Source organism: Natator depressus, chromosome 15 (genome assembly GCF_965152275.1).
Source record: "Natator depressus isolate rNatDep1 chromosome 15, rNatDep2.hap1, whole genome shotgun sequence".
NCBI classification, from domain to species: domain Eukaryota; kingdom Metazoa; phylum Chordata; order Testudines; family Cheloniidae; genus Natator; species Natator depressus.
Window position 1 is genome coordinate 28,590,975 of NC_134248.1, and position 121,896 is coordinate 28,712,870.

The window sequence follows — 121,896 nt, forward strand, 5'->3', positions numbered from 1 at the left end:
AGGCTTGTAGGAGCAGAAGTTGTATCTCCTAGAAGTAATGTTGGAACAAAGACACCTCCCCCCCCCCCCCCGCAGTATTTCTTGGACTCTTCTGCACTCAAAACCCAATCCTGCCATTCCAAAGCCTTTCCTTTCAGCCCATGTGCTAAGTGGATGCTCAGATACTTATTGCCTGGCAGATAAACAACACAACACAAAAACCAGCTCAGAGCAAAACCCCATAGAACCAAACATCTGCCAGCAGAATGATGCCCCAGACACACGGAGAGAAGCCCTAGGAGATGCCACATGCCAGAGTTTCCTGTCCCAGGTATTTGGGAGGGAACTAGGTCTGGTGGGTACAACAGAGAAACAAGAGTCATCCTGCTGGCTTCCACACTTACCTCTGCAGTGGACACGTTGGACTATTTTCTCAACTCATGGTGCCTTGGGAGCCCCATTTGTAGAAGGGCTAGAACAGCTCCCTGCCTACGTACCTCACACTGCAGCTGACAGGCTGAATTTGTACACAGAACTGTGAGCTAAGCATATGAGGAAGGATGGTCCAGTGGTTAGGGCCCTAGCCAAGATCACAAAAGACCTGGGTTCAATTTCTACCTCTGCCACTGACTTCCTGGTGTGAACTTAGGCAAGTCCCTTAGTCTCTGTGCCTCAGTTCCCCATCTGTAAACTGGGGATAATAGCACAAGGTAAAGCATGCATGGGGTTCTGATGCGATGGTGATGGAGGCCATCTCACTATCTTGCATTGCTGATAGCACACACCCATGAATCCCAACTGAAAATGCAAATTGTAATTAATAGCTTTGCATTTCTCTATGTCTAGAAGCTGGCTTGCCACTATCTGTGTTCCTGCAAACAGTAACAGAGTCCTGTGCTTTGTGAAAGGGAGACAGCACTGGGGGTATGAGGTGGACTCAGGCTGCTTTGACTTACAGAAAGAATTCAAGGGGGGTTATCTGGAAACGTGCTTCTTCGCTAGCCAAAGCCTCCGATAAAGGGGCAGAAACAAACGCTGGCGTCTATCCATGACTCTCACAATGGAATATTCGTAGCATGTGATTTTTAATTACTTGAAGGTAGAAAAGTAATTTGCAGGCCACAGAGAGATTCCTTTCCCCATGCACAAAGAGTCCATTATCTGAACCTGGTAGAGCTGGGATCGCTGGGTATGGGCCATCAGCCAGTGACATTCTGCAGTCCTCCCGGTTTGCCCTTGGTTTGGTTCTTGATTTTTCCAGGGAACAAATGGACCTGACAATGAGCCAGCTACTGTATTAAAAGAGAATTATTACTATTCCACTAGCACCTTGAGGGCTCAGCTGAGATCAGGACTCTGTTGCTCTAGGAACATTGAGAGAAGCCCCCCAGGCGATAGCTGCCCATACGGCTGCATTGCTAAATGCCCACTACCAGCTTCAAAAACTCGCCTAGGCAGCAGCCCTGAGACGCCCCAGTGAAAGGCTCTATGAAAACACCTACAACAGAATGGGTGAAGATGGAAGGATGGACGACTCCGTGAGTAGGGTGTTAATCAGCAGAACCCAGCTGAAGTCCAACTGACCCCAGCAGGGGATCCGGCCCGAGGATTTCACAGACGTTTCTCTTGCATCGTCAATAGTCCACGGCGGTAACATGGCCGGGGGGCTCAGACCGCCCTGAATGAAGCCATGGGGGCTCAGACTGTCCAGAATGAAGCCATGGGACGCTGGATAGTCACCGTCTGAGTATTACTCACGGCTCTCCGAGCGAACAGCGGCCTCTTGCTCCAGGCTCGAGTTACATGCCCTCCATACTCTGACACCACGAAGGGGAAGCTACTGGGCCATAGAGGTGCGCCCAGGGGATGTGTATAAACAATAACACCGGACCAGCTGGTGGAAATCACTGTCGTTCCACTGACCGTTCGGACTCATACCAGCTGAGGCTCCAGCCCAGTCACTTTCCCTGCACAAATCACAGTTTGCACTGGTTGCTTTTACACGTTACCCTGAGGAATGCTGCTGCTGGCCATGTGGCTAATGCAGAAAAAGTGACAACCAGATGTGTGGGGCTCAGCACAAAATGGCCTTTTCCCTCTCACACGCTCCTTAGAGGAATGTGAGGTCTCTGAACCCAGGCAGCACCCAGCTGGGTATTGTCCGCTCACGCTGGCTGGCAGCTGGGACAGGATACCTCCACGAAATGGATAGTAGACTACAGAGCCCTTTGGTGTTAAATTGCCGGTTCAAACCCAGCTTAAGTCAACAGTGACTCTCCCTAATCGGGGGCCTGAGTGAAATGAGCTCAGTGCATGACCCAAGGCAAAGGTGGCCACGCCAGAAAAATTCCCCTGTTGGCAATTTCAGCTGAGAGGCCAAGGACTGATGGGCCTGCAGAGTAAGCTGCCCTCTGAAAGCTCGACATGGCCCCTCTGGGCCCAGGAATGCTGGCAGAGGCGGGGGAGCTATTGACGGAGGGGTCAGTCCAGCACCTTTCCCTGATGTTACATTCATCCCAAATATTTAATAATAATCCAACAGAGCAAGCGGCGCCAGTGAGGACTATGGGTTAGAGCTGGCTCTGGGATTCAGGACTTCTGGGTTCTGTCCTGACCCTAAGAGGGAGCGTAGGGTTCCCGGGCTTAGAACAGGAATCTGAGACTAGGATCCTTCATACCATCGCGACTGTAAGGAGGGAGCGCAGGGGCTCCGAGCCAGGGCAGGGGGCTGGAAGCCAGGACTCCTGAGTTCCGTTCTTGGTTCTGCAACTGACACGCTGGGTGACTTTACTGGGAAAGCAAAGTCAGTTCAGTGACTTTCCTAAAGCCCCATCCAGGGAGGCCTGGCAGGCTGCACGATGCTTGCTGGAGGCCCTGCACGTGAGCAGGGCGTTTGTATCGCTCTGAGCGGTGGCAGAGAACCAGCGCCACCATCTGCAGCCAGGAGGCCGCTCTCTTCGCTCCCCCAACATGATCTGCCCTCTGCACATTGCCGCACTCTCGACCATCACGGTCTTTGCTTCCACTAAGTCAGCCTCATGCACTCGCTCCCAGGATAAGCCAGCTGGGCGCATTGCCTGGCACCATACCATGTCTTTAGGAAGGAGGGGAGGGATCCCAGGCCTCTCTCAGCACCTAAGCAGGCCCCAGGAAGGAATCACTGAGCAAGCTGCAGGTAGAGGGGAGGACAGGAGACGTTGCTGGAGGCCCGGCAGTTATACCACTTCAGCAATCTGGGGCTATCTAGCTTGTTATCCCAACATCCGCACCAGGGCTGATCTCGGTGATCCGAAGATCAAACAATTCATCAGCAGGATCCGCTAGAAACAAGAGTATGGCCAACAGCTCCACCCTTTGGCAGCTGCCCCCCCACAAAAGCCCCGGAGAATCACGTCTTATCCCCACCTGTCTCCTCATGCAGTGGGTAAAAATCGGTTGCGGGAATTTAAACGGACGCCCTTGGCCAGCTCCACTCCCCAAGAAATCCCAGCGGGTGGACACCGCAGGTCCGTTCCCTGAGGCAGCCTCAAGGCTGGATCACACAACGGCCATTGATCAGTCTTCCCCCCCAGGCTCTCAACCAATGTCCTCTGCTGAGCCCCAGCCGGGCCGGACTTGGCTCACCACAGCGGGAGCGATACACATTCCCGGCCGGATTTAGAATAGCCTGAAGTCACGGCGAGTTCGGCCGCTGGTTTGGCCGGCACAGAGCTGGGGAGACTGGCCTCCCTGTGTGGGTGCTGAACCCCCCCAGCCCTAACGCTGGGGAGGGGGCTGGGCCCAGGGCTCTGCTTCAGTCCCTGGCTACAGTCCTGGGTGTGAGGAAGGTTCCTGGGAGTGGAAAGGGGGCTTAGCGAAGCTCCTGTTGTCATGCTGAGCAGTCTCCGGTTCAGGCAAACGTCCTCCTGCACTATCGGCAGCCTGCTCCGTTAGCTGGGGGTGGCACAGGCCAGGCAGTTCACAGGGGCACCCGCCCGGCCTCCCTGAGGGCTTTCCGCACGCACAGCGCAGGGGCTGCCCGTTGCTAATTGGACCAGCTGTGGGGTTATGTGGGGGTTTCTTTCCCACCAGCTCCTGCTCCCCTGTGGCTTCACACGGGGGCCGGGTTTCCTGCAGCTTCCTCGGTCTGATCCTCTGCCAGAGACTCACTTTGCAGGATCAGATTGTTCAGCACCAGTTCCCCACACACCCCTATCCGCAGGAAATCGAGGGGACAAGGCCCCACTGGGAAAGCCAGCAGTGTTCTGGAGCAGCCCCAGGGCAGGGCTTGAGACTCCAGAGTAGCTGGGGAATGGGCCAGCCGGGGAGCCGAGCTGAGCCCAGGGTCTGGATGCCGTAGTTCTCTGAGCTCGCTTTGCGACAGAGAACTGCAATGGCAAAGCCGTGGTAAGGGATCGAGCAGTGCAAAGAGGAGATGGGGGGCAGAAACACATGGCTGCAGAGAGGCCGGGCCGGGGCGGGGTGGTAATGAGAGTAAAGAGGGATGTGCAAACAAGCTAGGCTAATTTAGAACCAGTGTGAGCTGCCATCAGGTCTAGCCTCTAATTTCCCGTTTTCCCCTTTGCTTTTCATTCCCCGCTCAGCGCTGGCGGGACCAGAAACACGGCACGAGGGACTCTTTTTGGGCCATTTCCAAAGCCACAGAAGGAGGTGAAAATCAGCAAGCTCAGAAGGCAGGGCCTGTTCTCGTGGGTTTGCCCTATGCTGGAGCTCTGGGCTGGCCAAAGAAGCACTCCTGGGTGCTGCTCCAAACACCAACCCTCTGAGATCTGCCCCTCTTTCTGGCATTGTCCCCTCAAGGGAGGGCCCCCTTTTGATGTTATCCTTAAGGAAAAGAGCCGATTCCTTCCCCATCTGGCTGGCTTGTAAAACTCAGGAGGGCCCTGGACAGACCCTCAGAAGGCAGAAACCAATCTAAGACTTGAAACAGCACTCAGAGCTCTCGAGCCAGCGGCAGTGACAGCTGGATTGGAAGGCCTTCTAGCCACCTGCACAACTTCTCTGGAGAACATAAGAATGGCCAGACTGGGTCAGACCTATGGTCCATCTAGCCCAGTATCCTGTCTTCTGACAGTGGTCAATGCCAGGTGCCCCAGAAGGAATGAACAGAACGCATAACCATCAAGTGATCCATCCCCTGTCACCCATTCCCAGCTTCTGGCAAACAGAGGCTAGGGACACCATTCCTGCTCATCCTGGCTAATAGGCATTGATGGACCTATCCTCCATGAATCTATCTAGTTCTTTTTTGAACCCTGTTATAGTCTTGGCCTTCACAACATCCTCTGGCAAGGAGTTCCACAGGTTGACCGAGAAGGTCTGTGTCCAAATGCCTCCAGACACCATGGGCTCCCAGGCTCTCCACCCCATTACCTGCAGGCTGGCTAGTGAGCATGGGAGCACCGATCATTGTGTCATGGTGCCGGAGAGAAGACTTTGGATTCTTTGACCATGGGATGGTGTTCCAAGAAGGAGGAGTGCTAGGCAGAGACGCGCTCCACCTAACGAAGAGAGGGAAGAGCATCTTTGCGAACAGGCTGGCTAACCTAGTGAGGAGGGCTTTAAACTAGGTTCATAGGGGGAAGGAGACCAAGCCCTGAGGTAAGTGGGGAAGTGGGATACCGGGAGGAAGCACGAGCAGGAGCGCACGAGAGGGGAGGGCTCCTGCCTCATACTGAGAAAGAGGGACGATCAGCGAGTTATCTCAAGTGCCTATACACAAATGCAAGAAGCCTGGGAAACAAGCAGGGAGAACTGGAAGTCCTGGCACAGTCAAGGAATTGTGATGTGATTGGAATAACAGAGACTTGGTGGGATAACTCACATGACTGGAGTACTGTCATGGATGGATAGAAACTGTTCAGGAAGGACAGACAGGGCAGAAAAGGTGGGGGAGTTGCACTGTATGTAAGGGAGCAGTATGACTGCTCAGAGCTCAAGTATGAAACTGCAGAAAAACCTGGAGTCTCTGGATTAAGTTTAGAAGTGTGAGCAACAAGGGTGATGTCGTGGTGGGAGCCTGCTATAGATCACCAGACCAGGGGGATGAGGTGGATGAGGCTTTCTTCCGGCAACTCACGGAAGTTACTAGATCTCAGGCCCTGGTTCTCATGGGAGACTTCAATCACCCTGATATCTGCTGGAAGAGCAATACAGTGGTGCACAGACAATTCAGGAAGTTTTTGGAAAGTGTAAGGGACAATTTCCTGGTGCAAGTGCTGGAGGAACCAACTAGGGGCAGAGCTCTTCTTGACCTGCTGCTCACAAACCGGGAAGAATTAGTAGGGGAAGCAAAAGTGAATGGGAACCTGGGAGGCAGTGACCATGAGATGGTCGAGTTCAGGATCCTGACACAAGGAAGAAAGGAGAGCAGCAGAATACGGACCCTGGACTTCAGAAAAGCAGACTTTGACTCCCTCAGGGAACTGATGGGCAGGATCCCCTGGGAGAATAACATGAAGGGGAAAGGAATCCAGGAGAGCTGGCTGTATTTTAAAGAATCCTTATTGAGGTTACAGGGACAAACCATCCCGATGTGTAGAAAGAATAGTAAATATGGCAGGCAACCAGCTTGGCTTAACAGTGAAATCCTTGCTGATCTTAAACACAAAAAAGAAGCTTACAAGAAGTGGAAGATTGGACAAATGACCAGGGAAGAGTATAAAAATATTGCTCGGGCATGCAGGAGTGAAATCAGGAAGGCCAAATCACACCTGGAGTTGCAGCTAGCAAGAGATGTTAAGAGTAACAAGAAGGGTTTCTTCAGGTATGTTAGCAGCAAGAAGAAACTCAAGGAAAGTGTAGGCCCCTTACTCAATGAGGGAGGCAACCTAGTGACAGAGGATGTGGAAAAAGCTAATGTACTCAATGCTTTTTTTGCCTCTGTCTTCACGAACAAGGTCAGCTCCCAGACTACTGCACTGAGCAGCACAGCATGGGGAGGAGGTGACCAGCCCTCTGTGGAGAAAGAAGTGGTTCGGGACTATTTAGAAAAGCTGGACGAGCACAAGTCCATGGGGCCGGATGCGCTGCATCCGAGAGTGCTGAAGGAGTTGGCGGATGTGATTGCAGAGCCATTGGCCGTTATCTTTGAAAACTCATGGCGATTGGGGGAAGTCCCGGACGACTGGAAAAAGGCTAATGTAGTGCCCATCTTTAAAAAAGGGAAGAAGGAGGATCCTGGGAACTACAGGCCAGTCAGCCTCACCTCAGTCCCCGGAAAAATCATGGAGCAGGTCCTCAAGGAATCAATTCTGAAGCACTTAGAGGAGAGGAAAGTGATCAGGAACAGTCAGCATGGATTCACCAAGGGCAAGTCATGCCTGACTAATCTAATTGCCTTCTATGATGAGATAACTGGCTCTGTGGATGAGGGGAAAGCGGTGGACGTGTTGTTCCTTGACTTTAGCAAAGCTTTTGACACAGTCTCCCACAGTATTCTTGCCAGCAAGTTAAAGAAGTATGGGCTGGATGAATGGACTATAAGGTGGATAGAAAGTTGGCTAGATTGTCAGGCTCAACATTAGTGATCAATGGCTCCATGTCTAGTTGGCAGCCGGTATCTAGCGGAGTGCCCCTGGGGCCGGTTTTGTTCAATATCTTCATAAATGATCTGGAGGATGGTGTGGATTGCACCCTCAGCAAGTTTGCAGATGACACTAAACTGGGAGGAGAGGTAAATACGCTGGAGGGTAGGGATAGGATACAGAGGGACCTAGACAAATTGGAGGATTGGGCCAAAAGAAATCTGATGAAGTTCAACAAGGACAAGTGCAGAGTCCTGCACTTAGGATGGAAGAATCCAATGCACTGCTACAGACTAGGGACCGAATGGCTCGGCAGCAGTTCTGCAGAAAAGGACCAAGGAGTTACAGTGGACGAGAAGCTGGATATGAGTCAACAGTGTGCCCTTGTTGCCAAGAAGGCCAATGGCATTTTGGGATGTATACGTAGGGGCGTTGCCAGCAGATCGAGGGACGTGATCGTTCCCCTCTATTCGACACTGGTGAGGCCTCATCTGGAGTTCTGTGTCCAGTTTTGGGCCCCACACTACAAGAAGGATGTGGAAAAATTGGAAAGAGTCCAGCAGAGGGCAACAAAAATGATTAGGGGACTGGAACACATGACTTATGAGGAGAGGCTGAGGTAGCTGGGATTGTTTAGTCTGCGGAAGAGAAGAATGAGGGGGGATTTGATAGCTGCTTCCAACTACCTGAAAGGGGGTTCCAAAGAGGATGGATCTAGATTGTTCTCAGTGGTAGCAGATGACAGAACAAGGAGTAATGGTCTCAAGTTGCAGTGGGGGAGGTTTCGGTTGGATATTAGGAAAAATTCTCTCACTTGAAGGGTGGTGAAACACTGGAATGCGTTACCTAGGGAAGTGGTGGAATCTCCTTCCTTCAAAGTTTTTTTAAGGTCAGGCTTGACAAAGCCCTGGCTAGGATGATTTAGTTGGGGATTGGTCCTGCTTTGAGCAGGGGCTTGGACTAGCTGACCTCTCGAGGTCCCTTCCAACCCTGATATTCTATGATTCTATGTAAGGAACTGTTTAGAAAGTACTTAAGCTTAGTGGAGCACATGTTACTATATTGTCCAGTCCTTTTAAAATTCCAGCTAGAGTATTTGAATTCAAAGCATCAAACTGTGATCGTGTTTGTAAATGAAGGAATTATTGTACCGGACAGAGAAAGTCCAATATAACATGAACAATCAGTGGCTGCAGGATAAAAGAGACAACAGCAAATTAAAGCTGCCAGAGCAAAGGTGTGGTGTGGGTAAGAGACTGGTAAATCCAAAAGGCTGGGGAGAGAATTCAGCACCCTTTCTAAGTGAGTGAGAAGGACTCTGAACAGAAGGGGCAGAAAATAAAGCAAAAGGCATTCAGAATCTCTCCACAGAAGAGCTTTCACGATTTCCCTTGTAAAAATATGAGCTGCCTCTTAAAGCTGAATTATTTGGCATGACAGGACTTGATGGGAACTAACACGTGTTGCTGAAAGTAATTTGGAAGGACTTTTCCCATCACACTCCAGTGACTTCCAAACAGAGAACTGAGTCCCCAGGAATATTGAATGAGCTCCACAGAGCTGCCGGACCTGTTAAAATGGGAAAGGAGAATACAGCTGAGAGAGAAACTCAAGAATCTGTCTGGCATTGACCGACAATGGGAATTTATTTTCAAAGTGGTGAAAATTCTTCTACAAATGAACAAATATTCTATATAAAAAAATGTTCTTGCATCATGAGACAAAAACTTCAGCTGGCAAGAAACAACTGTGTTCCCATCTATCTTTGGACAACGGGCTTTCTGTAACACATGTATTTCAGAGGGCTAGGAAATTATAGTGCAGGCCTTTTAAACAAATTCTAAAAGAAGAAACACTAAGAGCCGTCTCCAGTAGCAGGAGTTCCTCTGATGTGTGTCTCAGCTGAGAACACTTTAATTATGGAAACATGGCTGAATTATAATCCAGAAATACACTACACAGAGCAGGGTGGATGGCAGTCACACAGTATAATAACAACTAGCAGGAGCTTTCATTATGGAACCACAGACTTTTCATGTGGACAGAAAGGTCTAGGTGATGAAGAAAGGTTGTTTTAAAAAAGATCATGTAAAGGGAAGAGAGTTCTTGTAAAAAAACTAGGACATTTGATGAAGATGGAGGTGGTGTAATTAACTAGTGGATGACCAAACGGGTGGTGCTGGGATCTGGAGGAGCTTTAGGATGGGGTTCAGAGCCGAGTCCATATCAGGGATAAAAGGTCCAGATTCAACAGCTACAAAAGTCCCATGAGCTGTTCTTGTGAGATTTCTGCCCCGAATGGTAGAAGTCTTCTGATCTGAGATTTCTGCAGCCTGGAGTCCAAATCGCATGAGAACAGTTTCCATGAGATTGCAGGTGGCTCTTAATCAGAGCTGGAAAATAGCCCCTTCCTGGCAGGGATCTGACCGTGGATAGAACCGTAGGGGCAGCTTTAAACCTAGGGGTTCATCTCAGACTCTGTAACTCGAAGTGCAGGTGAGATGGTTTGATTTCCAGATTCAGGTACCACTTGCATTAGTTCTCCACTGAATCAATATTCCATGACCCTCAACATACCAAGGGAATGGGAACACTGTGTACTGAAAAAAACCCCACACAAAGAGACCCCAGCTCACAAAATTACTGGAGTCAGATAGTTCTGGACTTTGGTTGCTCGTTTGTGCATTAGCTGGGTATGCAAATGACCCTTTAAAACCTCAGCAGATACAGCATCCTTCCCTACAGCATATTCCTCACTGCCTTCTCCAGGCCAGTGTCAAATGGCTCAAGCTATGATGCTTCCACCATGTCCTTTGTTCATCTGTAATCTGGCTAGGTTTGAAATACAGTACTCCTGTACTCATGGATGCACCTAAAATACCCACTGCACACCTATGCAAGGACCACCACCACCAGGGCAGCCAAGTAGCGTTAACAAAGAGGCAACCTCAATCCAAAACAATGTGAAGGGGTCCATGGCTCCATACAAAACAGAGACATCAGAGTTGTCCTCTGTGTGGCACCGGGAGCAGAACTCACACCTCACTGTTCCCAAATCACCAAACTCTGCCACTTGAGCTCAAGGAGAAGGAGTAAGACTCCAGTCTCTGGAGGACAAGATTATTACAAACAGATCTATGCCTGAGCAGTGGGAAAGACTGACACAGACAGACAAGCCTGACTCTTAGGAAAGGGCTGGTTACCGAGAGGAGGTGCGGGTTGTATCTTTCAAAAAGGGCAGACAGAGCAGGATTCAGAAGGAGCACAGGTGCCAATCAGAACCAGTTTTAGAACCAGTTTGCCCCAGCTTTAAAATACAAGGCTGCACAGCTAAGCAAATTATCTACCCCCTTCCCCCTCCTCTCGGGGAGGAAGTCACCATGGCCAACATCTGGATCACCTCTAGTTTTCCTTTAATTTGCAAAGTCAGAGCTTTGCTCAAGGCTCGATTCCTGCAATGGAAAAATCACAGTCTGCAGATTCCTACTGACCCAGGGCTTAAACTAACGAGCTCAAAGCTCCCATTTCCTGTGGCCACAGGCTAACCAGCTGCTGACTCATTTATAAACATTTACATTCACCAGGATAAAGCAAGGGGAGAGTGAGGTTCATTAGCCTCAGATGGAAAATATTTGAAGCAGAGTATGAATGTAAACACCAAAATCTTCAAGTGTGATCTTCAAGCAATTTGCTCTGATGCCCCTCGACTGAATTCTGAGAATGTCAGACCAGAAGGTGAGTGGAAAGCTTGCAAATACTGCTCCTCTCAAAAAAAATATGTGATTTTTCTCTCTTGTCTTTGGTTTGATGGGCTGGATCTTTGATGGGAGCCCAGCCCTCACCAAAATTAAAGGACTCTCAGCCCTGAAAGCAAAAAATGCTGCCTTAAATTCACCCACAGCCCAGACACTTTAGAGATGGCTGCTGTATCAGATGTCTTACGCTGCTCTGCGAAACCCACTGTGGTCTAGCAGCATGCCACGCTCCTCAGTCAGCCTCCCCAGGAGTCAGTGGCATGGCCAGGAAGGCAAAAGCAGCTGAGTTAAAAGCAATTTTTTTTAATGCAGAGACAGTCATTTGAAATGTGGTTCTAATCTGGAACGGGACTAGGTGAAACGAGCCTTTCCTATTCCACAGCCCTGCTAATAATGTGCAGTTACAGCTGATGACATCAGTGACATAAATACGTCGACACCCCTTTTTACTCCTGTTCGCTCTGCAGCAGCGGAAAGGGAGCTGGATTCTATTTGGTCTCGTATGTCATCTGCAAAACTGCTAACTAGGTTCCAGCTGCAGGACCCAGCTTGATTCTGAGATCCCCGCAGAAGTTTGCTGGGCTGGCAGTCAGAACCCCCACCCTGCCATCTTTCGACTCGTCAGCGAAGCGCAGTTGAGAGCTGGAGTCAAGACGACGACAAACAGGGAGCCACACCGTGCCATTTTTAGAGCCACTTCTCAGAAGAGCAGTGCTGCGAGAAGATTTCATAGACATCGCAGAGGCGATGTGCCAAAAGAGACAGCCTTTGGGTCTGCTCTGTGTCCTGCTGGGAAAAATTACTCTCCAAGGTTATTTTACTTCCCCAACTGCTGTTTTGTCCTCGTTTTTAATCTCTCTGGTCTTGCCAGATGACGAGGGCTAAAAAAATAACACCAATGAGCTTGCTAATGAATCTCTTTCCCTTGTGCATTTTATGGCTTCCTACGAGCCCCTAGGCCTCTGAGATGGAGCTCATAAAGCAGGCAGATTTTATCTCTGTTGCAGCCAATGCTCTAAACACAAAACACTGTATCTAAGACATCTTTGCACTTTTAAAAACTATTCACTAAAGTTAACGGGACTTGAGCTTAAGCCGAAATAGCAACAGCTGGTTCAAGCTGGACATCGGGCTAAATCAACAAAAAAAAAAAAAACGCAGTGGGATTTAAGTTCCCAAATTTAGCCCAAAATACATCAGGGCACAATTTCCCCTCCCACCTCAATGCAAATATTTGCCTCTCTCTGCACACATGGAGTTCCCTTTGCCAGGACTGGTATTGGAGCTCAGAGGGGAACTTGGTCATGGTATTTTAAAAGACTTTACAATTTGCAGCCTGCCATGGGGCCGGTTATTAATATCCACAAGAGTCCTTGGAAATCCCTTTACCATGAAATGATCCCGCAACCCAGAACAGCAGGTGTGCACTGCATCACTCACACCAGGTGGTAGTGCTGAACCCACTGGTGAGCGTGTGACACTAGCTATCACCTAACAGGTCAAGTTCGGTAGCTCGCAGTTGGTGGGAGGAAACAAACACTGCTTTCAAGAGGAGTTTTGCCTGAGGAAAGACTGCAGCATTCGATCCCACTCACAACAGACCCAAAACCAGTTCCCCTGAAGCTAAGGCTGCTCCTGAGCTCTGAGGACCTCGACGGTGCTGACCACAGCTGACCTCCGAGTCACATTGTAACGGACATAAGCCGTTAACTCATAGCGTGGGGAAGGAGCATCAATCCTCAGCCCACATAAACAACCAAACTGGCCTCGCTTCTCTATTTACAGGAAGATTCTTTGCAAGGCTATTACGAGCAAAGTTTCCATCACAGACCATCCTCCTGTGCTCACCCACATCCCTTTGAAGGCCACTTCAGCAACGGAATCTCACAATTTATTACAGTTCTGGGCCGAGCCCTGCATGCCTTATTCAGGCAAAATTCCCCTCAACTTCCATGGAAGCCGAAGCAGGAGAGTATCATCTGCAACAGAAATTTGGCCTGACTCTGTCTAACAAACCACAGCCACGTGCTATGGGCCGTAAATGGAGCTTGACCCCTGGGATCCTTAGCGCTAAACTTCCGCTAGCTCCAACAGAGCAGATTTTCACAGCTCTCCGGGCACTTCAGACAAGGAGGGCCGCATCACGGTCCCCGTTTTACAGATGGTAAGCGGAGACGCAGAGCAGGGAGTTGACTTGCTTGAGGTTGCCCGGCAAGTCAAGGCAGAGACGGGAATAGAACCTGGTCCCTCAATTCCCAGCTCAGTGGCCTCTCCACTGGGCGTCACTGCCTCCGAACAGCACAAGCTCCTCCCACTGGAGATGAAGGAGTAACTGCGGATAGTGGTAAAGGGCACCCTGTTGTACTTGCTGATGCCGCCACTAGAGGGAGACAAGGTCACATGACCTAAGCCAATGAGTTCTACATGGACTAAGTACCCTAGACGTTAATCGGTGTATTAGTAAGAAAAATAAGACCAACCTTTATCAGCCTTTTCTTTTCCAATTTGCCTCCCCCTGAAATGCTGCTGGTGACCACTGTATGGCGCTTCCCGCATCTGAACAACACATACTTAGTAGTTCTGTTAATCAGCATGAGGGTCAGCTAGAGTCAGCCAGTTGGCACTTCTTGGGTTTAAGGCTGCGAGCTCAGTGACAGCCAGGGCCAACTTTTCACACCCCCACCAGAACACTGACTGTTGCAGGCACGTGAGCTGCACAGGGAAAACAGGCACCCAGCTGCTTGGATGGGGTGAACAGACGCAGTGCCAAGAGGAAGGGCACAGGCGGTGCGTGCCTTCTTTAAGAGTTTGGCCCACAGTATCCAGGCCCAGTCTGCAGCCCCGCCATAGTCCTAAATCTCCTTCCTATTTTGACCGAGTGCGGCATCTGCGTCACAGGGCATTCGTCTCTCTCGTCTCCTGCCCGACTCCTCACACTGTCACACATGGGACAATTTCCACTACAAACATTAAATGCAGGATCAACCCCCTGCAGCTTTCTCTGCTGGGCCCTGCCCAGCACTCCCAGCCATGTGGCAATGCCGCTTTAGACCCAGAAATAACACGTGTAATTACAAACTTTGACCAAGAAATCCAGCTCAGAGCTTAGTCCTGGTGACAAAGGACTACTTACCTGGCCACCTTCGGGGTCAACAGCCTTGGTGTCATGTGCCCAACATCTGGCTCGAGTTCAGGAGCAAACCATGGCCTCTATTAAGTAGCACTAAAAAGGAAACATTTAAAGTAAAACCCCTAGAAATGGAAACACTAAATGACTGAATTTAAGTCTAGGTCTGTGAGCGGAATCTCAGGGTTAGAGTTCATGCCCAAGAACGGAAGGGCTTGTTATGGAACAGGACATCTATCACGTATCTATTAGATAAGAGGGCACCACAGCTGGGATCTGAGTTTGACTCGTTCAGTTCCTCTCTCAGCAAAAGGTGCCTGGTTGACAGTCCTGGAGTGGGAAGTTTTATCTACACACTGAGAAGAGAGGGAGAAGATGGTTATGTCTAGAATGTGGAATCAAGAGAGCTGGATTCGTTCTCTGGATCTGCTGGAGACTTGTGATGCGACCTTGGCAGAGCAGTCTGCAAACGAGAGGGGGATCGGACCCCGAGGAGAGCTGTGAGAATGAGTTACATTTTCCAAAGCACTCAGCTCCTCAGATGGAAGGTGCTGCAGACGTGCCCTGGACCGTTCCGTACCTCGATGGTATAGCTATAATGCAGCCAGTAGACATACTGCCCATCCCCACTCATCCCAGGCAATAGGGCTCACCTCTGATCTGCAGGCACCAGCTGCTGAGGGTGAAAGGAGACGTCTGGCTGCATGTCCCATTCATTCCTTGGCTTCTTCCCTGAGAGCACCCAAAAGGGGGACACAGTGGTGCTAATCATTGTGGTTTTAGACACACCCATCCCTCTGTCCTTCTCACAAGCTCCCAGCCAGTTCTGAGGTGGTACGGGCTATGCCGGATTTGAACCGGAGACCAGGCAAAGACAGCTACAACTACACATGCGAACAGGCCTCAGGTTCCCGCTTGGTCTCCTTTGTTCACCATGTACCGCGATCCGCACCCCATCTGGGGCTCCGCAGACCAGGCGGAGTCACCAAGTGGCTGCAGAACAGACTGCAAGGAAACAGTGTCAGGAACCAACCTAGGCACCCCGCACAAACCTGACACACAGTAACCTCCGTATTTCTCTGATCCAGTGACTTGGCACTGTCTGCCAGACGCAGCCAGCACGGGTCTAAGGCGCGCACAAACTCTGCCAGGACGGCAGCTGACGAAGGAAATGCTCCAAATAGACCCACTGTGACTTCTGCAGTCGGCATCCACGTGGCAGACACCCAAAGCGCGCTCTCTCCTCATTAGCCTGACTGGGGAAATTCTTCCACTGTCCCGACCTCGGTCTGCAGCCTCCCAACGATCACAAGGCCTGAGAGGCAGCGTTTCTGGAACATGTTCCACCCTCGTCTGGGGTGGGATGCATGTTGCAATGGCTACAGGAAAGGAAATCCTGTCTCCAAACCCTCTCCTAGACCCTCCTCTCCTAGCATCAGCCACAAGTGAAAGGAGTCTGATGGTCTCAAGGTCAATGGGCATTTCAGAGGCAGAGACCTGGAGGAACCCCATCTACAGCAGGGTCAGGATGGTGTCGTTCCAATCTCATTTAACCACTTCCCCTAGGAGATTCTTCCACAGTCAAACCGACCTCACTGGCGGGGCATTTTTCTTGCTATCTCCCTTCCATTTCCTGTCCTTTATTGCAGCCCCAGGCTCCTGGTTGCACCCCCTTGTATCACACTAAGGAACTCCTGCCCACCCACCGATTTCGGGATGCCTACAAGAGATGCCTCGGAGTGATAGCATCCTGGGCCAGGCTTGCATAGCAATACGGGAGAAGCTTGCACAGGGCCTGGCTGCACTGACTGTACAAGTACTCATGCCTCACCTTGCTTCTGCTGAAAGCAGTGGGAGATTGTTAATTACCTTCAGCGGAAGGAGGAGCAGGCCTTAAAAGTAGAAAACAAACTCCCATTCAGGGCCTTATCCGATGCCCTAGAGCGCATGAGAGTCTTGCTACTGCTTTCATTGGATTTCAGATGTGGCCTGTAGGTGGGAGGCAGCATGGCCTAGGGGATAGAACATTGGACTAGGACTCAGGACACCTGGGTACTGGCCTGTTGGGTGACCTTGGGCAAGTCACTTCCTGTCCCTCAGTTTCCCCATTGGTAAAATGGAGATAACAATACTCTTTGTAAATCTCTTTGAGATCTATGGATGAAAAATGCCATATAAGAGCTAGCGATTATTATTTAGTGCATACATGTAACTGGCCCCACAGGAGAGAGTCATTATTTTAAAATGATCAGTATGGCTTTTTAAAAGTAGGGCTAAGCGCCACGTCTCCCCATCTAGTTTCCTCACAAAAAACAAAGAGTGAAAGCATTGCATGATGTTCGCGAAACATTTACTAGTTAGCTAAACAAGAAAGCAAAGCAGGCTTTTGATGGCAGTGATCTCAGATAAGCAGCTGCTATCCTGGGACAAAACAAAGCAGGTAGGCACTGTTGTTGAGGGGAAAGCAGGAGGAAAGCAGGGGGGAGGGATAGCTCAGTGGTTTGAGCATTGGCCTGCTAAACCCAGGGTTGTGAGTTCAATCCTTGAGGGGGCCATTTGGGATCTGGGGCAAAAATTGGGGACTGGTCCTGCTTTGAGCAGGGGGTTGGACTAGATGACCTCCTGAGGTCCCTTCCAACTCTGATATTCTATGATTCTAGGAGGTAAAATGCTTTGACACTCAAAGGGTCAAATCTGTGCCTCATTGTGAGTGGCTAAGTCCTTTCCACACAACTGGGTGGATGGTAGGGGTCAGGAGTTTAAAAGCTTTTTAAAATTATGCAGTTAGTGAAGAAAATACAGCTCCAAATAATGCAGCTGTTCACCCGCAGTCAGTGACCTCAAACAAGACAATTCATGCAAAGCTATCGTGTAGTGCACGGACATGGCCTGTTCTTCCGAGTCAGCGGCAGCCGTGTGAGCGCAGGTGCTAGAAGCAGCTGGTTTTGTCGGAGTGTGTAGACAACATACACAGCGCCCAGGACTCAGGAAAGCAATGAAAGATACGCTCATGCCCATCCCTGTTCAGCAAACCACTGAAGCTGAATAAGGATGCTTTACTGAATCGGGGCCATAGCAAGTAACCAGACATCACATATTAGCATCATGAGGGCTAAAAAAAAAAACGATGGGTGTCAGCATAGCCCGAGACTTGCTGCAGCTCAGGTCTTCTCCTGGCCCGACCTGTTAGCAGGAGTTAGCTTCTGAGTAAGTTTGAGATAGGTATGGGCTTGTTAGCTCAGGGGAAGGCCAGACCCTCTGGCTAGAGAGACCCACGGTTTGGTTAGGTAGGTGGTGCCGGCAGATCACGGGGGAAGCATGTTGCTTGGGACGAGTGGTGATGGGAGGGCACTAGGGCAGGTGTACAGGAGAAGACAGATCTCTACAAGGAAAATTCTAGGAATGAGCAGGCATGGGCATAAAGCATCAGCTGAGGTTAACAATCACCAAAAGCCATGGTGGGAGCGTGTGTGGACATGTACCGATGGGGTATATTCTGGTCTGAGAGCCCATCTGTACCAGCTCGCAATCTGAGGAGGGAAGAGGATTGTATTAACAACCAGCTCTCACTCTTCACATCTCAGCTTTATGGCTGCTCCCGGACTACGCTGGGCCCCAGTTGATGGCCATTTGCACTGTGTATCTCTTGCACGAGCGTAACCTCGTTGCTCCCATGCTGCCCTGGAGAAGCTCATGTACAAGTTATGCCCCAGGCCTTGCAAGGGGCTCTTCCCAGGAACAGTAAAGCTCAAACTTGCAGGCAGGCATGTGAAGAGAGGGGAAGGGTAGGAGGGGTGGCTGGTTTTCTTGCTTTAGGCCACTCTGACAACGTTCCTCCTCTGCCTTGGTGGGTCCTGCGCTTATTGGCGGATTTGCTCGCCTCAGAGATTCACGGCCACCTTCAGTTTGGCCACGTTTGCTAGTGGCTCAAACCTGCCGTTCACTCAGCTAACCTCATCACTGGCCAGCATGAGGGAAACGGAGAACAATCCCCGCAGTCTGTGTCCCACCTAGTGGGTTGGGGGATAGGCCAGGGACCTTCCCCTCTGGTGGGACCCACAGTCCAGGTCACCTCCTCTTGTCTCAAATAGGGAGTTGAGGGGGATGGGGGGAACCCGGGCCCACCCTCTACTCCGGGTTCCAGCCCAGGGCCCTGTGGGTTGCAGCTGTCTACAGTGTCTCCTGTAACAGCTGCGTGACAGCTACAAGTCCCTGGGCTACTTCCCCATGGCCTCCTCCCAACACCTTTTTACCCTCACTGCAGGATCTTCCTCCTGAAGCCTGATCACGCTTGTACTCCTCAGTCCTCCAGCAGCACGCCTTCTCACTCCCCGCTCCTTGCACACCCTCCCCTAACTGATGGGAGGTCCTTTTTAAACCAGGCGTCCTGATTAGTCTGCCTGCCATAATGGATTCTAGTATGTTCTTAATTGGCTCCAGGTGTCTTAATTAGCTTGCCTGTTTTAATTGGTTCTAGCAGGTTCTTGATTGCTCTAGGGCAGCCCCTGCTCTGGTCACTCAGGGAACAGAAAACTTTTCATCCAGTGGCCAGTATATTTGCCTTCTACCAGACTCCTGTACTACTCCGGTGTCTCTCCCTTCGAGGGAGGGCACTGGTGCTTAATCAGCTAGTCCTGTCCATGCTCTGGTACCGGCTCAACACCCTGGTTCCGGCCCCGGATTTCCTGGCCAACCTCCGGACGTTGATTCTGGAGTTCTTCTGGTCAGGACTGCACTGGGTCTCTGCAGGGGTTCTCCATCTGTCCCTGGAGGAGAGAGGGCAGGGTTGAAGTGTCTCCACACTCAGGTCCATGTCTTCCGCCTCCAGGCCCTGTAGAGGCTCCTTTACGGTGCAGGGAGTCCGGCGTGGAGCATATTGGCGCACGCCTTCCTGCGCCGCCTCTGAGGGCTCCGATATGACCAGCAGCTCTTTCATCTCCTTCCGGGAGGTCTTCTACGAGACCTCTCCGGACTGCCGGTCTTCTACCAGGACCTCCTCCGGACCTGGAAACTGTGCACAGCGACCAGGTCCGTGGCAGCCTCCGTGGGGGAAGATCTCCTTGTGGAGCCCCTGCTAGACAACCCCCAGCTCCATGTGCAGGCGGCGGAGTCCCCCTCGGTGCGCCAGAGGTTGGTCCTGGCAGAAGTCACCAAAGTCGGAGACCTCCTGGACTATGACCGGGGAGACTGGCTGGATCCCCTGACGCTCGCTCAGCGCATGGGGCTCTCCAGACCTCATACTGCCCTGCGTGTACTTCAGGAGGTGAGGGCCGCTTTGCCGCCCGCTGCTCGGGTTTACCTCGACCGGGTCCTGCGAGAGGGCGCGCCCCACCCACCCTCCACCCCAGGCCCTCCAGACCTTTTCATCGGTCCCCTGCCCCCTGGACCCGACCAACCCCCCCGCCCCTTCACCGTGAGCCGGCTGCACGAGCTGCAGCCGGTCCGGTTCCAGACCACGCCAAAACAACATCTCTACACGCTCGTGCTCCACACCCTTCATGTCCTCACCCTCGCGTCCTGCCCTGATACAAAGCGGCGGGACCTCCTGCCACCTCTAGAGGGTGAGGAGCCCCAGTGGGCCAGCCTATATTCCACCTTAGTCCCGAGGCCCGCCGGGGATATCCGTTGGCGGCTCCTTCACGGGGCCGTGAGCACGGGCGTGTACTTGGCGCGGTTCACCCCAATCCCGGACACCTGCCCCTTTTGCGGCGTGAGGGAAACCCTGGTGCACATCTACCCGGAGTGCGCCAGGCTGCAGCCCCTATTCTGGCTCCTCATGAATATTTTGTTAAGATTGTGGTTGCACTTTTCCCCTCATCTCCTTATCTATGCACTCCCTGTCCGTGGCCCCACTAAGTCGCGGGACCTCCTAGTCAACCTCCTCCTGGCCCTGGCTAAAGTGGCCATCTATAAAACCAGGCTGAGGAGGTTGGCCGATGGAGTCTCCTGTGACTGTGAGGCCTATTTCCGATCCTCTGTCCGTTCAGGTCTCCGGGCAGAGTTCCTCTGGGCGGTGTCCACTGACTCTCTTGACGCCTTTGAGGAGCGGTGGGCGCTGTCCGGGGTTCTCTGCTCAGTGTCCCCGTCAGGTTCCCTTCGTTTGACCCTTTGACCGCACTCCTGTCCCTGTTGTTCATTAGTTGTCCCCTGTAATTGTTTGGTTTTCCAGGTCCTGTGGACCCCCCCCCCGGGGGGGGATCCTTTAGCAGTGGACGGGCTTCGCCTGCTCACTTCATGGATCCCAATAAGACCAGACTCCTGTACCCCACTGGTCTGGGTCTGTCACAGCCACCCACACAGAAAGACCCTCCTAACATTAGCAGCAGAGCAGAAAACCCCTTTGCATATTTTAACGAGCTGTATTTTTAAATTCAGTACATGATTTTTTTTAAAATATAATTGAAAAACGTTCAAGCTACCAGAGTCCATCCCAGGTGCTCCCCTTCCATGCATTGCTAGCCCACAGAGCTACCTCACCGATGCAGCCCTGAAATGGGCAAAGTCTCAGCGCCCTCTAGTGACAATACCATGTTCTAGCATAAACCCAACCAGCATCTTATTCAGAGCTGAGCAAGCCCCTAAAATAAACCAGGTGATTTCTTCCTGCTGCCCTCGGTCTGAAAACTCTACCAACGTGGGCATCCAGAGAAACGTTGAGTCACTTTGCTCCCTGGACACAGGCAGAGGTCTCAGCTTTGCACGAGTCCTGTGAAAAGTTGCAGATCTAAGGCATGAACAGCGTGGCTAAGAGAGACTATTGCTCCCTGCATTTCATTTCAGCTAGTAGGTAGATGAACAATATCCAGCACTGGAAAGCTCCTACTGTCAAATTCCATTTCTTGGCTTTCAAACCTCAGTAAAAACATTGGTCTCCAATGCGTTTCCCCAGAGAAAGCCAAGAACAGCAATCTCTGCACCGTGTTGTCTCCAGGCATCTCTGTGCAACTAAAATGAAATTCCATGCGCTGGCCTCCAAACCCTCTGAGATCTCCTCATTGCTAATCTCTGTTCCCCTGCCACTCAGATCTGCACAGCCAAGACTGGAAGAGCTGTTTTCCCCTGGATCTGCACTTCAGAGGGAGAGAGGGAATTCCTGGACCTTTGGGGGTGCTTAATGCATGCAGGTTCCAAGAGCATTCTGGTTCTCTCCAAGGTTACTGAGAAGCTCCTTAAATCAAGACACTGAGACTCTCTATTGAAACACATTAACCATGGGCTTTATTGATTACATCTGCTGCATAGGGGAGCCCATAACACTCCCAAAGTCCTGTCCCTGCATGCAGGGGTTCCATGTGATATAAAAGCCGGGACAGATTCTCTTGGGTCAGTCTAGTCTGTGATCCAAAGTCCGACTCAGGAACATGCAGGATATCTCCCCTGGATCATCGCTGTTACCTAAATTCAGTGGTCTCTGTCCCGCTGCTTTGCCTGCTTCAAAGCTCCCCACTATAACAGAAGACCATAATGGCTCACGCATTGCCTGCTTCATATGAGATTACACGGGGCTAGGACATACTCAGCTTATTTGCCGAGTTGTGCTGGGAGGTGCAAAGCCTGCAAAGCAAGTTATCTCCTTCAGGGAGCTGGCTTACTGCTGTGGTTAACCACTCAAGCAAGCAGCCAGAAGTCAGCTATTGCTAAGCACTTTCCAACATCTGTCCTCCTCAACACCCGTATGTCCGTCCTGTCCAGTCTGGAATGACAAGCCACCGACTGTTACAAAAGCCCTCCCCACTGGCCAGTCATTTTTTCCCCAAGAAGCCAAAGGATTGTGCCAGTGAGGGGTTCTTTTTGCAAGGCCAGCTGTGCCCCCCTCATAGCAGACATGTGGTCCCAGTCTTCCAAAGGACATGCTGCTCAGGCGCAAGCCAGCAGAGTGCTGGCAGATTCAGGAGAGCTGCTCTGCATGCATGCGGCTTCTGGGGGTGCTTGTAGACCTCACAGTCGGAACATCTAACCCTGCTGTATCAGCCGCCAATGCATGGTGCCCGTGGTGGGAAGGTGGGGCCCAGGCAGGTTCCTGGAAGGGGCAGTGTCCTGGGGGCCGTTGTGCTCGGAAGAGAGCGGCTCTCTTGGACAGCTGCACGAACCGGTTCAGACAGAGTCAGCGTCAATCCAAACCACCACTTGGGTACCGTGCAGAAGCCGTTGCTGACGTCTGCCTCTGCTGGAGGGTGTATCTCGCACACCAACCTTATGTAGCCTCCCACCCTGTTCTCCTCTGGAATCACACTGCTCCCTGCATCCCCTGCCTGCCCCAGCAAGGCTCTTCCCTCTCACAGCATCCCCTCCCTTCGAACACAGGGCCCCAAACCCGCCCATGTTGAGTTAAGCTGGCACACGGTGCCAGGGCTGCAAAACTTCCCTTGAGAGAGAGAGAGAGAAGCCAGCGTGAGTCCCTCGGGAACTGTCTCGGGTGTCTCTCTGGGTGTGCGCCTCTCAGAATCCCCCCTCCCAGAATCACTGCTCCCACCGCACAGGGACGCTGCGCCGATACACAGCACGCAGCGGGGGAGCGTGGCCAGCAGGTCGCCACCTGCGGCCTGGCTCTGAGCCATGCACCACGTTAGGAGACGATCATTGTTCGAGGAACCGGTGCCCTCGGCGTCGGGTACGCCCCTGGTGGCTGGCACGCAGCAGTGGCATAATCTCAGAGGAGCTCTCTGTGCCCAGGGCTTGTGATTGGCCAGGTGGTAACCCGGGCCCATATCCTGGGGAAGGGGCTCTAGAAAGGAGGGGTGGGGCGGGAACAGAGGCCCAGGAGCAGCAGGAGACGGGCCGTGCCTTGACTGGCCTTTAGAGCGGCCCAGCTAACCCTGCTGCATGCCTGGGAAAGCACAGGGATCCAACAGGGCGTCCGTGCGGGTGGGGATTTTAGCCCGAAAGAGCCCTAACAGACAGAGGGGAGGAAGGCACCCCGGAGGGGCGGTCCGCCAGCCGGACAGCTCTTGTGCGGATGGGTGAGCTAGGAACCAGGCTGTCCCTCTGGAGAGCCCTAGATGTCACTGTTGCCTTCTCAGCCAAGCTGCTCACTTTCCATTTGATGCAGCCCCGGGTGACATCTCCCCTATTTCGGGCGGGGGAGTATTCGACTGTCCACAGGATGGAGATTTAATCATCTCCTTCGTCAGCTTCTGGGGCAGTCAGGTGACATGGGCTCCTCGTACTGTTATTGATTGCCGCGAGCCGTTGCCCCCGATCAGAGCAGAGGACGGACTAGCATAGAGTGGTGTTTAATCTGGTTTTCAGCAGCTGCGGTGCTTGTAGAGAAACCTGATTTGGATCAGCTGAAGCTCCTTGGTGAGGGAGGGGCACATCCTGGAGCTGCTGGAAAAAGCCATTTGCAGTTGCACAACCACCACGAGCAGCACTGGTCCTGCAAACCCCAAACCTATTCTTGAGCGCCTGCTACCAGCACCTTCTCAATTAGCTATTTACGTTTACAAGGCACTCTGGTAACAGGAAGTGCCGTTATCTCAGTTTTACAGATGGAGGAAACTGAGGCAGAGAGAGATGACCTGCCTTGCTCACAGTCACACACAGCCGGGAATTGAACCCAGATCGTCTGACTCCCAGTCCAGCGTCTTAACCACGAACCCATCCTTTTGTCTGGAGTCAGGGCCTGCAGCAGAGCCAGTCTGCAGGCAACTGAGTGCGTGGCGGTGGCCTGCAGCAGGCAGCCGGCCCGGCTTGGTCGGAAGAGGTAGCAGCCCAGCTCTTAAGCCATGCAGCAGCAGGGCAGCGGCTGCTCAGAGCATTCGCCCAGGGCTGAGTTAGCACACGCTTGTTCCCAGCCTTGCTCCTGCCTTGCCTCACTCCAGGTAACCCGGTCCTGACCCTCGGTTCCGATTCCTGACTGTGGCTCTGACCTCGGGCACCTGGCCTCTGACTCCATCTCTGACCCCGGGCTCCAATGCCACTTTACCGACTCCTGTTCCACCCGGGAGACCTGATTCCTGCTCCGCCCAAGAGGCCCACCCACGTGCCCTGGTTTTGAGTTGCCACAGAGAGGCCAGATGGAGTTCACTGCTCAGCTGCTGCTCTGTTGGAGAATCCACCCTCCCTCCCTTTTTCTCCCTAGCCGCTGCAAGTGCAGGTGAGCTAGTGATGAAGGCAGACATTTAATGGGCATGCTCACAATCTTCCTGAAGCTAAAGTAGGTCTGCTCCTGCTGATGGTGAAACAGATGATGCCACACGGAGCGGGTCAAAAAAGAGCAACGTACAGCTCAACACGGATGAGGCAGGGAGGGGCTCAGCAATTTGCCGCGTTGGGCCTTAACTAACCACAAGCTCCTAGGACTATCCTGTGCAAAGAACCGTTTCCTTCCCTGTGTCTGATGAGATAGGGCTCAGTGAGTCAGCGCTCAACGGAACTAGGAAGCCCCCGTAATATTTATTTCAACAGTGGTGAACTCGGTACATAAGGCATAAAAATAATCACAGTGCATTTAGCTACAAGCCTGCAATTTCATTGTGAATAGCACACTACAGCCCACAGGGCAAAAGGTTCATAACAAGAGAAGATGCAGCAAACAGTAACTGTCCTCTGACCTGTCCCTTCCTATGAGAAAAGCACACCCAGTGTCACCATGAAGCCCGCTGTTTGGAGACCGTGTGGCAGGGACACATTACAAAGACTGGAACCTAAAGCCCCATGACTCAGACAGTCAAGAGAGGAATGGGGTCAGAGAAACACCACCCTACATTTCCCTCCCAGTGCGGGGTGCTGGGAACAGTACATGCCCTGTGTTTGATACCTACAGTTACCACCAGCGACTGCCTGGATTCAGCATTGGGGTGCCCACAGCCCGTCACGCAGCACTGGAGAGGGAACAGGCTCTGAAGAGTGGGCCGGAAGGTGACGTTGCCCAGGGCTGTCTCTGAGCAGCCCGCCCTGCCACTCCCCTCCAAGTGGTGGCATGTGAGCCCAGGGCCATGACCCCTGAAGGGGTGTCAGGGGTATGACCACCCGGACTTTCCCAGATTGCTGAATGGGAAGTGGGTCCCTGTACAGAAGGGTTAAGAGCCACTGTCTTAAAGGGCCCACGCCATGCCAGAAGACGTTCAAAGAAGAGACTTAACCACAAACAGGTACACAGAGATTTTTATGTTATTCATTTGAACAAAGAACATTAAATTGAGATTCCTTCACCCATTTAAGTGCAAAATAGTAACATGCCCCTTGTACATTAGTATAAATTAAAGCAGCGTCCCAGTTGTAACACTGTCTGGGCCAGGTCCACAGCTGGGGGCAACTCCTTCGGCTTCCCAGGAGCAGTCTGATTCATGCCAGCTAAGGATCTGGCCCCTTGTGCCCATGCTAGAGAGAACATCAAAAACGCAGCAGGCAGGTGAAGGTCAAGAGGACAGAACAGCAGTTTCAAAATCCCCAAGCCAGATGGAAAAACCAACCAGGTTCACCAGCACCCCCATTCCATAGGTTCAGCAGTGTCTGCTCCTGGCAAATGCTCTTCGCTGAAGACTGTCTTGCCAGATGCCAAGTGCCTTTTGGGGTTGTGATTGTTCAGCAGCTCTCAGGGCTGGGCCCTGTCGTGGCTAAGCACAGTACATCTCCTACTCACATAACACAGACTGAGGCAACCTTAAGCCGAGTTAGATGGCCACCTAGGACACTGCACCCAAGAGATGTCGGGATGGAGAGGGTCACTCCAGTGCCCAGGAGGGGGCTGGATGGCCCAGAAAATGAGAATCGGAGAACCCCTGGGCAGATGGCAAGGTGTCTAATGGTCCGGCAGGAAGCTGCTCAGAGTCAGGTTGTCTCCTTCGGTCTCTGAGCTATTGTCTGTGGGCATCTTCATCCTCTTTACCTTGCTGGGCTTCTCCCCATTGGCCACCGGCTCGCTGTCGGGCAGCAGGGCTGAGATACACACCATCTCAGTGTGGTTGTGCTGGCGCACCTGGCAGACACGCTTCTGGCGCCACAGCAGGGTGGCGAGGACGGTGGTGCAGACGATGAAGATGGCAGCCACAAGGGCTAGGATGAAGATGGCCAGCAAACACTTCCCCACCAGGATGTTTGTGTGAATGGGCAGCTTCTGCAAGGGGACATTTGCTGTGGCAGAGCCACCTGCCGGGGGCCTCGTGGGAGGAGAATGGGTCTTTCCCACCTTGGAGAACGAAGTGGCCAACTCTTTCACAAGCAGGACTCCTTCAGAGGACTGTGTCAGAGATTCAGGTGGTGAAGTCGGTGAGCTTTCCCCCAGCCCCTTCATTCCCACTGGCCTGATGGAGGAGCCATGTTCCCGACTCTCCGTGCTGCTCGTGAGGATTTCTTCTATCCCAGTGGCTGCTGCTTCTGAGGAGACTGTTCTGGAGCCCTGAATTGAAACCACCTTGGCTAAGGTATCAAGATGGTTGCCCACTGTAACTCCGGCCGCTTCTGTGGAGACGTCAGAGCTGTCAGCAGACAATGGCTCTGCTGTAGTGGTAGCATCATCATAGAAGTTTTCTTGGGACGTACTTTCATCTAGCTCCTCAGGAGCTAGAGAGACCTCAGTTTCTTCCACGGGATGCTCAGAAGGAGTCATGGAGAATGTATTGTGGTGGCCGGTGGTGGTGGTCTCTTCAGCAGAACGATTGGATGACTTCACCTCAGCTTCCCTCTTCTCGCGGATAAACACGGGGAAGTCAGCGCTCCCAGCCCTTGCTGTGTCCCACACCCACTGGCCCCGCTGAGAGCGCCCAGCCGCAGGAAGCCCGCCTGCTGCCAGGCTCTCTCGAACTGTGCCATCTCGGCCACTGAGCTGGATGGCTGGCAGCTTGTGGGCAGAGGCCTGGAGCAGGCTCGCAAACAGCAGCAGCAGCAGCGTGGCCCGGATTGGAGCCATTTGACCTAGGAGGAGAAAACAAAGAGATTAATTAAATTAACAGTAAAATAAATTAAATTAAAGGTAAAAAAAGAAAAGGCTGAGGAGGTAAGAGGAAGCAGCTGATCAAACATCCCCGTAGAGATGAGCTCGAGACTCAAAATTAGGTCCCAACATTTGTGAGGATTCAGCGCTGCATTTCCATTCTCCATCGCCCTGACGCTAACTGGGTATGGCCAGTGGCAACGCTGCAGGCTGAAAGCGTCCCTACATCACAATGCGTTCGCTGCCTCTTCTCCCCACCTCATGCCTTCACAGCCTGATAACCCTTTTGTCGCTTCCAGCATGTGCGAGTTGGTAGGAGGAGGATTACAGTGGCACTTAGGAACCACAACCCTGGACGAAGGCCCCCCTGCGCTAGGTGCTGTCCAGATAAAGAAAGACACCTGTCTCCGCCCCAGGGAGCGTACACTCTCAGGGGTGTGGGGGAGGAGGGAGACAATGAACAGTGTTTGGCTGCAGAATGGAGTCTCAGCCCAGGGGTTCCAGAAAGCTGTCCATGTCACTCATGGGGTATTAGGTGGCACAGAGAACTGCTCCAGGCAGCTCCGCAGGAGGAGCGTTTGCGAACAACAACTGTATTTCGCATAATGACAGAGCGGGATCAAGACCTCTCCCTACGCTAGAGCCACCAGGGAGCTGTTAGCAAACAGGTATGTCTGCCTGACTGCCACCCCAGCATGCCACCTGCAAACCGCCGCCTTCAGCACCCGAACAAGCGTGGGCCTTCAGTTTGCAGGCACATGCAGAAGGCAGCCTGGGTATGTTAACCATGTGCCAGTCGCTGTAGGGCTCCTCCCTCCTTCCAACTACACGACAGAGCAGAGCTTCTCAAACTTATTTGATTGTGCCCCACTTCTTTGGGTCTGTTGTAATAGTTTGTGTGTCCCCCCCGCCTTCGGGCGCCCAATCAGCAGCCACCACCCTCCAGCCACCCGGCTCTGAAGACAAGCGGAGAAGCAGCAGCTGCCTGCTGGGCACCCAGCTCTGAAGGCGACGCCACCGCCAGCAGTTGTAGTAAGGGTGGCACGGTACGGCATTGCCATCCTTACTTCCGCGCTGCTGCTGGCGGCGGCGCTGCCTTCAGAGCTGGGCGCCCAGCCAGCAGCCGCCGCTCTCCAGCCGCCCGGCTTTCATGGGTGTAAGAGCGTGAATGGGCGCGGGAAGTTCCACCCCCCACTCCTCCCAGGCTTCTCGTGGCCTGCCAGAATACGTTCTGCGCCCCCCAGTTTGAGTACCTCTGCTATAGAGAATGGGCTTCTCCATCAGGGAGCCATGCTAGAGAGAGCAGTGCCTAGTTGTCTGATTGATAGCAACTGGAACTGACCAAAACCCCAAAGGCTCTGGCTACTGATGGAAACACGTTACACTTGCATTTTAAATGAATGGATTGTATCATCTGCCACTCCATGAGGGGCCCCCCTCCTTGGTGAAGGAGCTTTGCCACATTCGCAGCTGGGAAAGAAAAACCTTAACCCCGCCCCAGATGGCTTGCAAAAATCTGGGATATTTTACCCTCGGGGAAAACCGATGAGCCTTGAGCGGGATTTGTACGCCAGCTACCTGTGCCCAGTCATGGGTCACTTGCATGACTTCTGCGGCTGCTCAGAGCTGGAGGTGGCGAGGCAATGCCTCTCTGTTTGATAGGGCCTAGGAGCCCAGTCGAGGATCAGGGCCCCCGTGGTACTAGGTGTTCTATGCAGTATGAAGAGATAGGCCTTGCCTCACAGAGCTTGCTGGCTACCTCGTGACCCGCGGAGAGGAGCGGGGCACCCAAGGGAGCAATGCTGCAGCCAGAGTCAGCCTCCCTTCACCCCTCTGCGCAGCCATTGCCAAGTGCCCTGGGGATTTGGCAGAGGACAGTGCAATGACTCTGTGGGGTCCTATGGGGAGCTCGTCTCCTGCAAACTTCAGAACTCACCCCCCAATTTCAATTCCATGCCCCCCACTGGCTCTGTGGGGTGGGTGTGTTGTCCCCTCCCTGCGGCACTGATCTATTGTGCTGCCTCTTTGCCCTTACACCCATACAAGAGTCTCTCTGATTCGTGCAATTTATAGTGTTGATGGGGTGAGGGGCAGGTTGTGAGCACGATAAAATAAATTTAAAAAGGGAGACGGACGAGCTCCCTCCTGGACTACCAGGAAAACCCAGCTTGGGGCTGGTGTTGAAGAGCTGGACTCACAGGCAGGCTTGTGGGGACTCAGTTCTAAGGGGAGAGAAGACATAAGAACGGCCATACTGGGTCAGACCAAAGGTCCATCTAGCCCAGTGTCCTGTCTTCCAATAGTGGCCAATGCCAAGTGCCCCCAAGGGAATGAACAGAACAGGTAATCATCAAGTGATCCATCCCCTGTCACCCATTCCCAGCTTCCGGCAAACAGAGGCTAGGGACACCATCCCTGCCCAGCCCGGTGAATAGCCATTGATGGACCTAACCTCCATGAATTTATCTAGTTCTTTTTTGAAGCCCCGTTATAGTCTTGGCCTTCACAACATCCTCTGGCAAGGAGTTCCACAGGTTGACTGTGCGTTGTGTGAAAAGACCTGCACTGCTCCAAGCCCCTAGCAGAGGAAACCACCACACTATCAGCTACAATTGACTCCAGTGCCACAAACCCCGTTTCAAAACAGGAATCAGCTCCCCCCATGGAAACTGCAGATAAAAGCAGTGGGTTCGTATGCGTCCTGTTTTGCAGCGTCCCTCTTCCTCACCCCTCCTCCCCCGGCTCCATGCACTGTAGGAGTTTTAAGACCTGTGGAGGGGTTCACCGATTTAATTGCAGCCGTTCTGTTGAGTGGATCTTTCCCCACACCTCCTCTCAGTGCTGCAGGATTGCTTTCAGGACCCAATTATGAGTGGTCTGGTACCAGTGCAACTAAGTGGGGAGCAGTCACTAGGCCAGACCCCCTGTACAGACAAAGCCTAAGTCAAGCGCTGTGGAAAGAGGGTTAATGGAAAACAAGGAGAGAGAGAGAGTTGGGGGGAGGGCGGGGTTCTCTAACATGGCTAGTGAGATCACTGCCTTTGGAGGCCAAATAATTAGATTATTTTGAGTCCAAATGGCTGTTATTCCTGAGTGGTTTTAAATGTCCCTTTCAGATGTAATTTAATTTAATTTACAGGCTAATTACCTTACAAGGATTTCCTTCCCAGAGAGAGAAGGTAGCTATGATGGAGAGCAGATAACATCTCTGCTGGGGAGCTGGAGAAAGTTTGCAAGTAAGAAAATGCACTTTAAGGAAGTAGAATCTTAAAGCAGCTCGAAAAATAACTGTGTGAAAGCTCTGGAGTCCTGTTAACGCACGAGTAGCGGTGTTAAAAGGGTTAGATGTAACACAACAGCCTGCTCTGCGGTAGCACTGGCACTCCAGGTAGCTCCCGAAGCACTCAAACTGTGTACATATAAAAAACCCACGTCACCACTGAAAGGTACCCTCCTCTGGGGCAGAACGCAGATTTTGTAAAACGTGCCATTCACTGTCCTGTCAGGGGGAAGGCTGTCCCACCCACTGATCCTCCAGCACACTGTGCTCCAGCTGCCTAAATCCTCCGGCAGAGGACACCCATCTTAGTCTCATGGTTTAGGTGCAGTTTGTTCGCTCCTGATCCTCAGCAGCCATTTGACTTGCAATATTCAAGCAAAGACCCAACTGCAGAGTTCACACACTGGAAGGCTGTGGGTGGAGAGGGAAGCCATGACTGAGAGATTTGGGGTACATTTCTAGAGGGACTGAGCAAGAAAGTGGCCCAGCAAGGAGCCTGGGTGTGTGTTTGCGTCTCTAGAGCGGCTCCACTCAGAGGTAGAGAGAAAACATTTTCAGAATGGGCAGGAAGATAGGGCAAACCACAAAGACGAGGTTTATGCAACGGCAAACACACCTAGAGCAAGGTTTCAGATGTGAACAGCAGCTAGGCTAGTGCGCAGGAGGAAAACCCAAGGGGCAGCACTCCACCCTCTTTTGATAAGGGGCGTCTCCGCTTGCCACAAACAGGACCCCGGTTGTGAGCACTCCACCCTGGGTTTGGTGCTCAGGAGCAGATCTCAGCAGCACAGGAGCCCACCAGAGCCTGGTCTGCGTGCTGCTGGGAGCTACCACTGGGAACTTCTGCTGGAGATTCTCTAGGGCAGACAAGAGTCTAGGACCAAGATGGGGTGCATTGCACTATGGTTGCACATATTCTGACAGAGAAGAGGTCTTGAGGCTGATCTCTCTCTCCTTCACACCAGTGGCAATCAGGAGTAACTCCTGGGGAGTTACCCAGCATGACACAGGCCTATTGTCAGAGAGGTTATTTGTTAGTCTCTAAGGTGCCACAAGTACTCCTTTTCTTTTTGCGAATACAGACTAACACGGCTGCTACTCTGACACCAGGACAGGTAGCCAGCTGCAGGGAGGTGAAAGGTTTGCAACACGATGGATAAAATCCATTCTTTTTGAAAATAAAATCAGAGAAGCTTTTATTTAAAATGTCCTTTTATTATTTAAATATTTTTTTCTTTTTAAAACTAAACCTATGTAAATTAAATTTGACATTATGAAAACCTGTATTAAGGCCTAAATTCACTATAATCTATTAAAATAATGTAAATTAAATAAATAGAAATCAAGCAGTACGTGTTTGCTGCCAAAATTTTAAAGTCAAACTCCTGAACTGGTGGATGTCACTAGCTAAGCACCTGGACCAGAGTTCATTGAAGTGCTAAAGCAGCTTTTGACAGCACTAATCTCTTCTGCAGGTTCAGAGAGAATACTTCCTTCATTTCAGTTTACTCAGTTCAATGACCAGTTAATTTGAAGTCGAGAAACTGATTGGGAGTTGAAAGAGCAGAAAAGCTTGTTTTCTGCTTCCAATCTATGAATAAAAATGAAGCATGAGAGGATAAGATCTACTAGTTCTAAAATCTTGAAGGGATTGGTGAACAGAAATAATTAGTTCAATTTATTAACTACAGATAATCATTCCTTTGTTTAATAAATCATTTAGTTTTAAGTGCAAAAGATGTTTGAGAAATGTACTTTTTTTCTTATGCATCAAGCACATTTAATGTAGTTTTATTTAAAAACAATTTTTAAAATGCTGGCTTTGTGCATTTTTAATTTAATTCCAACTTCTCTACAAATGCAGCTGGACACAAACCACAAGTAAAAAATTAATCGCCTCATAAATAAGAAATGCATCATTCACTATTTTCTTACCATCAAAAATGTAAAAATTAAGAATCTGAATAAATGTACAGTAAGCTACCTAATTGCTTAAGTGATATAGAGATAGTGTCTCCTCCTGCTTAGCAAAAGTAATAACAAATTATACCCATCAGTGGGAATCAGACTTTTTTTTTTTTTAAAAAAAGGTAACTACAGCACAAATTCAAAACCAGACTAAAATTGATCACTTAAATCAAGCTTTCCTACTCGCTGCTTTAAACTGTGATTAGAACATGAGAGTTAAATCACTAATTTAATTCCCCCCTCAATTCCCACCCCGTTTTGAGGCACCATGAAGAGCTGATGAACAATTACTTCCCTATAATTTAAGGCCAGGGGGTTTCTTTGGCAGAAGCAGTTCAACTAAAAATGAAAGGCCCTGACTTCCCAGTTAATGAGAAGCGTGGGCCCTGGATTAGCAAGGGGAGGACGCATGTGTCCTCCCGTCTCGGGGGGGGGGGGGGGCGTGCAATATGAATGCAGCATGAGCAGCTAAGAGATCGACTTCTCTGGGCATGGCCTCCCCTCTCTGTTCCTTGTTCAGTCCCCCTTGCCAGAATGCTTCCAGAGAATTTCTACATTCACAGTGGGTCAGAATTTAGGCCAAATTTAGACCCTTACAGGGATGTACCTTCCGGGGGTCTTCCAACAGAGCTCTCCGTGATCTAAAAGAGCTTTTCCAGTGCAAACCCACCTCAGGGCACCCTAGAACACCCGGAAGTAGGGGGACGCTGAGCAGGTTTAGGTCACTGGAGCTGTGCTGAATTATACTGGCTCAGGATCCAGCCCTAAACATTTCAGGTTGGACAAGCAGATCTGCGGGAGGAAGGCCGGCGCACTTACAAAGGGCCAGGCGAAGACGCTATTACAAAGCCAGGAAGAATTCAATCACCAGGATGTCACCCATGTCTCAGGCCAGAAGATAATAAATCTCTGCCCATGACGCAGCCCTTCCGGTCCCTTGTCATGGCAGAATGGCTCCACCGCCATAGCTGGACTCTCATGCAGCTGCCACAGAGCCCTGGTAACATGGGCGCTGCTTTGAAATCCATTTCCCGTCACATCTGCACAGAGGCTAACGTACAAGGGAAACAGCTCCAGAGCCTTCCAGGTCACGTTCTATTAAGCATCAAGATCCCGGTCTAGAAAGGCAGCGCTCTCCAATGGTCAAGGTGCCAGACTGGGTTCTAAGAGATCAGGGTCCTACCCCAGCTCTGCCCCAACTTGTGTTGTGACCTTTTCCAGGTTAATCCATATATTTTACACTGGTAAGCCTTTGCACCCTGTGTGCCTCGGTTTCCCCATCTCTAAAGGCAGGAAGAACAGCACTTACCCAGCTCAGTAAAGCACACAGTGATCCACAGCTGAGCCCTACCCAGATGCTAACTACACAATGGCATGGAGTCAGAACGAGGTTTTTGCCCTCCTCTACAGCCATGAAACCCCATTGCATGGAAATCAGCCCAGTGGGTCTAGGGTAAGTTTTAGGTTTGGCACTTGAAATAAACCTGAGCCTATCGTCATACTAGATCCACAGCTCTGCCTTGTGCCTCGCTGAATGCATCTCCCTCAAGGAGCTGCTGGCTGAGCGGCTCCAGGCACTGCAGCTGTTAAGGAAGATCACTCGGTGTGCTCGTAACATGCCCCTGGCTGACTGAGCTCCAAGCCCGCCCACCCACCCAGCGCTGCCTTCCCCACCCCGATAGCCGCTTACCCTGGCTTGAAGAGGGCTGCCAGCGAAGGACGGGCGCAGGCATCACTCACAGAGACCCAGTGCAGCGTGTGTCAAGGGGAAATGCTTAACGCCGCCTCATCTCTGCAAAACACTGAAAGAAGAAGTGGCCCTTTCAAAGCCCAACTTGGTCTCTGCGCTACCTGCGATAATTCAGGAAGCCTCCCTGCCAGTGTACAAGCAAGAGACAAAGGCGGAAGAGAAGTTGTGGTTTGGAGAGAACACGTGACACCGGCTGTGAAAGAGTGCATCACAGCCAAAAAGGAGAATCGCCACCGGGCCCGCAGGCCGGCTTTTACTGGACACTTCACTAGCTGGGGAGCCAGCAAGTAAAGAGCATCTCAGACGCACGCTGGGCTTAGCAGCATGATAAACCTTACCCAGAGCAATGGCAGAGGCAGGAGACGATGGAAACCCTGCAGCTGAGCCCTGATTAAATGGCCCAGGAGAGTCAGAATTCGAGGGGGTAAACATGTTACGAAGTCAGCTGCAAGGCTGCTCCAACTGGGCAACGCCTCGGCCTCTCCTGGCCCACGGCAGACGGAGGCAGCGTCTCACTCCTCCTAGTCTGAACAGTACGTACGTTGCTGGCACCAGACCATCCCTACACACTATGTACAGGGTGGCCTGTGGGAGCTCTTAGTTTCTTGCCATTTACTGGTACTTGCAGCATTCCCTAGGCTTCGAATGGGGAACGAGGGCAAGTTTTGCAGTGGCCGTTGAAATGCGACAGGTAAATCTTTACTGTTAAGGGCTCTCTGAGTCCTGCCTGGTTGGATTCATGGCAACGAAGGGAACCTGGCTTTGAAAAGCGGAAGGGGAAAACAATGAACCCAATGATGTGTTTTAAAACTCCTGCTCAGGACCCGCAGCAGAGTCAGTCTCCAGGCTTCCCAACAAGAACAGCTGGCCAGCAGCAGGCTACCAGATTGACTTCGCCACCTGACTGGTCAGGAAGGGCAACTGGCTGGCTGCTGGCTGGAACAGCAGGAGCTGGTAGGACACAGGCGGTGCCGTCCCTTCCCCACTCCACACCCACCTTCCTCCTTTGTCCCTGATTTCACACATCTGAGGCTGGACCAGCAGCATCATCCCCAAGCTGAATGAGGAACTGAAATCCAGGCGTTTGGAAAGTGCTTCAGCACCAGGCTTCCTCTGTGCATGCCCCGCTCAGTTACTGCAGCACAAAGCTGAAGATTTCCCAGGGCTTGGGGGGGAAGGCTGAGGCCAGGGACGAGCTAGAGTTAAAGCCTGTTGCTGAGATCGGACCAACAAGAGTGCGGTTAAAGGCTGGAACTGGGGGGGGATCTGCCACAGACACAGTGTGTGACCTTTGGCAAGTCCCTTTACCTCTTTCTTCACTATTTGTAACCTGAGTATATTACTGTACTTCCCCGCACAGGGACCGTGCGTACACTGCACCTAGCACAATGGAGCCCTTCAGGTGTTACTCAGAATAGAAAAAACAGGGAAAGGGGACAATCCTGGAGAGCAGCTAGGAAAACGCTGCATTTGCCTGGTTGGTGGTACCTAGACTGCGCAATTAGTAACATTCACCCTCAGCAGCTGGAACTTGTAGGACACAAGGAAGCTGGGGAATTGGGACTCTTAATAGATTTGAAAGTGAGGCCAAAAATGGTGTCAGTAGCTGGGTGCATGGAGTTCTCTCCATAGGGCAGGGCACTGCATTTAGGAGGATTGGCCTGTTTGGAGGGGCCTCTCTCTTTAGAATATCTAAAAAATGGTTTCCATACGGATCACACATCCGGCATGTACCACCTCCCTGCAATTGGAAGGGGCAGATCTATACACGTCAGGAAAAGGAGATCTTCCAAAGCTCACTCCCTGCACTGAGCATCCCATGTTGCCCTCAGGTGACCAGATGTCCTGATTTTATAGGGACAGTCCCAATTTTCAGGGCTGTGTCTTACATAGGCGTCTATTACCACCCACCCCAGTTTTCCACACTTGCTGTCTAATCACTCTAGTTGCCCTCTTGGGAAGGCTGGAGGGCTGGATTAGTGTTATTGGTATTTTGAGGTTGTCGGGGGGTTTTTTGGGGGGGAGGGGCAGGGGGTGAGATATGCCCCATAAAAAGCTGGCATGACTAATGTAGCTACTGTAATGATGGGGGAACATCAGATATGCTTGGGTGTTGCCTTTCTCACATCCGAGACGAGCATAGTGGAGAGATAAGCAGCAGTTTATTAGCTGGAAGAGGCTCTCTGGTTTTGACTGTTCTAAACAGTCTATTTAACCACATCACAACAGCAGAAGCAAACGGCAAGTTGGCAAGAAAAAGATGAGGTAAGGTCACAGCTGGTTGCCCTGCCCATCCAGAAACAAATCCATCTCTGGGGTATGTTTCCAATGCAACACTAAGCAGGCAGGGACAATTTAGCTCCTGCTGGAACTTTAAGAAGTGCCCATGCATCACTTCCCAAAATTATGTTTGGGTCAAATCAAGAAGTTTCAAACCTTTGCATGTCAGACAAAACCAGAAAGGCTAAGGCATAAAATGAGTTGCAGCTAGCAGGGAACATAAAAGGCAATTAGAGGAGGTTCTTTAAATACATTAGGAGCAAGAAAAAGACCAAGGAGAAGGTCGGTCTACTTCCAAGGGAGAGCTAATAACTGATGACATCAAGAAGACCGAGGTACTTAATGCATATTTTGCTTCAGTCTTTTCTATAAAGGTTAATGGTGACCAGATACTCAACAGTGGGCTCCCACAGGGTCTGAGTCTGGTACTATTCAATAGTTTCATTAATGACTTGGTTAACGGAATAAAGCTCATGCTTCTAAAACGTGCAGACGACACCAAGCTGGGAAGGGTTGCAAGCACTTTGAAGGGCAGAATTAGAATTCAAAATGACCTTGACAAATCGGAGAATTGGTCTGAAATCAGTAAGATTAAATTTAAAGACAAGTGCAAAGTATTCCACTGAGGAAGGAAAAATCAAATGCACGACTACAAAACAGGGACTACCTGGGGAGGTGGTGGTACTGCTTAAAAGGATCTGGGGACTACAGTGGATCACAAACCGAATACGAGTCAGCAGCGTGACGCAGTTGTGAAAAAGGCTAATGTTATTCTGGGGTGTCTTAACAGGAGCGTTCTATGTAAGGCTCTGCTCGGCGGTGGTGAGGCCTCACCTGGAGCACGGTGTCCAGTTCTGAGCACCAAATGCGGACAAATGGGAGAGAGTCCAGAGGAGAGCAACAAACATGATCAAAGGTTTAGAAAACCTGCCCTATTAAAAAAACGGGCATGATTAAGTCTTGAGAGAAGTAGCCTGAGTGCGGGACCTGAGAACAATCTTCAATTATGTTACAGGCTCTGAAGGTGGGACAAGAAGTGATGGGCTTAATCTGCAGCAAGGGAGATTTAGGTTAGATATTAGGAAAAACTTTCTAACTCTAAGGCTAGCTAAGTTCTGGAACAGGCGTCCAGGGAAGGTTGTGGAATTGTCGTCGTGGGAGGTGTTTAAGAACAGGCTGGACAAACACCTGTCAGCACTGGCCTAGGTTTCCAGGGTCTTGCCTCAGCACGAGAGGCTGGACACGACTTCTCGAGGTCGCTTCCAGCCCGACATTTCCATGACAGTAGTTCTTCCCGAGCGGTCTCTCCACATGCGGACTTCCTTATGACACTTGGCCTTTCTACCACCCCTCCCCATGACTAGCTCAACACCCTTTGCTGGCATTCTCACTCAGAGCTTCAGCGATGGAGGCATCACCCCCATCTTACAAAGGCTGGCACTGACACACAGATGTCAAGTGCCCCATGCCTGTGGCACAACCTGAAACAGAACCCAGGAGTCCGGACCCCTAGCTCCCCGCTTCACCCAGCAGGACCCAGCCTGCTCCAGCACTCAGCTGTGAACAGATTTCCCATTAGGTTCTGAACTCCTTCTGCCCACCCAGGATTTACTTAGTGTGAAACTTAAGCCCTCCAGATATGGCGCAGCTGTGCAGAGGCCAAGCTCTTGGGGAACAGCTGCCACAGTGAAAGAGGACATACATCTGCTTTAAAGAATTTGGGGTTCTGCACAAACGAGGAGTGTCCAGCGTTAACAAGGCTCCATATTGTCCCTGGCGCATCGTTCTCCAACCTGGGAGGGACACAGGCCTTTACAAGTCAGCAGCGCTGGCAGTTGCAACACAAGGCTGGCTCAGGGTATCAGAGTGGAGGAAGTGCACAGACACAGTTGTGAAACGCTTTGCTGCAACTTACTGTAAATTCCAGTGTCCTTGGAGAACAAAGCCAGCAGCGAGTGCCAGTATGTTTGCTAAATGGCAGCTGCTATCCTGAAAATATACAACTGGCTCCCTGTTGTAGACTTTTCCTTGAAGTTGAGATTTTCATAGCCGACGTGGGAACCTAGCCCCACAACTTCCAACCCCAGCCTTGAACTTTGACATTGCCAGGTTTCTCTTCTCCCTGTGGTAAATTTCAAACAGATTTAAATTGGGAAATAGGTAGTAGACAGCACATTGCGTCCTAGCTCTACGCAACAAAAGCCAGAGTGGGCCGATTCTGTTCTCCTTTCTCCTCACGCTCACTGTTCTGCCGACCTTGGAAGGCGTCACCAATCCAGCTGAGCCAGCAGTAATAGAGTGGGGATTGTGTAAATGGAAAAACACCATGCAGCTTACTTCAGTTAAAGGACCTCGTTGGGCAGTTCACATCCAAAATGAGCTTTGCTTTCCCTCCCAGCCTCTTCTCTCAGGAGACTCCTGGACAAGAAGGGAAGGAAACGGGGGGAAATCCCAGTGGGCTGGCTCCTCCCACCCTCATCCCTGGAATGTTTTATGTTTACAGCTGTATCGATATGATTTAATACTGATCATGTAATTTAACAGGCCAGTCGCACCTGTGAGGTGGAGGCTCCATCTTTCTATCATGGCAGCCATCTATCTAGGTCCCTGTACCGTGCCCATCACCACCGAATTTGAGCAGCTCCCTTGTGGTAAGCGCTCCACCATGACATGCAAACCCACACATGAAACATAAGACAGATCCACAGGAGTGCTTCTGGTATCCGTGGAAACAGTTTCCCAGAAATACATGCTTCCAAAATAGGATTTTGCCACAAGTCGACTTTGCTCAGTGGCGATGAATATTCAGAGGGGAACTGATGCATGGCACGTTGGCAGGGCCAAAGGGTGGGAAGAGCTAAGCCCGTCGGCATGGATTCTGGTTCTGTTACAGGGGAACAGTTTCCTCCATCTCTTGGCACAGTAAGTCTAAGAATTAGGGTGGTCAAGCAATTAAAAAAAATTAATCACGATTAATCATGCCATTAATCGCACTGTTAATATAGAATACCATTTATTTAAATATTTTTGGATGTTTTCTACATTTTCAAATATATTGATTTCAATTACAACAGAATACAAAGTGCACAGTGCTCACTTTATATTTGATTACAAGTATTTGCACTGTAAAAAAACAAAAGAAACAGTATTTCAATTCACCTAATACAAATACTGTAGTGAAATCTCTATCAAGAAAGATGAACTGACAAATGTAGAATTATGTACAAAAAAATAACTACATTCAAAAATAAAAACAATGTAAAATTTTAGAGCCTGCAAGTCCACTCAGTCTTACTTTTTGTTCAGCCAATCGCTCAGACAAACAAGTTTGTTTACATTTACAGCAGATAATGCTGCCCACTTCTTGTTTACGTCACCTGAAAATGAGAATAGGTGTCACAAGATATTTACGTGCCAGATGCGCTAAAGATTCACATGTCCCTTGATGCTTCAACCACCATTCCAGGCAACAAGCGTCCATGCTGATGACTGGTTCTGCTCAACAACAATCCAAAGCAGAGCGGACCGATGCATGTTCATTTTCATCATCTGAGTCAGATGCCACCAGAAGAAGGCTGATTTTCTTTTTTGGTGGTTCGGGTTCTGTAGTTTCTGCATCAGTGTTTTGCTCTTTTAAGACTTCTAAAAGCATGCTCCACATCTCGTCCCTCTCAGATTTTGGAAGGCACTTCAGATTCTTAAACTTTGGATTGAGTGTTGTAGCTATCTTTAGAAATCTCACATTGGTATCTTCTTTGTGTTTTGTCAAATCTGCAGTGAAAGTGTTCTTAAAATGAACGAGTGCTGGGTCATCATCTGAGACTGCTATAACATGAAATATATGGCAGAATGTGGGTAAAACAGAGCAGGGGACATACAGTTCTCCCTCAAGGAGTTCAGTCACAAATTTAATTGACGCATTTTTTTTTAAACAAGCATCATTAGCATAGAAGCATGTCCTCTGGAATGGTGGCCGAAGCATGAAGGGGCATACAAATGTTTAGCATATCTGGCATGTAAATACCTTGCAATGCCAGTTACAAACTCCCATGCAAACTTCTTTTTTCACTTTCTGGTGACATTGTACATAAGAAGAGGGCAGCATTATTGCCTATAAATGTAAACAAACTTGTTTGTCTTAGCGATTGGTGAACAAGAAGTAGGACTGAGTGGACATGTAGGCTCTGAAGTTTTACATTGTTTTGTTTTTGAGTGGAGTTACGTAACAAAAAATATCTACATTTGTAAGTTGCACTTTAACAAAAATTGCACTGCAGTACTTGTATGAGGTGAACTGAAAAATACTATCTTAACATTTTTACAGTGCAAATATTTGTAATCAAAAATATACACTTCGATTTCAATTACAACACAGAATACAATATATATGAAAAAGAAAAACATCCACAATATTTAATAAAATTCAATTGATAACAGTGCAATTAAAGCTGATTAATCGCAATTAATGTTTTTAATCGCAATTTCTTTTTTTGAGTTAATCGCGTGAGTTAACTGTGGTTAATTGACAGACCTACTAAGAATCACTCTCTCTGGCATCTGTTAAGCTCTGCAGAGTGACATGGAGAAAGACATGACAGCAGCATGCAGGGTCAGGTTGGATTCCACCCCCTCACCCACCCTGGCTTCTCAGCTCAGCCAGGAAACTGCCACACGGGAAAGTTGAAATTTGCAGCTAAACTTTGGGGAAGCCACCAGTTTGGCTGCAGTGAAATTGCCTGGTGAGAGTGGGGAGAAGCTGGGCCCACTGGCACAAACAGAGAAACTCTGCCTTGGAACAAACAGACTAGATACCAAAGTCTCAGCTGGCACAGGCTAACCCTGGAGCATGGAGACTGGCTGAGGTTTCACCCAGCGCAGCTGGCTGAATGCTTCTTGCACCCAGCTGCAGCAGCCTGTGGGGGGACGTAGGGGTATCTCACTGGGGAGGGCAAAAGGAGCTGAGGGTCACCTGACAATGTAGGACTCTGCCATGTGGCTGGATAACCCAAATCCACATACTGTATTTGTAAACCTTGTAAAACAGTCACCCCAGTCTTAACCTGTAGAATTACAGAATCAATCACCTTTGATTTGTCTCCACCCGGTCCAGGTTTGTTAGGGGCTATTAAGAAGTTAGAACATGGTTTGTTCTAAACAGCCTCTTGCTCCCAAATCCTCCAGGCTGGGCAGCTTCTCAACAGCTGCAGATTGTGAAGATGGCCCCTGCAGTAAATCACACAGCGGAGTGGCCAGGCTCTGCAGACTGTCTGCCCTGGCCACCACACTGCAGTCTGCAGGCAGACAGGCGCTAAGCCAAGTCAGGCATAAAAACTGAAGGAAGACAGACTCCAGGGGGAAGACATTGCGTGTCTCTTCTCATCCCCAGAGTAACTCCCAGCAAGGAGCGCCACAGCTATTTGAACTTTCCTTTGATAAAGTATCTGAAAGGTGCTGGGGTAGTGGGCAGCCCTCGAGAACATGATGCTCTGCCTACACATCGTGCATAGTATAAGAATCCCTATTTGTCTCTACCGTTGTGTCTACTCCGTACTCTGGAGAGCCAAGGGAGTCTGCATGGGCTGTATGCCATCCTGGCGTGGCAGGATGTGTGGTGCACACACTTATTTTCTGCTAGGAACTGGATTGAGAAACGAGCCATTTCACAAAAGCCTCTAAGCAGCCGTGGGACGGGTACAATTTTCAGTTGCTGCTGATGTGGCTTGGATTCAAATGAGCAAGCTGGAGGTGAACAGCTCCAGGCTCCAATACCCACTCCTCAGCCACCTACCCACAGATATTGGAGGGAAAAGCTCCTTTCGAGAAGTGTCAGTTTGCACAGCTGGAAGTTGACTGGAAATGAAAGGCCTTCGTGGCCTGCTTGGAAAAAGGGAATGTTTGAAATACATGAAAATACAAAAGAAGTTTGTGAGTTCTGGGCTTCTTTCCAAGAGCGTCAAACTAAAGGAAGGACCAAGATTCTCTGATAAATGGCTGCAGGTGAAATTTTCAAATGTGCCTAAGTCCCATTGCAAGTCAGCAGGGCTCAGATTCAGTGCCTAGGTCACTTTTGAAGACGGGACTCAGGCACATTTGTGAAAGTTTCACCCTGTCTATTGTGTGTCTAGACTATTGTATCCTACGCTAGTCTACAAAAATCTTAACCCCAGCCAGAAATAAAACACTGGCTGCTCCCTACAAGCTCAGGTTGCTGACACGCATTCAAATGTAATTGAGCAGCGCAGAATGCCACAGGAACAAGGTGTCAAAGAAAAACAACAGACACTCGAACTTCATAATCAATGATTTTATCTTTGAAAATGGAAGCAAATATTTGGACAGGGTACTATGGCTGCTCTATAAGAGCGCATCTCTCAAATACTTCGCTGGTTCTCTTCTGGGATAGCACGGCTAAAAAAAGCTTTAGGCACTGACTCCGTTTGAGCCTGGCTAGGCATCATCCGTTCATTTAAATAAAATACAAGCTACAAACTAAAAAACCACGGAGGACTTTCCCCCGCCCCCTTCTCTTCAAACCATCACGCTACCTTACACAAGGGTTGGTTGGGCAGTTAAATCTGGCATTTCAGGAACTTCATTCCCTCGGGTTAGAAATACAAAGACCCCCAGCACACAGACTTGACGCCACACATACAAATTAACAAGGAGATCACTACCCAGGGGATTTTGTTTGCCAAAATCCACCCCACCCCATCAGCCATTGATCGCAGTACAAAAAACACCAAACATTCAAATACCCCAGAATTGTCTAGGCTGCAAACTCCATTTTCAACGCACAATGCCAAGAACATTGGCTCACTGCCTTAAATAACCCAGAGCTGGCTTTATGAAGCTTTCATCCTGTGACACTACACGTTTTCTGTCCTCTCAATTTCTTATGCTTCACCTGCTAAAAGTTCATTTAACTGTCCCAATGGTACGACTTCACCTTAGGTCAGAAACACTCATCTTCCAGAACAAGAGACTCCTTCATCGTAAGTTTTGAACATGCAAATACAAGAAAATGGAGAACTTAAGAAATTCTAGCTAAACTACTTGAAGAGAAATTCAGCACTCACTCTTTTGCCCAGATGAAGGAAAGTGAACCTGTCCCATGCAAAGGCAGCCTCTTGTCTGGCACTTCCCTCATTAATTGGGAAAGCAGCCCTCGTGTGCGTGTGTGTCTGACAGGCATATGCATATATATATATTAAGCTGCAGTGAGGTGATTCAAGGATCAAACCTCAGGTGGAAAAGGGTATTTTAGGCTTATCAGCTGGTTCACTGCTCTGGCCCCCAGACAGGTTTTAACTGCACTTGTGTTTGATCAGCCCCTCCCCTGGTGCCAAGGCAGGTTATCCTGGCCTGGGTAGGGCTCAAACGAAGGTCAACACGCATCACAGCAAACTGTGCAGACTACCAGAGGTCTAGCACCCTTTGCCCCAACAGGTGCTGAAGCTGCTCACCCCTGCAGGTAAATCCTTTGCAAGCCTGATCAGGGCCCACCTGGGAAGCTGCGTTTGTCACCAAACGCTGCTCCCTCTCATAACACAGACCCTCATGGTAAGCAGACATTCACTGGGCTGAGGCAGTCACTGGACACTCGGAGCCCCACACCCAAGTCAGCATGTTGGCTTTGGATTAACATGCACTTACACCGAGTCTTTCACCTGAGGATCTCAAAGGTTTCTGAGACCAGGGCAGAAAAGCTGGGACTGCAATGGGACTGGAGATAAAGGTTACTTATATTTCAGGAAACCTTGTGTTCCCTGGGATGGGATTTTATTATAGCTGGTGGGGTTACCAGGAGTGAGAGAGAGAGAGGGAGAATGGGTATTGGAGGGGTTTTATTTCTGGAGACCTGTCATTGTAAAGTTACCCAACTGCTTCTAATGCTGCTTTGAAAGCCATATTGGGGCTGGAACTTCTCAGAATCAAAAATGGGGGCAGAAATAGTTTAAGGTCACAAATTTAAGAGCTTCTTTGCAAAGCAAAGGAGCCTGGTCTTGCAGCATTTAATACAGACACAAAAACGTACAGCTAGGCAAAGGACTGGAATAGACATAATGGAAAACTTGGCTACATGCTCATGTCCTGCTGGCTTGCAAATCAGAATTCTGGGCTTTCGTCTTCGCTATCTCGCTGCGCACCCTTACACCTTATGTTAGCTGATAAACAGAATACATGTCTGCGGTGTAAAAATATTTGGCCTTTAAAAAACAAAATGCCCATTCTGACAATGTTAGAATAATCCAAAGCACAGGGTGCTGGAATGAGGACAGCATGACTCCAGGACAAGGGTTCAGTCTCTCGAATGTAGAAGGGGAAGAGAGTTATGTGGTGACATGAGTCACTTCACTCACAACCAAGTTTTTTAGCGAGGTGCTGATGGTGACTGGGACACTGTTAAAAAGGCAGTAAAGTCAACTCACATGGGTTTATGGGAGGGTCTCTATAAACTGCCTTGTCCACAATGCAAATGGAACTGATCAGATTGTTCAAAGATGAAGATTTATACAAAATAGCCTCATTTTGTTCTCCACACAGTATAAACACACACATGCACAGCCACACCCCAACCTCTACACACTCACACAGTGCTGTTCCTTTAGATTTAAAAAACAAATACTGCAAAATGCCAAATAGGAAAAATAAAAGGCTACTTTTTTGTGTGTGGCAACTTTAAAAAAAAAAAGGTTAAGAACAATGTGGTGTTGGTCCCTAAGGAGACTTGGGCACAACACAAAGTCAGAATAGTTTGTTTTCAAAAATTCATAACATCTGGAAACAAATTGTGAAAGTAGCACTTATGCTTTTGACTTAATTTTGACCAAGTCATGTAACACATTAAAACATCAGAAAAATCTTTCACTAAAAAGCTTGGCTTTTAATCATCGGCTTTCGCTGAAGTTAATTTAGGAGAATAAAAAGTTCTTATTGGAATGCTGCACGCTGCTGCTTGACGAACTTCTGAAATGGAATGTCTTCTTGAGTGGCAGTGCCTCCCCAGCCCTGCTCCAGCTTAAAGTTCTGCTCCCTTTCCTCTCAAACCGTCATCTTCGCCATCTGCTGTTCTAACTTGGAAATGCGCTCATCTTGATTGGAGATTGTGTCTTTTATAGATTTAAGCTCTTTCAAAATCTCATCCAATTTGGCTTCGTTTTGCTGGAACCAAACAAAAAACAAAACCAGAATTCATTAAAAATTGGCCTGGAAGGAGCAATTCTGCATATTCAAGTTTGAGGTTTCCAAAGCAAACATGTTCCAACACAAAGGGATTTCAAAGGGAGATTCTTACAGATAAACCAGCTGAGATGGCTGGGAATCATGTGCTCTTGAGTGCTACCATGAAGCTTCTGACACAGGGTAACATGCTAATGGCACAGCAGTGTTTCTAATGGAGTTAATGCGAATGTAAAGGGTACACTGGGCCATGGTTTGCTTTTTAATGGAGTTTATGTTCTCCTTTATTAACAGCCATCAGTTCAATGGCCCAATACACTGAATCTGCTCTTATAACCAACACTATTAGAGCACCTGTCAGCCAGTATCACCAGACCACAGGGCATTTCACACCCTCCTTCTCAGCAGTCCACTCTGTCAGGGTTATCCGGTCTGATTTGCTGTGTTTGGTTTTAGACAAATGATGGGCTCATGAATTAGGATCCAAAGTTCCTCTGTTAACCAGCTGCTTTCTTTGAATCACATACGAAAGGCAGATTCCTGTGGCCGCCACCCCTGGAACGAGTTCCCAGTGTGGGAGCAGACTTTTAGTGTCACAAGCCATTTCAAACACTGCCAGTGCCTAACAGCACAAAACCATTCCTCCCAGTGCAGCTCTGGGCTGAGGGAATGTAAATCCCCCACGTACGTGTGTGACCAGATCACCAGGCCTAGCACACATTTGTGCAAAAGGTTCACAGGCCACTTCAATAGCTACAAGTGATCTTAGACTTACTTCTTGTCCGGAAAACCACATACCCTAGTAGCACCTGGGCCCTACGTCCATGCTAGCTAGCTAAGCTGTTACTACAGGGATGGGCCCAGTGTAACGAGGGCATTTGGTTTTTTACTGAGTCAGGGTAGAGCAGCCCTGCCTGAGACTCCAGTGCCACTCCCTGATGGCCTGTGAGATGTTACTCACAATATTTGAGGTGTCTGCTGCTTTCTTTGGGGTGTTAATGAGATCGCTTTTCTTGTTTGCTGCAGGCTTGTTGTCCAATATGTTCTTTTTGACCACCTTGAGATCCCTGTTCTTGCCTGGAATGTACCCATGTTTCAAAGAAATGAGAATGGGATCAGCATTCTTCCCCTCAAACCACTCTTCAGCTTCCAGAGCTGCTTCTGGACCAGCCGTATCGGGATACAGGTCATCTTGGAAAAGGTCAGACTAGAAGTCAGAAGGAATTGATTAGTAACATGCTTTGGGCTGGAAGGCGCTATATAACTTCCACCGCGTAACTGCAGGCAGCACCTCACCTTTCGGGGGACAGTCATGATAATGGGCTCGCACTTCCGCTCGTGAAGTTTGAAGAACCTTTCAAAAAGAAAAAGCACAACTTAGTGGGAGCAAATGCCAGTGGCACACGAAAGCTGGGCTTCTTTCCTCTCTTCACCCAAATGGATACTAGTGGTCAAGTGAGAATGATTAAGAGGTTTCAGCTGGGTAATTTCCCCCCATTACACCCAGCAGTTGAAGGGGCTTTTCTAAGGGCTGGTGAAAACTACCCAGCTTTGTGCGCCAATGCTTCTATACCTTTAATGACTGGGTGGACTGAAGGGCACCCTGTGTGAAGAGAACAGCACATGGAAACAAGATTCTTTAGACAGTCTTCAGTCTGGGCTGACGATCTCTCAGCACGTCACGGAGTGCTGCCGAGACTATGGCGATGAGCACTATACAGATATAGTCTACACGCACTGTATCTTTGGTCGCCAGGCTGCTGCATTACACACTGCCTATCTCCACCCCCATCTTCCACCTCTACTCGTATTTTGAGCTAGAAGACAATCACCAATTAAACCGTTACAGTGGGTGCCTCTTCCTTGTCGTGGGATGTTTACCTGGCCTGGCTTTCGCTGGCAGTTTTCAGTCATGTCAGCAATCTTTGGTTAAGCCAGGGCTGCTGTACTGTTCTCCAAGAGTCCGAAATTGTTTCTATCTAAGTTTATGAAGCAGCATTGTGCAGCCTGGAAGGAGATTAATGCTAGACCATCAAAGAGATATCCTCTTAATATTAAACCCTGTAGTAAACCAGGCTTATGTCCGACCCAATATAGATCAGAAATGCCTAGATGGAACACACTTGGTTTTAGCAAGACTGATTCCAGCAGCTTGCTGTGTCAGATACTGTTCATCAGTCTGTTACGGTCTCAGCCGAAACACTGACCCATTTTCAGTTCAGATCGTATTATCCCTAGCAGACGTATTAGTACTTGTCACTGGGAGCGAAGGGTACTACAGAAATCCTGCTGGAACATGGAACTCCTCTCTCGCTTGCTCTCAAATGAGGGGTCTCTAAGTCAGTCATTATTTGTGTCACTGTGTCAGACCACACATCAAATTGAGCTTTTAAGTGCTCTCAACTATCAGTTCTCGTACCAAATGCACCTCTTGCTTGTGTGAGGTTGTTTTGCTTTGTACTAAATGAACCTGGCCAGCGCGGCCCAGGACATGTACCAAAAGCAGGAATTCAAATTAGCTGCGTTGCTCACATCCACATGCCAGCCACTCAGCATTTCTAGTTACCTGGCTATTTCACACTTGTTCACATCCAGGCCCCTCTTTGGCATGAACCCCATCCCTCTCTGCGGTTCTTTGCTGCTGAAGGTGTTGAGGTAGTGGACATACGGGGATTCATCGGTGATCTCAAAGTAGCGAATGCTGCTGTCACCCTACAGGGAACAAAAAAAGAAGGCGAATAAAAGGGACTGTGACGATTCCATGGCCCTGGGATCCCCTCTTGGCTATGGGATACTGTGCTTAGCATGTGGGGAGGGGGCTCCCTTCCTAATGAGGCACCATGTCCTTTACACAAAAAGCAGGCTGAAGTCTGCTATCGATCCCCCTCTCTGAAGAGAGAAGAAATGCATCATGCCAATGCACAAGCAGCCTCCAGCCCACTGGCTGCCTCTATGCAGCCGTCAAACACAATGGCAATACTAGGAACACAGTGCTGCCCTGGAACGTCAGCAGTCCAAAGTGGACGTGAATGAGGCAGTGCTGGAGATGCGGGCAGCCACAATGTACCAGGTAGGTGAGGCAACAATGGAGGGGTTAACTGCAGGGACCAGTGGTGTTTCCATTACATGGGAGGCAAAGGGAATCTCTCATAACAATCTGACCTTCAAAAAGCATCACATAAAAAGGAGAGGAGCATCAGAAACAATTGCCCCAAGAGTAATGTACGTTTTATAGTTAATTTTCTCCAGCTGAAACTTTCACTGATCATCAGGCTAATGGCCTCATCTCAGCCAGCTCAGTCACGATCAGTCTGCTGCTGCATTCAGATAGACCTATTAGCATGGCGATCATAAAACAGATGTCCAGTGTAATCAAGGTTCATTATCTCAACAGGCTCTCACAAGTGAGGGATACGGTCTGGATTTAGAAATCTAAGTGGTGTTGTAATCTCAGCACAGGACTGAACACCAGGAACTTCCATGGTCCAGTTCCATCTCTACCACCCTCTGTAGCTTTGGGCAAGTAAGAATTAACCTCCCTGCCTCAGTTTCCTCATCAGCAGACTGGGGATAACTCTTGCCTTCCCTGCAAGCATGTAGAAGGGGATGATTGTTTGCACAGCACTTTGAAAGTGCCAGGTATTTAACTATATAATATGGGAGTCATCTTCTTGTAACAAGTATTTCATTGAAAAGGATGTGCAAAAGCATGCCATTTATAACATGCAGCATTGACAAGGAAGCATCTGGCACATGTTTGAGTCTGGCTGAAAGTACAGACTAATAAAAATGGGTCGGTGGTCTGGAGATATCGGACAGGAGGGCTAGAAAACAATTACTCCTCATGAGTTCCAGGGGATTCTAGCTGTCTCTCTAAAGCAGCAGAAGAGGTAGTAAGAATGGAAAATGAGTCTCTCTTGTTAGCTGCTTATTATGAAAATGTTCTTCCATCTGCTTGTATGGATCCTTCTCGGCAATTGCTCGTTTACCTTGCTTATCTTTAAGCTGCGTGTTGGCAGGAAAACTGGAGCAGCAGTGGGCACTTTAGAGCACGTAACACCAACAGTAAATCACTTTCAGAAGCAACATGCACAACTCCAGTAACTGGCCCATAAAACAAAGCTGGCTCTCTGCACATTCAGGTGTCTGAAAGGGCAGTGAAGGTACCAGCTGTGGGTGCCTTCATCCTATATTAATGCCAGGGGTCACCTGGGTCACCATCCAAAGGGGTGAGTCTGGCTGTGAGGCAAGTTTAACTTATATTCTTCCCGTACAGCTTTGTCTGGCCTAAGTAAACCCTGCCAAAATAAAAACAAGGCTAGGTGAGCATCCCTCAATCATATTTTAGGCTCCATGGGACTGTGGTAAAGGCTTATGGAGTTGGAATAATCACTCCAAGTCCCAGATCCTTGCAGGTTCATCTGCAGCCTTGACAACTGCCGAGGTGCAACATTTTGTTTAACTTTCCAACCCGTGGTTTTTAAGAAACGCTTCTGCACACAGTGAAGGACCTTGTGCGCTCCAGCTGAACGGAACGCCCTTCACCAGCAGCACCCAGTCACCAGCACCACAAGCAAACGGCTGCAACCACTTCACTCCTCTTGGAAGTTGCTCTTTACCTTGCCACACAGGTAAATGATATTGGTGTCTGGGTCATAGAATGGAAGCAGCACCCCATTGCTGGTGTCCATTTCGTGCAGGGCTATTGGCTCTTCCATATTTTTCTGCAAATGAGATTTGTATCAGATCATTAGAGAACAGAAATCCCCAGTAAATTCATTAGCTAAATCCTTTGAGATTCCTACTGTTTAGGGGAATGACCAACAGCAATTTCACTACTCTGAAGTGCCTGACGTTGTAGCACATGCGGTCATTGTTTGAGAGTATCCTGGTTTTCTGAGGACCTTCCATCAAAAGTTGTTTTTAACAGGCCCCCACAAACACACGCAAAGTTAAGGAAGAGATTAGACACACAATCATGGTACTAAGTCTATTGCACAGGCGCAGAAACAGACCACGTCACCGTTAGGTACCACACTACATTGGCACATGAAAGATTTTGGATGGAACTGGCCCTCTCGGAAGGCCTGCAGGATCTGCTTTTTGCTTTGGTCAGATTTACGTTTGGCTCAGCTAGCTTGTTCTACGACATCACTCCTTTGCATATATTTTCTGATCTGTTCAATAATAAATGCAGCTTTGAACATTTAGCTGCTGTTACGTCTTCACTGTTCTTGGGAAGACACAGGAGACTTCCTCCAAGGAGGTTATACGAGAGTAAATTTCCTTTACAGATACAATTTGGGGCCTAAACAGGTTGGCGCTGTGCTCAGCTGTGACATGTAGGGGCAGGATGAGAGAGCTGAGAAGGGGAATATAATCTCAGTAATAAAACGTAAAGTGTTGCAGTAATTAGCAGGCTGTCTTGGCCAGTAACTTATGACAGCATTATAACAAAGGACAAGCTGGATGGGCACATACAGGATTCCACAGGGCGAGCTGCCGTTCACTCATGCGGCTGAAGCCGGTGGTAAAGACATTGCCATCGGAGAGGAATATTGCTCTTATAGGCCGTGCTCCCTCGTGGGCCCTCTCCTTCTCCTGAAATGGATTTTCAGAGAACAAGATTCAGCACTAAACAGAAATCCGGACTCATGATGAATTAACCCAAATTCTATTTGTCGAGTTGCATGGAACCACTGCCCCAGGAAGCTGACCAGATGGGATACAGCCACCAGGTCCTTGCCCAAAGCTCCGGGTGAAAAAATAATTACTAATGTACAAGAGAAGCGGCATCCGTTCAGTTGGTTTCTTTCAGCTACGCCTACCATGCAGAATCACATATACTAAAAGCAAGATTAAAACAAACTGATGTTTCAGCAAGCTACAGCACATGAAAATAGACAGCTATGCCACCAACCCTCCCTCTGTATCTACAGGTACCCAATTTTGCACACATTATTGTGGTACTGTAATTGTGCCTGAAAATTATGTGTGACATTACCCTTGTGCAGATTGAAAAACTGGGCCCAAAAATGTTGATAATTCAAGCACAAATGCCAATAAAATTAGGTGGAGTACCTCAGCACTGCTACCCTTCCTGTAACATTTCACCAGCTTTGCAAATGTCTCACTCCGTTAAAACACAGAGGTTGAGTTTGTCTACATGCTTTTGCTAAGCATCTGTTGCACTGACACTCCACTGATTTTAGCATACTCACAGCAACGATTTCTTGTTTCCTAGGGTCAATCACTCGGACTTTTTTGTCTTTAGAAGCTGTACAAATCAGGCTGCCGTTGCGATTCCAGCTCACATTGTAAATCATGTCCAGATGCATGTCATCCAGATTTATAAGGGCTTCACCTGTTCCCACATTCCAGATGATGACTATATTATCACAACCTAAAGGAGAACAGTAACCAGACCTTAGAGCCAACCCACATACAGAGCACACAGGATGGTTTTCAGAGGGGTTTAAAACAAAGGATAGTTCTAAGGGCAGCCAGTTCTATTCTCAGGAAGAGGAAAAAACTTGATGTTCTGCTTCCATCATTACGAGACGAGGAACCCTAGTAACAGACCAAGACCCTACGATGCTAGCAACAAAAGCAGATTCTCCAGAGTAAAAAGAGACACACCCCCCCCCCCACACACACACTTCATATGGTTTGCAGATGCACAGTCAGTATCAATCTGTGTAGCCATGCCATGGGTAGAATATGCGGAAGGTCAGCTTCCATTTTAAGGGGGTATTTAAATCAAAGCTGCAAAGCAGGTTAGAGCCACCTGAACCCTCCAGGAATCACCACCTGGGCATGTTTAAAGATGCCCATAAGCTTTGTGTTTGGGATGAAGAACATTTCTCAAGGTCAGTGGCATTAAGGATGTCCTGCAGAGGCCAGGAACAGAAGGTACAATGTCTTAGTGCCTCCAGGCAGGTGCCTGATAAGGAGCATTGTACAATCTGTTCCCAGTTCTTGCAATGCAAGAACAAAACAGGAAGGATTCACAGGTGTAAGCAGCTTTCAGGAGAATTCACACAGAACCCTTCCTGTAGATTATTAGTGGACTGGGGATGAACATTTGATACAAATTAATGAGCAGAATTTGAAGACTTCCTGGGTAACCTGGGCGCAGAAGGTGGCTATTGAGAAGTTGGTGTCAGGCTGGAGGACACTTCCGTTTGCTGCAACGATGACTATACAGGCTGACTGGGCGAAAGGCTGGCAGGGTTTGCTTTCTGCTGTGGTCAGATTTATGCTTAGCTCAGCTGGCTTGTTGCATGGTTCCAGCAGGGTCACGGCTGCCTCTAACACCCAGGCATGGAAACTTTCCCCTTCTTAGACACAGGAAGTAAAAAGCCACTTCTTGGTATTTTATCTGCCACTTGGATTATTGTGCTCTGTTCTTCCCTTCCTGTGCCAGACCTTCAGCCACCACACTTGGATAAAGAGAACAGCCCCAAAGGCTCTCCAAGATCCCTCCCCCGCCTCTGCTGGGACAGCTTTTTATCCCGCCCCATTCCCAGTTTCCATACGGCCCAGGTTAGCAGTAAGGGGCTAGCAAGAATGGAGACTTTCGCACCACAAAGCCGTTCCACACAGGCAATAATACTCAGCACAAACACAGCACTTGTCTTCAAATAGGGTGACCAGATGTCCTGATTTTATTGGGACAGTCCCAATATTTGGGGATTTTTGTTATATAGGTGGCTATTACCCCCGACACTCGGTCCTGATTTTTCATACTTGCTATCTTCAAAGCACTTCATAAGCCTCACACCCGGACACAAACGTGTCTGCCATCCAGTGGCCAGATCCCAGGTTTAGTGGGGGTGGATGTAGTGTTCTGAAAGCTAGATTCCCACCTGGTTCTAATTAATCTGTGCCCTCCCAGCCTGTCTGCCCTGTGCTCATCCTGCTCTCCCCACCTCCTCCTGGCCTGGCATTCTGCCTCCTCCCGCAGCACCCTTCCTCTACTATAAACACTGCATGGCTAGAACAACAGAGCCCTTTCCAGGCTCAGCTAGCCACTCCCTTTTCAAGCACTACGGACCCCGGATATCCCAACTGTGCCCCCTAATTCCCAGTGTGGCATTGCACTACGAATCAGTATGTGGGCAGCAAATCAAGCCCAGAATGTCCTGAACACCTCAAATATGGCACCTGGGCAAAGCTCAGTAAGGGGAGAAGTTAAGACAGGCACCTTCAGAAACCATCCTCTCCCTCACTGATATGCATTCCCAACCCCCGAACCCAAGCAAGACATACAACCCTGGACCCAACAGCCACACTCTCCCTGTTCCCGCCTTCGAGATATACATGCCCCCTGCCCAGCTATCAAAATCCACCCAGCTCCCACCCTGTTCTTCTGGAGCCACCCAAAATAGGTCCCAGATTTGTTTCATCACCAAATACATGGTCACACTAATATCCTCCCTGCTAGCTGGTCTCCAGTCCAGCCTGAACAGCTGGAAATGCCGGTTGCACTGCTCCGCATGCCACACTGAAAGGCATAACACTGGGCTAGAGCAGCCATCCAGTGAAGGAAAAATCCGGTCCCTGGGACTCGCAGCTGCTTCTAGCAATGCATCAGATCTCCTGGGATCCTGTCTCTTTAAAATTTCTCCAGTGCAGAGAATGATTGACATAGGAGTCGGCCAGCACTTCCTGGTCTGATCACACACTAAGAAGTAACTGGGGGAGGAAGCAGCAGAGGAGAGGGAAAATAGTGGCTGAAGCCAGCCTGGGAGCCAGCGAATCCTCAAGGATCTGGGCACCAAGGCTCCCCACGCCCCACCTGCAGAAAGCCGAGTTTCGCCAAGGCAAAGAGCGTGCCAGAAAAGGAACCCCTGGCTCCACCTCCTGCTCCCCAAGCCTGCAGAGAGGGGTCTGTGCCTCCATGACTGTACAGCCTGCCTGGAGTTTGTGTCTCAGCTGATGAGAAGTTGGAGCAGCGGGAAGGGAAGCAAAGCGGCCCGGCGCAGCCCGGGCTTGGTAGGGCAGAGAAAGGTGCCGTGGGAAGATAATGGGAGAGACCCACGGCTGGTACTGGCTACCAGGGGAAGGTACAGACTGACTCAGAGCACCGGGTGCTGACTGAGAACTCCTGGGGCTCCGGATTACAGCAACCCAAGGGACTAGGGAGGGGGCCCCCAGCTGGGCAGAGACAGACACGCGGCCATGGCTATATCATGAACTGTTACACGTGGGCTTTGGTTGCTTTCATTAAAAGGAAAGAGGAATCATCCTGCCCACTCTGTGACTGTACCGCTGCAGACTGCGCCGTGCCAGGAGCAATCGCACAGAGAGCCTGGGTTCCAGAATAAGAGACCGGTGTAAGTAACCAAAGTGCGGAGGATTTTGCACACTGGTTTGGAATATGCTTTGTGGGAGTCGTGTGGCCTGGCAAGCAAAGGACTGGGAGCCAGCAATTTCTAACGTGTAACCCCAGCTGTGTCACCAAAGCACTGAGAGGCCTTGCAAACTGGCTAAGTATCGACACGTGACCTACCTCACTGGGGTGTCATGAGGACTAGCTCACATTTGTGAAGGGCGTGGATGAAAAGCACTAGGTAAGTGCCGAGATTTTCTTGAGGAGGAAAAAAAAGCTTAAAAGACTCTGCCATTCTAGCCCGCAGAGATTTGGTTATTGCAGCAACTTCAGTTCACACAGTTTTGGACCCTCCAAGCTTTAGTTTCATTCAAATCCAAAACTCGAGACACAACTAAGTGACTTTTGCTCAGCTTTGCTGCATCACCTATGGGTGAGAGGGGTTTCATCCAACAGGGGGAGAGGGGACAAGTGGGTGGCACTGAACAGGAACTTAGCTACTCAGGAGACAACGGTCACATAAGAGAGACGGAATCACTCCCTCTCTCTATGGGAGGAATAAGGAGAAGAGAGAAGGTCCTGGAGTGAACTGGTCACATTTGATGCATTTGTTTCTTTGAGGCATTCTGAGGTTTAAGAGGTTTCACACTTGGGGTGCAGGGGTTTTAGCACATTGGTCGCACTTTGGACTTCTTTGTGTACTGAACTTCGAGAGGGGATGAAGCAGGAAGAGGAGGAGGTGGTTGTGAGGATAGAGGAAGAGGTTGGTAACACAGGAGGGCGAAGAGGTGCAGTGCCCACCCACACACACCATGGCAGAGGAGTGAGATTTTCTGAGGTGTGGGAGTACTTCCACATTGCCCCACCCCGGACTGGTCACCACCCCAGCCAATATGCTGCCTGCAGGCTGTGCGGCCGACAGGTCAGCCGTGGTCCAGGGCTCAACGTTGGGACCACCGCTCTGTGGAAACACCTGCGGAGCATGCACAGAGAGGAGCTGGAGAAGAGCGGGCACAGGCAGGTCAACCAATGCCCAGTGGCGCACCTGCCTGTGGTGCAGCACCAGCCGGCTGCAGAGGGGGAATGGGCTCGGCTCATGGAGCAGATGGGGGCGCTGGCTCTGCGTGCCAGCCAGCGGGAGAGGGAAGTGGAGAAGAGGGAGAAGGCCGTGGAACGCAGGGCAAGGGCCGTGGAGCGGCGCGAGAGGGCCGTGGAGCGGCGCGAGAGGGCCGTGGAAGAGGAGGAGAGGTCTCTGACAGAGAGGGTGCTGAAGATGAAGGCTGAGGAGGTTCAGGTGCGGTTGAAAGGCACATGCGAGAGGGAGAGCGCCCTGGCCTCAGCTGCTGATCTCCCCATGCATTTTGTGTAGGAATACTTGGGCTTTAGGCCCATGTTGGGAGACTAAGATCAACACCCAGGCAGGTGACTAAAGCAATATTTTAAGACCTGGTATGAACGGTCTGGACTGTGTTCCAGGCCTCTGACCTGCAAAACAGAACCATCAATCTCCCTGATTCCCTTCAGCCTCCGACAGCCTCCTTCCGAAACAAAAAGGCACGGCTCGTGTGTTCAAAGCTGGGTCCCAGTTTCTGACACTGGGGAACACAGAGCTCCACCAGGCACAAGCTGTCTCAACAGGGCCCCAGCACAAGCAATGCTGTGGGCAGACTCAGCCGGTCATGGCCTGAGCAGGCCAACAATGTGGTCAGTCAAACCTTTGGTTATGAGACAAGTTTGAAACCAAACCGAAGTCTCAGAAGACATCTGCCTATGCAGAGAGGACACAGAGGATCTGATGACCCAGAAAAAGATTCCAGTGAAACTCCGTTAGTTTCCATTACTAGGCTCAAAACTAACCTAGCCAAGTTTCGCACAAGTTTCAGGCTATGCAATAAAGTCCTCATGCCACTTTTACTGACATTGACTTGGACCACAAAAATATTTCTTCATCTTGTTTTCTTAGGCATGCCTGTCAAAGAATGTAATTGTAACAGAGCTTAAGAGAATCCCATTGGATGGATTGCGCAAATAAAGGGGACATTAAGTACTGAAAATAGGAGTTTGTGAAAAGACTCTCCAAACACATGCAGGTACCATTCAGATGTACATGCAAGACTGTTTGGCTAGTCTCATATAGGGATTTCAGCTTTGTCTACATGGGAAAGTTATATCCATTCAGCTAAATTGATATGGCATCCTTAAACCAAAATAAGCATCTTCCCAACAGGGCTGCAGATTTCACAACACCAGTACAATTCTCGTGCAGACAAGGCCTTTGGCCCAGGGTAGTCAATAGGTGGACCGTGGGCCAAATCCCGTCCACCAGACGCTTTTCAGCCGACTGCGCAGGCTGAACCTGAGCCAACGCTGGAACCGTGTGGAGCCGTGTCCACTCCCCAGCGCAGGGTCCCCCAGCAGGGGGCTGGTGGCTGGCCTCGGCTGCGGGGCAGAGTGTTCCCCTGGGCGGTTGCTTGTGCAGCCTCAGCCCCACTGGCAGCGCAGGGATGGAGCTTGGGGGGAGGGGTGGGGCTGAGTGGCGACATTTAGGAAGGGATGTCTGCACCCCCATGGGCAGCCTAATGTCTCTCCACTATGCCCTGCCCCTCCAATCAGGAAGCGATGGAGTGTAACACGCTCATTCTGCAGCCCAAGCAGAGGGCAGCACTGTCTGGGCCCCAATTCAAATCCTTCTCTGCTCTTCCTGGAGATGGCGGGGTTGGCTGGGCCATGGAGTTGCAACTTATGGGCCTCGGGCCCTACCTGGCAACCCAGCTGGTAAGTGCCTGAAGGGATCCTGCAGCATCCGCTGGTACCAGGGCACCAAGCGCAGCGCACACACACCCCCCACACACACCCGGGTGCTCCCCGGAGCCCCCCACCCCAGCCTTATCTCCTCCCCACCCCGTCCTTCAGGGCCAGTCCCCAGAGCCCTCTCCAGCCCCCCTCGCCCCCCAACCAGCCTCTTTCCCTTCCCAGTCTGCCTCCAGTCACCCACTACGGCCACATCCTGGCCTCCCGACCCCTCCCCAGGTCTGCTCTCTGGAGTTTCCTTTGTCCCTCCCACTTCCTGCCCCTCGGTTATCCCAGCCTCCAAAGGGGCATTTCACCGCTAGCTGGATCGTAGTCCAATAGCTTCACCTCCTGGCTTCGAGCTCAAAATTCACACCTTGCTTTGCTGCCCAGATCCCAGCCCATACCCATTCCCCTTCCACCTGCCCCCATCTCTGCCACTTGGCTCAGCTGGGGACACGGGGGAATGTTGGGGGGAGGGGAGGAAGCGGCAACACCAGGTGGCTCAGGCCAGCCCCCTGTATCCTGTTTTCAGTTTAGGGAAATAAGGTCACTCTGCGCTCCGGGCAGGGAGCTGGTGGCAATCAGGGGTGAGGGGAGGGGACCTGGGTAGGGGTCTGGACCTCGACTATACCTTAACCAAGAAATTTGGACCGTGACAAAAAAATAATCGATTACCCCACCCTAGGTGCTGTCCACACGGGAACAAAACCACAGCAGCGACACATCTGAAGCAGGGTCCTGCCAGAACCTTACATGATCTCACTGTAGCTAGCTACAGCTGGTTTTCAATACTGTTCTCACCAGCATGCAGAGGTGCGTGCTTTCCTGGGTATCCCTGCTAGCAGACACCCGAGTTGCAGATCCAGTCCCCTACCAGGTTTCCATCATAGTTTATTCACATATAGTTGTACATTGCACTGAGTGTGAAAACAAACCACATCAAGCCTAACAGTATTTGAAAATTGTTGCCAACACTGTTGCAAACTTCTGCTAAAGTGGGCAGGGCCAAAGATGGAAGTGGACAGATGGAGGAGGCCTGTAATATGTAGGTTATAATCTTTGACACCTTTGCTTTGATACCCTGGATTATCAGTAAGAGAACACCACCCCCATTTGTTATTTTCTGTTTGTATATGAGAAACAGACCTGGAAAAGAGAAACATTTACACTTTTGTTAAAAGCAAGTGTGTCTGTGTGTGTGTGTGTGTCTGTGTGTGTGTGGTGGGGGGGGAAGGCGGGGGTAGTGGCTGAATTGTTTGATAGCTGAACCTGAAATGGTCATTATACTTGCTTATCAATAAAGTCTGGAATGGTTTAAATACAACCGTTTCCTGCAGACAATTTCCTAGGTCTCATATCTGCAAATCAGAGATGGCACGCACTCAGCACAGAGTGGGATAAGATGGTAACCCCCTGCATTTGCGGGGGGGGGGGGGGGGGAAGTATTATTCTGTTTATACAGCACCTAGCACAATGGGGTCCATGACTGGGCTCCCAGGCCTTATGGTAATACAAAAACAGTATCGTGAGTGACCCAGTCCTAGAAACCAAAGGAACTCAGGCAAATGGTAACAGGGAAAGGTCATCAATTCCCCTCCGATTACCTGGTGTACGAACAAAACGTAGGCGAGAGTCATTCATTCCCCCCGCAATGCTTACACATCATACCTGCACTGAGCAGCACATTGCGTGCAGTTGGATGCCAAGCAACGATGCCAACTCTTTTTGAATGGCCTTCTAAAACTACCACAGGCTCCGTCAAGGAGAGGGTGAGTCCATTCTCTGGGATCTGCCATACCTGCAAAGGGGTAGGTAAAAATGATTACTGAAGGGCCATCAACTTTAAAGGACACACCAGTCATTCCGTGTGTACTGTACCATTAACAGAAGTCCAAATTCACCCCTCTTGATCTGGGCTGGAAGGTAAGAAAGCGAGGGACTCATTCATGGTCCCAAATAAGTCTGTGCAATGACTAGGCTGCTTGGAACATACCTCTGTAGATCAGTGTCTTGGGGGCACACAATTTGGCCAGCAATATTTTGAATCCACATCTCCCACATTTCCATGTCCAAGGAGACACCTCATTTTAGACACACTCCTAAATAAGCTGATTCAAATAAATTCTCTTGCATCTCAAACTGCATCTGAATAAACTGATCCATTTCCTTACTGCATTTGTTCTTGTTGGGAAGAACAGGCAGCCATTTTAGGATGGGGGTTCCCTAGTTTTAATAGAGGTGGCTATACTTGGATTACGAATGTTCACAGTGGCTTCTATGTTAAAATTCAAGGTCTGATTTCTGTGGTCGGTTATACGGGGAGTGCAGTTCGGTGCTGGTGGAGGTTAGAGAGGTGCAGGTCGGTACTGTGTAAGCGTCTACACAAAGAGCTGCCGATTTACTCCACTTCCAATCCGCAGCACCACATTTGTGTGCTAGAGGTGTGGCAAGATGTCTCCAGGCAGCTGAAGAACTCAGTCTGAAGGAGGAAACAGCAGAGATCATGAAATCCCAAACACTAAAGATCATGTCTCTTTGAAATTTTAAGTGAGGAGGCGGGACGGGACATTTAATAAAGGTGGTTTCTGTGATTCATCGGTGTTTTTCATTTCTCAACCAAATCTGACCTACATGTAACAAAAACTATAACGGCCTACCAACAGATGGCAGCATAACAGCAAATTGCTTCAACGTTCTATTGTTTGCTTTTTTGGAAGGATTGATTAAGGATTGTCAGATTCTGCTCGCAATACTGAAGCAAGCTGTCAAAGTCAAGTCCACAGTCAGCCAGAATGAGATGTGATTCAAACAGATTTTGGAAATAAAATGGGGGTGGCAGATGCACACAGCGGGGCCAGCGTGGACGTTAGCACTAATCCCAAGTTCTCCACTCCAACAGAGCATGGACACCAACAAAAAATAAAACAAAAACACACACCCACAACTTTGAGACACAGATGCTCAAAGCAAATCAGATTACCTCAAAATAACCCACCCACCTCTAGTTTGGTTTGCATTTTTATTGGGGAAAAAATTCCACAGTGAATTTTAGAAAATCATTTGGTACTAGTCTGGAAAGCTCAAGTATCAGGTATAAACAGGGGTTACCCACAGAAAATACCAGTGAAACAAATTAAAAAGCTACAGAAAACAAATTCTGAAATTGGGAGAACTATTGGGGGGGGGGGGGGGGACACACATGCATTCCACAGCAGTCGTAGAGCACTGTAATCCTTTGCAAATTGCAAAACTACTGGTCTAATAATCCTGCTTGGTATTGCAAAACGCATGGAAAGCAAAAGGTCAGACTATGCTCCAGAGTGAACTGGCCAACTCATTCCAGTGCAGGGTGGGGAGTCTCTTCTGTGTGGGATGAAATCAGATGTGGGGCAAGTTAAGTAGCTTCCAGTTTGGTCACAGGATCTAGCCTGCTAAAACCCAGACATGAGACACATTGAGACATGGGACAATCGCCCAGAATGAGGCACACAAAGGAAAGCTTAAAATGTTGTGAGAGTCGTTGCTTTGACATCAGTTGTATTTTCTATCATCAGTTGCATTTCCTAAACTGGCATTTCCGCATCAGCTTTCAATACAGGAAGCGAAGCAGCACCAGGAAGTTTGCTAGTGAAGAACAGCAGGAGAGAGAAGGTTTTCTTGGACTAAAAGCACACACGAGAATAAGGATAGTTCCACCATTTTTCAGTGGTTGCTTTCTTTTATACCCTTAAAGAGTATTAACTGGCTATTCGCTCATGTTCCCTAAATTAGTGAACAGAAACTCACTGAGTCAGTTTCTTGATGTGACAGATTTATTACTACAAACATTTCAGAGATGAAAATTGTTATATATGGTTGTTGAAGTAAAGGAGTGAATCAGGAGGCCCGGGTTTTAAGTCCCAGCTCTGCCAATGACTGCATCATCTTGGGGAGATCACTATGTCTTTCTGTGCCTCAATTTCCCCATCTGGGACATGAGGAGACTATTTCCCTACTTCATGGGGGGAAAGGGGGGTTACTGTGCTATTTAGATTTTTGTACCATGCCCATCACCACAGGATCTGAGTGATTAATTCATTGTTTGAGGTGCTTGGATACCATGGTAATTAAAGGCCACAAAAACACTAACAAGACAAGACTTGGGTCATTGGCATTTCTAGCGTGGTGCTTCCAGCTAAGCTATCTGGTGCCTCTAGTTACAGCAAGAGCTCTGGTTTAATTTTTAAACACATTCAATGGTCAATAATTTAATAAAACAATTTACCAAATCAACTTCTATGGGCCAATCCATGAAAACAACCTACCAGTTCACCTTATTTAAAAGGCTGTTCACTTATGCTAGAATTAATTCCTCCCATCTGAGAAGAGCCATTTGATATCCTCTATAAGCCCTTCCATAATAAACATTTTCCAGCTGAATACAAAGCCTGCAGTACATTACAGTCATTCACAAGGTTCTTAAGCATGAATATCTAAGTAGTTCCTCATTTGCTGGCAGAAGAGAATCATTCTTCAAAAGGAAATATCCAACATATCTGCATAGCACAGCACTTTAAAGGAAGTCTCTCTGAAAGCAATTCAGAGAGGAGGAAATGATGGGAACTGCTCATCTCATTCTTCTGTCAGAGAGCAGGAAAGTGAAGGTAACTTACTAGAAAACAGAAAAGGAGTACTTGTGGCACCTTAGAGACTAACAAATTTATTTAAACAATAGATCTGCATTGCAGGATAGCATTCCCTCAGATCTCAGATTGAGGTTCATTGTAAATCAGCACTATGCCAACACAGAATAAATGGGCCCTACTCTGTAGAGTTTACAGTCTCAGTATTAAAAAGGAGATATGTAATTCTGTGTGATTATTCACATGCCAATATGATCTAGATAGGCTTCATTTGTCACATGGCGCACTCGCAGGGAGTCTTAGCACCACATCCTAATAAGTATCAGTGATGAGAGGAGGGACTTAGGCTGGTCTTTGCCAGTGATGCTCCTTTTCCAATACAGAATCTTAGAAATGTAGGGCTGGAAGGGACCTCGAGAAGTCATCAAGTAAACCTAGACCACCCCTGACAGGGGTATGTCCAACCTGTTATTAACCTCCAGTGATGGGGATTCCACAACCTCCCTTGGAAGCCTGTTCCCAAGCTTAACTACCCCGAATGTAAACCTCCTTGACTGCAGATTAAGCTCATTACTTTTGTCCTACTTTCACTGGTCATGGAGAACAACTGATCACCATCCTCTAAATAGCAGTTAACATATCTGAAGAGCGTTAGCAGGTCCCTTTTCTGCCCTCTTTTCTCAAGACTAAACATGTCCAATTTTTTTTATCCTTTCCTCACAGGTCAAGTTTTCTAAACCTTTTATCATTTTTGGTGCTCTCCTCTGGAATCTCTCCAATTTGTCCACATCTTTCCTAGAGAGCGTGGCACCCAGAACTGGACACAGTACTCCTGCTGAGGCCTCACCAGGGCCAAGTAGAGTGGGACAGTTACCTCCTGTGTTTTACATACAACACTCCTGTTAATACACCTCAGAATATTAGCCTTTTTTCACAACTGCATCACCCTGTTGACTCAGATTCAATTTGTGATCCACTATAACCCCAGACCCTTTTCACCTAGCTACTTATTCCCCAATTTGTAGTTGTGCCTTTGGTTTTTCCTTCCTAAGCGAAATACTTCGGATCTCTATTTACTGAATTTCATCTTCTTGATTTCAAACCAATTCTCCAATTTGTCACGGTCATTTTGAATTTTAATCTTGTCCTCCAACCCCTTGCAACACCTCCCAGCATTGTATCATCCACAAATTTTACAAGCATTCTGCCCACTCCATTGGCCAAGTTATTAAAGAAAATACTGACTAGGCCTGGACCTAGGACTGATCCCTGCAGGACCCCACTAGATAACCCCTCCCCGTTGCATCTGATGAAGTGAGCTGTAGCTCATGAAAGCTTATGCTCAAATTTGTTAGTCTGTAAGGTGCCACAAGTCCTCCTGTTCTTTTTGCAGATACAGACTAACACGGCTGCTACTCTGAAACCTCCCAGTCTGACAGCAAACAATTGACAACTACTCCTTGAGTGTGGTCTTTCAACAAGTTGTGCAGCCAACTTATAATAATTTCATCTAGACCACATTTCCTAGTTTACTAATGAGAATGTCATGTGGGACTATGTCAAAACTCTTATTAAAATTAAAGATATATCATGTCTACTCCTTCTCCCTATCCACTAGGCTAGTAACTCTATAAAAGGAAGAAATAAGGTTGGTTCGGCATGATTTGTTTTTGTATCATGGGGACACAGAAGAATGTTCTTCCAATATATTAAGGACCTATTTCTATAGACTAGAGACAGGCATGTGAATTTTTCCTGCTCTCATTTCTTTGCACCCAAAGCAAAGACACTAAGGGCTTGTCTACATTACCTGCTGGATCTGGATCGAGGGGCAGCGATCAATCCAGCGGGGTTTGATTTATCACGTCTAGTCGAGACACAATAAATCGACTGCCGAGCACACACTCATCAACTCCGGTACTCTACCAGGGCGAGAGGCGCAAGTGGAGTCGACAGGAGAGCGTCACCCGTCGACTTACTGCAGTGAAGACACCATGGTAAGTAGATCTAAGTACGCTGACTTCAGCTACATTATTCACATACTTAAATCGATTCCCCTCCCCCCCCCCCCAATGAGTAAATCAGGCCTAATTGTGTATGTTTACAAAGGCTAGTGCATCCATCTTAATAAAGAAAGTGGTCTTACAGGGATGAGCTGGCCTAAAGGTTTAGCATTTTCATACAAATTTTTGGTGGAAAATTTACACCTGGGGTAAGTACTTCAGATATTTCACTTAGATCAGATGTACAGCACCTTTTATCTGCGGCTCTCGAAGCACCCTGCAAACAGTTAAACCTCAGCATAGCTTGCCTAAGGCTATAAAGTAGATCAGTGGCAAAGATGGAAATAGAACGCAGGAGGTCCTAACTCCTAATCCTCTGCTCTAACCACTTGGACTAGAGGTCTCAAATATCAGACGTGCTTGAGGCATATATAGGGCCCACATGGCATCTTCAGGCTGCAGAATCAGCTTTCTGAAGTACCATCCCAGACTGATGTGTCAATAGAAGAGGTTTTATTTAAAAAAAAAAGTATAAATTAAAAAGTTATAAGTCACTGGGACCAAATGGTATTCACCCAAGAGTTCTGAAGAAACCCAAATATGAAATTGAACAACTGTAATATGTAACCTATCACTGAAATCAGCCTCTGTACCTGATGGACCAGAATGCCAAATTTTTAAAAGGAGCTCCAGAGGAAATCCTGGCAACTGTAGGCCAGTGAGCCAGAATTAAGTACCGGACAAATTGGCAGAAACTGTAGTAAAGATCAGAATTATCAGACACACAGATAAATATGATATGTTGGGGAAGAGTCAACATGGCTTTTATAAAGGGAAGTTTTGCCTCACCTATTTATTAGAATTATTTGAGGGAAATCAAGAAGTCTGTAGATAAGGGTGATCCAGTTGATACAGCATACATGGATTTTCAGAAAGTCTTTGACAAGGTCCCTCACTAAAGGCTCTTAAGGAAACTAAGCAGCCATGGGATAAGAGAGAAGGTTCTCTCATGAATCAGTTACTGGTTAAAAGGCAGGAAACAAAGGGTAGGAATAAATCATTTTTTTTATAATGAAGTGAGGTGAACAGTAGGGTCCCCAAAGGATCTGTACTGGGACCTCTGCTGTTCAACAGATTCATTAATGAACTGGAAAAGGGGGTGCGAACAGTGAAGTGGCAAAGTTTGCAGAAGAAAAAATTATTCAAGACAGTTGAGTCCAAAACACACTGCAAGGAGTTAGAGGAATCTCACAAAACTGGGTGTCAAGGGAACAAAATGGCAGATGAAATTCAATATTGAGAAACGCAAAGTAAAGGACATTGGAAAAAATAATGCCAACTATATATATATATATATATATATATATATATATATATATATATATATATATATATATATATATATACACACACACACACACACACAATGTTGGGTTCTAAATTAGCTGTTACCACCCAAGAACAAGATCTTGGAGTGACTGTGGATAGTTCTCTGAAAACCTCCACTCAATGTGCAGCAGCTGTCAAAAAGGGCTAATGGTGTGTTAGGAACTTTTAGGAAAGGGATAGAAAATATGACAAAATATCATAATGCCAATAAATAAGTCCATGGTGCACCCACATGTTGAACGCTCTGTTCAGTTCTGTTTGCCCCACATCAAAACATAAGAACGGCCATACTGGGTCAGACCAAATGTCCATCTAGCCCAGCATCTTGTCTTCTGACAGTGGCCCATGCTAGGTGCCCCAGAGGGAATGTACAGAACAGGTGATCATCAAGTGATCCATCCCCTGTGGCTCATTCCCAGCTTCTGGCAAACAGAGGCTAGGGAAACCATTCCTGCCCATCCTGGCTAATAGCAATTGATGGACCTATCCTCCATTAATTTATCTATCATGAATTTTTGAACCCTGTTATAGTCTTGGCCTTCACAACATCCTCTGGCAAGGAGTTCTACAGGTAGACTATGCGTTGTATGAAAAAATACTTTTTTGCTTTAAACCTGCTGCCTATTAATTTCGTTTGGTGGTCCCTAGTTCTTGTATTATGAGAAGGAATAAATAATACTTCCTTACTTTCTCCACACCAGTCATGATTTTATAGACCTCTATCCTTTCCCCACTTAGTCGTCTCTTTTCTGAGCTGAAAAGTCCCAGTCTTATTAATCTCTCCTCATACGGCAGCAGTTCCATACCCTCAATCATTTTTGTTGCTCTTTTCTGAACCTTTTCCAAGTCCATCTTTTTTGAGATGGGGCAACCACATCTGCACGCAGTACTCAAGATGTGGGCATACCATGGATATTTATATAGAGGCAATCTGATATTTTCTGTCTTATTATCTATCCCTTTCTTAATGATTCCCAACATTCTGTTCGCTTTTTTGACTGCCGCTGCACACTGAGTGGATGTTTTCAGAGAACTATCCACAATGACTCCAAGATCTCTTTCTTGACAGATAACAGCTAATTTAGACCCCCTCATTTTATATGTATAGTTGGGATAACGTTTCCCAATGTGCATTACACGTTTCTTTTATCAACATTGAATTGCATCTGCCATTTTGTTGCCCAGTCACCCAGTTTTGAGAGATCCTTTTGTAGCTCTTCGCAGTCTGCATGGGACTTAACTATCTTGAGTACTTTTTTGTATCATCTTCAGATTTTGCCACCTCACTATTTACCCCCTTTCCCAGATCATTTAGGAGCATGCTGAATAGGACTGGTCCCAGTACTGACCATCACAGTGGTCGGTACATTCTCTCCTTTCTGAAAGCTGACCATTTATTCCTACCCTGTTTTTCCTATCTTTTAACCGGTTACCAATACAAGAGAACCTTCCCTCTTATCCCATGATAGCTTACTTTGCTTAAGAGCCTTTGGTGAGGGTCCTTGTCAAAGGCTTTCTGAAAATCTAAATACACTATATCCACTGGATCCCCCTTGTCCACATGCTTGTTGACCCCCTCAAAGAAGTCTAATAGATTGGCGAGGCATGACTTCCCTTTACAAAAACCATGTCGACTATTCCCCAACAAATTATGTTCATTTGTGTGTCTGATAATTTTGTTCTTTACTATGGTTTCAACCAGTTCGCCCAGTACTGAAGTCAGGAGTACCGGCCTATAATTGCTGGGGTCACCACTGGAGCCGTTTTTAAAAATTGGCGTCATGTTAGCTATTCTCCAGTCATTTGGTACAGAAACTGATTTAAATGATAGGTTACAGACGACAGTTAATAGTCCTGCAATTTCACATTTGAGTTCCTTCAGAACTCTTGGGTGAATACTTATTGCTGTTTAGTTTATCAATTTGTTCCAAAACCTCCTCTAATGACACCTCAATCAGGGACAGTTCCTCGGATTTGTCACCTAAAACTCTCAGGCTCAGGTTTGGGATTCTCCCTCACATCCTCAACTGTGAGGACAGACGGAAAGAATTCATTTAGTTTCTCTGCAATGGCCTTATCGTCCTTGAGTGCTCCTTTAGCATCTTGATTGTCAGCGGCCCCACTGGTTGTTTAGTAGGCTTTCTGCTTCTGATGTACTTACAAATTTTTTTGCTATTACTTTGACTCTTTGGCTAGCTGTTCTTCAAATTCTTTTTTTAATCTTCCTAATTATATTTTCACACTTCATTTGCCAGAGTTTATGCTCCTTTCTATTTTCCTCATTAGGATTTAACCTCCACTTTTTAAGAGATGCCTTTTTTCCTCTTACTGCTTCTTTTACTTTGTTGTTTAGCCATGGTGGCTCTTTTTTGGTTCTCTATGTTTTTTAATTTGGGGTATACATTTAAGTTGAGCCTATATTATGGTGTCTTTAAAAAGTTTCCATGCAGCTTGCAGGGATTTTATTTTTGGTGCTGTACCTTTTAATTTCTGTTCATAGATACTAAGGTCAGAAGGGACCATTATGATCATCTAGTCCGACCTCCTGCACAACGCAGGCCACAGAATCTCACCCACCCACTCCTGAGAAAAACCTCTCACCTATGTCTGAGCTACTGAAGTCCTCAAATCATGGTTTAAAGACTTCAAGGAGCAGATAATCCTCCAACAAGTGACCCATGCCCCATTCTACAGAGGAAGGCAAAAAACCTTCAGCGCCTCTTCCAATCTGCCCTGGAGGAAAATTCCTTCCCGACCCCAAATATGGTGATCAGCTGAACCCTGAGCATGTGGGCAAGATTCACCAGCCAGATACCCAGGAAAGAATTTTCTGTAGTAACTCAGATCCCACCCCATCTAACATCCCATCACAGGCCATTGGGCCTATTTACCATGAATATTTAAAGATCAACTAATTACCAAAATCATGTTATCCCATCATACCACCTGCTCCATAAACTTACCGAGCTTAATCTTAAAGACAGATAGGTCTTTTGCCCCCACTGCTTCCCTTGGAAGGCTATTCCAGAAGTTCACGCCTCTGATGGTTAGAAACCTTCGTCTAATTTCAGGTCTAAACTTCCCAATGACCAGTTTATATCCATTTGTTCTTGTGTCCACATTGGTACTGAGCTTAAATAATTCCTCTCCCTCTCGGGTATTTATCCCTCTGATATATTTATAGAGAGCAATCATATCCCCCCTCAACCTTCTTTTAGTTAGGCTAAACAAGCCAAGCTCCTTGAGTCTCCTTTGATAAGTCTCCTCCTGTTCCACTAACCTCCTCATTTTTGTGTAGTTTCCCTTTCTGAAATTAAATGCTACAGTGTCGGGCTGCCGTGGTGTTTTCCCCGACATAGGGATGTTAAATTTAATTATGTTATGGTCACTATTACCAAGCAGTCCAGCTATATTCACCTCTTGGACCTGATCCTGTACTCCACTTAGAACTAAATGAAGAATTGCCTCTCCTCTGGTGGGTTCCAGGACTAGCTGCTCCAAGAAGCAGTCATTTAAGGTGTCAAGAAATTTTCTCTGCATCCCTACCTGAGGGGATATGTACCCAGTCAATATGGGGAATAGTTGAAATCCCCCATTATTACTGAGTTTATTTTAATAGCCTCTCTAATCCCCCTGAGCATTTCACAGAAAGGATATAGTGGAACTGGAAACAGTTCAGAGAAATGCCATGAAGATGATCAAGGGTATGGAATGACTTCTATATGAGGACAGACTTTAAAGATTAGGGCTGTTCATCTTAGGAAAGAGATGACTAATGGGGGATATGATAGAGGTCTGATATCATGAATGGTGTACAAACAAGTGTTATTTACCTTTTCCACCCCAATACAAAAGCCAGGGATCACCCACTGAGGCAGCAGGGTTAATACAAACAAGAGGAAATACTTTTTTAAAGAACATACATCTAACCTGTGGAACTCATTGCCATTGCGTGTTGTGATGGCCAAAGTGTAACTGGGTTCAAAAAAGAACTGCGTAAGTGCAAGGAGAATAGGTCCATCAATGACTATTAGTCAAGATACCCAGGGATGCAACCCCATACCTCTGACTACCAGAAGCCAGGAGTGGGTGGATCACTCCGTAACTGCTCTGTTCTGTACACTCCTCCTGAAGATCTGGTACAGGTCACTGTTGAAGACAAGATACTGGGCAAGATGGACCACGGTCTGACCCAGTAAGGCAGCTCTTCTTATTGCATCTCCAGTCTGCAGAATCTGAGCTTTCATTTCAATAAAAAGTTTCTAGCCTTCATGCGAAGTTAACCATCGCAATGGAACACAAATGTCACCGACGCCATGGCGTCTTCCTGAGTCTGTAGAGAGCGTGAAACAACGGCTATGGGAGGCACGAACTCCCCCACCCCCTTTATCTTAACAGGATGCTAACTAAAGCCTACTGACAGCTTACATGTCATTAACTATTTCATTGCTGATCATTTTATCAGATGGAACAGACATCAGAGTGAAACCCATGGTTGGGAACTGTTGGAGGAAAGGAAATGCAGAGGCAAAAATGGAGGGGAGACAGAAAAAAACGAAAGAAGGATGGAGAAGAGAGGAACATAAGGCAGAAATGGCAGGACTCCTATAGGTAAGAATGATTTTTCCATCAAAAGACAATCTGACTTTTTTCATTATTAGGTTACTTCCTACCTATAGGCTATGTTCTATCCTGCATCTCCTTGCAAACATCTCATTGATGTCAGTGGGAGACCTGCTGTGGACTGAAGGTAGTACAGATTCCTGAACAGTGTGCCCCAAATTCACAGTCAATTAAAAATGGAATTTTCCAAAAGTGAACTGCACACTCCTGCACAAGCCTGTGTGGATTTCTCTGTCAGGGCACCAGCATGTTTCTCTTGCTTCATTTTAGTCATTAATGAAGAGTTCAGAACTAATTGACAACTTAGATATATTGGCGTTTATTCAAACTAATAAGACAGATAGTTTAGGAAGCAGGAATTTGAAACCGATACTGAAGACAATGCTAAATTACCAGTGCCAAGATATAATAGCAATTAGAGATGGAAAGAGACCCATTAGATCAGTGGTGGGCAACCTGCAGCCTGTCATGGTAATCCGTTGGTGGGCCGCAATACCATTTGTGTACATTGACTGTCCGCAGGCACGGTTGCCCCAAGCTTCCAGCGGCCGCGGTTCGCCATTTCCCCCATTCTACCCGGGTATTTGTAGACAGTTTGTCCCTACATTAGCGGTTACTTAGACAAGCTATAATTGCACTTTGGAACATCCAGAGGTATTGATTTATGTGGAAAGATCAGCAAAGTGCTTCTCATTGCAACTTGGATTAGGGGCTTATTTCTTCTTCTACAAAGAAGTTCTAGATTTAAGGTTTACCAGTTCTGCTGATGTTTATATTTCAGAGAGTATTCGTTCCATTTCACATGCCTTCTGAATTGTGGTTTCTTACAGAACATTCTGACACCATTTCAAACAATTCTAGATCAGTCGTGAACTTTACAAATCACAAGTTTGAGGGTTTTTTTGGTGTGTGAATACTTTTTTTTTTTTTTTGGGGAAGGATTTTCTTATATTTGTTATGGAGTCAATGCCTATCACTGATCAAGGCCATTTATTGTTCAAAGTGCTCTAACCCAAGTTAAAAGGGAACCCATGTTCAAGGTTGGCAGGTGCAAAATTTAGAACCCTGTTAAAGTTTTGACATATCTACACATCCTGTGGATGTAGACAAAAGTAAGGTGTTCACCCTTAAATCAAGGGCTGCAACAGTCCTAAGAGCAACTGGGTTTGTCCTCCTTTGCCCCATTCCCACCCTCCTGACTCTTCTTCAATCCCACACCTCTCCAGTTGGGAGCTCTGGGGGTCGGAGCCACATCTGCCTTCTTCAAAGCACTATAAAAGGATACATGTCCATGACTGGCTCTGTCATGATCACTTCTTTCTTCCTCCTCACCCTTAAAGACCCTGTCTGTGAGACCAGGGAAGAGACTTGCATTTACCGATAGATTTTGTTTTTGGAACAGTTAGGAAGGATGGAGAAAGGCCAAACCAATAATGCCAAGGCAGACCCGATATCTGGATTCTCAGAAGAGAAGGTTCCTCTACGAGTTTTGGGCTTTGATTTTCTTGAACAATGCAATGAAATGTCAAATGGACAATTGTGGAAATTCAAAATCCTGTAATCTGTGTTTTCACATAGGGTTCAAATTTACCGGTTTCTTCCCAGTTAATAATTGGGTGACCATCATATGTAAAAACCACACAGTATTGTTCTGAACGCTGATCATGGTAATATGTTATCTGACCTGCTGCATCCTGTCTCATACTTCCCTTTATAACGTTCAGAGTCTCACTTAACTACAATAGAGCACTGATATCCCCAAAGGGGGACTCGGCTCCTTGGTGACTTCATCCATCCTGTTGTGCAGTACTGATGGGGCTGTTAAACACCCTCCTCTTCATTCCAATTTGTTTAATTAGCTCCTCCAGATACACTAGTGTCATTGCTTAGCCAGGGTTGGATCCTGCAAGTACAGAGTGACCACTACTATCACCGAAGTCAATGGGAGCGGAGGCCTTCAGCAGATTGCAGAATGAGACTTCCAGCGGGTGCTGAGAGCAGAGAGCTGTTACAGGAGACACTTACCTGTCTTTGGAAGCAGAGCGTCACCTGCACAGTCAACTCTTAAGCTGGAATAGCCTCTCTAGTGGAATTATTTCTGAAGTCAATGAAGCATCAGTACCATAAAAGCTCACCCAATACTTTTCCAAAGAAATTTTATTTGAAGATCAAACACAAGTGAAGTTTTCTAAATAGAAACCAGGTCTCAGGCTTTTAAATATGCTTTTTATTAACTTACCATGACAGTGCAGTCCTCAGAACCACTGGCAATGACTTGATCATTATGGGGACTCCAGTCTATGTCAAGCACCGGTCCTGTGTGACCACATACTGTTGGGTATGACTTGTCAATTCTACCTGTCTAAAGGAAGAAAGAGGGAGAGCTGTAACGTGCAGACCAAACCAGGCAACACACAGCATTTCACAGGGTAAAAGAACATTTCCCACACTCTACTCCACCATCTCCTCCAAACAACAATTTCATAAGCCTTAATTTCGTGTGTTTATGACTCTCATGCAGCACTGCCCCAGACTCATCAATATCCTGACAATTTCTGACTTTGAGACATGTACATACACAGACCTGCAGCAAACATGGGGGCTTTCTTCTTTCAGCAACGTGTCTGCTTTGCCAGCCCAGCTCCAGTGGGTGTTACTGGGACATACTTCTGGCAAAGGAAGTTAGACCCTCAAGTTCTCCTGACTGTGTGGGATTATGGAGTGGTGGCACCTGCTTAGTTGTGTCCCCCACATAGCAAGGAGAGTATAAAGGTTCTTATTTTGCCACCCTAAATTTTTTTGTGGAGACTGGCAACAGTTACAGATACCCGAGATAAGAGTTATATCAAAGGGGCGTTCTGGACACTGGAACTTCTTCACAGCTTAACTGTTGTCACCTTTCATGAATTTAGTTTTTGTGGAAAACACGTGACAGCTGTGCAGAGTGTACCCCTCTATTCCCAGAAAAGAAAAGTCACCCATGCAGACTTCCCATAGATACACCAACCTACCCACCAGGAGACATCTTTGCCTTCTACTGGAAGGAGTTTGTCTACGGTGAGAGTTCTGTCTGCATAGCCCATTCAATCCTTGCCCAAACTGCTGACTGACAAGACCATCAATTAGTGCCATTTGTGATGTGGATCTCTCTGCACTAGGAACTGGACGGGGACCAAGAGAGTGACAAGATTCTCTATAAAAACAATTTCCACACTTATTTGCAACAAAAATTATTCACATTTCTATCAAGAGGTTAGCAAATCTCTAGAGCACTTGCCTAAATCAAGCCAATTGGAAGGATAAATCTTACAAGAAAATTAGCTACTGCCTGGTGTTCATCTGAGTTTGAGAAGACAGAATTCTAGTAATTTATAGTTCTTTCAATTACTCAAATTGTTCACTGGTACTACAACAAAAGGACTCTGGCAGCTTCAACATCGCTCTATTGTCTGATAATCTTTTATTACCTACGATTGGTGCAAAACACTTGAGCTTGCTGTAAGTGAAAATTAAAAAAGGAACATTTTATATTAAGTCATTCACACGGTTTCTTCTGTTCCTTTTGGTCTTTCACACAAAAACAAGTAAATCAATATTTTTTCAGATAGGGAAATGTGACTAAAAACTGTAAAGATTGGAAGGTTTCAGAGTAGCAACCGTGTTAGTCTGTATTCGCAAAAAGAAAAGGAGTACTTGTGGCACCTTAGAGACTAACCAATTTGAACATAAGCTTTCATGAGCTACATGAAGTGAGCTGTAGCTCACGAAAGCTTATGCTCAAATAAATTGGAAAGATTGGAAGGAGGATTTGGGCAGGTGCAGTACCTGAAATTGTCTTCAACTCATTCTTTAAAACTGACTAGATTTCAAGCGGACCATGTCCTTTCCTTTTGCAAAGTTATAACCTATAAGAAGGGGTTCAGCGAAGTTCCTGACCGGATTCTAGTTTCTTTACATATAAAGAGCTGCAATCGAGTCTCAATTCTACTGTGTGGTGGTTTCCTGACCCTGGGGCGCGAGCTGCCTTCACATGACTGTTGATTATTCAATTCCAAGTTCTCTACATAGAAGGATTTACAAAGGGGCTGGACATTAGCTTTCAAGTACTATTGACATTACGATGTATTTGTCAAGAATAAAACAAGATGTAGATCCTAAGGGAATACAAGTCAACGCAGTTATAAAAACAAGGCGCAACCATTTCCTAAAAACCTAAATTCAGGCTCAACAAACAATGGTGTCCCTGTCTCAATTCCTCAGTTGCTTCTGAAATCTTTTAAAATTAAAATGTTGAAGACTCAAACAATACAAATAATAAACCAGAAACTCTCAAATTGAGAGCTAGAATCTACTTATGCCTTTTTGCATGCAACAAGGTAAAACGTATAAACAGGTTAAAACAACGAACTGATGTATGAAGTCACCACATTTTAAAATATCAACTTTAAAAAAAAAAAAACAGTCTAACATTTCAAAACTGAGCATCTTTTAAAAGACACGCCACAAATTAAATCCAAACTAAAGAGCTAAATCAAAAGGAATAGATGGTCATGTAAGGTACTGTCTGCAAATGTAAATAAATAAATGGCCATTCCTAGGTAAGGCTTTTAATTAATTTTCTTAGCAAAAGAGGGGGCTACAATGATTAGTTGCAGACTGAGAAAAGTGAGCACTTGCCAGTCTAGATTTGGGTTTGTAACAATCATCATCAAGATTCTTATTGGGAGAAAAATATCAGTTTGAACAAATGAATTAAACTAGAAAATTTTTCCTGTCTGCATGATCAAGATAAAGCCTGAACACCAAGTCTGCAAGCAAACAGGAGACTGTGTTACAAGCTTATCCTCCTAAATGATTGTACTTCATGCTTCTCATTATCTAAAATGCAGCTCATTTTAAAACTAGCTATCTTGTAATACCATTAGCTCAATAAGCTGTTGTACTCTGAAACAACATTAAAAATGACATGATTGGTCTCCATATTTATCATCTATCAGTGACTTGTGAATAAATGTGCTCCATTTACAAATAAAGATTATTTTTTTTATACCCAGCCTTGCAAACCACCTGAGCTCTGAGAATCAAAATGGATTCTTTCTTTTTTGGCTACTGATAGCCACAACAGAACTGGGAGCCAAAACAGGCCACTGATTCCTGCCAAACTCCGCCGTCTTCAGATTATCAGCTCAGCAACACCTGTGCAAACCCATGGCCTTCAGTGAGGATTAACACATGGAACTGACTGGTTCTGTAACTGGAACCCCGGAAACAATTCTGTTCAGAACGCACAAGGAGGAGAAAATAAATCCATCTTAACCATGCTGCAGCTAAGAGAATGTAACACAAATTGTAGCAAAACTCATTCTTGTCACTTAAAAGACTAGATATAACCCAGAACACAGGGGAGCAGCTGTTCTTGGTAAGTGTGATGCCCCACATGGTGACAAGTGATTAAAGAGCTACAGTGAGCCAGGCTGACTCCACCCCTCCAGCCCTGTCAATCATGCAATGGGTGCAAGAGGGTTTAAAAGCAGGAAGTTCAAGTCAGTTGGCAGGCGGCTCTGGCAGAGCATGGACATTAGCTCTACAGCTCCCAAGAGGAACCCCTGAAGAGCTTCAGGGAAACTGCCCTCAAGAAGGGCACTCACTAGTGCCATGCCCCTACAAGGAGGCAGCAGACTCCAGTCTACCAGCCACGCAGGTTAGCCCCAGCAAGCCCCCACTGCATTTGGTACTCCAGCTGTCCCTGGGGGTAGTGAATCTGGGGCTCCACTGAAAGGATGTGGGGAGTGGGAGCCAGCAGCCCCCGTCCCTTTAAAATGCAGACAGACTCTCTGGTATAGTTTAGTACTGATAAGACAGACCACTGTTCATACGGACTGTGGCACCCTATTGACTTTGCAGAGCTTAGCCACCCAGAGGCACCCATCAGCAACAGTAAGAAAGTGGTATTTTTAGTCCCTTTTCAGAGCAGAGCTGCACTTTAAGTGTTCAAACTGAGAGGAGAAAATAACTGAGTTATACAGTGAAAAGGTCAGTCAAAAGTCTGCAGAAATGTTCCTTTGTTACAGGTGAACAGTAATTTCTCTCTACGATTTATAATGCATACCCCTTTCCTTTACAGAAACCATCAGGGTGATTATTACTACAGCAGAAACACTTATCACTTCAAGCAGGAGCATAAAGATGGAAAAAGAGGTGACTAGGAAGTAACAAATAAAGGCCATTAGCCACAAACTGGCGGGGAGAAATGTTTATCTATTAACAAGTTTGGAGGAAGATGCTGGGAGAGCTACACGGCAAGTGATGTGCAGTGTATTTATTTACAAAAGTGCAGGTGACCAGCATTCCCACAGTGCAAGCAAGTGACTGCGTACCATGCCACCCACATACATAACACAGGACCATAGGCTCCACACTATGCAGTTACATTAGATGTTCTAGCAGACACAAAAGGAAACTTATCTCAGCAGTACAAACGGCCATAGATCACTGATTTTTACATTTAGGGAGAAGACCCTGCTGCTGCCATGAATAACTGAGCCATTACTAGACTGAAAGGGTAATACAGTCACTGACTCTGGCCCACACAGAATGCTCTCCCAAAAGCACAAATAAAAATAACTAAGCAAGACAACGTAAATGGACATAATGGTTGACTGAATGAAATACTGCCCTTGTGTCTAACAGTACGGTAAAGATGAAAGAAGAGGTCTGAACATCTGTGGAGGAGCTATTGAATTGTGGTCAGGAACAAGAACAGCCAGTCTTAAAAACAGCACATAGGAAACCAGGAGATTCTCCTAAAACCCTAGTGAAAGAGGAAGAGCCGTGCTCACAGATAGGTTCTCTTTAGGGTTACATTTTAAAAAATATTTTAGATTTGAAAGGATTACCCTCAAGAACAGAATCAGCAGTGCTGTCAAAAGGCCAAAATTCATGTAACCCCTTCAGAGCTAGATCCGCAACATCTCCTTTATAGCTACAAGACACTGGACAGAGGCAGGCAGGTCACAAAAGCTAAGCAGGAACAAACACTGTTACTGCTCGACAGGAGCCTTCTAAAGAAAACTCAGGAACTGCCATATTTTATTTTCAAAAAAAGAAAAGGAGTACTTGTGGCACCTTAGAGACTAACCAATTTATTTGAGCATGACCTTTCGTGAGCTACAGCTCACTTCATCGGATATTATTTTATTACTCAACACTGAGCCAGTGCCCCACCATGGTTCAGGGTGGGCAGGAAAGGGGGCACCTTTCAGATGAGAGCCTGACTGAGATTTGGGACCACTGGGCACTATTCACAAGGATAGGGGCTTTAGAACTGATCCAGGCTACCAAGGTTAACCTTGTTAGGAGTCAGTACTTTCCCTCTACTTTCAACTGGACATTGAACCTTGGCTGCATCTCTAAACCAGTTTTGTAAGATTGCTGGTGCAAAATGCTCTTGGCTGCCTCTTCCCTTGGGGGCCCCATTCCAGCAATAGGAGAAACCGAGCTTTGGATGAGTCTAAAGCACTCTGGGATCACTTGGGTGGAAAGGTGCATTGAAAGAGTTTGGGGTTTTGGTTCAGTTTAGTGACATGGGAGTCATCCATTGAAGAATCCCCTTTCTGCCAAATTGCTCTTCTGGAGTGTTCCAAAAATAAAAGAGGGAGACAGCAGGATATTGCATCTAGTGGAGTAAAGTGCAGGCTGGAAGTCAGGAGCTCCCTAGTTCTAATCCCAGCTTTGCCACTGTATGGGTTTGGAAAATGTCAATTATTGTTCCTAGTCTCCCCAGCTAGACAATAGGATACTTCCTTTGTGATGTGAGGGTGAATATTTGTACATGCTTTGAAAAAGTAAAGCACTATAGGAAAGCGTTACAAACAGGTGAATTAAATACAGGACACTACATTATGAAACATTCACAAAAATGAAAGACCCAAGATGAAGAATCTAGGGACAGTCATTTTGGACTTCGATACTAGAAATGCCACTACAGTTCAGGGATGCCACATTCAAAGTTTTTAAAACTCTTCAAATACATGCAAGACTACACGATAGTGAAGCGTAGTACAAAGTTTGCATCTTCTATGCCAAACTGGTGGGTTTTCATCCTGCCATAATCCTTGCAGGTTTTTTTAAACGTAATCTTTTAATTAGTTAAGGATTTACAGTAAGTCTCAAGTGTTGATACACAGCTTAATATTAACTCAGTACAACTACGAGAAATTAAACCCTTTTCATAATCCATTACCATTTAGGATGAGCAATACTTCACAGTAACAATTTATGATAGTTCAATGGATGTGGTTTTACATTTAGTACATAATGAAGCCAATCCAGAAAGGCGAATTAAAAGATTAAGATTTTAGCAGGCTGGATGGTTTAGGCTAAGAGATGCATGCTCAATATTCAAGTCCTTTAGCAGGCGGTAGGTTAACTTCACCAAATAAAGTCATCTAGCTGTTTCATGCCTCCCAAAACAAAGTTCCTGAAAGAGATGGGCAAGAAACTTCTGTGATTAAGTCCAGAAGAGATGGATAAGCAGCACAGAAAAATAGCTGCTAAAAGTGACAGTGTTATTAAATCATTTGAATGTCTTTTACAATTGATTCTCTGCCAGGAAAGGGCAGTTGGTCAGAGGAAACAGTTCATGGATTACAGTAAAAATATGTGCAGAGAACAGCTGCTTCCTCCGATTTTGTGTTGTGCTCAGTAAGATCACAACTGAAAACAGGGAAGCAGCATCAGATTGCACAAGTGAAAGCGATTCCACTATCTGCATGCTGAGGAAGGGGTTTGGAGAAGGAAATCAGATCACAAAGGCTGGGTTTGAAATGCTAATTGACCAGTAACTTTTTTACTTCAGAGATGCACTGCTCAGACTGGGACAGGACTTTATTTCTACTCTCCCTACAATAAACTCAGTCTCACAAACCTAGAACTTGTCACTGAAGCTTAATGTGAACTGCTGTGGCCACAGAACACCCATCCATATCCATGCCAGATGGTCACATAAGAGGCTGTTAGAATAAAAAAAAATATGGCAGGATGTAATGAAAGTGTATTGCTCATTCCTGACCATGACAAATGGCTATTAGTCATCCAGCCAACCAACCAAGGCATCCATGGCTAATCCTCAAAATGAGGACTGTTACTCCCAAAAGGCCCACTGTGCTGTGTGTCACAGTGACAAACAAGCTATTGAAATCTTTAAAGCATTCATAGCTAAATATTGCAGTTGGATTTTCCTTATATCTTCCAGAAATCCATATACAATGCTCTGCTCCAGCTCGGTTGATCATTCATTATTTCCACAGCTCCATAGGTGTGCATGGTACTTCAGAGATCTGTGGTACTTCAGGTATGTGCTCTGAAGTGCCTAAATCTAAGCTGATATACAGACAAAGAGGAAGGGAAGAAGGGCTGCAGCAATGGACAGGAATGTTTCTCGCAAAACAAATCCACTCTGATCAGTCTGAATGAGATGCAGAGCTTTAAAGCCATGTTATGATTGTGCCCCAGCAGATTTGGTATTAGTGCTCAAGGTACTCTGGAGAGTTTCAGGAGTGTCATCAGCCTAGTGTAGTTTGCAGCAGAAACAAGGTTTATTTCATGCCCGCAGGGAGACTAGAAATGCAGCAGTGGGATGACTTCATTGTTTGTGCCATGTGCTTATAGCTGACCAGAAAAGGAGAGAGAGAGATAAGGGTTGGTTACAATGGACTCTACAACTAAAATAGTTCTGAGGGATGCTTTGCACTGGAAAATGTATGCTAATCCCCAGAATCCTCCACAAAATTAGCTGTAACGATCAGCTGCTCTCACACACGCTGGCTTTTTAAACAAGACAAACGGCTAGCTCCCACTGCAATGAACTGGGTGTTCAGCTTGGCTGTTCCAGTTCAGCTACCGAACATCTGATTGCTACTCCTGCATTCTGGAGAAAAACCCTGCACAACTTTCCAGAATTAAACCTCTCAGCTCTTTCAATTTGCACCCTTCCGCATCCCACCAAAAGGGCTTCAACAGAGTTTAGAAACAAACTCACACAAGAGGAAAAAGTGTTGTCCTGTGATGACAGCAGGGGTCAGAAGAGTTGAGTTCTAAAGCCCATTCTACTGCTACAATGAGACCTTGAAAAGACTTTGAAGTGATCATTGAATTTATCATCTAGAGTTTGGGCGGAAAAACATTCTTGGACTCAACATAGACCACTGGGCTTTGGGCAACATGGTATTGCCATGTACGGGAATCCGTTTAAGCTCTTAACTTGGCTGGAAGCACTATAGGAGAAAGTCATTCGAGCAACCCCATCTAGGTGACCATCAAGTGGTGTTCACATGCTCCAGTGGGAGCCATATCCAATCCAACTTGTCTACTAGGCCAGGCTGGACCAATGTAGGGCTGTTAAAAAAGCAGACAAGGAGGGAGCAGGCTGAAAAAACAGGATACATTTGGACAGATCACAAAAAAAGTATCAAATTCTAACCAGTTCTGTAAAACTAGTTTTGCATCTGGATTTGCAGTTTGCTTATACCAGAAATTTTAAATGGCTGAAGCGCTGGACCAGGATTTTCAAGATTTCACTGTCAACTTCAGCAGCATTCCCAGCATTGCTATAAATACATATGAGAGAGGAGGGCAGAGACCGAGAAATCTGATCTGCAGGTGATAATTCCAGGTTGGGCAAGTATCCATGTATTGACTCTCAGCAGTGCCAGTTAACCATGCCAGTCCCCCTTCATGCCAACATGCCCATAAACTGTCAGGAGCAGCTCCTTCAGACTACTTCTATTTGTTCCTCAGGCTTTAAGACTCTGAAGTAATCTAACATTGGTCTTTGCTTTCAACCTGACTGCTGCCTGAATGCAAGTGAGACAGTCTTGCAGAGTATTTTAAAGTTGCCCAAGTTTCTCCAATAAGTGGATGAAAAAGACGCAAATCTTTAATTCTGGTCTCTTCCCACTAAAACACAAAGGCGCACAGCTAGACAGAGGTTTATCAAAAATTAGGGAAGAACCTTCCTCCTGGGCTTCAATCTCGCATGCCAAATTTTAACCTAAAAAACCGAGACATTAAGTGTTGAGAGCCCCTCAATGGCAGCAAAACTTAAGTCAGAGCCCATTTTAATTCATGTCCTTCCATCACCACTCCATCTAAACAGCTAGAAGGGTTCAGTGAGTCTCGGCCAGAGCAGAAACACTTGATTCATTCTCACACACACACACACACCCCATGGCTGAATCATGAGACACGGTAACATGTCACTGACAGATTATCAGCATTTCTTGGGTGTGCAAGCACCTTATACATGTTATTTGTAATAGTGGGTTCAGGGTTTCGGTGGAAATGCTGCCAGTTTAGAAACACAGTCATAAGGCAGCAAACACGCAAAGGACAAATCTAACAAAAGGTTTAGCCAAATGGGTCTGAGTAAGCCCTCAGTCACATGCACAAACAACAGGCATCATCCCTCTCTCTCAAAGACCTTACTCTACATGATTTCAGCTGTTGGCAGCCTTCTTAGGAGAGATCGGTTTAAGTAAAGAAGAGGAACCTTTTGCCACAGCTTTTTTTCCAAAAGGCAAGCTGCAAAGATTTTGTAAAGAGATATAAAAAATGTATCTCAAATTACTCTGGGGATGTGTGGACTTAACCGTTACAGTACACGGGTGTGTTAAATCCAGATATTTTCAAGTCACTTCCCCCAGTCTATCAGGGAATATAAGAGCTTTCCCCCTTTTACTAGGGCAGAGATCTGTCAGGATTAGGCAGGCATATCCCATGCAGCCCAGTTCCTTCAACCACGGATGCTGCTCAGCTTCAATCCTCTGTACAAGGCTAAATAAGTACATTGCACTGCACAGAAGAGGAGGAGGCATGGCCTCTGCCCCAACGTGGTTAAGAGACAAGACCAAGTTCATCGTTCAAAGTTCAATGTTTTATTCAAAGCAGCTGATCACCACACAGCTGCTTAAAATATCCACTACAGATGGTGGTACCTATGAAAGACTGCCAAAAAACCCACAGCAGCAAGTCTCGGAGCCAGGTCAACTGACTTGGGCTCACAGGGCTCAAAATAGTGGTGTAGATGTTCCCACTCAGGCTGGAGCCCAGGCTCTGAGACCCATCCCCCAGGCCAGGTTTCAGAGCGCAGGCAGAAACATCTACACGGCTATTTTTAGCCCCGCAGCCTGAGCCCCATGAGTCTGAGTCAGTTGATCTGGGGTCTGAGACTAGCTACCGGAGAGTTGCACGTGTTTTTTGGTTTGGTTTGGGGATTGTTTTTTGCAGTATAGATGTACCCTTAATGAGTTAGGGTCTTTGGTACAGTAATGACTCTGTGGTCTTATGCAATGAGCTGTGAAAGCACTCCTAACGAACACCCAGAAAATTGAACAGCAAGTTAACTAGACAAAATCCCAGCACCCCTCAATTCCATTCACATCAAAGATCTCAATCGGGTGTGAACAGGAGTGTTTCTTCCCCACTTGTCTGCCTTACTGGTTCTTAATTCCATGAATGACGACAAACTGTCCTGCCTTGCTATGCTGAAGAAGTAGCTGTAAATCAGGCCCAACAGTTCGTGCCTAGGAGCAAGCAGGAGCTGATTTACTGTATTTGCAGCATGCTCATTTCAGCAGAAGGCTTGATGAAGCTCAATAGCGACCCCTTGCAGCAGATTAAGGATAAAAGTGGATTAGGTCAAAATCTCCGATCCCATGGTGCTCGGGCCATACATGGATTTTGGATAGAGATATCTGGGCGATGACAACGCCTGGCTAGATTTCATGGAACAAAGATTAAAAATTAGAGATCAATTCATGGGGATCTTTAGTGACGTTTATCGGAGGAGGTGTCCTCTCCTACACACCCAAAGTGATGTGTTGGGAAGAGAGGCAAAGGAAATGAATGACTAACTCTTAAAAGCAAGGAAGTTCCAAGGTTAAAGACACAGCAGCTACAACATGCTGCATTTCGTTCCTGCAGTCTGCATAGTGGGTAAAACCTACAGTATCACGTCTCAAGCATCTATGCAACGCAGTGGGAAACTAAGGCGTTTGGTTGCATAATTTCCTGGCTATGGCCAGTATAAAATCCGAGTCTTAGCATTATAAGCATGTAGCTGAATGTGGGTAATTCCATTTGATACTTCTCTTTTTAAAGACCAAACCGTGGTCTAAAACAGGCTGTCTCTCTCTCTAGCACTGGAAATGGTGAATTCCCTACATATGCATGCACCAAAAATTACAAGAAACTCAGACAAAGCATTTCAACAGCAAGCCAGAAAGGAAAGAATCAGCTGCACAAGTCTGACTACTAAACCAGCATCGGGATTTGTTTTGCTGGTAAAACAGCATGAATGGAGACAATCTGTAGGCCTCCGGCCTCCACGCATCTCCACCCACTCACCCAGTAGCTGCCAGAGGGGGCCTCATGACAATCTCCCCCCTCCCCCCAAAACTGGCAGCAAACACAGGGCTTGCGTGGCTCGGAGACTAAAGCACTAGGCACTCCACATCCAGCCAGCTGTTCTAAATAAAAATGGAAAGCGTGGTTTAAAATCTCTTTGCGTCGGTTACACTGTCACTCTGAACTGTGCTGGCAAAGAAACCCAGGCGGGGCACAGAGGGATTACACCACCAGCCCAGCTCCCACTTGAGGCAGCACCACCATTCACCCCAAAAAGGCATTTGAGGAACAAACGTGGGGTTTTAAAACAACTCAGCGTAATTAGACTGCTAAGCAGAGCTTGCTGCAATTCCGGGCATCAGCCACATCCCTCCATTCCTCAAAAGGGTAGGGAGAGCCAAGGATCCAGCAGGGATGTGTTAACAGTATTGATTTCCACTCATTTTTCCCAATCCCTGTCCATATTACATTTCAAGAGGCACTGCCAAGAGCTCTTCACATGTGAAGAGTCGCCTATGGACAGCAGAAACTCACAAAAAAAAAAACAAACCCAAAACAGGGCGGTCAGTAACCCCTTTGGCAAGTGATCCGATCCAGGAATCTAAGAGTTAACTAGCCCGTACACTTGTCTTGGGTACAGTACAGCCCCTATCCCACCATCCTCCAGTCCTAGCCCAACGTGGCCAATCAAAGCAAAGGGTGGAAATTATTCGGGATGTCTGACAGCCCAAAGAGCCGTAATGACCATATATGGTAAAAACCACTGTCAGGAGCCCTGCAGTGCTGCTGCTGTGAGACATATCAGTGAAATGCAGCAGCCGAGGCAGGGCCAAGGAGAAACACAAAGAAGAATAAGCCGCTCATCACTGGGGTGGGGTGGGGGAGGGAAGAGCCATTCATCTGCCAGGGCACAGGCAAAAATCACTCAGTATAATCAAAAATCACCCCCGGGGGGACATTGCGTGGGGCTCTGTGCCCGGACTTTGGGCTCAGTGTGACCATTTTTATTTAAAAATACGGCACACACATTCATTGGGAGCAAATATAAAAGCCATTTGCTTGCACTTCATATGGTAATGAGACTAGAGCGCGCTGGGACTGTGCCAGTCCGTGCCCTAATTATTCAGCACCTGGTGCCTCCTCCATCCCCTTGGCTCACCCCCACCACCATCCATGTCACATTTCCAGGTGCCACCACGGAGCAGACAGATTTACAGGAGCCACGAGCCAGAATCAAAGGGCAGGCGGGCGCTCAACACGCTTCACTAACAGTAGCGTTTTATTTCACTGCAGCGCCTGCCTTTCATCCCGAAGTGCTTCGCGAGCCACATGCACGCAGACCCGCTGAAAGGAAGCTGCCTCGGGAGCAGAGGACAGCAAGCAAAGCCTGCCGCACAACTGTGCGGGAGAAGGAATTTTTGGGCAACCCCTTCTCTTGCAAGTTCCGTGGTATCTTCGTACAGAGGGCCACGGCTTTTAAAGTCTGTGTGTGGTACTCAGTTGTTCCTCCCTGGAAGGATGAAGGGCTGACCCTGCTGGGATTTGAATAGGTGGCTTCAGGAAGTCTAGATGTATTTAAAATCATTAAGTCATCCCCCCATGCTGCTAAAACAGTTCAAGAGGATGCATCTATCTCCCACCTACGGCACAAGACATGCTATTGGTATTGCCTAACCAGCCGGGACCTTAACACTAGTGGGAGAATACGATGTAGCCTCCACGAGGAAGGGCGGGAGGCAGTTCAAATCTCTGCCTGTGTGTCCCCAGTGCGACACTTTCACTTCGAACCCAAGAGCAACCATGAAACAGGTTTGGTTGGAAAGCTCCTAAGACTTCTTTAGAAAGGTGTGCTGTGTGAAGATGATTCAAGTTCTGGGTGGGGACTGGCCACCAACGGTATTAGGGCTCAGCTCCTGAGTGTCTCCCTACAGGAAGGGGCCAAAAACAGCTTCTGAAGTTCTACAGAAGCAGGTGGGGAATCCATCCTGGCCATCACAGAGGACTCTAGACAAGGGATGAGAGTGTGGGGGAGTCATGCAGGGATGGAGATGTATACTTGATCAGGGAGCCCCTCATACGGCAGCATGTAGACAGCCTAGAGGATCTGGTTCACTGATCCTCCCATTCCCCTCCCCCACAGTGAAAGGCATGTCACTATCCCATGTAGGCTACTTCAACTACTGACCCTTCTTCATGCTCCCACTTGTGGTCTGGCTAGGTGCTAGGATCTGGTTTTGGCCCTGAATGCATTAAATGTGCACCACGCAAATAAAACTGCTGCAAGTCAAGCATTTGATAGGATACTCTGCTTGCAGAGTATCAACTATAAAGGTTTTAAACTCATAAGCAATTTTAGATTTGTTTACCGAAGTGCTTTAACCAAAAATTTGAGAGTGTAGTGTATTTAGGTAATTAATTTGTATATATTCCACACACAGCTTTGCACGTCTTTCACATGCAAAGAACAGCAGAAAAATCTTTGAAGAACTTGCCAAACTAGTGACACAATTCTAAAGAGCTGCAGGGCAGGCATTTTGGTTTAGCTGTGCTGGTGGTGATCTTCAAACACACATACAATCCACTCCAGAAAACTCTCTCTCATGGTGACAGACTAATTAAGGGTATCAGAGCTGCACTGGGAGTTTGAACATATTGTTTTCGGCGGACCCATTCTCAACCCCAGACTCCGCAAGAACGCATCGAAACCAGGTAGAAAGACCACCATACTGGCTGCAGCCATCACGCCCCAGAGTTTAGAGAGGCTGGTGTAAGCAGAAGAGTCCCCTTTGAATGTAGAAGGCTGCAATATGCTGAGCCTCTGGGTGCTTTCCGAATTGTGTTGGCGTAGCTGTTCTCTCCCAGCATGGCCTAGATGAGTCAGCTTGGCATCAGCAATGTGGGCCTTCTATGCACAAGAAGATGGGGGAGGCATCTTTGCTCCAAGCTAGTCAGATGTTCCACGGGTGCTGGGGCTCAAAACCTGTTTGCTCCTGAACCAGTCAGGCTTCCGCAGAGTCAGAGAAAAACAATGTTCCATGGCAGAAGCCACAAATCAAATATTGTTTTTTTACACAAGCTTTGCTTATCAACTGACAGCAACAACAAGTAGAGATGCTGGGAAGAAGAAATAAATGTTTCACTTCCTTTTAAAAGGAGGGGTATTCTAGGGCATGACAGATGCCTTGACAAAAAAAAAGGCCTTGATAATGTTTAACAATTGATAAATCAGCCATCTCACCTCAACATTTACCATTCTTTAGCCTTTGCACTTTATATTATGTCAAATGTCCATGTAAGACTGGACAGCCACTTGAATAGAACCAGAAACTGTTACCACAAAAAAAAAAAAAAAAAAAAAAAAAACCCAAAAACCTTTATTGAAAACGTAAAGGAAAAGACAAAATTTGAGAAAATAAGCTGTTTACTTTCAAGATTATACAGACCTTTTATAACACGGGTTTGCTCTAACCCTTCATAATAGGTCAAGCCACATTAAAAGTACTTTGCAGAGACCCACACGCTAAGTGAGGAATTTGATAGTTCCATTACAATTAAGCGGAGAAGGAGGTTCTCTCCCTACTGACTCTGGCAGCTCCCTGGTCTCTCAGGATTGCACAGAGTGTAGTTTTATGGAAATCATCAAAAAAACAAAATTTAAATCAGTCCTTTTGAAAGTGAACATGACGGCAAGGATGTTAGTGAAAGCCATTTGCGGACAGCTCAGTGAAAACTTCTGCTCAGTGAATGGTGGCCATCAGAAGATAAAACGCTCTGATGTTTAAGGAATGGAAGAGAATAGTGAAAATATTATAATGTGAATATATAAATCAATGGTATGAGACACTTCATGTGAACACTGTGCTTAATTCTGGTCACCCTATCAAAAGATATAGCTCAAGTAGGAGTGCTTCAGTGATGGGCAATAAAAAGATTAGAAGCCAGAACAGACTTTGATAAGAAAAGACTGTAGACACTGGAAGTGTTTAGCTGAGACAGGAGAAGTGCAAGAGCAGTCATGATGAAAGGAATATAAAATAATGAGTTACAAACAAGTAAAAAACAACACTCCTAAAACAAGAACAAGGGAACATGCCATGAAATTAAAAGAAATTTTGACGTGTAAGGAAATACTTATGCAACACAATTAAGTTATGGAACGCATTGCCTCAAGATATCACTGAGCGTAGTGGGGGGGGGGGGTGACCCTGAAAAGTTTGGGGACCACTGGCCTAGTGGCGCTATTATATATCACTGCTTGGGTTAGGAAGATACTTCTCGCCTGGTACGTCATTCCCCAGTCAAGCAGAGGAATACACCAGGTTCAGTTAAGTGTCAGATGGGATACTTGACTAGATGGACCACTTGTCTGAGCTGGTAAGGCCAGGCCTATGATCCTAACTAATGCTTCCATGAAGCCAGAGTTACAGTTTTGGAGAGGTTTCAGAGTAGCAACCGTGTTAGTCTGTATTCGCAAAAAGAAAAGGAGTACTTGTGGCACCTTAGAGACTAACCAATTTATTTGAGCGTAAGCTTTCATGAGCTACAGCTCACTTAGAGATCCCACATACACACTTCTGCAGACTGGGCTATTCTTTTTTCTGTTTCCCCCCAATCATCCTGGACCAATGTATTCTCTTGTTTTGTCATAATCTTAGCCCTCTTCCAAAATGACAGTCCTCTTTTGAGGAGAAACTAGTGCTGTGGAACAAGAGTCAGTGGTGATGTATTCAGAGTTTTAGGGTTTGTTTTTGTTTCTTTTTTTAAATAGATAGCACATGAAGTGATCAAGCTGATAATTTCAGTTACAAATCCTTTAAATGAGTTTATGAAAGACTTACCAACTGACTGTGATAAAAGTCAATCTATCAAAAGGGGAGCTTTGAATAATTCTTTCCAGCACAGAAAACAAAAGGTATTTTGTGACCCACTGCAGAGATAGCCTCAGTCCTTACACACAATCACCCCAAGGTATGTCTACACTACAGCCTATGTCGGCAAAACTTATGTCACTCACAGGGGTGAACATTCCACCCCCCTGAGCGGCACAAGTTACACGAATAAGAGCTTGTGTGCACAGTCCTGTGTTGGTGGGAGAGCTGCTTCTGCCGCTCGCGGAGGTGCTCTTTATGCCAATGGGAGAGCTCTCTCCCGTCGGCATAGAGCGTCTTCACCGGACGCGCTGCAGCGGCACAGCTGCATCGGTACAGCTGCAGCACTTTACATATAGACATACCCTTATTTTCCTTTGATACATCTACGAGACACCACCCTACTGCTTTATACGTTCTCATGCCATAGTTGCAAAGGCTGTGATGAAGCCTCCCAGCACTGATCTCTTCCAACCGTCTCTCCCCACGTCCTTCCATCTAAGCAGTTATCCTGCATTCTGTATTTGCCTTTGGGACAATAGGTTTTGTGAAGTGAGTGCATATATTTATGAGGTTACAGAAATAAGTCTAATGAAGAAGTAGGGAACCAGAGGTGGTCGTATAATACAGCTTCCCTGTATGGTTATTTATCAGTTATAGCTGCCTCTTGCTTGTACAGAATCTTAAAATATCTCTGTCAGAGATATGTGGAATGTCTCCCCCCATCATACTCCAGCTGCTGAAGATAACAGGGCTCTCGCCGAAGCGCAGTAGCAGTCTGCACAGGGAATCATTCATGTGATCTCAGAGAATGGTTGGAGATGTGGCAGGAGCCGTTATCTCACTTGGGTTATTCTGGTATTATACCAGCATTGAACAGGTAGAGCCTAGAGCGAAAGACTATCCTAAAGAGCCAAACAGCAGCTGGAACAGGAGGTGGTCATCTGATTCTTCGGGTACATCTATACATGGATTTAAAAACAGAAACGGTGACTAGCCTGGGTCAACTGATTGGGCTCGCAGTGCTCGGGCTCTGGACTGAACAAATGTTGTGTAGACGTTCAGGCTTGGGCTGGAACCTGAGCTGTGGAACCCTGCAAGGGTGAAAGGTCCCAGAGCTTGGGCTCCAGCCCAAGTCTGCTTGTCTACAAAGCAATTTTTATCCCCGCAGCCCAACTCACCTCACCCGGGCCAGCCGTGGCCATGCTGCAGGTCTTTTATGCCTGTGCAGACATATACTCAAAGACCTCATGGCAACAGGGTCTTTGAAGACTGAAAAAGGAGGCTGTCTGATTCTTATTCTTTATTTTGCTACCTAGCTGTTGCTTGTCAAATGCAGAAAGTGATTAATGCAATACTGCACTGAGACCTAGGAGATACCTGGGTATCTTAGAAAGCTAAATTCCTGATGGTAAAAGAATGGACCATCACTATAGCGAACAATTTCTTTGTGGTAGCACATCATTCTAATCATGCACTTTTTTCATACAGAGCTGGTCCAAATTAGTCAAGCAAACCATTTTTATTTACTGTGTTTCATTTAAAGGAAGCATTGGAATGATTACTGAGGCACGCAAGACTCCATCTAATGGCATCAGAAACTGGCATTGGTCATTCCAAAAAACAGTTCTGAAGTGAGACTTCCCAGGCTCAGTCTGGTTCCTAAATAACGTTGAGATGACAGCTTCGCTCTACAGAGACAATAACGAGAAACTTTCAAAAGCACCTACCTTGTGCAAGGGCAGCACCAGGAACGCTCCACCACCACTAGCTTCTATGATTATTGCAACAAATCTGGGGTTTACGACACAAAAGGAACTATCCCAGGTAACACGGGAAACCCGGATGTCGTCATAACACTGGTCATTTTTCACTGCTTGCCCAAACACATGCCGAAATTTGCTCTGTCGTACCACTCGCCTCATCGTGTCTGCGGAGAAAGAGAACAGGAGTTTCAGAAAAACTTGGCCAGTTAAGTGCATGTTGTCTGGTCTGTTTTTCTAGAACCCACCTGCCTACGTATGCTAGTGAACTCAAAAAGAGTCAGACAAGTACCCGGTATTGCAGGAGATGCAGCAGCTTTCATTCTTTACTCCTACACATACAGATGCCCAGTTTCAGATCCTGACCACTCTACAGTTCAAACAGCGCTCGTAACAACTGGTTTTAAAGGGTAAGTTCTATTTTTTTTTTTTAAATAAGACTTCAGAATTACACTGACTTGTACCAAGCATAACAGAATTAGATTTTTTTAAACCAATATTGTATTTTACAACAAAAATGGTAAGACTAATTTTCCACAAAGAATGGCATTTTCCCTATTGTAATTTTTTTCCCTTTTATTCCAGTAAAAAAGCACCCAACTCAATGGGTTTTTAAGGTAAGTTTCTACATATTTAAAAATCATTTGGGGGCACGGGATGAGAAATGTATTTTGTTTTTTGATGTAGATAAAACTCTCAGAAACAGGTACTTCTGTGAAGTGGTTTCACAAGCTAGCTAGCTTACTTTATACTAACTCAAAAAACTCGTTGAAAATAAGTTTCTTTCCTAAGCAGGGAGAAGGGAAACAAGCTAATGACTTGAATTAACTACTCTGAAACCTTGAATTAACTTTGTTAGCTTGTTTGCACTCCTCCTCCTCTGCCTAAGAAACTAATTGTCGAGTTAGAATAGAGGGAAGTTGACTGGCATGGAAAATTCCAGCCCCCCCACCTCTGCATAGACCGCACGGGGGTAACACTCCATAGGAACACTGGGTCTCAAGGGGAGTGAGTGGCAGTATATTTTCCATTAGCATCTCCAGCTTCCAGATTGATCCCTTCTGAAACTTACCAAAACACATCAAAGGAGTCTTCCCATTGTAAGAGATTTTCTCCTCCACAATTTATCAGTTCACAGGTAAGTGAGGAACCTCCACATACCTTCTTGCCTTTAGAGATGTGAAAAGGACTTCTGCAATTCCCAATCTCTGAGCAACAGAAATCAGAGTCCTGCTCTAAGTTTGCCTCTCCATAAGTCCATGGTTACACACCAGGATTGGGAAAATGCTGCTCCAGTTCACAAAGCTACTTGTTAAGGAAATATTGGTTCTGATTATTCCTGCAGTGAAGTGGTAAACTGAAATGTTTTCACACCACACAGTGGGTGTACTTATGTGTGCATAGTCTGCCTGCAAGCAAAAATTGTGAAAGGTTACTCAAAACACACATCCCATTTTAACTTCCAGAACTCTGCACGCAAGTACACTGCAAGACAGGCTTAAGAACTGCTTATTTGTAAAAAGTCTGGGAGCTAAGAAGTTAATGGTCTGTACATCTGGAGTAAAGCTCTCACCAGAATTGGCCAAGTAGTCGTACAATTAAAGAAAATTTATATCACTCTTAACAGAAAACTCAATTACTCAGTGAAGTACCTCAAGTTTCCACATAAATATGAGAAATTCTCTGCAATTTGTCTCTTTCCTGCAAAATCCCCATGCCTGTGGTGACAACGTCAAATACTGAGCACCAGAACTCTGAGCAGGACATCTGCACAGCAGACTTGCCCCAAATCTAAAAATCTACAGATTAAGCAGACCATACATTTAAAGTGAAATGGTAGCACTGGTTAAATCTGCTGGACTCGCAGCACTGGAGAACGAAGCCACTGGTTCACAGAGACACACCCCATGCAGCAAAGCCAAAGCAGCAAGCACAAGCTTCTACTAAATGCCACACATTGCCAGAGTAAGGCAGGAGCTCGCCTCCATGCCCAGGCACTCCTGGGTTTCCTTTCAGAGATGGATAATACATGTCCCAGTTACAGTGGTGATTTCTGCAATGTGGATCTCTGTCTATCTAGGAATAGGATAGAGACCACCAACGGCTTTCACACAGGCCAAACAGCTGTCGGATGGTAATGACTTGCAGCCACTGATGACCTTAACTGAGTTCAAACCAGCGACCTAGAGGCAAAAAGCTCTCAAAATTATTCCAAGTCTCTTGACCTATCCAGTCCAGACTTTTTTTTTTTTTTTTTTTTTTTAAGTATTTCTCACTAGTATTAGTTTTATTGTACTAGCATCAAGCAGCTAGTCAATCTATCAAGAACATAATGAAATTGCCCAAATAGTTAGCCTTGCCCTCACTCTGAAGAAAACTAAGGATGACCAGACATATTTACAGCTCAGCTTCCTAGAGTCTCTTCTCCATTAGATAACATAACCCAAACCACTAGATCGTGGATAGATTCACCTATTTTCAGGTCTCTCCAATTCAGCCAGGAAACCTAAGTGATTGTTTAAGACAGCACACAGTCTCACCTATGCGTGTACAGGAGGGGGGAGGGCTATTTTCATCAGGGCTTCATTAAATTTCCCATAATAAATTAGCTGGTTTTGAACGACAGAAGTGCCACAATTAGCACTTTATTACAAACGCCTGTAGCTTAAAAGAAAAGCAGCTGTTTTAAATATAAAATTTTGTGAACAACTGGTGAATTTGAGATCTAGAGAAAAGCAGCACTGCAGAAAAAGTAAGGATGGTATTATTAGATGGGGTTATGCCTCCTCAACGTTTACGAAGTGAATAATTGAAAATTAACGAGCTAATATCCAAACGTTTGTTAAAATATGCAGTATGTGTAGCAAAAAGTCTAAAAAGGGGCCTTATCCCAAGCTCCACACACCTCTGACATAAGCTGCGCAATCAGAATGAAAAACCCAAGTGACCCACAAACACGAATAACTTTTTACACACATAGGCCATAGCAGCACCATGACAGAAAATGTTCAGATCTGTGCAGCAGCTGCAAATGGAACCGCTGAAGCCTGACATATAGAATAGTTTTCATCCAGCAGGAGTCCAGAGCACATTAGAAACAAACTAATATATGAACTGGCAGATACTCCATCCCCTATCACTGAAACACACTCATCTGTGCGATGAAATACCACAGCTACTCTGCCAACAATGCTGCCGTTTTTTCAGAGAGGAAGGGAAGAGCAAGCTGTCCCAAGCTGAATTGGCAGGAGGGGGAGATACGCTAAATAGACCTGTATGTAATAATTTAAGGTGGGATTCTGCCAAAACAACAGGAAGGCAAGCCTACTGCTTGAGAAGTGGCATGGGAATTTTAATGATCCCAAACAGGAAGGAGTGTTCAGAGCAGGTGACTGAGTCAGGAGACCCTGGTTCCATTCCCAGTTTTGCCACGGACTCACTGTGTGATCTCAAGCAAATCACTTGTACCGTCTGTGCCAAAACGCACCTGTCGTAAGCATTTCCAGCTGCTGGAATGAATGCCCCCAAGAAGGGCCAAGGATTGTACGAGTAAGTTGTCTGGGTCTCAATTAAGATGAGTCACGTAAAAAATTCAGTATCTCACCTAACTAGTAATTCACATGATCAGATCTAAAAGATTTAACAAACAGCACTTCTAAAAAGACCCTTATCTGGTACTGTGGTAGAGCCTTAGTCATGGCCCAGAACTCCACTGTGCTAGGAGCTGTACAAACATAGGGAGTTTCAGTACAAAAAGTTACCTTTAGGAGGCCATGTCGTCATTCTGATCAGCAGTTATTTGCACAATGCCAGCAACTTGGAGAGATGCACAATTAAGACACCTGCTTTTACCCTGGCTTATTTATGTTACACCTTAAAAAGGGACAATACCTCAAAATAGGTTAAATGTTCAACAAGAGTATTACTGCCCCCAAAATCATCTTCTCCAAACATGAGAGCTCAATATCTTCATTTCTTTTTTTCCCTTTGCTATTATTCAACACTTAAACTGACACTGACTTGCTGTAAAACATTCTGGTATACAATCTATATGAAAGATATGATAAGTATTGCTAATTCTCACAATTTTACAGTAAGTCTCTCAATGTGTATTTTTAAAGCTTCAGCTCCTGGAGTCCTGTGATTACATTAGGATTACAGCTTTCCAATTACCCCTGCCCACAGACTTTCTAATCCTCATGATTGCACAGAAAAGCCTCAAAACATGAATTCTAGGGACTCAGAAACCAGAAGGTAACTATAAAACTCCCCAGATTTATTTTTATAAGTATCATTGTTTTTAAGCCAATCTCATGATTTTGAAATGCTTGGGGTTGGCAATACTGCAGCATAGAGCTGTGCTTTCCAGATTTTTATAACCCTCTGCTCTAATTTTGATGCAAACTTTCTTCTCTCAACAGTCAGTCACTTCACATCTTGCCAGGACACACAGGTATTGCACTTAGGAATTAGCCAAACCCATTGATGGGGAGAAGATAGAGGGTTGCTCTCAAACACCATGTGTTGCAATAACTAGACCCAACCGGAACTGTGCACACTCAGCTCAACTATTTCTCACCAGATAACGCATCTCACAGGTACAATGCTCTGCAGCAAAGTTTTACTTGCTCATTTACCTGGGGTGAGTAATTTCTTCTGATGAGCAACTAAAATATTAGTCATCCAGGTAAGACAGGCGAGCAGGGCAGGCTTTGTATATGTTTTCAGGAAGACTTTGCAATACTGTTCATTGTTTAGCATTCTTCCCACTCCATGGTGGGTCAAAACATTAAAAATCTTGTTTTAGAAAAGGTAAAGCCAGTACTTAAAATCTATGTTCCCGCAAGTAACCCCAAATTGCCCAATCTCAGCACACCATATACAGGAATTTTTCAATTTGTTGTCTTTAATACTGGGAACAGGGACATGCTAGTAAAATGTAAGGTTTACTGTGTACAGAGCTTGCACAAAAATTTCACCTGGTTCACGAGACCCCACCAAAAAAAGTCAAGTTCTCCAGCTTACAAATCTGATGCCCTTAATTCTACTATTCTTCCCTGACCAACTGCTGAAAAATTCCCTTCTCCCAGTCCCCAGAGTGAATTTCCCTCATTTTAGTCATCTTTAGAAGTTAGCCTCATTTAAGATCTTTCTGCTCAAGAAGCACACCTTTGCCACCCTTTCCCTCAATCCAAAATGCCCTGTTCTCAATGGGAACCTCTCTATGATGAGCCTACGCTGAACAGGCTCCCTTTGCTATGGAAATGAGGGCTTAGTGAGTGATTCTCAGCTTTGGATCACAGCCATTTCGATCTGGTTCTTGTCCGGGGGTGGGGGTGGGGGGGGGAATATGCAGGCTCTAGTTATAAAGAGCAGTGACTATGGATCCTTCAATGCACCAAGGAAAGCGATCAGGTAAAAAATATAAGCAGGGTTAGCTTGGTCCTGGAAAGCCAATGAAGAGCTCTCTTTCCCTGCAGTTCCAGCCCGAAGAGGGTTTAGTATCCTAATTAATTTCCCAATAGTCAAGTGCAGCAAAGGATCCCCTCCCCCACCATCTAAAAAATGACAGCTGAAGCCTGACTGCCACTGGTTCTCTTCCCAGGGTTAGTTCAGAGTCAAACGAGGCAGACTGCAGGAACAGAAGGCAACCCTTAGGGAAAAAAGTTACTCTGCCTAGCAAAGTGGATAGGCTTTTCACCTCTGCAATTATTAGATAAACCCTGATGTGCACCTGAAGCCATTCGCCATTTTAAAAGATGATTCAGCCCTTTATTAAATAAGCAAAACATAGTAGGACCTGGCTAATTCAGGCTAACGACCGGGGAGCCTGGGTGAATTACTTAGACAGGGTAGCACATCATGAAGTGTCCTTTGTTCACTCGCTTGGCTAACTGCAGTTTTACCTACCAATGCTATTTCAGTAAGGATACTGTAGCGTCTCCTAAGAGCGAGAACGTCAGAGACGACTCATTACAGCACTGTTCATTTTAAATCTTTGCTGAGAAATGGGGAGAGGATATCAGGGCATGTGTGCTAAATATTGGATATTTGTCTCAGCAAAGTATACAAATTAGGAGGGTTAAAGACACCACTCCTACTTGGAAGTGTGTTTTAATATTGCTAGTGTTACAACCCTCAGCAAAATGAAAATGGAAGCTTTATATACCCTTCCAAGAGGGTATCGATGGAAGTGCTGACAGACTTCTAGCTATACATGGAGCTCCCATTCAATGCTTTATAATGCAGAGCGTCTTACAACTCATGTTGTACGGGGCGCATCTGGATAAACACCCTTCAGCTTTCTAATGCTGAGAGACTTGTGGCCAAACTCTACCTTTGGCTACATCCATCCAAATCTGACTGATTGCAGAAGCCATTCTTCAGGCCCAGAGTACTAGGCATAGAATCTGGCACCTCGCAACAGTGTTCAAGTGGACCTTAGAAATCAATTGGATGTTTAAGAACAGGTTAGACGAACACCTGCCAGGAATGATCTAGGTATACCTGGTCCTGCCTCAGCATGGCAGGGCTGAACTAGGGGAACTCTCAAGGCCTTTCCAGCCTCAGACCTACATTTCTAAGATTCTAAGAGTTGACACTGCACGTCTGCACAGTACCATTCATTCAATTTCCTTCTGCTCTTCCATCATGAAGAGTCACAAAAATTACCCTGGATTTGCCCATCATCCTGTTTATAAAGGACTTATCTGTCTAAAAAGTCCAGATATAGTTCTGTGGGTTGCAGGGTTTTCAGCCTGCTTATGTGAGAGGAAACACATCCTGCTAGGGAACAGCTTACAGGAAAACCCCCTGCGAATGACAAAATCCTGTTCAACCCACATGGATGTGATCCTTTGGGAGGGCCAGACACTCAAAAGAAATGGCTGGTTTAAAACATTAATTCAGCCAGAGGCCATTTTCAGTAAAAACAATTTACACGCCAACCTCACGGAAAGAGCTTCTTTGCAGAATCTTCTTATAAAAAGTTGGTACCTTTGATGTGAAAAGGAGGGTGTTTTTCCTTCCAGGCAAGATTCCCAGAAAGATAAGGGAAACTACATATTTTATGGTAGCCCCCCACAAAGGCTTCGTTCAGGACTGGAACTCTGTTGTGCTGGAAATGCAGAGAGCTAGACATGGTCTTTGACCCAAACAGTTTACAATCTAGCAATGAGCAACATATGAACAGTGGAAGTGGTGAGATAATCAAATATGTTATAAACAGGGCTGGCAGCACTGCTTACTACTCGGGGTGCCCGATACAGCCCCTTATAAGGCCCTGTTTTCAGTTGCTTACAACTTTGCCGGATTTTAACCATTCGATCTGAAGTTTTTCCAGCCTAGGTGTCTGCCTTAGGCTGAATTTGTTTGGACAACTTCAGCCAAAATGGTTCAGCCATTTCCAAGAATGAGGCTAGGGAAAGATAGGTCCTGTCCATGTTAAGAGTCTCTCCCCCCCCTCAGCTTTAGAGCATGGATATGAAATCTGGCAAGAGGGGTGGGGCGGTCTGTGTGTCATGGATACGTCTTGTTATTCCCATGAAAATCCACCCACATTTGGCCAAGTTATAAGCCTTTGAAAAACTGTAGTTTGCACATGCTCAGTAGAGACTCACTAGACCACAGATAAAATCTCTGAAGATTCCATCTGTACTAAGCATGTTTCAGCCCGGGGCTCCAGTGAGCTGAGCAGGACTCTCCCTGCAATGACAGGCCCAGGCAGTAAGATCAGAGTGCCTGTCTCTCCTGGACTCTCAATGGAGGATGCTGCAGAATTGATATGCAGACACAAAATATGGGGTTGGGGTTTTTTGGGGGGGAGGGGGGCTGAGCGGTGATGTGGGGGAAAAACGGGACTGGCTGGGCAAGAAGACTAGGGCTGGGAACCAGTGGGATGGGGGAGGAGATCTGATGAGCAACCAGAGTGCAAGGGGACAACTGGTACTGGCGGGGCAAAGAGACTGGCACAAGGAGCCAGGGAAGGGGTGTGGAAGGCTGGGACTGAATGAAGCAGCCTGGGAAGGGAGACTGAGAGTCAGTGGAGATGGGGAACATGCGCGGTGGGCTGACAAGAGGCCAGTTGGGGACTGGGGGGGGGGGAAAATCAGACAAGGAGCTGTGTGGGGGTTAGAAGACAACCGGAACAAGCTAGGAAAAGAGGCTGGGGACAAGAGGGGAAGCTAGTAATGGCTGGGCAAGGAGATTGGGACTGGGAAGAGACACCTAAGGAGTGGAGACAGACTGGCTAGATATGAATGGAACCAGGATGAGGAGCCAGGGTGGGGAACAAACAGAACTGGGAGGAGGACAGGTCAGTGGGAAGGGAGCAGAAGGAGTAAAGTTAGGTGGAGAGGAGGAGTACAAGCGAAAAAGGCTGTGTCCATGAGAGTACAGAGCCTGGAATGGAACCCAAGATTCCAGAGTCTCACCATTCCACTGCTGTCAGCAAACAACTGTGAAACTCGCTGGCAAAGTGTGCGTCTCATCTTCTCCTAGTGCTGGTCCTCACAGAGGATGACAACCTACTACTACTATCAGTTACTCCATGAGCTCAAGTGGCAGAAGTCTGTGAGGTTCAAACCCTGTTGATGAACCACATGGGTGTCAATATGATGTCACATGATGGAATTTGTTTTTTCCATTTACATTTTTTAAAAAACCTAGGAAAGGTTGCACAAGTCGTCTTAATTGTAGCATTTCCTAACTTGAATGCTTGACTTTGCAACCTCCAAAATGCTCTTTTAACATTGTGTGCACATGCATGCGTGTGATACCTTGTGTGCGCCCACATGTTTGCACGCGCATGCACACACACCACTTTTTATATTTTTAATTACAAAGAATTATTGATTTTCTGCAACTGCTCCGCCACCACCTGCCCCAACCACCTCTCTGACTACCCATGTAGCCCTGGATGATTTCTTGGGGATAGTCCAGCAGAAGAGGGCTTTGAGAAGGCATCTGGAGATGGTAACAGCCTCACAAGATCAGTTCTGGGAGGGCATCTGATGCCTAACAGTCAGCTTGGGAAAAAGTGCACAAATGTTCATGGGAGGGGTAGACAAGCAGGTCTATGGTTGACAAGCAGTCATGAGGTTGGCATAACTGATGGAACCCTAACGAAAAGAGGGGACACTGGAAAGAGCGAAATCCTGAATGAACACAATAGAATAAATCCCGGGAGCTCAATGCCACAGGATATTAAAGCAAGCAGCTTACTCTAGAAAAAGTTAAGAACTGCATCTGCAGTTAGACTAGGAACACTGTAAGTTACAAGAGATTGCAATCCTCATGCTTCAAGGCCATGCTTCAAGATCACCATCTAGGTCAGAAGACATTCACCCACATGGTGTCATTGTGCACAATTAAGTTGATCATAAAGGGGCTGAAGGACTCGCCACTTGCCACAGCAACATCTCACAAAGGCCACTCAATCAGTGATGCCAAGTCTCAATTTTATCAAGCCTTGTGATTCCCTAAAGCCTCAGCTCCTGCGGTCATGGGAATACATGAGAATCTCAGATTTCATTTTAAAAAGCAGACAGCTTTTAGCGCACGGCAGTTGTGGAGGAAAGCTTGAAAACAAACTCTAAAGCCAATAAGAAGAGCCCAAAATGATGATGATGTTTTTTCTTTCTTAAATTACACAATTTCTTGGGGCTTGACTCATGATTTTTGAATGCTGAGGGTTGGCAAAACAGCCACTATCAGAGACTGAGAATATAGACGATTGGAATGTTTTGATATGGCAACTCCTAGGTTGTCATTTTTTAACATCTGTACATCATGCAATACACTTGTATAGCATTATACCAAGATTCATGCTTTGAGATCCTCTGATGGATGGGACTGCAGGATTACAAAGTATCTTACAACATTAATCACTTACAGCTCACTTCACCTTATTAGTTTCTTTTTACAGATGAGGCAATGGAGGCTCAAGGAGGTTAAGTGACTTGTCCAAGATCACCCAGGATGAATGCCAATAGCAGAGGCAGGACTAAAAGCCAAATATCCCGAATCCCAGGTCTTGTGCTTGTAAACACAAGGCCATTCTTCCTGTTGCATCTCATCATTTTGTGTTAAGGCAGCTTGTCCATGTCAAGCGACTATTCAAACCCACTGCAGCAGTGACTAAACCTTTATTTTCAGGCATTCAGAAAAATTTAATCCAGGCTGCACATTGTCACACATCACAGCCCTAGGATGTAACTGATTTGTGTACTGAAAAATAATCTGCCTGATAAAGTGAAGTCTAGGTTGAGCAAGATGATCCCACCCCCCGACTTCAGTTCATTTTAAAGACAAAAAGCCAGACTATAAACTCAGTGAAATTTCCAGCTGTCAAAAAAAAAAAAAAATACACAAAAAAACCCCAAAACCAAAACAAAAAAACCCTGGCAAGATTCTGTTATGTGATGAGAACCTAAGTCACGTAAACTAGCAGGAAATTTGGTTTTATCCCAAATAGGAAGTGTAACAAATTCAGAAATGTAAAATTTTTACTAAATTTAATCATTTAAAAATGCTAAAAATTGCTATTCTGGGCACAATTCAAGGTTACTGGCTCTGACTTAGAAATTTCTGTTTGGTATCATTGAATCCCTATAACTATACCCAGATACAATAGCAATGAGACCACCATTCTTCAGAGAGTTACAGATTAACAAGGCTGTATAATAATGCTTAACTCTTATAAATACACACAGTAACAACTACATGGCTTGCAAACTGGGTACCTTAGGACTACCGTACGTACACATGCTATGCTAAGGTGGTGATCTGAAATGCAGTTGCTGACTATACTAGCAAGCGCATATTTGCAGATTGGACATTGCGTGATTCTACCAAAAGGTTCCTGACTGCAAATTTCATTTCCTTGAGAGGTCCTGGAGTGAATGACCTTTTACAGCATGGTGCAGGACACCTTTGTGGTCTCACGTTGGGCCTTCAAGGGCCACTCACAGTTAGTTGGGGTAGTACAGGCATTGGACTGTTTAAAAATCACTACCCAGACAAGACAGCATATCTAGCTGCATTTAATCTGTGTCATTTGCCCTAATTCCATTGCAATAAGTGCACACAAAATCATTAAAGTAAATTGTCACGAGGATATTGATGGAAAGAAGGCAAGGAAAAAAGCTACTTAAAAATCCTTGGTCCCAAATTTTATGTGGACAAAATATATAACAAAGCCTGTACTAATTTCTTAGGAAGAATGATGTAGGAGACGGTACAATCACTGATAAATACTTCCACAGACAAGCACTTTCAGATTTCATAACTGATAGAGAAATGATGGAAAATAACCCACTTCCCAAGTCTGTCTCTTCAAATTTGAAGGGACACTATCAGGTCATATTAGAACAAAATTTAAGTTTTATGAACACAAACTATTAGGGGGGGAAAAAAATGTTTCTAAGAAGATGTATTTTTTTAAAAGGCCAATTGTTATTTAACACCTAAGAGTGTTCTAGGAACTTTACAGACCTAGACAATGAAAAGTTCCTGCCTGGAATAATAGTGGGGAATTTCCACAATCCTCATATTGACTGCATATGTGTCACCTCAGGAAGGGATGCAGAGATAAAATCTTGAGACACCATAAACAACTGCTTCTTGGAGCAGCTTGTCCTGGAACCTGCTAAGGGAGAGGCAATTCCTGATTTAATACTAAGTGAATCACAGGATCTGGTCTAAGAGGTGACTACAGCTGAACCACTCAGCAATAACCATCATGTAATTAAATTTAACATCTTTGCAGGGGGGGGAAATGCCAAAGAAACCCACCACAGTAGCATTTAACTTCAAAAATGGGAACTACAAAAAATGAGAAAGATAGTTAAATGGACATTAAAAAGAACAGTCAAAAGGGTGAAATGCCTACATACCACATGGAGATGATTTATAAACACCACAATAGAAGCTCAAACGACATGTATACCCCAAATAAATAAATATAAACAGCCCAAAAAATGCTGCCATGGCTAAAGATGGTATTTAGAGTTAAAAAGGCACCTTTAAAGATTGAAAGTTAACTTCTGCTGAGGAAAATAGAAAGGAGCATCAGCAAGTCAAGCGCAAAAGTATAAGGCAAGCCAAGAAAAAAAAAAATATGAAGAGCAACTACCTACAGACAAAAAAAAAAAAAAAAACACTAACGGCAAACAGTATTTTAAAGTACATTAGAAGCAGGAAGCCTGCCGACCAGTCAGTGGGGCCATCTGATGATCAAACTGCTAAAGGAGCACTCAAGGAAGACAAGGGTGTTGCAAAAAAGCTAAATGAATTCTTTGCACCAGCCTTCACAGCAGAGGTTATGGGGGTGATCCCCACACCCGAGCCATTCCTTTTAGGTGACAAATCTGAGGAATTGTCCCATATTGAGGTGTCAACAGAGAAGACTTTGGAACAAACTGAAATTGAGGACTCGATGGTATTCACCCAGGAGTTCTGAAGGAACTCAAATATGAAGTTGAACTACTAACTGTGGTATATAACCTATCACTAAAATAAGCCCCTCTACCAGACGACTGGAGGGTAGCTAATGTAATGCCTATTTTTAAAAAAGGCTCCAGGGACAATCCTGGCAATTGCAGGCTTTAAGCCTAACTTCAGTACTAGGCAAATTGATCAAAACTATGGTGAAGAACAGAATCATCATACACACAGATAAGCATGATATGTTGGGGAAGAGCCAAAATGGCTTTATAAAGGGAAATCATACCTCCCAAATGTATTAAAATTCTTCCAGTGGCGATCAACAAATATATGGATAACAGTGATCCAGTTGATATCGTATACTTGGATTTTGAGAAAGCCTTTGACAAGGTCCCACATCAAAGGCACTTAAGTAAGGTAAGGAGTCATGGGTTAAGGGGGAAGGTCCTCTCATGGATCAGCCACTGCTTCAAAGACAGGAAACAAAGGATAGGAATAAATGGTCAGTTTTCACAATGGAGAGACGTAAATAACAGGGTCCCACAAGGACCTGTGCTGTTCAACATATTCATAAAAGATCTGGAAAAGGAATGAACACTGAGATGGCAAAATATGCAGACAATACAAAATAACTGAAGCTAGTTAAGTCCAAAGCTGACTGTGAAGAGTTACAAAGGAATCTCACTGAGCATGGTTTGAGCATTGGCCTGCTAAACCCATGGTTGTGAGTTCAATCCTTGAGGGAGCCATTTAGGGATTGGGGCAAAAATTGGGGATTGGTCCTGCTTTGAGCAGGGGGCTGAACTAGATGACCTCCTGAGGTCCCTTCCAACCCTGAGATTCTATGATATAACTGGATGACTGGGCAACAAAATGGCAGATGAAATTCAATTTGGTAAGTGCAAAGTAATGCACACTGGAAGAAATAATCCCAACTCCACAAACAAAATGATGGGGTCAAAATTAACTGTTACCACACAAGAAAGATTTCTGAGTCATCGTGGATAATTCTCTGAAAACATCTGCTAAGTGCAGCACCAGTAAAAAAAAGCGAACAAAATGTTAGGAATCCTTAGGAAAGGGATAGATCATAAGACAGAAAATATCAAAATGCCACTATATAAATCCATGGTAAGCCCACACCTTAAATATGGAACGCAGTTCTGATAACCCCATCTCAAAAAAAGATACATTAAAATTGGTAAAGGTGCAGAGAAAGGTAACAGAAGTGATTGGGGTATGGAACAGCTCCCATATGAGGAGAGATTAAAATGCTTGTGACGGTTCATCTTAAAAAAGAGATGAGTAAAGGGGGGATATGATAGAGGCCTATAAAATCATGAATGACGTAAAGAAAGTAAGTGTTATTAACCCCTTCACATAACGCAAGAACTAGGGGTCACTCAATTAAATTAACAGGCACCAGGTTTAAGACAAAAGCAAGTATTTCTTCACACAACGCACAGTCAACCTATGGAACTTATTGCCAGGGGATGTTGTGAAGGCCAAAATTATAACTGGGTTCAAAAAAGAATTAGAAAAGTTCATGAAGGCTAGGTCCATCAATTGCTATTAGCCAAGATGGTCAGGGATGCAACCCCATGATTCAGGTGTCCCTAAACCTCCAACTGCCAAAAACTGGGACTGGAATGACAGAGGATGGATCATTTGAAATCACCCTATTCTGTTCATTTCCTCTGAAGCATTTGGCATTGGCCACTGTCAGACACTGGGCTAGACGGACCATTGGCGTGCTCCAGTATGGCCGTTCTTATGAAGAGCTTATAAACTAATATGATAATTTACAGACAAAGGGGGAGGAGGAGGAAAGGGACACTAGAGTGCTTTTTTCATAATCTGAGCCACGCTTAAATCTTGTTGTTTACCATTGCTTAACCTCATACCAAAGTACCTTTTTTTTTCCATCTTTTCGTTTTGTCAGTTTGGCCTATTTTGTTTTTTTTGTTTGTTTTTTTAACATAACCGTCACTCATTTTCTCCAACTTTTCAATAAAACTTGTTTAAAAAAAATCCCCTTCAGTATTTTTGAATCCCCACTTTGTAGTTTTGTGCCTGCATGAGATCCTGACATTTAAATGGGACCAGAAATTGACTGAACAGATCTGAAACTAACCTATTTTCATCATCCCAGATAAGTGACCATCCAAAGTGCAAACAGCAAAACCAGTGGAAAGCAAAGCAGATTTTCAAGGCTGTTTTTCAATTTTAAGATCAGGTGTTCTTTGTCAAGAAGGTAAGGAAATTTGTTTTTTAAAATATGATTTTTAACCTTTTACATTCAGCTGAAAAAAATCATTAGTGAAATAAGCTATTGTACAGAAGCCGGTTTGTGCCATACTTAGGAACATATATTGATCATGTCATTTGGACAAAGAAATGAATAAAAAGACTGCTAATGATGAAAAATATACTAAATAGAAGGTAACTGAAGAGGGGATAAAGCAAATAAATAAAGCAATAAACCCCACAACAAAGATCCAGGCAATGAGGGCAAAACAACTCATGAAACCCCAAACACTTGTGCACACAATGAAATCTAACAGAGACATTCAGTTACACTGCATCTGTGCTTGCAAACGTTGGGTTAGACCAGGGGTAGGTAAACTATGGCCCGTGGGACCATCCTGCCCGGCTCCTGACCGGGGAGGCTGCCCTCGGCCTCTCCCCTTCAGCTACGCTGCCTTGCGCCTGCCCACCTCCCAGGCTTTCAAATAAGCCTGTCCTGCCGCTCTGAGCGGCCTGGTAAGGGGGCAGGAGGAGGGACGGTTGGATAAGGGGCAGGAGGTCCTGGGGGGCAGTCAGGGGACAGTTGGATGGGGTGGAGGTTCGGGGGGGGCAGTTAGGGCCGGTGGTCCTGGGGGATAGTCAGGAAACAAGGAGCAGCGAGGGTTAGGGGTTAGATAGGCATGGGAGTCCCAGGGGGCCTGTCAGGGGGCAGGGGTGTGGGATAGGGTGTGGGGTCCCAGGGGGCAGTTGGTCCCAGGAGGGGGCAGTCAGGGGACAAGGAGTGGGGGGGGGGGTTGGATGGGGGCAGGGTCCAGGCTGTTTGGGGAGGCACAGCCTTCCCTACCCGGCCTTCCATACTGTTTTGCAACCCTTATGTGGCCCTTAGGCCAAAAAGGTTTTCCCACCCCTGGGTTAGACAAATGTAAAAGCACCCAAGCCCAGTCTATGCTACTACTTCCACTTCTGCTTCCACCAGTGGAGCTGCACCAGTGATGATGAGCTATGGCTATAAAGCTTGCTCATTTAGACAAAGCCTAATAGGATAAGGAAACTATACCCCTCCATTGGGATACTGTCTTCAACCACCTCTTTAGGACCTCTAGATTAATGACTCTGAACAAAGAAAGAACTACTCAAAAGAAAAAAGGAGTCCTGAGGCAAATGTCCAACACCCACAAAAGACCACTAAAGGCCTTTCCCACATTGGGACAGATGGGAAATCTGGGTGACGACTTAGCTCTAGTACAGTCTTGTTTTTGTTTTTTTAAATGGTGTAGGAAAGAAACCTTGGGGGGAATCCCTCTCACATTTTCATCCACCCCCCAGAAACAGACCAGTATCCTTCCCAACCCAGGCAATGTTCTTCTGTGCTTCTGCCAGAGGCACTGCTCAAGAGTAAAGGTAGGTGCTACCTACACTCCAAGGGACTGAATGCATCACCTCTGCAGAAACAGAGCTCAGGACTAGAACTCTGACTCCATCTTCTGTGACGAGGAAAACCCTAGACAGCCAGAGCACACAATCCTCTCTGCAAAACTACCATTCAGCAACCCTACTAGAAGAATAAGCCCAGGACTCCAGTCAAGAGAGGTATATAGATAATAAAATGCCTTCCTCTATGCAGCTGACCTAGTTTTCTTATCAAGGCAACAAAGTTAACAAGGCAGTATCAATCTGCTTGATTCTGTTACTCTACTCCCTGGCTTTTCTCACTCTTTTGAAGGTTATACATATGGGTCTCTTCCAGATTGTATTTTTAATGAGCATATCAAAGAAGTTTTCTACCTAGGAAGCAAATTGTTAGACACATACTGCCAAACGTGGGCTCTGGTTTCCCCACAACATGCACTTACTAGGGTTGAAAAAAAACTCTGGTCCAATGGCCCAAATGACGGAAGGTGGTTTCCTACCAGGGCACCGGCCTTGGACTTCATTTGGAGTCTCAAACCCTACCTTTCCCAACTACCTCTGGCCAATCATCTAAGGCCTGAACACTTCGTTTGCAACATTACTAGGAGTCATGATAGGGAAAGAGGGTTTAAAATCCTTTTCTCTTATATCTCCTCCCAGGAAACATACATGCCCACATCAATTTTGATTAATAAGCAATTCAGGCTTTTTATAAAATGATAAACAAGAAGGTGCACTAGCCACCAAACCTGAAACTGAAGCTGCTGATCAGAATCCAATCTAGCCATTCCCATGGTAAATAAAGTCTGAAGCCAAATTATGACACATACACTCAGGTGCTCAGACACCAGAGATGAGCCTAGTTATTCTCTTGAGGTGTTTATACAAGAGTAGGATTTCTCACTCTACAAAACACTTAGTGAAGAAACAGATGTGACTAGTCTGATTAAGCTTAACAAGAGTAATGGCCACAGAAAAGAATATAAACCCTATTGGCTTCAAGGTATTGTTGGAAAATGCTTCTTGAGATACACAATCAACTAAATCATTCCAGCTACCAATTGAGAACTGACTGGAAAATGCATAGGAGGGAGAAAGCCACTGAGGGCTTGATAACAAACTGCTCTATCTCCCCAAACTGCAACATGCCTTAACGTCTACAAGAACAAACTTCAACAGATTTCTAAAGACAGAACCTGCCTGACTGTGAAGGTGTTACAGGTGTCAATTTTCTGGATGCACTAAAATTTTACTATCCAAGAACCTCTACTACAAATATAAGTGGGACACAGATTTGTCACAGCCTGGAAACCAAAGCAACAACTACGCAATCTAGCACAGCCAGAGCTTGCAAACGTACAAACCGACACTGAGTCAGACTCACCAAGTAAAGACACTCCCCAGACAGCCCTGCCTGATGTAGAGGCGTATCAGGCAGAACAACAAGTGAGGCACCCAGCGCTACAGGTAGAGGAATAATATAGGAGACGAAGAATGAATGTTATCTAACCCACCTGTAGGGGAGGTAGGGAAAAGTGGGCAGGCAGGGGCAAAAGGATAGAGTGCTCCCCTTCCAGCACACTGCCTCTGAAATCCACTGAGATGTATTTGCTACTAGCCTCAACTTGTTGGGCTAGTCCTAGAGCTATGCAGAGTTGTCAGTTTGTTTGCAATCCAAAAATGTCCAACATAAGCCAATGTACCCGAAATGTGCCATTTGGCCAGACTGGAGTTACATTGGGTCAAATTAACCCCTGCTGTAACACTGAACAGGGTAAATTAACAATAAAACATCTTCCCACTCTAAGAAACGGTAACAGTCTTGAACTACTGCATTCTGAGTAATTTCTTAATCCAAACGCTCAGTATATTAGAACCTCGTTTAGGGAACTAAACTTCCCGGATTCCCTCCCATCCTGACTGCTAAGGCCATCTATAGATGAAGCACCATCACTTGCAATTGTTCAGTATATTTTGAAGCAAAAGCAATCACTAACTGCCAGATACAAGGTAGTAATTTCAATATGAAAGACAGTAGATGACCTAAAGAACTGCTCAAGTCTGACAATGCAAGTATTGCGTAAGTGAATGAGTAAGTGTTTTTAAACTTTAATATGTACAAACAAACTGCAAAATGAATTTCTCAGCTGTCCCATCTGGGATTGTCACACATTTCTTCAGATTTCCACTTGAGATCCTGCCAGCTCCTCCGGTCAAGCAGCCAATAAGTCAAAGAGTAAAACTGCCATTGTGTCATGGTACCAAACATGCAGTTTGCAGTAAGGGGTTGGTGGGGTGGGGGCTGGACTAAAACTAACATCCAGATATTTCAATGCATTAACTTGATTTTAAATCCTTATCTTGTGGTACCAATTACAGCTCCTCCAGCATCTGTTTTAACAAAGAATTTCAAGTTAAAAACATGCTTCCTTTTTGTCTTACAGATGTTCTGTATCTTCAAACCTTTTCCCATTTCAGGCCAAAGTTATCGTCCTGAACTACTGAAGTACAGAACCCACCCATACACACTACAGATGTTGTTCAGTTTAGCTAAGGGTATGTCTACACAGCAAAGAAAAACCTGTGGCTGGCGCATGCCAGCCGACTCAGGCTCAGGGGGCTCGGGCTGCAGGGCTGTCTCACTGCTGTGTAGACTTCTGGGCGCAAGCTGGAGCCCAAGATCTGGGACTCTCCCACCCCGCAGAGTCCCAGAGCCCAGGCTCCTGCCCAAGCCTGGAAGTCTACACAGCAATGAGACAGCCCCGCAGCACGAACCCAAGTCATCAGCTGGCACAGCGGGCCAGCTGTGAGTTTCTCTTTGCCGTGTAAACATACCCTAAGAGCTCAGCTACCTAAGCAGGCAAGTACCAAAGTATTTGTGTAAGAGCAAGCACACTTGCCACCTCATTCAGAGGGCAGGAAAGAAACATTTTGGCTTATGGATGCACATTTAGTTACCTCAGCCTTTAACAACATACTTACATGGTGACAACTACAAGATAGTCCACAAAGCAATGCTAACTTGGGCAGCAGCCTGGATGGTGCATTACAAACAAGAGGAAAGTATATCCGAGGTGCAGGAGACAGAGGAATTTTCCTGCACCCACAAGCCCATTTATGGCAATCCAACACAGAGCATACTGGATGGTCCCTGACTGTCTGTCACCATCCCAACAACGGGATGAAAAGTCTCATTCAGCAAGCACACCGAGTTGTGCTCTGATTTGCAGCCGGCACGGACTGATCTTGGGCAGCAAGGTGGTCTCAAAGAGGGACCCTCGGCTTTGGAAACCATTTCTCTCCTTGGTGGGTCACAGCCCGGATTTGATAACCTTCAAGGCACGCTTTCAACTGGAAACCACTGGTATTTAGACAGACATCACTGAGCCTGCACCCTAAACTCTGATCCTGTGAGACCGTTTTCTACAGTACCACGAGGGTTGCTGGGCCAGACCATTGGAGGTGAGCAACACCATTTACACCGAGAAGTACAGGGTTTCAGTATTTGCTATTTATTTTTGCACTGCCATAGCACCTTGGACTCCTAGTCATGGACCAGGAACCCATGGTGCTAAGTACTGTACAAACACAGAACAAAGACAGTCCCTGTCCCAAAGCAATGCCACAGGGCAAGGTGTGCAGTACAGAGATACACATATGCAGCTGCTGTCTCAGGAAAGAGGAGGCCAAATGAAGCTGCACACCCTTTTTTGAGCAGAGCACGTTAAGATACAACACAAAACAACAGATTGTTACTGTACCTTTCTGGAGAAATCTTTAGCACAAAGATGGCCCCTGGAAAGCACCATACACCTCGGGTTAGGAAAGCTTAGCACTGTGGTTCACGCTTTGCGAAGAGACAGTAAAACTTCTCTTCACTATCTCTTATGAGTAACGCTAGCATAAACTGCTTCAGTGTCTCCCCAACTTGCAAAAAAATACAGCACGCCTGAAACTGTAAATACTTTTGCCATAACCATTATGGCATCTAGCTTACACAGCAATTCTCTCCACTCAATAAGCCAATCCTCTTGTTGGAGACAGTTTATATATTTGCATTGTTACATACCATGGGAAGATAAATGACCATTTCTCATGTTTTAATTTTCTGAATACAAAGTTAGTTGCCTCTTTACTATACTGTATTGATTAACAGCACTCAGATACCATGGTGACTGGGATGGTACAGAGAAAATTACCTGCAAATTAGGGCATGTGGCCTATAGTTTAGAGCAAGAAACCAGCAGCCAGGACTCCTGTGTTCTAGTCCCAACCCTGTCACTGAATGACCCTGAGCAAGTCATTTAATCACTTTATGCCTCAATTTCCCAATCTATAAACTGAGAATATTTATCTATTTCACTGGGATACTGTAAAATCTAGTTGTAAGATTAACGAGATAATTTGACAAAAAGTGTTACATAAATGCAAAAGTACAATTGTAAACGTATCCTAAGTGTACACTGTGCAGATTGCATCAGTCAAGTAGTTAAACTGTCTCAGATGAACTGAAACACACTGGTTTTATTGGTATTTAAAGCAAAGAAAAATTCTGAACAGTTTCTAAAGAAAACATCAGTTACTCTACTATGGGCTCCAGGACTGATTTTTTGTTGATGACAATCTTCTACACTAAGGGCTGGTTTAGACTACTCTTAAGTTGATGTAACTTACATCCCTCAGGGGTGTGAAAAAGACATCCCCCAAGCAACACATGTTACAGCGAACTACACGCTGACCATACTGGTGCTACGTTGGCATGAGATGCTCTCCCATCGGCATAGTGTGTCTTCACCAGATGTGCTGCAGCTGTGCCAATGTAGCACTGTAGTGTAGACCAGTGGTTTTCAAACTTCGGGTCATGACCCAGTACTGGGTGGCAGAATGCAAGGCACTGGGTCGCCTTGCTCAGCACCCAGGGACTCTGGCAGCCGGCCGGTAAAAACTAGTAGTCCCTACCTGTTCTGACACTGCGCTGAGCCCCGGAAGCGGCCAGCAGGTCCAGCTCCTATGCGGAGTGGGGACCACAGAGCTCCACGCACTGCCCCCACTCCAAGCACTGGCTCCGCACTCCCATTGGCCAGTTTCCAGCCAATAGAAGCTGGGGGGGGGGGGCAGTGCCTGTGGGCGAGAGCCGTGCGGAGCCACTTGCACGCCTCCAACTAGGAGCCGGACCTGCTGCTTGCCCGCCTCTGCCTAGGAGCCAGACCTGCTGATGGCCGCAGCGCGGTCCACAGTGCCAGGACAGGCAGGAATCCTGCCTCTGCACCCTGGCTGCGCCGCTGACTGGGAGCCGCCGGAGGTAAGCCTGCACCCCAGCCTTGTGCCCCCCACAAAACCAGAGCCCCCTCCTGCATCCAAAACCCCTCATCCCTGGCCCCACCCCAGAGCCTGCACCCCCAGCCCAGTGCTCTGACCCCCCTCCTGCACCCCAACCCTCTTCCCCAGCCCAGAGCCCCCTCCCACACCCTGAACCCCTCATTCCCAGCCCCACCCCGCAGCCCCCTCCTCTGCCCCAGCCCTGAGCCCCCTCCTACACCCCTCATCCCCAGCTCCATTGGGTCGCGGGCATCAACAATTTTCTTCAACTGGGTCGCCAGAAAAAAAGTTTGAAAACCACTGGTGTAGACTAGCCCTAAGTCATCATCTGTATGTACTGCCAGTCTGTCTTGTCTCCCAAGGGAGACAGATCACACTCTGCTTTGAACCAGTTACCTCCTGCTAACCTCTACTGATATTAATTACACCCATTACAAACTGTGTGGTTTATCAGCACTGGGTTGTGTCTGCCCCATGTCCAATTTCCAAGTTTGGAATATTTTAGGATGTCAATGTTTTGCATGGTAAAGAAATATCTTTCAAAATGCAGCATTGCAAGGTATCACCTTTGTACATTCACATGAGACATAATGGGTTTCCAAAGACTCAAGAACACAGTAACTATGGCAACAATAGGAGGACAGGATGTGCAGTGGGGTGGCGGCGGGGGGGGGGGGGAGGAGCGTTTCCACAATTTTAAATATTTTGATCAAGAGTGACCTGAAGTCTCATTTCTACAGACAGCTTGTCTCAGGGACGGTGTGTGCCGTGTGTTTCTTAGGTGAAGAAGGATGTAAAGAGCTTTCAAAAGAATCTTGAGCAAGAGCCTTTGAAAGTAGTGGTTATGGGAGCGGGGGGTAGGGGGGAGAGAAGAGAGAGAGAAAATGCGGGAATGGTCCTCTTTAAGGCAGACTACTGAACATCCACAGAATGCTAGGTAATAGCCATGGCATCATTTGGAGGCAAGTCACATCAATTCCAAAGTGGAACTAGACCTACAGGATGTGTATAGAAACCACATATTATACCGTAGAGCCTATGAGCTCCATTATGGGCCAGGATGCCATTGTTCAAGATGCTGTACGAACAGAACAAAAACATGGTCCCTGCACCAGAGAGCTTACAATCTAAGTCTAAGAAATGAGAGAAACAATGGATACAAACAGACAGGGGAGTACAAGGAAACAGTGAGATCATAGTGATTATAACTCAAGTTAAACCGAAAGGTAACGAATCAAAAATCCATTCTTAACAATTCTTAATCCATTCTTAAGACAACGTTAAACTTTAGAATCAGATGTGAACCAACAAAAGCCAGAGAATTCCAGGCAAACACAATCATATCAGACTCCCGTGTTTTTAATCAGATTGAATCACAATTGTTTTAATTTCATTTCCATTGCTTTTTAAAGTGGATGGCTGAAGGAGAAAAGAAGGAAAAAAACTAATTATAATGGATTAAGAGAGACCCAGCTCAGTGACAAAAATCATTCTGATTCTTCCAAACACAGGATACCATGGACCATCACAGGGACTTCCAGCTATGTTCAGACCAGATGTAGCCTTTCACCACACACCAGAATGCCTCCTACAGAACCATTACATCAGTCCATTGCAAAGATAGCGTGCATAGTTTTAAAAAGATATTATAATCTGGATGAGACACAGAATTTATAGTTCTTGAACTGCAGACCAATTATTCCAACTGTAGAATTAAAATAGTCCCCAAAAGTGCAATTAAAAGGATTCTTCTTTCCTTCCAGACACGCCAAAATAAGCTCAGGCAACTCAACCTTTGAATATGATGCCTTGAAAAAGGTACAGAAATTCTCATTCCTTTCCTTGTTGGCCCTTCCTTTAAACTGCATATTTAACCTTATCTTATTTAATTCAAGCTTGTGCCATCTCTTGCCTTTTATTTTTTTGGATGCATTAACAGCAGTCAAAATGAGGAGGCGGGAGATTCACAGCTCATTTTTAAAGTTTTTTTCTGCTTATTTTTAATATTAGAAATTAAGGCCTTGTCTATCTTGGAAGACTGAGGACTAGTGACATCCCAAGAGTCAAGAAGGGCTTTTTAGTCATGGTTTACATTTTTGTTTTGTTAACACCTTCATCCTTTAACTTCAATGACTAATTAACATTTTGGATAAAGGATATCTATCTCAAAGATTTAGCAAACACCATTGTACATCACATCACTATCACATGCAGAGATCCTGCAGAGATTCTAGTCACTTTGCATTGCTTCATTACTTACAGAACGTATATATACACTTTATTTTAAACTAAAGTAACAAACCACACCTACTAACATAACCTGCTGATGCTCTAAAAAGTAAGCAGAGCTTTACAGAGCCTCTCACATCTGAGTCACTGGTCAATCCTGACCAGGGCAGCAGTGACCAGGAGATACTACTATCTGCCATCTGTTCAGTGGCCAATATGAGAGGAGTTGGATGGTCTCAGCACATTTCCTACTGGATAGTTATGAACTTTTCATAAACCAGAACTAGCCCCCTTTTAGCAATCTTCAAGACTAAAGATACAGCTGCCTTCCACCCCACAGGTGGGTCCTCTAGAACACAGTTCTGAGACAATGGTGAGGCACCTTGGACCTGTCACTGCCGTACAGGTGAGTCGCATCATACACGCATTTAACTTATGCAAATTCAACTATACGCACTCGGCAAAAAAAAAAACAAAAAACGAACGAACAACAAGATACCTGTAAATAGTGCGAGCGGAATTCTGCCCACCATTCCACTCAATGAGTGTATGCCCCGGAGTGAGTGTGAGATGGGAGACGTGAATCTACTGTTCCAGTCAGTCAGTCTCAGTTCCCATGTGCCTCTCATAGTGTGAGCATCTCGCTGCACTGAGTGTGATTCTAGTGTTTAAAGATACGTATTTTTCGTACAACATGGCCCCTAAACGCAAGCCAACTACTTCATCTGTTGCTCAACCAGAGAAACATCAATCTGTTCCAACGCTGGAGAAAAAACTGGCTGTGTTGGACTTACTGAGAGACGGTATGTCGGTCTCAAACGTGGCGCGTAAATATGGCCGCAACTAATCTAGCATCCATGCCATCAAGATTCGAGAGAGAGAAATTCATCAAGCCGTGGCATCAAGTGCTCCAATGACTGCTAAGGTGATGAGCCAGGTGCATGGTAAGACTTTAGTGAAGACTGAAAAGGCATTAAACTTATGGCTAGAAGACATGAATCGTAAACGTATGCCTATCGAGGGCAACAGGTTGCAAGAAAAAGCTCTTAGCCTCTACGGGTTGTTCAAACCTGCCGCTGAAGAGGGACAGCCTTTGATGAGAAGGAATTCAAAGCCAGTCAAGGTTGGCTTAAGAGTTTTAGGAACTGCTTCAACCTCAAAAACGTGCAGACTACTGGTGAAGCTGCATCTGCCAATGAAGAGGCAGCAAAAACCTGCCCCGAACAATTAAAGAAAATCATAGAAGAAAAGGGCTCTCTTCCGGAACAAGTTTTTAATGCTGACGAGACTGGGCTCTTCTGGAAAAAAATGCCCAACCGCACTTACATTTTGAAATCAGAAAGACAAGCCCCTGGCTTCGAAGTAGCTAACGACCATGTGGCTGTGTTGTTTTGTGGCAATGTGGCTGGGCATAGAATAAAGCCGGGCTTGCTCTACAGGGCTGCAAATCCCCGTGCCCTAAAAGGCAAGAACAAAAATCTTCTGCCTGTGTTGTGGCAATCAAATAAAAAGGCTTGGGTGAAGGCAGCATTATTTCTGGATTGGTTCCACAAGTGTTTCATTCCGGAGGTCAAGCGGTACCTCGAAGAATCTTGCCCATATGCTGAGGGTTTAGCTGATTGCCATATTTGGGGTCGGGAAGGAATTTTTCTCCAGGGCAGATTGGAAGAGGCCCTGGAGGTTTTTCGCCTTCCTCAGTAGCATGGGGCATGGGTCACTTGCTGGAGGATTCTCTGCTCCTTGAAGTCTTTAAACCACGATTTGAGGACTTTAATAGCTCAGACATAGGTGAGAGGTTTTTTGCAGGAGTGGGTGGGTGAGATTCTGTGGCCTGCGTTGTGCAGGAGGTGAGACTAGATGATCATAATGGTCCCTTCTGACCTTAATATCTATGAATCTATAAGAGAAAGGACTTGACTTTAAAGCGTTGCTGATCATTGACAATGCTCCTGGCCACTCTGCGGCACTCCGGTTTGCGCATAACGACGCTGAAGTCGTCTTTCTCCCCCTCCATACCACCTCCATCCTCTCGACCAAAGCGTGATCCGCTGTTTCAAGGCCACGTACACGAGGCTTATGTTCTCATGGATACGTAGCGCTATGGATGCTGATCCCAATCTTAATGTGATGGAGTGTTGGAAGTCCCACAACATTGCCGATTGCATCACTTATATTAAACAGGCAATGGATGCAATCAAGCCTGAAACAGTCAATGCATGCTGGCGAAACCTCTGGAAAGAATGTGTGAATGATTTTAAGGGTTTTCCAACCATCGACAAAGAAGTGAAACGCATTGTTCAGGTGGCCAGGCAAGTTGGTGGTGATGGCTTCGTCGACATCCTTGAAGAAGAAATTGAAGAATTAATTGAGAGCCATAGAGAAACATTGACTCACAAAGCGTCAGAGGAACTGATAAAATCGTCTATAGAAGATGAAGACGATGACAGGAAGAGCCAGCAAGTTGGAATCTTCATAAGTTTGCTGAAGTGTTCCAAGCAGCGAAACACGTGAATGATTTAATTTCTGAATACGATCCCCCTATGGAACGAAGCCTCAAAAATCACACGTAGCATTATGGACTATTTGAGACAGTATCAAGAAACGTTTGAGCAGCTCAAGAGACAACTGCGACAGTTGCCGATCACCATGTTTTTCCAGGAAAAACAACCAGCAGCAGATGAGCCTATGCAATCAACTTCTCGAGCTGAACCAGAGCCAACCACTTCGTCTACGACTCGCTCTCCGTCACCCATGCTCTCCATCACGTCCGTCTCTTGGATCGACATCAAGCCCTGACGACCCCCTGTAATTACCCCCTTTAATTAAAAATACAGTACTGTAAAATTATATTTTGCATATGTACGCTATTATATACTGTACAATACTGTACACATTATACATATTACCGTACAGGGTTGTATACACAAAACCATGTACAGTATACTGTACTTTATGGGCAATTTAAGGGATTTTCAAGGGCAATTTTGACTATATGCGATTTTTGCCTTATGTGCTGACTTTAGAATCTAACCCCCACGTAAGATGCGACTCCACTGTACCTGTGAGGCAGACACCTTTCATGAGCATCACTGTCACTTTTTAAAGCAGATCAAAAGTCAAGGACTAAAATTAAAACATTTTTTAAAAAAATCTAAATGGTTTTATTTAAGTTTGTCAATATGAGCATGGGATGAATTAAACTTATCCAAAAGAGGATTCAGACTGGTCAGAGAATAGACAGGAACTACCTAATGGCATGTAAATATATGCTTAGAATAACCAACTTTCAAAAAGCAGCCGGCCAGAGTCACTTCAGTTAACCTAAGACTGTACTATTTTAGTTCTGCTATTAAGAGCTAATCCTAATAACTTCAGCATCATTTGCCCTTTATCAATTATAGCACTACAAAGAAATATCAGTTCACATTTCACCAGCCTGAAGCAGTTGGACATTCTGATTCTTGAAATAGTTGATCTGGTTGTAGATTTTAAACAAGCAGTTCTAACCAGCCTGACTCAATAGTCAGTCACCACAAGGCAAGTAGGTTCAAGCTTTTTCTTTGGAGGGGTGCGGAGAGAGGGGGAGTTCAGGAGAAACACTGTACATTAAGACAGGTTTCAGAGTAGCAGCCGTGTTAGTCTGTATTCGCAAAAAGAAAAGGAGGACTTGTGGCACCTTAGAGACTAACCAATTTATTTGAGCATGTAGCTCACGAAAGCTTAGCTCACTTCATCGGATGAAGTGAGCTGTAGCTCACGAAAGCTTATGGTCAAATAAATTGGTTAGTCTCTAAGGTGCCACAAGTCCTCCTTTTCTTTTCACTGTACATTAAAATTTTGTTCATATACACTTAAAGATTTCAAACTAGGGCACTTAAATCCCTCAGTGACTTACTGTTCCACTACGTCCTTAAGGAGGCACTGAAATATTTATTAAAAATGTTAAGCATAAACATAAAAAAAATTCTTTAAATATCAGAAAAATGTGCTTGTGAGTTTGCATGAAACAACATTCTTAACCCTGGGAGTGGTGCATTGATGACCTCACCAAGCAGAAAACTCAAGCCAGGAAGTGTTTTGCTCATGTCCTCAAAATAGGAAGCCGGCACTCAAACTCATTTTATTCTACAGAGGCAACAGTGAAATTGAAAACAGTCACTTACATGCTCTTGCAACTAAAATGCAATGTTGTACTTAAATGGGACATTTCATGAAGTCTCCATTAAAATCTTTAAGTTAACTGATTGTTAAGTGTATATATCCTTCATACTTCTCTGTGCTATATCACTAAGGAAAGCAGATATTGTATTCTTTCGAGCATTCCATTTCATTGCTATTACACTGAATATCTGCCTCGTGCTTGGAGTGAATCCCAGAAGTGACAGATGCAATAAGCATGAAGATTTAACTTGAAAAACCCAATGATGTTTGGAAAGGCAGCTCACTAGAAGACAGAGTACTGTAATCCCAACACAGTACATAAAAAGGAGACACATATGCTGATTAAAGCAATCAGTGCACAAGGCTACAAATGACCATTAAAAATTTACCATTATGAAGAGTGATACCAAAAACAAACACAAGGCACATACTCCCACATGCATATTATGGGTTACTGGGTCTTACTGTAGCTATTGCAAAGACACAAAAAATAAACTTGCTTTGGCTTTGTCACAACAGTAATTGATCTTTTACCTCTGTAGCGTGCACACAACCCTTAGCAAACATGAATATTAGTGGTAACAAGATGTTCTCTTTGGTGCATGAAAGCATTTCAACTAAGGTATTTGCCATTTTCTCTAGCCACACATCCCTATTACATATGGGCATATTTAATTCCTATGGCAGGCACTATGTCAATTCACACAGCTTTCCCCAAACTGCACTGTACACACATGGCTTCTACCATCACGCTCTTCTCTACACGTGATGTAAATAGAGGTTAACTTCAAATAGTTTAGCTATAACCCATCCAACGGCTAAGCAAGGACTGGCATTAGTAAATGGGCTGCACCAGTTAACAGTTTTCAAAAACAAGTTCTTATGTGTTGCTAACCTCTTAGGCCTGATTATGCAAACCTGCATGCATAGTTCCAATAGCTCTACTCGTGTATGCATTTCCAGGATTGAAACTTTAGATTAATAATACAAAAAATCACGTCAATTGTTTTGAACAATAAGTGCACCAATCATTTTTACTTTTGTTTCCAGCCAGCTTCTAGTCCATTTCTTTATCAGGTTCTCATGCACTGTCACAATACTCCATTGTCTGCAGCTGAAACACGACAATGGAATGTGTATTTGTTTAAAAATGGTAGCTATTGTATTTTGATTTATTGGAAATATTTCTATTGATCTTTAATTTTGTAGAAATTTTAAAAAAGCAGAAATTGGGGCCAACAACTGACACCCCTTTAATTCCAATCTTTCACTAGGCAGCATTCACAGAAAGTATCTTTTGGTAAGGGAATCAAACCCAAAGGATACTATTCACATAGTTTTGTGCTTTCCTTGGCTTTCAAGAGGATTTAGAATAGGCATCAATATGGCATGATATCTACTACACCAAAACAAGCCTAAGGAACTTGATCTGCTGCTGCTGCTGCTGTGTAATGTCCTAGAGGGAGAGAGAAGAGCCTTCCACAGGGCGACAGACACATTATGTGGAGTTGACTAATACCTCCGCTTGTACGTAGTCAACAATTTGAAGAACAAAAGAATCAGATTTCTTCTCACATACTAATATATGTTATGTCACCCCTTAAGCCTGATGTATGTATGGCTCAGAATGCATCATCATGAGCAAACTGCAATGCAAAAGTCATGTGTGAAAGATGGACAGGGAAAAAAAGGCTAGTCTTTCTACCATGTGTGTGTCCAATTTTTTAAATCAAGATTGGATGTTTTTTTCAAAAGATATGCTCAGGAATTATTTTGGGCAACTTCTACGGCCTGCCTTATACAACGCCAACTAGATCACAATGGTCACTTCTGGCCTTGGACTCTCAGAGTTTACGAATCTGCACCTCATAGTCCTTTCTTTCTTAAAGAGACACTCGTTCTCCTTCTCTCCTCCATGAGGAAAGTCAGAAATCAACCTGCCAAGTCTCACTTATCTATAGGAAGCCGTCATTGTGAATTAATTTTACGTAATATTTTATTGCATCTCTCGAGGAGAAAGATTCTGCTATGTGTTCAATGAGACGTTTAAAGGCTCAGTGACACTTTTCAGAAATCTCCCCCCATTCAGAATCTCAGCAGAGCCACTTAGCTGTGACAACATCCCACCTTTAAATATGGAAAGAGCTTCAATAATCACAGCTAGACCAGCCTGGCCTGCAGTGAGGATGCACACAGAAAGATCTCATTCAATTTCAGCAGCAAATATTAAGCATCTCATTTATCGAGCTCAGTCTCCAAAAACCTCCCTTTGTTTCCCTTGGTCAGCAGAGAACCTACCTCCCCTTGTTTGTCCCTGCTATTAGCCATTCCCAGCTTTGTCCTTATAATGCATACAGCCTAAACCCGGTGAAAGACATACTTTGCCTCAGCACATACACTATCCATCTCCTCCCTCACCCATCACAGTACAGTGAACGCTCCTAAAGCCCCCAATCCACATACACGCACACAGCTCCATCCCCAGCCCACCCACCCCCATTTGCAACCTGTTTAAACACCAAACCCCTCCATGCCTCTGGCTCCTATCCCACCCCAGCAAACCCATCCAGCTTCCCCAGCCCCAGCAGCTTGCGATCACCCCACCAGCCCGTATGCAGCTCTAACATTCCCCCAAGCCTTCACCTTCTCACCCGGCACCCAGACCCCTCTTCCCCACCCGGCACCCAGCTCCCGTCCCCAGACCCCTCTTCCCCACCCGGCACCCAGCTCCCGTCCCCAGACCCCTCTTCCCCACCCGGCACCCAGCTCCCGTCCCCAGACCCCTCTTCCCCACCCAGACCCCTCTTCCCCACCCAGCACCCAGCTCCCACCCCCAGACCCCTCTTCCCCACCCTGCACCCAGCTCCCGTCCCCAGACCCCTCTTCCCCACCCAGCTCCCGCACCCTGAACCCAGCTCCCGCACCCTGAACCCAGCTCCCGCCCCACCCTGCACTCCCCGCACCCAGCTCCCTCTTCCCCACCCTGCACCCAGCTCCTGCACTCCCCGCACCCAGCTCCCTCTTCCCCACCCAGCTGCACGAAGCCACGCGCCCCACTCACCGCACAGTGCCCGCCCGCTGCGCACCAGGATCCCGCGCTGCGACCGCTCCTCAGCCCGGCGGAGCCGCCTCCTGCCGCCGCCCGATTCCGACTGACCGCGGCGTGGGGGGGTGGGGGGCAGCGCCGACACAGGCCCCGCCCCCGAGCCCGGCCCCGCCCCTTTCCGCACACTCTAGCCCCGCCTCTCAGGCCCAAAGAGAAACTGAGCGGCAGCCCGGACGGCCAATCGCAGCGCGGGGCGGCCGCACTGCGGGAGCCCCGAACACGGCTGCCCCACCCCCACCAGCCAGGCGCGCCAGCGGGGCGGAGCCAGGCAGCAACCCCTCCCCCACTCAGGGCCTCCCATCGCCTCAGGGGCCCCCCGCCCCGGCCCAAGCGGCGCCCTCTGCTCCACCAGGCGGGGCCGGGGCCCTAACCCGGCGCGGGGGTAACCGGCCGGGCCGGCTCTGCTGACAGGCCGCCCCCTCACAGACTCCGCCCCCGCCGCCTCACCGCAGCCACTTCCCG

The 121,896-nt window shown here is 46.6% G+C and overlaps 3 protein-coding genes and 1 long non-coding RNA gene across 4 annotated transcripts; 2 read left to right on the forward strand and 2 right to left on the reverse strand.

Annotated features, from left to right (window-relative positions):
* Positions 1–25,571: 25,571 nt before the first annotated feature.
* SELPLG (selectin P ligand) lies at positions 25,572–34,413 on the reverse strand. Its single transcript, XM_074972758.1, has 2 exons — positions 34,200–34,413; positions 25,572–27,242 (listed from the first exon to the last, which is right to left on the reverse strand). Exons 1-2 carry the CDS (start codon positions 34,240–34,242, stop codon positions 26,131–26,133), a joined length of 1,155 nt encoding a protein of 384 aa, XP_074828859.1. The 5' UTR covers positions 34,243–34,413; the 3' UTR covers positions 25,572–26,130.
* Positions 34,414–44,682: 10,269 nt separating this feature from the next.
* Positions 44,683–121,521, reverse strand: CORO1C (coronin 1C). Its single transcript, XM_074973039.1, has 11 exons — positions 121,390–121,521; positions 90,486–90,685; positions 72,723–72,845; positions 59,515–59,644; positions 51,941–52,122; positions 51,201–51,320; positions 50,339–50,443; positions 48,286–48,431; positions 47,016–47,073; positions 46,681–46,926; positions 44,683–45,701 (listed from the first exon to the last, which is right to left on the reverse strand). The coding sequence occupies exons 2-11, from the start codon at positions 90,678–90,680 to the stop codon at positions 45,582–45,584; spliced, it is 1,425 nt and encodes a 474-aa protein (XP_074829140.1). The 5' UTR covers positions 90,681–90,685; positions 121,390–121,521; the 3' UTR covers positions 44,683–45,581.
* Positions 54,403–57,972, forward strand: ZBED2 (zinc finger BED-type containing 2). The gene has a single exon (XM_074973040.1). It carries the CDS (start codon positions 55,772–55,774, stop codon positions 56,420–56,422), a length of 651 nt encoding a protein of 216 aa, XP_074829141.1. The 5' UTR covers positions 54,403–55,771; the 3' UTR covers positions 56,423–57,972.
* Positions 64,357–76,683, forward strand: LOC141999513 (uncharacterized). Its single transcript, XR_012642024.1, has 3 exons — positions 64,357–64,465; positions 70,326–70,471; positions 76,608–76,683. It is a non-coding gene; the product is annotated as an uncharacterized LOC141999513 (long non-coding RNA).
* Positions 121,522–121,896: the final 375 nt, after the last annotated feature.

Bases quoted from the DNA above. Each gene is read 5' to 3' on its own strand.
- SELPLG (XM_074972758.1), bottom strand. From the start codon at position 34,242: ATGCCTGCGCCCGTCCTTCGCTGGCAGCCCTCTTCAAGCCAGG. The intron at 27,243-34,199 runs GTAAGCGGCTAT...TTCTCCTCCTAG, and splicing joins GCAGCCCTCTTCAAGCCAGG to GTCAAATGGCTCCAATCCGG.
- ZBED2 (XM_074973040.1), top strand. From the start codon at position 55,772: ATGAAGCAGGAAGAGGAGGAGGTGGTTGTGAGGATAGAGGAAGAGGTT.
- CORO1C (XM_074973039.1), bottom strand. From the start codon at position 90,680: ATGAGGCGAGTGGTACGACAGAGCAAATTTCGGCATGTGTTTGGGCAA. The intron at 59,645-72,722 runs GTAAGTTAATAA...ACCCCTTTGCAG, and splicing joins CTGAGGACTGCACTGTCATG to GTATGGCAGATCCCAGAGAA. The intron at 48,432-50,338 runs GTAAAGAGCAAC...TGTTCCCTGTAG, and splicing joins TCATTTACCTGTGTGGCAAG to GGTGACAGCAGCATTCGCTA.